This window comes from Podarcis muralis, chromosome 2 (genome assembly GCF_964188315.1).
Source record: "Podarcis muralis chromosome 2, rPodMur119.hap1.1, whole genome shotgun sequence".
NCBI classification, from domain to species: Eukaryota; Metazoa; Chordata; class Lepidosauria; order Squamata; family Lacertidae; genus Podarcis; species Podarcis muralis.
In genome coordinates this window covers 68366554-68488449 of record NC_135656.1, presented here as the reverse complement: position 1 = coordinate 68488449, position 121896 = coordinate 68366554, and the positions used below count along the sequence as shown (strand labels likewise).

General features: G+C 44.8%; 4 protein-coding genes across 20 annotated transcripts; 2 read left to right on the top strand and 2 right to left on the bottom strand.

The window, feature by feature from the left end:
• Positions 1-2104: 2104 nt before the first annotated feature.
• MXD3 (MAX dimerization protein 3) lies at positions 2105-7933 on the top strand. Its single transcript, XM_028718484.2, has 6 exons — positions 2105-2527; positions 2738-2837; positions 4283-4312; positions 5913-6027; positions 6532-6700; positions 7157-7933. Exons 1-6 carry the CDS (start codon positions 2458-2460, stop codon positions 7273-7275), a joined length of 603 nt encoding a protein of 200 aa, XP_028574317.2. The 5' UTR covers positions 2105-2457; the 3' UTR covers positions 7276-7933.
• PRELID1 (PRELI domain containing 1) lies at positions 7647-12156 on the bottom strand. Its single transcript, XM_028718481.2, has 5 exons — positions 11802-12156; positions 10009-10234; positions 9791-9904; positions 9195-9273; positions 7647-8487 (listed from the first exon to the last, which is right to left on the bottom strand). The coding sequence occupies exons 1-5, from the start codon at positions 11891-11893 to the stop codon at positions 8348-8350; spliced, it is 651 nt and encodes a 216-aa protein (XP_028574314.2). The 5' UTR covers positions 11894-12156; the 3' UTR covers positions 7647-8347.
• A 53-nt stretch (positions 12157-12209) lies between these two features.
• On the top strand, positions 12210-20599 carry RAB24 (RAB24, member RAS oncogene family). Its single transcript, XM_028718482.2, has 9 exons — positions 12210-12362; positions 13221-13454; positions 14010-14078; positions 15395-15473; positions 17422-17489; positions 18063-18162; positions 18300-18350; positions 18825-18887; positions 20076-20599. Exons 2-9 carry the CDS (start codon positions 13338-13340, stop codon positions 20141-20143), a joined length of 615 nt encoding a protein of 204 aa, XP_028574315.2. The 5' UTR covers positions 12210-12362; positions 13221-13337; the 3' UTR covers positions 20144-20599.
• Positions 20600-21926: 1327 nt separating this feature from the next.
• NSD1 (nuclear receptor binding SET domain protein 1) lies at positions 21927-83887 on the bottom strand. Of its 17 annotated transcripts, none has more exons than XM_077924658.1 (24): positions 83188-83290; positions 82426-82463; positions 81445-82158; positions 65427-65562; positions 61716-61888; positions 57179-59342; positions 49218-49339; positions 47451-47736; positions 45663-45769; positions 43770-43845; positions 42972-43090; positions 40682-40825; positions 40085-40208; positions 38781-38981; positions 38398-38577; positions 37181-37337; positions 36387-36592; positions 35206-35318; positions 33996-34265; positions 32778-32894; positions 32360-32501; positions 31388-31494; positions 30491-30692; positions 21927-29844 (listed from the first exon to the last, which is right to left on the bottom strand). In XM_077924658.1, exons 2-24 carry the CDS (start codon positions 82441-82443, stop codon positions 27995-27997), a joined length of 7728 nt encoding a protein of 2575 aa, XP_077780784.1. In that variant the 5' UTR covers positions 82444-82463; positions 83188-83290; the 3' UTR covers positions 21927-27994. The 17 variants fall into 17 exon arrangements, with proteins under 17 accessions (XP_077780784.1, XP_077780783.1, XP_077780790.1 ...); XM_077924657.1 differs by having other exon boundaries at positions 83115-83281; XM_077924664.1 differs by lacking the exons at positions 82426-82463; positions 83188-83290 and adding an exon at positions 83710-83887.
• Positions 83888-121896: the final 38009 nt, after the last annotated feature.

Below are 121896 nucleotides of genomic sequence, written 5' to 3'. Positions count from 1 at the left end.
GCCTTTCACATGGGTGTCCACCTTCAGCAATTAATGCTGCCAACACTTTGGCTGTAATTCCGCCTCTACCAAACCCCTTGATTTTCATCCCAGAAACCCAGTGCAGAACTTCCCTCTGTCCTTCATATGACCATCTCCCCAGCTGCATTTGGAGTGGTGACTATTCTAAAAGCATAGCCAGCTCCACTTGTAAGATTTATTATGAATTTTCATTATAATGCAATTGTCAGCTTCCTCTCACATTTGCTTTAGGAAGTAGTGTAGGAACAGGGCTGACAACAGTTTCCATCAGTGAGGGTGAGGGCAGCAGGGGATTAGGCCTTGGCATAACTTAAGGTATATGGTAGGCCTACAGTTCTGTACACCCCTGCCTAGGAAAAAGCCCTTTTGAACTTGGCAGGGCTTACTTGCAGCCGGCACCAATAGGACTACAGGCCTTCTGTTTTACTCTGCAAAATAGCAGAGGATATAATTGTGTTTCCATTTCTCCTTTTCCATTACTGCAATGTTTCCCTGCAGCTACCCATGAATCAACCCCACCATGTCAGTTGTGTTAATATTTTTGCAGCAAAGACCTGGGAGGCCCCCTTTTCCATAGAAAAACCTTAAAATAGCTTTGGTAGATCTTTGGGCATTTGCAATAGTATTATTAACCTGATAATGCCACGAGCCCTTTTCCTGGAAGGTTATACCCAGGTATTTAAAAAATGATACCTGTTCAATAGGTCAATTGTCAATTCTCCATTTGTGTCTCATTCTTTTTTTAGAGAACACCATAACTTTGGATTTGCTATAGTTAATTGTTAATTGTTAGGCATTACAATAAACAGTGAGAGATCTTAGAAGTTTTCTTAGGTCTACACAGGAGAAGGAAATTAGAACTGCATCATCCGCATACAAGAGAACTGGGAGGGGTGTAGTAGCCAATTTAGGGGGGTGGGCATTTTTTCTCTCCATGTTTCCTATTAAGGAGTTAATATAGAAGTTGAATAAAGTAGGCGCAAGGACACAGCCTTGTTTGACACCATGGTAGGTTTGGATTTCCTTGGGTAAATGGCCCTGTCGGTCATACCTAACCCAGACCCGAGTGCTTCCATATAAACTGCAGATGAGACACAGTAGACGTCTATGTTTGAGGAGCTTCCCCACCATGTCTGTCAAAATTATAACCGTGTGGATGTGGTGAAGCGTATACATTCACAAGCCCAACTCTATAAGGAAAATATGACTACCTTATGTGACTGGAAATCAGTCAGGATATGCAAGTTAAACACACACACACACTTACTTTAAATTATGCATGTTCATGTAAACTATTGTATTAAATAACAGCAGTATATGACAGATAAACTTTGTTTTCCCTATGAGAAATTATCTTGTTGCACTATAACAGTGAGCCCAGGTTACTTCTCTCACAGAGCACTCTTCTTACCCTCCCCAACCACATGAGTTGTGGTGACAAGAGGAGGCCTTAAATTCTCTTGCACCTTTCCCATCCATACATATAGGAAGCTGCCCCAAGGTAGGGCACTGGATGGGCCATCTGCCTCAGTGTTGCCCACTGACTGGCAGCTACTCCATAGCTGTCAACCTTCCCTTTTTTTGAGGGAAATTCCCTTATTTCAGCGCCGTTTCCCGCTGCTATCCCAGATTGTTAGATATCCCATAGACTGTCTCTGGGACAGGTGAGGCTGCTGATCCCTTATCTTCAAACCCGGAAGTTGACAGTTATGCTGCTGATCCCTTATTTTCGAGGCTGCTGATCCCTTATTTTCAAATCTGAAAGTTGACAGCTATGAGCTACTCTCTGCAACAAGGAGTCTTTGCTAGTCCTACCTGGAGATTGCACCTGAGACCTTCTGCATGCAAAGCACCTCCTCTACTACTGAGCGACACATGAAGCGAGGGGTTCTAGTCTAAATTGTCGAACGAAGGAACTACTCTGAATTCTGAGGTGTTAGAAGCCTGACCTCCTCCTAGAAGCCTTATTTTTAAAAAACCCCTCACGTCAATATACTGTACTCCCGCTGGAGAGCGATGGCCCCGCCTCCAATTCAAATTTGAAGCCCCGTCCTTTTCCCGCCCGAATTTGTTTTGAAACTGCAGTGACGTAGCCACGCCTGGTCAAGGCTTTCAGCCAATGAGAGCGCTAGTTTCCCAGGCCACGTCCGCCGCAGGGTGAGATTCAAAACAAGTCAGCTGGGTGGGCTCGCGGAGCTTCAGAGGGTCACAGGTGTTGGGAGTTCCGGGCAGTTCAAAAAGCAGCTCTCGGCTCCTGGAGCGAAGCTTGTGGCCCGCGCCAAAACTGGAGCCGGTGCCGAGGCCTGCCGCGGCTGCCGCCAGGGTTCGAAGAGGCGGGGTTAGAACCTCGGAGCGTTCGAAGGGGCGGAGCCGGAGCCGAAGGCAGTGGGTCGGTTACGGTGTAACAAAGTCTTCGCTCGGTCCGAGCCTGTTGTCATGGAGCTCATGGCCAGCAACATTCAGGTGCTGCTGCAAGCGGCGGAGTACCTGGAGCGCAGGGAGAGAGGTACCACCTGCCTATCTCAGGGTCGGGGGCGGTGGCTTGGTTATGCGGGGTATGAGGGCCATACTGTGGCTCCTCGATCGGAGGCAGGCAGGACCGGCTCTCCTCCGTGGGAGTGGGGCGGAGGGTTTCTTCCTTAGAAAAGGAGTGGGCTGGGGGTTATTAAATGGTGCGGAGGCGAAATCGTTCCGAGCCTCGGATTTTGTCTCGCAGAAGCCGAACATGGCTACGCTTCGCTGTCCCCTTACTCCGGGAAAGACTCGTTGCAGCCCCGGAAGAGGTCCAAGCCTCGGAATGCCCTGCAAAACCTCAGGTAAGAGTCCGGGTTTTGTTCTACTATTGCCATTGGAACTGCAGTGGAACATCTGGTGATGGACTAACTGAAAATAGAAGTCTATATAGCGAAATAAAAATAAAGAAGATGGGGGTGTGAAATCTCAGCGAGGCTGGCAAAGCGCTTCTTCAAAGTGATGGGGTCGCCACCAGAAACAAAATGCTTGTATATGACATGAGGCAAGCAGTTTTGAATGCAGCATTAGTTGTATGGACAGTAGACCTGAAGTTACTGGGTTTGATTAATACTGATCCATGAATTTCAGTGTGTCTACCCTGAATTAAATTAGTTGGATACAAGCCGTAGCCGCCAGTGGAGTTGTTTCTCTCTCCTGGACATCAGTTTTTGGCTTTGTGGTTTAAGAAAATCAAAAGCTCCTCTTTCATTGGTTTTACCTTGCTCAGGAATTGGACTAGGTATTTTGTTTTGCTTTTACATTTTCCACTGGAGCAAGGCTCACATTTCAATACATGAACCCCGAGGTTCCTATACTCTACTGTGTTACTATCCAATAGGAGACAGAAGTCCTAATTGCAGGAAACAAAATGCTTTAATTGATGGTTGCATATTTCCTGTGACATTGTGCAAGCTCCGAGGAGCTGCATTCCTGGCAGAGAGGTTAGCAGTTATGACTATTCCTGACATCTGGTTCTTTAAAACCAGTTGTGCCACTGCCACGCAACCACAAGCATGAGAACATAGGAAACGGCCTTATCCTGAGTCAGAGCATTGGTCCACCTGTTGCATAGCCAATGTGATGTCAGACTGCATCTCCCATCATCCTTGCAAATTAGCCATGCAGCTATGTTGCCATCCAACAACATGTTGAGAGCACAACGTTGCCTGCCTGGTCTATACTGGCTGGCAGTGGTCTTTTGTAGCCCTACCTAGAGATGTTAAGGATTGAAACTGGAACCTTCTACATGCAAACCATATGCTCCATCCCTGAGCTATGTACCACCTCTCGGCTTTCTTACTGCAGAAATAGTTACACCCACCTCTTGCAGTTGTCATTTTCTCTGTGAAATCTGACTCTTCTCAAATAGGCATTTAGTTTTACATTACCTCAAGCTTGTACCTGCCACCCCAGACTTAGGGATCTGTGCTATTTATTACATGTTTCCTGGGCCCTTGGATGTGTGGGTTTCTGATGATGTAGCAAAGAGGACCTTGACTGGTCCAGTCCAGTGCCAGTTACTGGGCTTCTTCATAAACTACTTTAGAGAATGAAATGGATCTTCTTCCTCTCCTGTCCTGCATATTCACTATGTGGATAGTAGACATTGAGCTTTGGGAAGGTAGGATTTTACTGGGATTGAATGAGAACTTTCTGTCTCGGTGGACAATGTGAACAAAACCAGTTATCATTTTTCTACAAATCTAAATGTGATCCATTAATCTTATTTCCTATTCTTTCGTTTCAGAACTGTGCACAATGAGCTGGAGAAGCACAGGTAAATTTTCATATAGGAAGGGCTGGGGTTGCAGGGAGAAGAGGGGTAATTTCTCATTTATCATGTTCAGTAAGAAGTGGGAGTTGACAGCACTGAACATACTAGCTGCTCTTTATAAGAGCACTTCCTGTCTAAGTAGAGAGATGGAATTCATGAAGTAGCAAAAGCATTTTACAGCTGAGTAAGAAGGCTGCCCCAGGCCACTTCTACCTTGCCAAACTTAGGAGATGTGCACCGAATTTTTGTATAAGGAGTTAGCACGCTGTTGACCACTAGTTTTCAATAGGATTTTATTTTTAAATGGAGATGCACATAGGCAAATGTCCATGGAGGGTGATGGAAGGGAAGAAGTATGTGAAATATTTGGAGGACTATACATACTTTCCGATCAAATTGTGATAAAGTTAACATGTACTTACCACAGCTAAGTAAATAAAGTGTATTGACCATGGGTAGGCAAATTAAGGCCCGCGGGCCGGATCCAGCCCAATCGCCTTCTAAATCTGGCCCGCAGACGGTCAGTGTGTTTTTACATGGGTAGAATGTGTGCTTTTATTTAAAATGCATCTCTGGATTATTTGTGGGGCATAGGAATTTGTTCATTTTATAAAAAAAAAAGTCCGGCCCCCAACAAGGTCTGAGGGACATTGGATCGGCCCCCTGCTGAAAAAGTTTGCTGACCCCTGGTCTTGACTCTTCAGCATTGAGATCTTGGCACCTCCTGCAATGAAGGTGCCACGTGATAAATTTGTCACTCCTGATTAACATTGCATAATTGTCAATCCCTGTACATCATATCTTGCCAAAATGCCTTTTTTGAGTTCCTGGTTTAATTTAAAATGCTCACATGTTGTTTCCATTGGGGTAGAGGATCACAAGATGTTCAACTTAGACCATAAAACTCAATACCTACAGTAAATAGATGAGATGTCAGGAAAGTCATGATTGGAACTCCTGTGTTTTTTTTAAAGAAGTTAAAAGACGTCTGAAGGAGTTAACCGCCTCCACACACAAATCACTTCAATCTTATGCGCACACACACACACACACACACACACCTCTGATAACTAGACAAAGACCGTGTTATGGATCTTCTGATACAACTCGTTTGGGCCAGTTTTTAGTTCTGTGCTCTTATGATAGGGCTTTCCAACTGTTAAGATCCTGCGTGCAGTAGCCATGGATCACTCTACCACGATTTCTGTACAATGAGAGATGGGAAGAAAGCCATGTTGGTTGGGTCTGGGTGTCTGTAATTCTGCTCAAGCTACTTATTATAACCATCCCAGTTTGTATTTATCTGCTACCTTTATCCATCTACCCATATCAGCTTGCTTGGATTCAGGAACACAGGCATGTAAGAGTTGCGGCAGATGATGAGATCTGGTTCCGTTTCCCCCTCTGTACATAAAGTTAATTAATTACAATGAAGTCTGAGACCTGGCCTACATGGATGTCTATAGCTAGAGGAGACTTAGGCACAAATTTCCCAATTTTGTAAGAGCCTGGAAGTTGCCTCAAGGCCTTACCCAGAGACACGGCGAGCTCCCGTGCCATCTCATGCATCGAACCCACATTGTGATCTCTTTTTCTCTGGCAGGAGGGCTCAGCTGCGTCATTGTTTGGATCAGCTAAAGCAACAGGTCCCCATGAACACGGAGTGCTCTCGTTATACAACCCTTAGTCTTTTGCACAGAGCCAGGCTGCATATTAAGGTAAGCGACACACTTCCCTGCTTACTGGCTGTCTTTCAAGGTTGCCTTGCCAGCCTTGTACTTTAAACTTGGAACACATGAGACAGACGGTGTATGAGCAGGATCCAACAGATTTACTGAGTAGGGCTGGAAATGGATCGAACAGCTTCCAACCTCCAGAGGGGTGAAAAACCACATGAGTGTGACTAAACCTCTTATTTTAGCAGTGTGTTGCGTTGCTAAGGGGTATACCTTTTTACTTTACCGCATATGAACTAATTCACATTGGGTGCTTCATTTGGCCCTGCTGGATCATACCCCTGTGATCTCTCATCTTGCCAGCAGCTGTGGCCACCCAAATGTTTCCAGGGAATTTATAAGCCAGACATCAAAGTCCTCCTGGACAGCTGTGATGGAAGTGCAAAGTTGCTTCCCAAAAACTCACAAAAGCTGGTGAACCTGGAAAGAGCCGAAGCATTTGCTATAGTTATTGGATATTGTCCTTGACCCCTTTTCCCCTTCCAGAAGCTGGAAGAGCAGGAGCGGAGAGCACAGCAACTGAAGGAGAGGCTACGCTGTGAGCAGCAGAACCTGCACCAGCGGCTGGAAGAGTTGCTGGCTCATTCCAGCGTGGAGAGGCTGCGAACCGATAGCCTGGACTCTTCTCGGTTCTCCTCCGAACGCTCCGATTCAGGTGGGTGTTGCCGTACAATCGGATGGGCTGTGCTGCGGTCCCCGTAGCTGGATGCGTTCTATTGAAGGCATAAGTGTAAGAGCAGGGTACACTGGACATTTCCTACTACAGCCTTCCTCAACCTGGTGCCTTCCAGACATTTTGGACTATAAGTCCCATCAGTCTCAGCCAGCACAACTGTGCTGGCTCAGGTTGATGGGAGCTATAGTCCAAAACATGGAGAGTACCAGGTTGTGGAAGGCAGGGGTGGGGAACCTGTGACAGCTCCAAATGTTGCCAGACTACAACTCCTATCAGTCCTCTGCAAGGATGACCAAGGATGACAGGGGTTGCAGTTCAGCAGCATCTGGAGGTGTCCCAGTTCCTGTGCCTCTAGTGACCTTCTGGAGTGTCTGTAAAAGATACTAGATCCTGTATGGGTAAAGAACTCTGATGTATTATTTTTTTCTGCTACAGAAGATGCAGAAGTGGACGTGGAAGGTCTGGCATTCAGCAGCGTTGAAGATGATGTTGTGGCTGCCTTCAGCACTGGGCAGGAACACAGTTATTCCAGTGCCAGCAACTTTTGGTTATGATGGACAGAAGCCTAGTTATAAGGGCAGCTCTCACCCAGATGGATTTCCAGCAGCAAAGTCAGGATTTCATGAATGGAATTTGGCTCTGAACAAAACTCTGCATGGTGCAAAGGACAGTGCTACCCATGCTGTACCTCTACCTTTCTGCTAGACCAAGCCGGAACATTTTCTAGAGACTTGGATAAAAGACTTGGATTACTCAATAATGGGACAGCACTTAATGTGTACCAGACAGCTTACGCTATGCATGGGGTAGCTATATGGTCTTGTGTGCCCCACCCGCTGTGAAAGCTTGTGTGTCTCATCTCCTAGTCAGAAAGACTAGGCTTGGCCTGTTAAGGACTGGAAGCAAGTCTCAACAAGGGCAACAATACTGAATCATTCCAACTTTATAGCAGATATGCACTTAGTTCCAGGACTGCAGGATGAACAAGCTAGCAAATCCGGGTTGCTCTTATCTCAAATTCCTCAACATGGAATGGGTTGCGTCAAGGGGAGCTGGGAACAGTTAGGACAATGGCTAGTGGGCTCTCATTCCATGGCACATTCCACCCAATTGAAGTATCTGATTTCCCCCGAAACAAACATTGCTTCCGTTTTGTGACCCATCCGCTTATGTACTCAGCAGTATTCTAGTAAAGGTTTTTAATTTCTTGCATCCTATTCATCTGGTTTTCTCCTAAGAATGCAAAACATGGGTGAGGCTGTTTATAGCATACTTACTAACCAGCAGCCACCCACACCCACATCTTAATATACAGAGACCTCCAAGTTGCATAGAAGGGAAATGTAAACAGGAAGACTTCTATTGGCTTATTCACAGCTTTGAAAATTGGTGCCCACCTGAGGAACAGGCCCTGGCACTGGATTAACTTGAAGTCTATTCTTTTAATGATAATTACACCTTTTAGAAAGAAGATGATTGTCAGATTTGTATAGTTTCAATTTAAAAAAAAACACAAAAGCTAGAGACATGCTTCCCAAGGGAAGAGACGCTTAGTTACAGACAGGTAAGCCTTCCAGTATTATTTTGTTGCATTCTATTCCCCACAGCAGGAAAACTGAGTTTTTTTCAAACATATTGCTGCTTCTTTTTAGTAGCTGCCTTGCTAGCCAAGTCCTTTGCTTTCTCAGTTGCTGCCAAGGCAGTCTCCTTGGCCTTCTCGGTTGCCTCCTTTGCAGTTTCCACCAAGGTTTTGGATGGTGCTTCACCTGTAATAAAGCCAAAAGCTCTTAAGTATGTCCACTGAACTGCCTGAAGGTCTGAACAAAAAATCAATGTAAGCGTTTTAGTTTGCTGCTGCTGTTTGTTTAGGTATCACTCTCTACAGTGGGCATCTCCTTCCACATAGTTAAGGAAGTGTTATTTTATCTAGCCCTAATGTTCACGAGAAACACCAATTGGAAAAAGAGAAACGGGGAGCCAAAGGGAAACTCTCCTGCTGTTTTCTCAATAGTCCATATTGCCACTAGCTAAAAATCTGAAGTCTACAGGTTTACCTAGAACAAGCACTGAAGACGCCTGCCCCCCAAAAGGTAGATCCAGACATTCTAAAGCTGCATTTTCTGTCTTCACCTCATTCCTTGGTTTAGAATGCTGAAACTACTCTGGAGCAGGACTGGTGAAATTAGCAACCCAAAACTCTCTTGGGACTTCCTGCAGAAAATGGAACAAGCTCTACCCTATTTGGTGCTAGCCTAAGGTCCGGTTGATGCAGCAAATTTGCTGCTCTCCGAACAAAATTTACATGCTTTCATGGGTGCAGTAAACTAAAGGGGGGAAATCTTGGCACTGGTAAAAGGGAGCTGTGCTTTTTAGAACCTGAATGTGCTAACAATGCTGGAGGCTTAGGAACTCCATCCCACTGTTTGCTCGTGGCATATTCTCAGACGCTTTCCTTCACCACCACAGTACTCACCTTGCATTTTGGCCAGCACGTACTCAAACCCTTTGGTACTCTTGGTCACATTGCTTTTGAACCTGGCCAAGCCAAACTCCTAAAACAAGAATACAGGGGGAGTGAGCAGAGAAAAGAATAACGAATGCCACCGCCGGAGTCTACTCATTTACACAACCTGAAGTCAGAGGAATCTGCCTGGCTCATCAGCTATGTTCCTAGTAGACCTGGGTGATATATTAATACATCGGCCAGGAGCTGTATGAGGAGCAGGCCAGGATGTCAGTTTTCACTGGTGAAACTGCCACCACTCCTGAGTTCCTCCCCACAGCAAGCAGTCAAAGGAGCCCCAATGCTGTGCCTGAGGCAAGAGCAGGGGCAGTTTCACCTAGTGTCTCGCAGGCAGAGGCCAATGCATCTTGTTTTTTCAACACTGCGGTATATCACCAAACTGTGATGTTTGGCTGGTGCTACACCGCAGTGATGAAAAGCTGATATCGCCCAGCCCTAGTTCCAAGTTACAAAACTATCCAAAGGTACCCGTCATGTTGAGCTCTTCTAAGACTGCCTCTTTGCAGCTGAAGTATATCAAGAGACACGGGTCACTGACCACTCACCTGGACAGCACGCGAGACACCAAACAGAGTGGAGGAAACCCAAGCTTCCCGCTGGACTTCTGTCCAGCCACTGTTTTCAGGGTTCTCTCTGTAAACACACCGCTCCTCCACCACCTGCAAGGCACAAGAGATGGCACAACAACATGACCATCAACTCCCCCCATAGGACGAAACACAGCAGGAGTTTATGCTGCTAGCCCTGCTCAAAGCCTGCTCACCATAAGACGTGCGTGATTAATGTTCCAGGTGAATGTGGTCATGGTTCGGTTCTGTGGGTCCACAATGGAATCTTCGAGGATGTAGACAGAGTGGGAGACATTGGATGGAAAGAAGCGCTCTGCCCAGCGAGGCATCCTGTTGGTCTTGGTGAGGAGCCGCCTGGAAAGCAGCTTCTGGTCTTCTGTCACCTCTCGGTGTAAAATGTCTTCTGTCAGGACATGTTTGCTGGGGAGGAGAGAAGAGCGTCTGACGAATTCATTTTAAGCTGTGCTTCCTCAACTGGTGCCCTCCAGTTGTTTTTTTGGAGTACAACTCTGATCGTCCCTGGCTGATGTCCATGTTGGTTGGGGCAGATAGGAGTTGGTAGTCCCAGAGGGCACCAGACTGAGGGAAGGCTGTTCTAAGCTTTCCTATGTGTATAATCATGTGACAAGAGTACATTGCCGCCTATCCAGTCACTCAGCAGTCCTAGTTGGACTGCTTACCTCTTCCCACTTAGGCCCCAGTTTAGCTGTTTTCCCCAAGCCACCTCCACTAGATAGCATGTACGATGTTAAAATGTGGCTTAGGGAGCTGCAGAGCTCCCAAGTGTAGCTGACCCTAGCCAAAATTGAGGCTTAATGACAGTGCCACTCAGCTAATCAGTGCTGACTTCAAGCCCTGCTTAGATTGGCTGGGATCTTTCTTTGTAGCTCAGCTTGAGTTCAAGTCACTCTGCAAAGGAAAAAAGGATTACCTGAGGTCCCGGTGTTGCCAGATGATTTACAGGCTGATTTACAGGCGAGTCAATCACCACCAGAAGCTAGTAGTTGGTTTTAATCAACTGATCCGTAATGAAAACACAAATCTGTGCATGTGCACTTTTACAGCAGTGTTAAGAGCTCAAACTCGGCCCTCCAGATGTTTTGAGACTACAATTCCCATCATCCCTGACCACTGGTCCTGCTAGCTAGGGATCATGGGAGTTGTAGGCCAAAACCATCTGGAGGGCCGAGTTTGAGGAAGCCTGGTTAAGAGGATGGTTTCCTCAAGAGTCAAGGCAACAGGCAAAGAGAAAAGGTTGCCTGTGGCATTTGAAAATGGCTCTTCCAGAGCAAACTTCTATATTTTTTACACACACCACACCCGTACCTCCAGCATATCTGCCTATGCTAATCTATCATCTAGCAAATCTTTTTGATCTTATTTACTCCTGTTTATAGAAATCCCTGCCCTGCCCCACCTCCCAAAATCCAAATGATCGGTAAACGGCAAGCTCCGACGGCTTAGCCTCAAAGAAGAGGCTATCAAAGATTACGCCCTGATGGCCACAAAGCCTCTCCCGGCGCACTAGGTGAAAGGTTCATGCAGCGGCCTTGGCCAAGGCAGAGAAGAAAGGCAACTGCTTCACCAGCACGTACGTCTCCCGCCAGACTTGTCCCCACTGCATTACCCCGTCTTGAGACCGCCGCTGGGGGCAGCACAGGTCGCCAGGTTAAGCCCACCAAGTCGGGGCTGCGAGCACCCCGACGCGAGCTCCCCTAGCGGCAAGCACCAGCGAACCGAGCAGCCTGTATGTACGTGAACAGGCTCGGACTGGGAATGCCGCATCTGCCCCGAGTGCGGGGCCACCCGAAATGTATGGGGCTTGCTCCGGAGCCAATGACGGGAGCAGGGATCACGGGAGGGAGAAAGTATCGCTCTATCAGGCTGTCGCCCGGCATCTCCTACGAGGAAAACACTGTGCTTCCCCCACCCCAGCCCTTCTCACTTCCTGCAATGAAAGGGCTGGCGAGGGGGGGCCCGCGCTCACCTGTAGGGGTTCGGATAGCGCTGCCAGAAGGCGGCGAAGACTTGGTCCCAGGGCCCCTTGAGGACGCTCAGGGTCAGGAAGTATTTCCCCATCACCTCCGCGGTCACCGATCCTGCAGGAGACGGAGAGGAAACGGCGGCGGTCGCCCGGCGGCCTGGCCCGCCTTACGCCTCCCGGGCCTCTCGCTGGCGGAGGCCTCTCTCCGGCGTCACGGCCAGTCCCGAAGATCGCGGCCAGCGGCGCCCAGCGGCCGCCATGCGAGGGCAGGGCAGCAGCAGCAGCGACTTCCGCGACGAGCAGCCCAGGCGCTTCCGCCGCCTCAGCTCCGCTGCCTCCTTCTTCCTCCCTCCTCGCGCGCTTGGGGACGCAGGCCCCGCCCCGCCGCGGCCGCGCGCTTCCGGCCCCGCCGCGAAGCCCCGCCCCCTTCCCCGGGCTGCTCCGCAGCCGCAGCAGCGCTGGCTGGGAACTGGTCCGTCGGCGGCTCGTTCCCCCGCCGCCGCCGCCGCCCGACTCCCTCCCGCCTCCGCCAGCGGCGACCGGCTCCAGCGCCATGAGACCGGGGTGAGTGCCGCTGCCCTCTCCCTCCCTAGCCCGGCCCTGCAGAAGCCGCCAGCCCCTGCCGCCCGGGCAACCGGGGCTGAGCGCTGAGCGCTGTCCCGAAGCCTCCGGGGAGCCTCCTGTTAGGATCACCCTTGCCGCGTCATCGGATCCAGGGTCCTGCCAGACCTGGGGCCAGTCCCTCAGCCCCTGTGTGCCCACATGGGTGGAGATCGTGGAGGCCAAGGGAAGCCCATGCGCGCCTCCCCTGGGGACAGAGCAGCGTAGGATCGCGGAATGGTAGAGTCGGAGGGGACCCTGAGGATCATCTAGTCAAGCCCCTTAGAGCGGAGGGCAGCACCCCGGGGACAGCTGCCGCATAAATGGGTAGTGCTGGAGAAATACGTTTCTTGTTGTCGTTGTGAATAGTATTGCCCTTTTTTGCCTCCCTCTCCGCATTTTTTTGAAGTGCTGCTACTGCGTGCCAGTACAGTGGTACCTCGGGTTAAGTACTTAATTCGTTCTGGAGGTCTGTTCTTAACCTGAAGCACCACTTTAGCTAATGGGGCCTCCTGCTGCCGCCGGCCGCCAGAGCCCGATTTCTGTTCTTATCCTGAAGCAAAGTTCTTAACCTGAAGCACTATTTCTCGGTTAGCGGAGTGTGTAACCTGAAGCGTATGTAACCTGAAGTGTATGTAACCCGAGGTACCAATGTAGCTTCGTGCAACTGCTGTGGAGGATGCAGGGCACACCTGCATTCTGGGCAGTGCCAGGCCTTCTGGCTTATGCCTACTGGAGCCCTCTTAGCTTTCGAGGTGACGTGGGAACGGGGAGGTGCTGCTCCTGAGTCACTTGCTGTACTTCCTCCTCTGCTTACTGCAGGTGAGCCTCTCCACCTGAGCTGCATCTGTCTTAGGCTGTGCCAGCCGACTCAGGTGGGGGCGTTGGGGATCCCTCTGGACCACCTGGAGGGGAACACACGGCTGCCAGGGCAAGAGGATGAGCGGGCAGCGTGTGGATGCCAAAGTTGTGATGCTGGGCAAAGAGTACGTGGGCAAGACCAGCTTGGTGGAGCGATACGTTCACAACCGCTTCCTTGTGGGACCTTACCAGAACGTGAGTGTGTCCTTTGGGGGGCAGATGTGGAGAGCCTTTCAAGTGGCAAGTGGGTTGGGCAATCTGTAGTCCTCTTCCGCTCCCACCCCTCCACTTCTTAAATCTTTATCAGTGAATCTTGTATGTTGTGAAATGGACATCTGGTGAGCGGTTTGTAACCACAAAGGAACTTTGAGGCCTAAAAGAAAGTGAAACTAAGACGTGCCATATCAGAAGGGGCCATGTTGGCTAGGAAAAAGAAAGAAACTGCTAGTATCTGCTATCTGTTAAAGGTAGCCTCTATTAAAGGTAGCCTTGCAAAGAGATTCACTGATGTCACTAATCCACAGAAATATTTACTAGCTTGCCTGTCAGTATGTACTTGTGTTAGTCATTTGTTTGTGATGCTCTGACAGCCTAAAAAGGAGTGGGGAGGGGGTGCAGCAATTCTTTTCCTATTTGTAAAAACTTCCTGGTTTGGACGTCTGGAAGAAATACTTGTTTGCCACTGGTGGCTACTTTCAAAGAGCTGATGAGGTGGTGCAGCTGCATTCATATGTATTCTTCTTATTTTAGACAATAGGTGCTGCGTTTGTAGCCAAAGTGATGCCAGTGGGAGGTCGGACCGTAACCTTGGGAATCTGGGTAAGTCTTAAGATGGGAATGACACTGGCTGTGTGTGGCAAACAGAAAGTACCAGAGAACTAATGGGACATGTTTTGGTTGTGCGGGGGGGGGGGGGGGCGACAAGTGTGAGGAGGCTTCTAGAACTGTGGTTCCCAAACATTTCCCCCATGAACAACTTGAAAATTGCTAAGGGTCTTGGTGCACTACTTAACTAATTTTCTTTCTGTTGTAATGCACTATGCTAGCTGCTGCATGATTTTCGTAATACAATATCAATTCCAATTGTAATACAAATGGTAATACAATAAAAGACAATATGTTTCTGGCTCCTGGTCTTCACTTCTTTCAAGTCGCTTCCTCCTGCCTGTCGCTTCTGGTCTGTCCCAGAGCAGCCACTGCTCCTGTTGTTCACAGACATGCTGCAGACCACCTGAGTTAGGTTTGTGGGGCACCGTTTGGGAACTTTAGAGCTTTCTTGGTGGTGGCACCCCAACTGTGGAACGGCCTCCCCAGAGATGCTTGCTTGGCACCTTTCTGGCACGAGGTGAAGACCTCTCTATTTAGTCGGGCCTTTGAAACAATTTGTGGTCTTCAAATCCCAGCTCGTAATGTCAGGTGTTTATTGTTGTACAGTGGTTTTCTCTCTGTGTGTTTAATGCTGCTATTTAATTATTTCGCACTTGTAGCTGAATCATTGTATTTATTCTTTTATTTCTTTTGAGCTGCCTGGCAAACGTTCTATTTACTCCACAACGCTGACAGTATTTCTTTTCGTTCCTTCACTTTGATCAGCCTGTTTTGTGTTTAATTGAAAAAGGGCTATATGCCAGGCTCTAGGGGCTGGATTCCACTGCCCAGTTCTGTTAGCAGACGCCAGCACAAGGCTTCCCACTAGTGCGGTTGGGCTTTCCCTATTGCTGTGTGTTTCCCCTAAAGCTGCTCTGGAGAGTTGGGTGAATCCCCAGACCAATATACAGTGGTACCTCAGTTTTCAAACGTAATCTGCTCCAGAAGACTGTTTTGAGTTCTGAAACTTTCGAAAACTGAAAACTCAATAGCCAACAGCTAGGCCTCAGGATCCTGCACTCAGCAGAAGCCACATGGCATGTTCGACTTCCAAGGCGTGTTCGAAAACCGAAGCATTTACCTCCGGGTTTATAGCGTTCGAAAACTGAAATGCTCGTCAGTGGAGACGTTCGAAAACCGAGGTACCGCTGTCCAGGGAAGTGAAATCATTTTGACAGACAAGCAGACTGGCTACTTAGTGCTATGTTGAATTCCACTGGGATTCTAAGCTGCTGAGTACAAAATCTTACTGTTTCTCCCTTTTCTAGGATACAGCTGGCTCAGAGCGTTATGAGGCCATGAGCCGGATATACTACCGTGGGGCAAAAGCTGCCATTGTATGTTATGGTAAGAGTTCACTTGCATGCCAACTCAGGTACCCGTGTAGCTCTGGACTACCAATGCTAGGAGAGCATTCTTACAAACTTGGAAAGGGCTATGCTAGCCAATCCATTGTTCTGAAGGAGATTTGTGTGCAAATATTTGGGAACAGTATCAAACGAATACAGAGGGAGTATAATTGGGATGATGTTTGGGGATTATTGTTTGCTACATACTCAGGCCCTCCTTCCATCAGTATGTTAGTTGAGGGTCCCTTGATCTCTCCATTGTCATCGCTTTCTTACAGTGACAGACTGCCCTCTAGCTGCACAGGGTTGGTTCCTCTGCAGATGTGCAGGTGTCCAGTTAAGAACACCATGGAAATTCCAATTCCTCAGGATGTGGTCACTTAGCCGCAGCTTTACTTGCCAGCTTTACTGCCTCTTTTCTTGTTTCCTAAGCTGTGTCTATTAGCAGTTTCACTTCCACAATAGAGAGGGCAGTTTGCTCTGCCTCAGAACAAGCAGCAGTGAGAGATTCTCATGCGTTGCTTTGGGGGTTGTATCATTGTGCTTGTGTTTGTGAAAAGAGCTAGCGCCAGCCTTATACATTTTATGCCCTCAAATAGAGCCCACGTGGCAGCCTGCTTCTTCTGTCAGGGGCAACACTTACCTTGCACCATTCAGACACCAATTCCTGTCTTCATTTGTGTCCATCCCCCTTCCCTCTCCATGGTGCCACTTTAAGAGTGCCCTGTAAAGGCCAGAAGGGAGGCAAGGAGCTGCCTCTATAGTGCTCCTGTCTTTAAGAGGACAACTCTGTGAAAGCTGCACTATCTCCTTCCCAATAGCTATTATGATGGCAGCAGAGTTGCTGAAATCGTTAGTCTACCTCTAGTCTGGGATAAATTACATGATTTGTGTTGGCCATGGGAGATTCCTTATCATTGGAGGTTTCCGGGTGTTTCTTTGCCTGAACACAAAACTGCATGGGTATTACCTTAATAGGAGGGAAAACGTCTCTACCCAGTGATACTAGGCTGTGGTTTGGCATACCAAGGCAGTAAAACTATGGCTACTCAACAGGACTGGCTCTACAGTTAGGTGAAATGAGACAGGAGCCTCAGGCAGTTGATGGGTGATGGTGGTAAGAGAGACACAGTGAGATGTTGGAGGGCAGAGCTGTGTGTGCCACATGGCCTGTCTTGTGTCCTCTAAGCTAGAATGACGCTGTCCTCTTGCCACTGTTGAGACGAGATTCAACTACCAGTCCAGTCAGCTTTTGTACATGGAAAGAGGGGGGCATTTTGCCCGTTGCCTCAGGGAAAAAAATGTAGCCCTGGTGTCTAATGTCAAGAAAGCTGGCAGTTCCCATTAGCCTTTCCTTTAACTCTTCGTGGAAGGGGATTTTTGTGTGTGGCGCTGTGGGTTAAACCACAGAGCCTAGGGCTTGCCGATCAGAAGATCGGCAGTTCGAATCCCTGCAACGGCGTGAGTTCCTGTTGTTCGGTCCGTGCTCCTGCCAACCTAGCAGTTTGAAAGCATGAAGTGCAAGTAGATAAATAAATCCCACTCTGGCGGGAAGGTAAACGGCGTTTCTGTGCACTGCTCTGTTTCGCCAGAAGTGGCTTAGTCATGCTGGCCACATGACCTGGAAGCTGTATGCTGGCTCCCTCAGCCTATAGAGCGAGTTGAGCACCACAGCCCCAGAGTAGTCTGTGACTGGACCTAACGGTCAGGGGTCCCTTTACCTTTTCCTTATCTTCTTATACACATTTCAGTTGTGTGCCACAAAAGAACTCAAGATGCATGGACAGAGGCTTATTATGAGCCCTTCAGGGAAAGAGCAATTCTTTCCTAGCCAACCTATTCATTTCAGTACCTCAGTTACTCTGCCTATATATACAGGGGTCAGTGAATCTGCTTTATGAACTTTTTGGGTGGGATCTAGTCTTGACACCTCCCCACTTCCACAGATCTTACTGATAGCAGCAGTTTCCAGAGAGCAAAATTCTGGGTGAATGAGCTGCAGAACTTTGAGGAGGTAAGTAGATCTCCATTTCCAGGCAGGGAGAAAAGAAATATTCGCCTCATTGGGGGAGCCACAGGGAATGTTGGTCTTACAGAGGAGCATCATCATTCTATAATTTCTATACTGGGACACTGGAGGGCAGTTTCTCAGGGGGATGGAGGGTGGCCAGTTGTTGATAGGTTACATGGTTGCTTGACTTGTGTATCATGTTTTTGGGAAGGTCAAAAGTATGAGGCTTCCAGACCGTCTCCCAGGTGGATTTAGCAGCGCAACAGCATTGTGTGTAACCATTCCCTGAGCTCTGTTAATTGTGTGCACCTTAGGATTGCGTTTTGGGCATGTCAAATTATTACTGTTACTACTACTACATTTTAATTTATTACCTGCCCTTCACCCTAAGGTTCCAGGGCAGGTTACAACAATTTAAAATACAGTATGAAACAGTTTTAAAACTTACAATTAAAAAAACACAGTCACAAAAAAATAGGGCGGGTCCTGTTGGTTTGGCTACATGGATTCTTGGCAATACCTGCTTGCTAGACTGACCTTGTATGGAAGTTCTTGCCTTGTTCTCTTTCTCTGCAGAACTGCAGGATCTATTTGTGTGGCACCAAGTGTGATTTGTTGGACGAGGACAGGAGAAGGCGAGGAATTGACTTCCATGATGTGCAGGACTATGCGGATGGTTAGGCTTTTCTTCTTCACTTGTTGGGAGGAGAGAAAGGGAATCACAGTGCTCTTAACATTGGTGCATCTACAGTGGCGGTCCCCATTGCAGAGTAAACATACTAAAACTTTCCGTCTGACATATTGTCATTTCAGAGATCAAAGCCGAGCTGTTTGAAACCTCCAGTAAGACTGGACAGAATGTGGGTGAGTATTGCTTCCAGGGTGTATTGCAAGGCTTTATGGTGCTTAAGTGTGGCTAATGCCTCGGACAGTCACGCCCAGAGTGAGAAGACTGCTGTTCTCCTTTTGATTGGGGACAGTTTGCATATGGCGTCACTGTGGCTCCTGATAAATAAGGGTGATGCCGAGTACCTTGCCCATGCTTTCTCGCCAGGTGGAACTGCACCACAATTCCAAATTCCACTAAGTTCAAGATTATGGCTGCAATCTGATGAGAGTGGACAAGTGGGGCAGGGCAGTAGGTCTCAAGGTATCACCGTGTTTACCAAAGGATATCCAGGATGCTTATTTCTGAGTTTTGTTCCCTTTTATCATTCAGTCATAATTTTGTAGCCAGTGGCCATTTGCTGCCTCCCAAGTTCAGGTCAGTTCAGGTGTTCCTACTGAAGCCAGCTGTGGGCGAGACACCAATCCTGTGTTGCTGTGTTTTGTTTACAGATGAGCTCTTCATGAAGGTGGCTGAGGATTATGCGCAGCTTACTGCCTTTCAGGAGATGACAGGTGAGTTTCTGAACAAGATACTTCCACTGTGTGTGTGTGCTCACATGTTCTTCTGAACATGCATAGAACCTCTGGTGCAAATATATTTCCTGGACATGAAAGTGGGACTTGGGGACACGCTGAGTAAGAAAAAAAAGTGTTTTAAGAATGCCCATGATTTTTTACATGTGTAGAAAGCAGAGACTCCATGAACTGCATTTCCAAATGAACTCTATTGCCTCTGGGAAGAGAGGAGCTGGGGAAAGCAGGGGAGGGGGACCTAACTGCAGTGGTTCAGGGTAGGGGGAGGTATAGTGTGGAAGGGGGGGGCAGACTGTCAGGGGCACACAGCACAGGCAGTTAGCGACTGTGCAGTGTGCCAGCCCCCCCTCCACCTGGGGAATTGCAGTTGTCCTGTCAGCCAGCTCTTGGACTTGCTGCTGCTGCTGTTGCTGAATGCCAGGTTTGCTCTTGAGTAAGACCTCCCTCATCCATGATCTGATTGTGGATGAGGAGGCTGTTCTGGTCTGTATCATTGAGACCTGGCTGGATGAGCAGGGTGGAGTTGGTCTGTGCCCACCTGGGTACTTGGTGTGGCATCAGGACAGACTTGAGGGTCAGGGAGGGGGAGTTGCGATAGTCTGTAGACTCTCCCTGTATGAACCAGCCTGGGCCCTGCGATCATCTGAGGCCCTTATTTGTGCCTCCTCTGTGAGAGGTCTAGAGGGTGGCAACACAATAAAGGGCCTTTTCTGTGGAGATTCCATCTGGGGAACGTTCTCCCCAGGAAGGCACACCTGGCACCTTCGTTGCATATCTTTAGGCAAAAGGTGAAAACCAGGCATTTCAACCAGGCATTTGGCTGGTTAACAGTCCATGGCTTTTTAGATGTGTTTGTGGGAGGGGGAGGTTATTGGTTTGCTTTTATCATATATTTTGTATTTTTCTGTTGTGAACCACACTAGGCTCTTTAGATGAAGGACTGTATACACATTAATAAAAGTAATAGTAATAATTGTTTATAACATGGGAGGGTTGGGAGTGGGGGATAGTCTGTTGTGTGTTGGTCTTTACCCCCTGTATGCAAACTTGATCTGGACAGGGCAGGACTTTTCCCTGGGAAAGAAATCCTCTTAACAGAGCCATTAAATATTCTGCTGCTACAAATCTGTCCCTCTTGCCTAACCCTTGTATATGTTCTGCTTTCAGAGGAGAAAGGAGTTGATCTGAGCCAAAAGAACACTACCACCTACTTTTATAGCTGTTGCCATCACTGAGTTCTTTCCTTGTTTTGCCAAAGCAGCAGTGCTCCCCTCCTGGGATAGCAGTTCATGCTGTCTTTGGATAGTTCACACTGTTTCCCTGCTGTATGGAATGTCTTGCCCTTTCGGACCTGTGGAGCATCACTTGCTGGCACTTCTCCTTGGAATGGGGGGAGGGGGGAGAACACGGCACACGCTGCGAGATTTTCTGCTGCCTTCTTGACCAGAGACCTTGACTGCCTTGTGCTCCCATCCCTTCCAGAGGCTGACTTAAAATTCTTGACGCGCTTCAGGAATTGCTTTTTCACAACTGGCTCTCCAACGCTGAAGACACCTTGTTCTGGCAGTGGTTGGTTCTTCTGTTTTGATGGTGTTGCACCTGATTTTTTGCTTTATTATTTAAATGACTTCTAATAAGCTATGTATATGTAAATAAAAGTGCATTGTGGTCCTGTGTTGTTGAGAAACACAGCTAGGTTTGTGTTCTTATTGAAGTTACTCAAACTTGTTTCCAGGCTAAACTCCTAGAGGAGATGGGAAGAAACATGGGTGCCTCTCCTACTACATGGGCTGACCACCAGTTTCTAATGGTTGAAGTTTCTCTGCGACGTTCCAGCAGTTGAAACATGCATTGGTACAGGGAGAAAAAACAAGCATCTGAGGAGGCTTAGGAATTTGCTGCATTTTTTTTAATCGGCCAATTTGATAGATGTGTACGTGTGTGATAAACAGGCCCAGTTGCTCCAGTACTGTAAATGCATCAATCAGCATCACAGAACAGTTGTAGATACAAGCAGTGATGGGCTTTGCAGCAGTTATAAGGCGGCTGGAAAATGAAGGGGAACCTGGGCTAGGCTATAGTTGGCTGGATCACCAGGGTTGCTGATCTACACAAGCAGGCCACCCTCTTTCCAGAGAAAGCAGAAAGGCAGATGCAGCTGTGCCAAGGACGGTGCTGGCCTGTACTGTGGAAGTTGAAGCACAGCATGGCAGCTGAATGGAAAAGGTTACAGACCTGCACAATACTCTGCCATTTGACGGAGTCGGCTATTTCTATCCGTTTTCCTTTACGTGATCATCTCTGTGGAATGGAACATACCGATGGTTTTTCTCCAACATATGCTCTCTTCCCTTAGATGTTTTGGAGTGTGTTTTATGCTTTAAATATATATACCTGGATATCTTTTTACTATATTGTTACAGGTAACTGCCATGGTGCAACTCTGGTCTTGGCTAACCTAGTGGCCTGTGGCTGGGGGAGAAGCAATTGGTAGGCACAAGGTAGAGCCCCTCACTCAGTGCACTAAAATTTGGGGGCAAAAGTATTGAAAGTGATCTTTGGGCTGTAGTTCCATTGACATCTACCTCTGTGTCAAATTTCAAAGGCTTTACACAAGCAGCAAGAGCCCAAAAGCTTCCTAAGAGTTATTTGCTACATTGATAATAAAGGTCCATTCTCAGGTTGATTTACCAAACCTTTAAGTCTCTATGGAAGCTGAGTTTTCAGAAGTAGTTGCACCTCACAAGTTATAATTGAGAGCAATATCTCAGACTTGGTATCATTCTGAAAAACCACTTCTCTCTAAGCTATAAACTATTGTTTTGATCTGGTACAAGCTGAGCAGCCCCCTCTCCATTCCCCCAGCTGTGACCCACAGAAGACCACAAATTCAAGGTCCCTAGTATTCCTGGCATCTGTGTCTCTATACCAACTTACAGAGATTCCAATTTGTTTTTTAGATTAAAAAGCAGATTAGAATCTGCCATATCTAGAGGCTCAATAAAAAAGCACACACAGTCAAGAGCAAAGTTAAACTTTACTTTACAGTAATTGCTTTCTTTTATATACAAAGAATTACAGTACATATTTTGGGAACATTTGGGTAGGACAACTTTGTTTTTCATTGTCATAGTTTTTACACACACACAGTTAAATGAGTCAGGGGAGGAAAAATAAGAATCCACGAGCCAAAACTCTTCCTCTTCTTCTAATGTAGATACTGTAAAGCATTTCCCTTGCCGGCCATTTGTAGAGAACGTAGTTGAGAATAGGACAGCTCTGTAAAAAGACATTATGCTTGACTGTTGGTAACCACAATATATGCACTGAAAAGAATTCCTTCCCCATTATTCATGCAGAAATACTGCAATTATGCACTGGAGTGTCATTGCAGAACAGGACTTCTCCTGCAATTGCTCTGTTCAGTCACAGCTCCCAGCAGAGAGTCTGGGAGAGTCAGCATGCAGCATACTGCCTGAGGGCAAAGCAATACAGCTTGGAGAAATGCAATATTTCATCTCCAGCTCATGTTAGCACTACACGCTACTCCATTTCTGTACCAGCAGCTAAATGAGTGGGGAGAGCTCTCCAGTCTTAGCCCTGCCCAAACCCCTTTGGAACAAATATGGGGGGGGGGGGATGGGACTGTCAAGCGATTAGAGAAGAGTTTCTCTCTCCCAACGTATTACAGACCTGAACAATTCAAAAGCACCACACCATACATTACTGAAATAAGCTGCTACAGCAAAGGAATATGCCCTGTGATGCTGCTGAGGAGAAATGGAAGGAATGGCACTTAGCTGCCCCATGCCACATCTGCTTAGCACCCACTCAAGGGAATAGGGTTAGTGAAATTCCAGATGTTTCCAAGATGATGCTCTGCGTAGGCTGAGAAGTGGTTTCCTATGCACAAATACCCTTGCAAGCATTCACTTTCAAGAGACCACACTGCCTCAGTAGGGAGAATAGGAACTAAGTGTCGTTTGTACACACTGATCCCATCTTTCAGAAAATCAGAGTCTGGGAGCATGGGAGGCAAAAATGTGGCCATTTTAAAATATAACTTCTATTCCTGCCTGCCGTCAGTACTTGAGAAATGTGCTCTGACATCTCTTGCTTTCAGACATGAAATCCAATACTTGTTAAAATCATCACATTCCCAGCATCCCTAGCCCTCTGACTCCCACGGAAGGGAATCCATCAATACTGCAAAATGCCACACACTCAATGCATTTGTTAACAAATTTTTGTATCTTACCAGTCATGCAGATTTGACGGAAAGGGGAAAGGCTTTATTCCGTTTCAGCACAATTATGTAGTCTGCAGAATGTTTAAAATCTATTCCAAATGTTGTCACGATTATTATTATTATTATTATTATTATTATTATTATTATTATTTTAAAAGCCTACAGCTCAGCTCCTCCATTCCAAAGTATGCATCCTAAACCAGGAGTGGGGATCCTGTGTCCCCTCTAGACACTGGCATACAATTCCTATCAGCCCGAGCTAGCAAGGTCAGGGTGAGGGAGTTGGAGTTCAACATCTGCTCTTCACCCTTGCCCTAAACCAATCAAATAACCACCTTAGTAGCCACAGGATAATGCAAAAGGTGATGCATTCTAGGAAAGTCCCACCACAGGTGCTCTAAGCAGCATGTTAGTCAATTGCACAGATGGGGAGTTTCCAAATATTTTAACATAAAGAGAACACTCTTCAGGCAACGACCCTGGGGTCGGAAAAGGGAAGTAATTCTTGCAACATTAAAGTGAGAGGGGCAGAGGGGAGCACTGAATAGAGGTATACCCTGTTGAGCTGCTATAAATACCCCGATTGCTCAAAAATAAACATGAACATCTTTTTAACAGATCTAGGCACTTGCAGCTGATCTAATCCCAGTCCTGTTGGCGCCCTAACTTTTGGAGAAACATCCAATGGGGAAAAGCACAGAGACAGAACACCGGATTTCTGGAGAATGATCTGCACCATTCTGTACAGCAACTACTTATTTTTCATGTGGCAAAATTTTAATTACCTGTGAATATTTCATAAATGGGGTGGAAATTGTATTTTGTTAGCTTCATTGTAAACAATGCCAGTCAAGGGTGCAAGTACAACTACCTGATTCCACTATCGTCTATTATTCCATGAAACTATGGAGCTAGTGTAAAATCTGGCACTTGAGAAGCTCAGGATGCTGCTGAATCATCTTTTCAATTGTTTTGTGTAAAAAAAAAAAAAAAAAGGTTCTAAGGCTGCAAAAAAAAAAAAAAAAAAAAAAGGTGGGGTGGGGGATTCCTGGTTTAATTTCAGATACTCATGGGTGGAGGAGAGTTGCTGGGCAAAATTTGTTGTCATACCTAGTTCTTTGCCCCTTCCCATGATTAACAGAAACAGAGTAAGTTATGAAATAAGCAAACATATACAAATCTCTTTTTCTGCATGATCCAAATGTCACAGTATTCAATTCAGCTTTTCTTGCCACAGATCTGGCCTCTTGGCACAGATTTTCAAGCACAAAATGTGCAAAGCTCTATGTCCCACTAGACCCCAGCATTATAGCACCTTATTTTCTGCATGAAATATAGAAGCATGATGGGGAGTGTGTAAGATTTGCGCACCAGAAGCCGCTTGCCATGCTCACACCCCTAGCAAAGTACCACATAAGCAACAGCAGAATAGAACATGCCTGGACCATTTTAAGAAGCAGGATTCAATTTTGTTTCTGGCAGCCCAGCTCTTGGAAAGGTAGCTGATTCACACTAGGTAAGAGGGTACACAACAGGGGAAGCATTCAGGTCAAATATCTCTCCCAGCACTCTCCTAGCCTGTGTCTGTTTGCATTCTGGATCCCTCAGAGTCAAACAGCACTTGGCTTCTGCTTGGCCAGTGTCCCTTCCTAATTGAATGTTGTGTCTTATGGGAGTGACTGGCTCTTCCCATTTCACATAGGAAACCACCCCTGCTTTGGGTTGAAGGTGCCGATTGGGTGAGGTTCCTGTGTAGCATTTCTCTTAATCTGCACCTTGGGATTTTCTCCTTACCATAACAAACCAGACACCAGCCTCCAGACTTGGAGAGATGCTACCAGTATAAAGTTGTGCTACAGGCATGCAGGTACACACACTCCACACATACATCCGTGACACTTTCTACTTCAGATGCCCAGTTTAATTGATCAGCTTCTTGTTTCTACAAAACAAGTCCTTCAGGGAGGGAGGCGGCGGCAAAACTGAATCTGTACAGAGAGGCTCTTGAGGGAAAAGGAGAAAGCAGGGGGGCAGCAGACAACAGGGGCTGAAATGCCATGCAAAAATCCAACTGACTTTAAGCAGGAGTTCCTAAATGAAGATTCTGAATGTGCTGCTGCACAGATCCCCTACCGTGTCACCTATTCTTGACCCCTAGCACCTACACTCAGGAGAATTAATGCAAAATGGACTTTTCTCTGTTTTAAAGATTTAAAACAGCCTCCACCAAAAATATTCACAGTTTATTGTTGTTGTTTTTCCATGAAACAAATAGCTAGTTAAAAACACATGACATTGCAAGAACAGAGTTGGACAAAGCAGTGCAGGCATCTTTCTTGTTACAGGTACAGCTGGCTTGGGGTGGGGTCTGGCACAAAGGAAGCCCTAAACACACAATCTACACGACAAAGTCCAGCTCACGGGAAGGCCTAAATATGTAAAATTTAGAGCTTTATTATTATTATTTTCCACACATGAGAAATATTTAACATACTGAACCTCGTGATTGGTTTGGCTTGCTTGTTTAAAAAGGTGATCGTTTTGTTTTAAAAAAGGTTTTTAGTAAAATGCCCTTGGCTTCTTGTTTCTGTCTCGTTCAGAAGAGTTGTCCTGTTTCCCTTTGTGCAGGAGTCACGCAGAAACCAAAATGTACTTGCATTTCCCCATTTTCAGCAATAAGCAACCGCTGAGCCTGCAGGTCTTCGAGGAAAACCAATGTTAAGAACTAAGATTCCATTAGCCATAACGCTTTGCAAAGTCACTAGCTTTGGAGAGAGAGGGAAATGATTCAGGGGAGAGGATGAGATGCACAGTGGTGGTGGTGGGGGAATGTTTTGTAGTGCCCAGCAGGTACCATCATTGTGGAAAGCCAGCATTGAAAAAAGTATTGGGTCAGAATTTGAACTGCCACTGTATAGGATCAACTGTAGTACTATTGCAATTCTACAGAGGATCTGAATACCCCAATGATATATGCTTCAAAGTAAGAGGATCAGGGTTTACATAGAAACCAGAACTTCTGCTTTGTGCAAAAAAACAACAACACCTGGAAATCTTAAAAAGGGCAAATTAGGAGCTGGCCAAATTTGCTGCTTGAAGCTGAAGCATGACAGACTGTGCGACTTCAGCTATCCAGGCCAATAGAACATGAAAAGGAGGCAAAAGTTAGCAGGAAAGGGGTGTGTGTGTGTGTGGGTGTGTGTGTGTGTGAGAGAGAGAGAGAGAGAGAGAGATTGTTAAGCTGCTTCCAGACATCAGTGTGTCTAACTGAAACCACCATGTGAAATATTGGCATGGTATGCTTGCTTGTCTCTCCTACAGCCAAGATATGAAGAAACCTAGACATATTCAGGGCCAAGTAAGCAGTAACTTCTCTGATCCTCAATATAGTTCATCAACAATATCTAACCAGCACCATAGCAAGCTGCATTTATGTCTGGTTGGGTAACAATAACTGCTTCCACCAGAGTTATGCATAATACCAGCCTGGCTACACACCAGGCATAAAGCGCTGCACTGACTGGGAAAGAGAGATGAAGAAAGGAAGAGAGATCTAAGCCAGCTGCTGCAGCCCTTAGTGTTCCAGTGTGAGAACTATGACCTCAGCTACTTCTGTTTCTGACATGCAGATATTCTTCAGTGTAGCTCAGTTAAATTCAAGTTTTTGTTTCAGTATTTTTTGGTAAGATGGGAAATACTTTAAGCTGGAGACTAATCAAGGTAAGATTAATAAAACACGCTTTCTATCCTGGAAACATTTATTCTCAAATGGGCTATTAGTTCTGTTCTGCCTTCTGAGGTGATACACGTTAGCCAGAGGAATGCACCCCAAATAGTTAGGACTACTGTAAACAATGCAAACATGATTCCTAAGCAACTGCTTGTAGTGGAGGGGGAGGAATTAGTTTCATTTGTCCAAAAACACTAATAATTCTTGTTGCAAAGACTGAAAAAAGTTAGGTAACAGCAATGATGCACCACAAAAATTCAGAAGAGAGATTGACTCATTTGTCTAACCTGCTGTTGCCTTTAGTGGTCAAAATTCTGCCTATGTGGGGGCTCTGACTTTACTGTACTAGAGATCCAAGTCCCAGGATAAGAATGCTAGCAGATGGTATCTCTGAATTTCTTTTCCCCCCACCTCCAATTATAAGGTCTGTGAAGGAGCTTCAGCTCTTCACAGAGGAGCAGACAGTTCCACCTAGTGGAACTGGGCTTCTCAGCTAACTTCAAGTAATGTTTCTTCAAAAAGCACCTGTATTTGTTGTGCCCTGGCAGCATATTCTCAAGCAAAACACTCTCCTAAAAGAACTTTGAGAAATGAAAACTAGGGAGGAAACTGTCAGGTCCCTTCGCTTCGCTTCTCCAGTGACGGGATTCCATCAGTTGAATTGTTTAGGAAATGCAAGGTGCCAGTACAGAATGGCTGGCTTGCAACTAGTGAGATGGAATGAAGCTACTTCTTTGGAACGGTGTAGGAGCTAATCTAGGAGACACACCATTAATGCACGCCTGTCACTCAGACATGCAAGGTTAGTAATTTTGATTATTTCAATGGAATTAGAGATTATTATCCACAGTGGATTCCTTTATTTCAGCTTTATTGTTTCCAAAATGAAGACGGAACAGGCCATCTACATTCTTGCTGCTTGACTGGGCATCGTTCGGATTTAGGTAAATGTAGGTGGGTAGTTTGGGTGGGATGTTGGAAGGTCAAGGATCTGGGGAAGTGAATTTTTTTTAAAAAAACAACCCAAGAAACAAAATACCCTTCCCCATACAATAAAAAAACAAACAAAACAAAAATAGTGACCCGTCTGGCCTCGAACTGGCTTCACTAAGGTTTAGACTCAGTAGGTTCATGGCCAGGGGAATCCTGGTTCAGTACTAGCACCACGTTTTGTTCAGACAAAGGCAAAATGTCCTGCCCCACAGGCGTTTGTGCTTTCCCAGAGAGCCAAGAGATCTGCTCCAACGTTTGAATGTTTCTGGGCAGCCACGATGCCTGTCCAGAAGGCAGTGGAGCTTCTCTTGCAGGCCAAAGGGGTTGTTCAAATGCACACAATCTATCTGTGGGCCAAAATGGCTGCTCCGTGGAAGGTGCAGATGCGGCTTCTTGGCCTGAGCAAAGACTGTGCTCAGGAGACTGCAGTTTCTCAGCTGTCCAAAGCGATTGCTCCACCGATTGCAGTCCTTTCGCACTATGCCAAGGGGTCTGTTCGTGTATTTGAAAATTCTCTAGAGGGCGGGCTGCTTGCCCAACATAGCCCGAAAATTTCCCTGTAGGCCTGCAAGGCTGCTCCTCGGATACAGATGTCCGCTCTTTCTGCTGAGGAGTCTGCTCCACGGTCACAGAGCCCCTTTCTTTTGGCTGAGCGTTCTGGTCAACAGGCCTCAGTGCTTTCTCTGAAAGCAAAGGCCTCAGGCTTAGTGGGGAAGGAAGCTGAGGCCTCAGACCTGTGGTAGTGGAAGGCTTGTCTGATGGCATGGGCCGAGCATCTGCTGGGGTAGAAACCCTGTTGGGCGGCTGTGGCTGTGGGACTACAGGAGTGGCTGGCTTTTCTGATGGTTTAGACCTCAGGGCTATGGGGGTGACTGGTCTGACCACTGGCTGAGATCGTAGGCTCAGTGGAGCAGCAGACTTGCCCGAGGGCTTGGGTGTTGGGCCAAGAGAAATGGGCCTGTCCAGTGGCTGAGGCCTTGGAGATTCAGGATCAGCAGGCTTGTCCAATGCCTGGAGCTTTGGTATCTCTGCAGCAGGAGGTTCCTCCGAATTCTGAGACCTGGGTATGCCTGCAGTAGGTGACAGTTCTGACTTCTTGGATCCTGGTGGTTTCACTGTGGAGTTTTTGTCTGTTGTCTGAGGTCCCAATGCCTCCGGAGCAGGTGGCTTGTCCTGAGGTCCTGGTGCCTCTCCAGTGACCGGCTTGTCTGATAGCTGTGACTCATGAGCTACGGTGGAGGATAGCTTTTCTGACGGTTGTGACTTCTGGGCAACAGCAGAAGCCTGTTTTTCAGAGGGCTGTAACCTCAGGGCCACCGTGGAGGGCGATTTTTCTGAGGGATGTAGCCTGAGCGCCACGGCAGAGAGCGGCTTATCTGACGACTGCAACCTAAGGGCAAGGGCTGAGGATAACTTGTCTGAGGGCTTTAACCTCAGGGACAGGGTGGAGGGCAATTTGTCTGAGGGTTTTAAACTCAGGGACAGGGTGGAGGGCAGCTTGTCTGATGGTTGTAGCCTCAGTGCCACGGTGGAGGGTGCTTTATCTGAGGACTGCAGCTTCAGCGCGACAGAGGAAGGCTGCTTGTCTGAGGACTTTAGCCTCAGAGCCATTGAAGAGGAAGGTGGCTTATCTGAGGGTTGCAGCCTCAGGGCCACAGTCAGAGGTAGCCTCTCTGACGGCTGAGATTTCGGGCCTGTAGCCGCAGGCTGCTCGTCTGATGGCTGAGTGTTTTGGCAGCCAGCTGCCGATTCTGTGGAAGGCGCATACTCACGAATCTCTCCTGGCTCTAGAGGGTTAGGTCCGCATGGATCATGTTCTGTGCAGGACAGGCGTCCATCCAGCTTAGAGATGAAGAGCATGCCCTCTCGGTGCTGCTTGCAAAAGGACCTAGGGCACATCTCGCAGAAGGAAGCTGCCTCTTTGCTGCACACGTCACACTGGTGCCAAGGGCATTCCCATTTCCCTGCAGCACAGGAAAAAAAGGCGCAGCTTAAGAGGAGGTGAGAAAGTCAGATCGGCGACTGGCTGAAATCAACAAGAAAGCAAGCCTGGACTAACCCTGGAGGTTGCTAAGGGAATATCATCCAAAACAGCTCTAGTTTACCAGGCATCCATTTGCCATCATAAACTATTTTGCAGTTATGTAAAATGCAGGAACCCCACTCAGCACGCTGGTTTGTTCATTCAGTTCTAACCACTGTGTTTCAAGTTAGTTTTGGTTCAAGCAACAACAAAAGTAATGATTTAAATCAAGTTTTCAAACTTAGCAAACTAAGCTGGTGGAACTTCCTTTTATTTGGTCTTTTGTCCACACCAAACAAGCACTCCACTCAGAGATGGTCTGCTTCTGAATGCCAGTTGCTGGGGAACATGAATGAGGAGAGTGTTGTTGCACTCAGGTGCTGCTTCTGGGCTTCCACTGTGAGAACAAGATGCTGGACTAGATAGGCCTTTGTTCTGGTGCGGCTGGGCTCTCCTCCCGTTTTTATTATATGAACTGTCACCAGCTGCTAAGTTTGGGAGGCATCATTTCTCGCTCGAGGCTAGTGCTATCGGTGCAGCTGTTATACTTAAGTTTCTATGAATAATAGTGAGAATACGTGACTGACCTGCAGGACGCCTGGTCAGATTGAGGCAGTCAGCATGGTACACCTTTGGGCAGCCTGGCCTCTTACAGGAAACCAGCTGCCCTCCATCCCCGCAGCTGAAACATTCATCCTCACGCTCCTTCATAATCTCTGCTTGGGATTTGCGCTTCCCATGCCGCCTCTTGAACTTCTTGGACTTCTCTTCAGAGGCAGGTGGCTGGTTCTGGAGACAAAACAATGCCACTGAGTAAATGCTCAAAGGGAACAAATCCCTGTCCTCATACCTCTTTCTGTTAAACTTCTTTAGCTGACTTGATGAAAGACCACAAGGAAAACAGCTGCAATCACAATTCTTGAGGGGTAAGTAAACGGTTCAATTCTGAATAGGCCGTACGATAAGATTATGTTTTCCTAGTATGAATAAACCCAGAGTTTCCCCAGCTATGAAAGTTCCTAACAAAAGTATATTCATTTTGGACACATTGGAAGTTTTACATTCATCCTGACCATTGTGTCAGGAAAAGAACAACAACAACAACAACAATGTATTATTCATATGCTGCCCATCTAACAGGGTTGCCTCAGTCACTCTGGGTGGCTTCCAACAAATTAAAACATCCAACAAAGTAAAACATCAAACATTAAAAACTTCCCTATACAGTGATTAATGTTATTAGCACAGATCCCTCCTGGCGTTGGCTTTTTTCCAGTCCCCTCCCCCCCATTTTCATCTGATTTAAGCAATGCAGAGTGGGCTTTAAAGGGGTGTCATTTTTATCAACAGCAATAGCAATCACACAGTAACTTGGAGAGGAGTATACTGAAGAGAACAAGATTCCTTTAAATTAAGTAAAAAATGAACCCCAAGCAATTCAAAGGGCAGCTGAAGGAAGAAATCTAAATAAGGGTTTGAAATACCTTTGGTCTTACTCCAAGGAAACCACTGCAGTTTGGAGCACCACATTTGCAAACTGTCTTCCCATTCCCCAAACACTCCAGGTTGTAGTTGAAAGTCAGCTCAGTCCCTGGTAATCAGAGAAATCAATGAGACCCATTTGGATTGTAATAGGCTTTGCTAAACCTGAAGTTCTAGAACTGGAATGAAAGATTAAAAACAAACAACCCCACCCCCCCCAAAAAAAGATGTGCAAATGCTGGGGAGAATCTGCTGCTTCTACTTTCCCTTGTATGTGCTGAAATTCCAGTGCATGCTAGCAACAAAGGTCTATGACTTAGTATAATTGCATTACCTTACCTCCCAAGGGCCATGCAGGATGAAATTTCAACAAGCAGGGTGAATTTTCCTACATTGTGAATATAGTACAAATACACAGATAGAAGAACATACCTTCCCTGAAGGTATGTCAGCAGAAACCAAATAGCCACCTGTCAGGGATGCTGTATTGTATCTTGCACTGAGCAGGGGCTTGGGAAATGACTTCAAAATACTACTCCCAACTCTTTGATTCTATGACAGCCGCTACCTATTAAAGCTTTCTGTTATATGTAATGTATGGTGAACACAGAGATATGTGTCACTTACTATGAAGAATTATCTCAACTTCTTACATGCAAACACTCAGGGAGGAATCCAACATAGTGCTATGGCAATTGTTCCATCAGCTCAAGCTTTTCAGATTGTGAGACAAAATGACCCCCCCCCCTCTGCTCCCCCCACATGCAGTTCTGGGGGTTTTCTTGACCACAAAGCCAATTTTAGTGAGAGGATGGGAAAAGAAGGGAAGTGCCACTGAATTAGCAGAAGTCCTTGAACAGACTTCCATTGGTGGGACTCATTAGTTAAACCTGCCCTCAGGCTGCAGACTTTCATTTCTTGATACATACGCCAAAATATCAGAAACAAGGCTACTAATCATTAGGGCTCCTTACCAGCTTTGATATTTATGAGCGCAAAAAGGCCAACCCGAGTATCTCCATTCACTGACCACTTCTGTGTCTCACAGTTTGGCTGGCAGCAATGGTTCATAAATCGAGCATAATTGCCTTTTGGTCCAGCATCAATTATTCGATCCTAAAAAGCACAGGGAAAAACTCAGTCTTTCAAAACACAGCCAGAACTTTATTCTTAGCTATAAGCAGTGCAATACAGATACGGAATGCTCTAAGAAACTTGAGGGTTGGGGGGGGGAGATGTCTTTCCAAGAAAGCACACACACACAAATCAGGTGGTCTTGCAATCTAAAACCAATGCCAACAGAAGGCACAGTATCTTAATTTATTGTTTCAAACGTACATGAACTAGCAGTATTTTACTTCAGATATAGAAAACAGGAATGTTTTCACACACCTTGTCCAAAGTTAGCATATAAAAGTTGGTGATATCGTGCTCTTGGGCATAGCGGATTCTGGCCCGGCATTCCTCCTCATCTATCAGCTCTCCCACATATTCGTTGACAAACTCACCCTGAAAGTGTGGAAGTGGGAAGAGATGAAGAGAACAACAAATAGTACTCTGAATACAAAGCCAAGACCAACCAAACTCAGGGGGTTTGGGGATGGGAAGAGATACGCATAGGAAACAAATGAACAAAACACACACCCATTAAAACAAAAGTTACTAATTCATAGCTTTTCATGGAAACCAAAATCTTTAGTGCTTTTTGGAAGGCGAGCCTAAGGAGGCACCATCTCTATTTTAGGCACAGAACTGCATTCCTTAATAAAACATACTAGAGCATCATAACTATCAGTTTTATTACAAACTGGTTTCTTTCGACCTAGACCACTGCTCTTTGTAGTCTGGTACGCCTGTCACACTATGCAAACCCATGGCCTCCAAAAAAGAAAACTGTTGAGTGCTTAGTGCCTCCCTAACCCTCCTACTGCTGTGCTGAGCTAAATCATAATTAACCACGAGAAGTAGCCAAGATTTAGGGCTCGTGGTTTGCCTAGGAGAGCTGAAATTCAGCAATTCAAGCATTTACAGTAGTTACTTTTTACAACAGTAAAAACTGAAAATGCAGACATCGCCTTGATAGAACTTTTGTTTAGTAATCCACTCAGTTTAAATACGGGGTTTAAGATCCCTTTACTTAGATGGGTATTAATTAAGGATGATTTTGGTGTAAGAAAATGTGGGGGTTAGAAACAGTCTAATGAGCAGTCCTTTCCATCTGTTTCTTAAAACACAGAAGCGTGATGAAAAACTGGGCACTCAAGAATTTGCGGTGTAGGATGAAAAGAAGAGAGGTAAGCAATACTACTCATCTGGGGAAATCCTGACATATATTGATTTCTGCTAAATCTAGTTCAGATTGTTTCAAGGTTCCATTAGCACAGAACCCAACTTATATATGGGAAGGCAAAGACTGACTATATATTTAGGTAACCATGGGAAACAAACTCCTACCACATGTGTATGTATGTCTCAGACAGGAATAATGACTCATTTCTTGTCTTTGTAAATTTTACGCTTTAAGAAAGGAAAACTAAATTCAGTTATAGAAAGTGTGGGATGCTGAAACTAAACTTGGGGAAGAATTAAGACACCAAAAAACAAACATACCTTTTTAATGTCTCTTTTGGCTTGCAAGCCCCAGCCTCTTGCCAGTGTGCGGAATATTTCCACTTCAGGATACTGCCTTTTGGTAAAACACTGGTTTTGGCAACGTTCCCCAGCAGGGCAGACAGCAGGGTGACACTCATAGAGCAGCATGCGATTAATACACTCGGAGTCTAGGCCACAGGGGTTTTCATCAGCCGGCTTGCAATTGCAACGTGGGATCTCAGACAAGTCTGCAGTGAAGATCTGCACTTTGCCTACAGGCCGGTTCACCTTTAAATACAGATATAAGCCACTAAGTAAATCGGCTGGCCTAGCTAAATTGTGCATCATTGGAATGCAGAAATGTAGACTACATACATGGAAATCAGAAACAACTTTTGCTACAGCGATACTTGTTGAAATGGGTCAATACTGCACTTTCATGTATATTGTTAATCTTTATTATTGTTTCAGCTGCAACTCTTCTACCAGCATAGAAAATGCACCTTCCACTTTAATCAGCTATTGTAATGGTGTTCAATATTGTGAGGTGATCCTTTCTCAGGGTGGGACAGAAAGAACATACAAGTTCACACAGCAAGGAGACTCCCTCCCTTTCAACAGGATTTTATACACCAAAGATTTACTGCAGGTCAGCAAAGAGTTGAAGTTCATGTGGCCAATAGCTGACCTCATAGTTTACACTGGGATTAAAACATAGGTAAAACTCAATGTTGCACTACAGTGAACACCCCGTCAACACAAGCATTGCACCTTGCCAGACAGAATGATCCCCCCAGCACTTCTGGGGGTTCTCCCAATCCCCTTAGACCCAATTCAGTGGGTGTGGAGGGGGAGGAGAGAAGGGAAAAGTCCCCTTGTGCAAGTGGAAATCCTCACACAGGGCTTGCACTGACGTGACTTGTTAGGTGAATCTTGCCATGTGAATCTGTGGTACCACAAAAAACAGCTTGTGTGCTTTAAAGTCTAAAGGAAATGTTTCACAGTGGACAGATTGTACAGGTTTTAGCTTTTGCAGTGTAGTGGCAGGTGGCAAGAGGAGTGTATAGTTAAGAGCACGTCCTGGTCAGCATTAACAATGGTTAAGACTTGTGCCTTCATTATGTTTAAGGATGGAGCACACAGTCCCATAGCCCAACCACCTTCAAGGGATTGGGGGCAATACATGTGCACAAGGCCCGCCATCTGCTATCATGTCCTGCATCCTCACCTTGATATGTTTGTAAGGAGGGGGCTTCTTATCATTCTTTTTGTCTTCCTGTAGCTGCCTCAGTTCCTTCTGTGTTTTTAGCTCTTCAAACCTCACAGCAGCTTCCTGCAGAGCTAAATTAAGAAAACTTCCTCATTATATATGAACAGACATTCAGCCACTTTTATATATGCACTTACATGAAAATATGCTGAAGTGAGGCACCAGTAACAGACGGGACAGGAAACAGCAGCCACAAAGAGGATTCGCTAGGATTCAGTCTGTAGCAAAACTGAGAACAGTACTGAGATTTCCATACTCCCAGGCAGTAGCCAGAAAACTTCAGCATGCCTTTGTTTCAGGATTGCAAAAAGTAAAGACATTGTTTTGTGTAACTCAAGCTTCTTGAAATAATTTGTTTTATCCCTACATCTTAAAGCTAGATAGACACCAATCCCCATCTACTCCTTGCTGAGTTCTTACATCAAGAAATTTCACTTCAGGAAAGATTAAAAACAACAACAGAGACTCAGTTCCGACATCTCAACACACTTTAGCTGAATTTGTATGTCACAGTAAACCACAGTTAATAGTTCACCAGGAATATGGAAATCTCTCCCACTTTATTCCATCCAGTAGCAACTGGAACAACAAACTAATCCCTGATTTAGTGTTATGTTTCAACCATGTACGCCAAGAGTTGTGGTTTGTTGCTCCTGCTCACTAGCAGAAGGGGAAAAATGGGGAGCAAGCTGCACTCATGGTAAAGAATTAAACACTGTTTACCATGACATGCAAATGCACCCACAGTTTGAGGTTCTGGATGGACAAAGTCTAGTTTAGAACTACTTGTCTGCTTAGTGCTTCTGTGTCTAGGCCCAGTGGCCTTTGGAGGCAAAGCAATAGTTATAACTATAGTTAGTTTGCTTAGCAGAAACTATGGTTTGAAAACCTATTTCAAACCACAGCTTCCAATTCTGGTGTGCCGACCACTCACAAACCACTGCTCATCAATTCAGACATCATGACAAACCAAAGTTGCTCAATCTATAATTCTAGCCAGGGCTATTTCTGAAGCATAACGATGCCAGAATCTATTCTTTTTTTCCTAATGCAGCATCTTATCTCCCTGAGAACACAGAAAAAGATGGGATTCATTGCTAACTTCCATGGTTACATTAGAGTCAAAGAAAATGGGTTACCCTTCTTGTAAATGCCATCAACTCCCTTTGCCATCTTGTCCTTGCTGCTCACATCTCCTTCCATATAGGGAAATACTCGAGCTTGGTGGGTCCAAAGGTAATCATTTGATCCAAAAAAAAGCACAGGAAATTCACCGATGACATGCTTCATTTTCTGGATGTTGACAGGGATGGTCCTAGGGTGGCAAATCTCAGCTGGCCACCACCTGGAAATGAACAAAGGCAAGAAAAACAGATGAGCCCATGGATAAATTTCTGGAATGTCTGTTTCCTAGATCCACTCCTTTGTAGATGCATCATTTGTTGTGTGTGTGTGTGTGTGTGTTTGCTAACCTAACCATGGAATAACAGGAACCCACATTAGTAGAAGACTTTACGTATTCTATTAACATTGTGGAAACAACTGTAAGGGCAGCAGCAGCAGCCATGCTGGTAAGAATACACATAAAGCTGAGGGGAGGTCCCCTCCTGACATTGTGAATACAGTGGTACCTTGGGTTACAGACACTTCAGGTTACAGATGCTTCAGGTTACAGATTCCGCTAACCCAGAAATAGTACCTCAGGTTCAGGATGAGAACAGAAATTGCGCGGCGGCAGTGGGAGGCCCCATTAGCTAAAGTGGTACCTCAGGTTAAGAACAGACCTCCAGAACGAATTAAGTTCTTAACCCGAGGTACCACTGTACAGTATTAATAACATTAGCAAAGCAAAAATGAGCAGTAGCAACAAGCTTTCACAAGAGACAACTGAAATCTTTTAAATATAACAGAATTTGCCTTCATTCACTCTCACCTGTAACGTCCCACTTTAACCCAGACCACCTCCTTGTAGTGTGGCTTCTTGCCAGCTTTGCAGTCGTTACAGTACCAGCTCCCCTCTGGCATGTCAATGTTCAGACACTCCCTGTGGAATGCGGCAGGGCAGGATTCACAGCACAGAAGGCTTCCACCTGTGAGAAAGAAAGGCAGGTATGTCAGGGACAGAACCACAGGAACACCCATGCACAGCATCACATTAAAAGGGGAGTTCATCCTATCCAGACCTCAAATCCCACTTCAGTTCTTTAAATGGAAAATGGGTCAAAAGAGGGTCGTGCTGGTCTCCAGAATAAGGTTAACTTCACCCCCAGGTATCAATTTTATTGTAAAGGTCTCAATTGTGTCAAAGCCAATACAATATGCCAGTGCTAAACCCAATCGTATCTATTTGCCACAACATTTACTTTTTTCCACTACTTCGTCTGAGGTGTTATATATGACAAGGAGACAGTTAGGCCAGTCTTCGCTCACAGAAAGGGGGATGGTGAAAAGGGGGAAGTCAATCATGTATACTGCCCTAAGCTCTATGGAAGAAGGGTTTAAGCCCCATATTCAATGTCTCATTTGCTGTCCCTGCTATGTCAGCAAGCTTAGCAAACATATATATTACATTTTGTTTTAGTGGCTTTATCACTGTGGCCCATCCCACTAACATGACCATTGCCTTTAGAGGGCCTTTAGATACAGTGGTACCTCGGGTTACAGACACTTCAGGTTGCAGACTCCGCTAACCCAGAAATAGTACCTCGGGTTAAGAACTTTGCTTCGGGATGAGAACAGAAATCACGTGGTGGTGGTGCGGCAGCAACGGGAGGCCCCATTAGCTAAAGTGGTGCCTCAGGTTAAGAACAGTTTCAGGTTAAGAACGGACCTCCAGAACGAATGAAGTTCTTAACCCGAGGTACCACTGTACTGCATTCTATGGAAGGCCCAGTGCCTTCTTGTGGCTGCTTCCCTCTCCCTTAGGCCCAAAGTAGGGACCCCCAGAGATGATCCTAACTGTATACCTTAGTCCGGCAATATGTTTCACTTAGACAAAGGACAACATCGTGGCCATTTGTATCATGTTGTGGTAAAGAGCTGATAGATTAGGCTGCCCCCTCACTTCCTCAACAACATCCTCCTATGCTTGTACTCATTCAAGACATGGCAACACTCATAACGCACCAGGCCCAGCACAAGGCGCCTTACCTTCTGAACAAACAAAGCACCAGCTGACATTTACATGCTCATGGTTTCTGCAGCCCCTTCGAGGGCTAAAATGATTTGGGCAAATCATGCTGTTGGAAGCAAGGATCACAGTCCCAGCTGCGAGGCAGAAATCATTCGAGTGGTATGCAACAGGACATCGGACACAGCGCATCAAGCGACCTAGCAGAGAAAGATATTGGAATTACATTTTCTTAATAATAATAAAATCTGGAAAAAATCATTTTTTAAGATTCAAGTTTTAGACACCAACCCCACCTTTAAAATATCCAAGAACAGGGGAGGAACACCAATGAATTGTAAACACAGTTAAAATGAATGTAGAAATGCACTTCCATTCTGGGCACAAGAAAAGGTTACTGTACCTTTAGATGCGGAGACATTTGCTGGGTTGGCTGCATGGCAAGTCATGCAGATGTGCAGTGAGCAGCGAAAGCCCTTGTTCTGCATGACTGTGGGAGGGTACTTCTGTATGCACTCTTCATGATAGTACTTCCCACATAAGGGAAGCAAGCACCGCTTGACGTTTTCTCCACTGTTCTTGCATACAAAACACGTGTGGACCCCTAATAGGAGAGGGCAGCAAAGTAGAAGAAACACAATCAAAGAACAGGATCACATTTCAAAACGACCTTGACAGATTAGAGAACTGGGCCAAAACAAACAAGATGAACTTTAACAGGGAGAAATGTAAAGTATTGCACTTGGGCAAAAAAAAATGAGAGGCACAAATACAAGATGGGGGACACCTGGCTTGAGAGCAGTACATGTGAAAAGGATCTAGGAGTCTTGGTTGACCACAAACTTGACATGAGCCAACAGTGTGACGCGGCAGCTAAAAAAGCCAATGCAATTCTGGGCTGCATCAATAGGAGTATAGCATCTAGATCAAGGGAAGTAATAGTGCCACTGTATTCTGCTCCGGTCAGACCTCACCTGGAGTACTGTGTCCAGTTCTGGGCACCACAGTTCAAGAAGGACACTGACAAACTGGAACGTGTCCAGAGGAGGGCAACCAAAATGGTCAAAGGCCTGGAAACAATGCCTTATGAGGAACGGCTAAGGGAGCTGGGCATGTTTAGCCTGGAGAAGAGGAGGTTAAGGGGTGATATGATAGCCATGTTCAAATATTTAAAAGGATGTCACATAGAGGAGGGAGAAAGGTTGTTTTCTGCTGCTCCAGAGAAGCGGACACGGAACAATGGATCCAAACTACAAGAAAGAAGATTCCACCTAAACATTAGGAAGAACTTCCTGACAGTAAGAGCTGTTCGACAGTGGAATTTGCTGCCAAGGAGTGTGGTGGAGTCTCCTTCTTTGGAGGTCTTTAAGCAGAGGCTTGACAACCATATGTCAGGAGTGCTCTGATGGTGTTTCCTGCTTGGCAGGGGGTTGGACTCGATGGCCCTTGTGGTCTATTCCAACTCTATGATTCTATGATTCTAACAGAAGGTGCAAGAGTCCTGAACAGCAGCGGGGGGTGGGGGGTGGGGAGTTACAAGCAGTCACCATGGCTGGAGGCAACAACATACAAAACCAGGATTGCTCCAGCCTGGTAGACAGCAGAGCCATTCTGCTCCATGCTGCAAAGCCATTTGTTTTCAACAAGCTCCAACATTTGAAAGCAACCCGAGAGCTCGCCACACCATCAGTGAGTACAGTTTCGTACCTGTGGAACACTCAGTGCAGATAAACTTGCCCTTCGGCATTTCTGAGAGCCCGAGGCACTGCAGGTGGAAAGCTCCACAGCACTGGGCTTCACAGAGCAACAATTCACCTGGCTTTTCACAGATCTGCAAAGGAATTAAACAATGCGTGGTCAAGGGCTGAAATTAAAGAGGTGGGAGTAGGGAATCCTAGTTTATGCGTACCCACTAAACACAGCTAACACATTTTCAGAAGTACTTTTCAGCAACAGCTGCTGTGGTCCAATTGTTTGGCTCAAACATTAGAACTTCGAGTGATTTACACTACTTCAGAAGCTCCTTACAAGGCACACTTTAAGCACACTTTTGCAATCCTGTACCCCCCACACTTCCTGTCTACCCAAAATGGTTCTGGGACTGCACACAAAATAAGGGTTGTAGACAGAAAGCCCTCATGTCAAAATTAAAAACAACAACAACCTCAAGAGTTTAAAAAAGCATTGGATGCAAGCTCTGCAAAGATCTGGTTCCTACTAACATGGCCTGTCCCCAAGTAGTCTGGCTGCTTCAAGTCATTTTCACAATTACCAGCATTCAAGCAAAGCACTTCAGACTTTTACCTGACACACGTTCTCCTTGAGAGCAGCTCCTCCTCCTCGCTCCCCCTGCATCCGTTTGGATGAAGGCACTCCATGGTCATTTTCAGACCCTTCCTCAATAGTCTCCTTGGGGCTTCCAGCTGTTCCATGATTAGTCCTATCTCCCTTTAAAAAAAAGGAAAGACTGTGATCAGTCAGATTCTCCCTTTCATTTACCCCCTCCTCTGGGCTGCTCTTATAGTTTGGGTACAATACATGGGGGTGTTCTGCCAACCTGCTTGCTGAGCTGCATGCAACGCCTCTAGCCCTAATCACTCTGCCTGCAGAAGGTGCCTCATGCTGTGGCGCTAACTCTCCTCACACTTCTCCACTTTTAAGGTTTCACTGAGGGAAAGAAACATTCTGAACTTTAACAAAACACATGACTATGACTATTTTGCTGCCCTGTGGCAGTATACTTCCTAAACACCTTTGTTGGGAATCTCCACAACCATTATTTATTCATTACATTTATATCCTGCCTTTCCTCCAAGTTGCTCAAGAGCAATACATGGTTTTCCCCATCTCCATTTAATCCTCACCACAACCCTGAGAGGTTGGGTAGATTTGAGAGACAGCGACTTGTCCAAAGTCACCCAGTGAGCTTCATGGGTGGGGACTAGAACCCCCGTCTCCCAGGTCTTGCTCCAACACGCTAACCACTACACCACACTGTCTCCAGGGCGCAACCTCAGTATCTGACACACAATGCTATTGATTTATTAGATTTCATACCCCCCCTTCACAAGATCCCATGACAGGTTGCAAGCATAAAATCATACAATATCAAAATCAAATAAAGCAACTCAAAACAAACCAAAGAATAATAGGGATGGTCTCACAAATATCACACAAATGTTCAGCTGTCAAAGGGCAGGGTACAGAAGTGTGTCTTCAGCAAACAGTGTAGACTATATAATGAGATGCAAATGGACAATTGCAAATGACTGTGTTAAGAGAAGCAGGTGCAACTCTTCTGCTCATATGAACACGTTGGTCACTGTGAGAAAAGGATGGGTTATAAACGTAACCACTAAATAAATATATAAAACCGTGATGTACAGAAACCCTCCTGTCAGTGCTAAACCAAGAAAAAGTTGTGGGCGTATACTTTCAAACAACTGGTGGATGTTCAAGAAGACTGTAGTATACTGGTTTCAGAGAAAAAGAGTATATATTTCTATTCCATGAAAGTGTCACAGAGCAGAAAAGCAATTTCATACTAGGTCTTGTGGAAAGAACACAGTATGTGAAATACAAAACGTGTAGCTTTCATTTCCACATCCTGTATGTGCATGGAAATATAGTATTGTAAAATTGGAAGCCTATGAGAAGAAACATGCTTTAGAATATACTGTTTCAAATGTTAAAGCCGATTGTCCAGTGAATTTCAGTATACAGTGGTGCCCCGCAAGACGAACGCCTCGCAAGACGGAAAACCCGCTAGACGAAAGGGTTTTCCGTTTTGGAGGCGCTTCGCAAAACGAATTTCCCTATGGGGTTGCTCCGCAAGACGAAAAAATCTTGTGAGTCCCCGCGGGTTTTTTCACTTCCCCCCCTTTTCCTAAGCCGCTAAGCCGCTTATCAGCTGTTCCGCTGATAAGCCGCTTAACAGCTGATCGCGAAAAGCCGCTAGACCGCTGTAGCGCTAATCCGCTAAGCTGTCAATGGGCTTGCTTCACAAGACGAAAAAACCACTAGACGAAGAGAATCGCAGAATGGATTCTTTTCGTCTTGCGAGGCACCACTGTACTGTAATCTAAAACTGACTCCCAACCATGTAAGTATCACAACAATATCCCTAAAACCTGGTTTTATGTGCTTCTGAACTTTGCCTTTTTATGTTTCTACTTTTGATTTTATATACACCACTTTCTGAATAGGGGAGGGTTTTTTTTGAAGGGTTTCAGGGCAGTTGGTGTGACATTCAGCTTGTAGCTGCAGCGAGTTTTTCCAGGCCTTATACACATTGTGAGAACAAGTTCCTGGAATTGTTGTTTGTATGTATAATTCAAAATGAATACATTTTTCTTGGTTTAGCGGCACAGAAATTTATGTGTGTATGAATACTTAGGTTAACGCAAATCTTTTAAACATGAGCTACTAGTTTATACACAATACTCTTCTGCAGTCCGGCCTTTGTTTGCTGCTAAGTCTTTTATACCTTCTTTTGCAACACAGTCAATAGTTTTATGCATTTTTAAAAATATAATGCTACTTCAAAAAGACGTCATACATGTATCCTTTTACAGAACCCAAAGCCCAGAAGTACCTCAGAGTTTGCATTTTCTCCCAGTACATCTTCACCCTTTTCTTTCTTGTATGGCGCTGAAGCAAAAGTACGTCGTTGCCGCTTTCGCCTTCTCTGTTTGCCTGGAACCTTTTCAGGAGCTGCAGCAAGGAAGATGTTTCAAGACTGTAAGCAAATAACTGCACCTAAGGTAATTCTGACAACTATGGCCCTCAAATTTTAAACCCCAAAATTCAGCACTGGTGAGTAGCACACAACATACCCATTCTTAACCCGTAATTCAATTCCAGATAAATGTCTGCAAACCTCTGAGGACTACACAGTTTAGAATGAAAATTCATATTGTGTTGTTGAGTATATTTTCACAAAAACAAGACAAAGTCACCCTTGTTCCATATTACCCAAATGCCACAAGTTGGAAGAAAGTACCAGCGAGTTGATAAACAGGGTGGTTCCAGGTATCCCTTTGAACACCATACAGCAGAGTTACTGGCGTCTAAGAAGCCACCTTGGTTAACAGCTAGTTTCTCATCCTCATGATCATGAAGAAAAATGTGGTTGGTGAGCACTGAAAATTCAGAAAGGCAAGCCGAAGGACACCTTTGAGTCTCACGTTGTTTCTTATCACTCCGCTGTTGTCTGAACAGATTTCTGGCCAGATCCACCCCACACACCTTTTTCATCTTTGGAGTGCTCCTGAGTCCATCACTACACTCACTGCTACCACAAATTCCAGTATGTTTACTTGCTTAGCTTATTATTAAAGTTCACTCACAGGAAACTGCCAGCTTCATGCTACAGAACAGGAACACCACCTACCTTCACCAGTGTCCAGAAGCTGAGATGTGGAGTACAACTCAGACATTTCAGTATCCAAAGGACCAGCCTCAGAACACTGCGAACAAGCAACAGGGACAATTTACCAAGCAAATTTGCACACCTACAACGAGATGTGTTTCCCTGGCCACATCTCAATGGCAATTCTACCTTCAACATATTGACAAACAACAACAAGAAGAAGCATCTCAAATTTCCATAATCAGAAGGATGGGGAGGCGATTGCCCAGTGTCTGAACTCCTGGGTAGCAAGAAGTAGGAAGAATCATATTTACTTAGTTATAATTGTTGAATAATCTTTCTGCACAGCTGAAGCAGAAGAAAAATCGTAACTTTCACAAAAACAGTAAGAGACTAACAAATCTAAAGGGGCCTCCACTAAATGCAGCATATTATACTATTTTCACAGTTCAAAATATTTAGACCCTTCTTTTGAATTTTTACAATTCACAAGGCAGCTTACAGCAATATAATCATATATTTAATGAATTATCATGAAGGCAGCAGCAAAAGAAAATAAATTGAAACTCTCAACACCTGAGGCCCCACAGATTGCTGAGTACATCATTCTTTGCTTCTTGCATGCAGACAAGCATTGGAGGATTTTAAAACAAAGGTTGAATGGCAATCTGTCAGGGATTCTTTAGCCATGATCCCTGTGTTGCAAGCATTTGGACTAGGCAACTGTTGGGAGTTTCTTCCAAATCAACACTTCTGTGATTTTTTGCAGTCAAAATTTGGCTTTTTCCTTTAACAAACGGGTTTTGCTCTTAATGTCTGCTCTGCTGCAAAATTCTTTTGTGTGTGTGTGGCTGGTTTTATTGTTTAATAGTTACTGTTTAATTTTTATCAACAGATGGATTAACTTTTGTTATTGTGAGCTGCCCTGACAGAAAGATAGGACATAAATGCTTCAATACATAAACAAATGATTATTGCATTTTCATATTGGATGTGGTTGTTTTAACAGTTTTACAAAAAGAAAAGCAAGTTGAATTCAATTTTCATAAAATGTAGAATAAACATTCTATTGTTGTCCATATCACAACAGGTTTTACAGAACAAACTGAAATTAAGTCCTGAATTACAAACGCCGCAAACCCGGAAGTGATTGTTCCGGTTTGCAAACATTCTTTTGGAATGCAAACATCCAAAGGGGCTTCTGATCGGCTGCAGGAGCTTCCTACAGCCAATCAAAAACTGTGGTTTGGTTTTTGAATATTTTGGAAGTCGAATGGACTTCCGGAACGGATTCCAGTCGACTTCCAAAGTACGACTGTAAATTAAAAAATCTTCTAAGGACTCTGTTTGGATACATTTTAGCAAAGGGATTCAAAACCATAATTTCCTATAGAAAAGGCCTGATCTCTAGCACAGGAAGAGTCTTTGGAGAGGAGTCCTGGTTTGGAGTTCCAGCAGGTGCTTACGTTACTTTAAAACACATGCGTGCTCACACAGAGAGATATTTTGTACATCAGAGACTTTCTTCTCCTCACAGCCAGCCAATCCACTATCAATTTGTTGAAAGAGTGCACTCTCTAGTGAAAAGAACTCCTACAGACTCCCAACTGAAAATAATGAGATATGTGCATATGTTTGACAGCATGACTCTGGTCATTGTAAAAGAGCCAAAGATTCAAAGGCTTATGGGCCTAATGTTCTCTCAGTTTGGACAATGACAGCTTTTTGAAAAGAAAGTGCAACAAGAACTTTATAGGCTAAGCTCTGATTATCACTACTATTTTTTACTGAGTGCTTCTATTAGGTACCCTTAACCAAATGAAGGCCGATCAAAAACTCTGCAGATGAAATAATTTTACATTCAGGAGCATAGCAGATCTTTGGTAACATTTGAAGCAGAAGGAAGGAACTTACCTTCTTTATGGAAGTCCACTCTCTCTTTGGTATGAATGCAGTATCCAAATCATTGGATTCCAACAGCTTTTTTGTTGGTTTCCTCTGGCGCTTACTCTCAAAACTCCCTACAATAAAAATGAATGTCCTCACTAGAAACAAACTAGTTTTATCAGCACCAAGTAAGAATCAGTATAATAACACCAGTACTGTTTGTTGTACCTCATCTGCCCCAAACCAAGAAATAACAAAACTGGGAGGGGTCGCTAATGCCACAGAAGACAGAATCAGAATTCAAAATTACCTTAACAGATCAGAGAACTGTTCGCAAGCTAACAAAATGATTTTCAGTAGGGACAAATGTAAGGTTCTGCAAGAAGAAACAGATGCACAAATATAGGATGGAGGACACCTGGCTTACTAGCAGTACATGTGAAAAGAATATAGGGGTCTTGGTGGATCACAAGCTTTACATGAGTCAACAGTGTGATGCAGCAGCAAAAAAAACCCTAATGCTATTATAGGCTGCATCAACAGAAGTATAGTGTCAAGGGAAGTAATAGTACCACTCTATTCTGTCTTGGTCAGACCACACCTGGAATACTGTGTCCAATTCTGGGCACCACAATTTAAGAAGGATGTAAAACCCAGCAAGCCCCAACTATAGCTAACTCGTTTTACTGTATTTTTCGCCCCCTAGGGCGCACCGGCCCACAGGACGCACCTAGTTTTTTGGGGGGGAAATAAAGGGGGGGAATTTATTTCCCTCCCAAGGGAGGCCCGAGCTTCCCCCGACCCCAGCCTCCAGAACAGGGTGCTATCCGCAAGCCTAGGAAGCCCGGCGGGAAGTCGCCCCAGTCTCCCCAGGCTTGCGGATATCTGTCACCCAAGCTTGTGGGGCTGGCAGCCTCCAAACCAGGTCAGGGAACAGCGGGATGGCGGCGCTGTGCCTCCCCGCTGTCCCCCGAGCTTGTGGGGCTGCCCGATATCTGCCCGAAGCCCAAGGTGCGCTCCGGAGCGTGCCCCGTGCTTCGGGCTGCAGGCTGCCGCCCGCAAGCCTTGCGACCCCGGCGGGAACTCCTGCCGGGCTCCCAAGGCTTGCGGATAGCTTCCTGAAACCTGGAGAGCGAGAGCCCTCTCGCTCTCCAGGCTTCAGCGAAAGCCTGCATTCGCCCCATAGGACGCACACACATTTCCCCTTCATTTTTGGAGGGGAAGAAGTGTGTCCTATAGGGCGAAAAATACGGTAATTTTCTGAGGTTGAAAATTCTTGTAGCTTAAAATTTTAAGTTTTGAGCTTTAAAATTTTGCGGTTTTGTCTTGGCTTTGTATATTTTTAGTGTAATAAGCCACTTTGAGATCTAAGACATCAGGAGCTTGGAAGCCTAAAGACCTGTAGTTTATTTATTTAATAATAATAAAATCCTCCTTTTTGCTATTTAGATCTCACAGGGAACAAAAACTTCAGTATCATTTATTATCCCCCACCCCCATCCTTGTGGGAGACAGCGCCAAAAGCTTCAGGTCCAGACCAAAGAGCAATGGCATATTGTGTGTGGTTCTCAAAGTGTGTGGCAGGAGAGGATAGCAAGTATGGTGGCAAGATTCAAGGACAATCAAAGAAACATTTAAACATTTCAGCATAGTATAGTATAGTATAGTATAGTACAGTACAGTACAGTATAGTATAAAGTTAATTGGGACTAGAATCAAGAAATAGGAATCAAGGAAATAGGAATCAAGACACCTGTTTTGTTTCCAGTAACTAGAGCTTATTTCTGGTGAAGATGCTAATGATACATGTCTTACCTGACTTCATTAACTGTCTCTCTCCCTGCAAAGGAGAAGCAGCAGCAGCAACTTCCAAAACATTTGGTGATGACAATGTCAAAACAGGCATTTCTGATCTTGGTTCCATGGCATGGGAGTCGGGCTCATCTGACAAAGACCGCTCAGCTTCAAGAACAGGAGGAGACTCTTTAGACGAAGAAGCAGACGAAACTGAATCCAGAGGCTTCTTTTCTAGATGTTTGTTACGAGCTTGCCTGCCAGTGCTGCAATCCTGTTTGATTTCAGACTTCTCTAGAGAACTTGCCTATCAGCAGCCAGACATAAACAGAAAATACTCAAGATCCTGGTCCAACTAATACGTGAAGAAAAGGCTAATGGGGAGCATACAGATACTTGGAAATATGGCTACATTTCTGCAGCAGGTGAAAAACAAGGGAAAGAAAACTGGTCATCTTTGGCTGTGCTAGAAATCATTTTACGCAAGCACACACAACATACAAAATACACAGTGTAAGTGATGGCGCTGCTGCTGAAAATGGCTTGCCTTTGTCTAGCTTCCCTCCCCTCAAGTAACACCAGTCCATGCCATCAGATGCAGTGTTTGCCCAACAGACCGTCATTGGGTACAGTTTGACAAGGTTGGGGAAATGAATAGTCTGATGACTTCATGCCACTGAGTGAGAATCACTATATATCACTGGAGAGTGAGGGACAACTAGCCTATGGAGATGCTGTTTTCATTGGCAGCTGTATAACCCATGTGCATTGATGAAATACAATGTTTCTAATGTTGAAAATACGCTATAGTTATTTATTTATTTATTGAACATTCATTTAAAAAAGAAAACTATTCAAGGTATAGCCCTTCTTCACAACTGAAGTAAGAAACATTGATGAACTGAAATCATAAAGCAAAACCTGCTTATTTCAGTCATGACCAGGAATATATATATATATAGATATATTAATTATATGCTTTGTAATTCAAAGTACTACAGGAATCTGTAGCATAATGATTAAGGATGATGTGGAACCAAGGTCCACTACAACACTTGCAACAACATCCTGGCTGATGTGTGTGCTTCAAAGCCAACCCATCTGGAGCAAAAAAGAAAGTCAAAGAAAAGCAAGAGCCAAAGCCATAGTCCAAGGCCCAGCCAGGCACTTCTGTTTTTCCTTCAATCACTTTGCTCATTCCGAGACAACATGAAGGTATATAAAAGTGGGGTGGAATTGTTGAGATGTCTGTACTTTTTGTTTCAAAAAACTTGGCTCATAATGGCTAGGATCCTTGGGAAGGAACGTAGGAAGCTGCTCTCTGTATGGAACTGGACAATAGGTTCATCTAGCACAATTTGGTCTACACTGACTGGCAGTGGCTCTCCAGGGTTTCAGACAGGGGACATTCTCAGATGCCAGGGACTGAACATGGGACCTTCTGCATGGAAAGCAAGAGTCTCTAACACTAAGCTTCTGTCCTGTCTTAGAGTCACCTGCAGCATTCCAAAAAAGCACCAGAGTTCTTTGGGGTTCCTTTGTTTAATCACCCACCTGCCCTCTGATAAGCTACTCCTAAAGTTTGAGGCAATTTCTCAGGTGGCATTTGCATGTGATGGAAGGGGCCTCAGCCAGAAGTGGAATTCCACTACCCTGCCCCAAAGCATACACACATGTTGGATCCCAGTTCTAGTTTTAAAAACTCTATTTGAAAAAAAAAAACTACCAAGATGACGGTTTCCCAATTTCTGGTGGGTGCCTATACCTGTTTCTTTGTTTCATACCCACCTTCCGAAATGGCTCCTGGCTCCTCTTCTTTTTCTTAGGTGCAAATATGTGATCATATTCTTCTGCATATTCCAGAAGCCGCTTACTTGGCTTCCTAAGGCGTTTCTTCTCTGAATGAGCTACTGAGAAGATAAAAAAAGGAGAAAGAGCCTCAGGATTAGTCTTCTGAGAAGATCAGAAGGGCTGGGATAGAACCCTTCATTATGGCCAGGGTCTGCTGAAGCTCCTGTGCCATTTTCCAGTGCCCTCAACAAAGTGATGGTCACATGAATCTGAGGTGCATAGCTCAGATGCTTGAGACTCCTTGACTATGTCATTTAAGTTTTTAAGCAATCCTCTTCTGCCATAATAGTTCAAAAGCAGCCCTTTCCTTCAGGTTTTCATAAAAAAGCTTCTTCCCTGACCATCGTGCCACCTCTCATTATTCAGTAGGAATCCACACAGTGATCCTAATCCATGCAAACCCCACCACCGTCACCCCACAAAGGGAAAGGACCCGGTTCCTGCCCAATTATGGAAAGCAAGTGAGCTGCAACGACTGCCATCAACAGCTTGTCCCCAGTGTCAGCAGGCTATTCTTGCCTGGGTCTCAGTGCAGTAAATTGTGCCCAGTCTGGCCTAGCAGTGCCATGTGCAAGTCAAGCAGGGAAAACTGCATTACCCCTTTTGAGGGTGAGAAGCTAGGACTGAAATATTGTGGTTGAAGCAGGAATTAAGTCATATCTGTAAAACTGTAGTATGACTTGCTTCTAGGATACTCTCCTAAACTTCTGAGTTTTGTCTTTTTTATATAAAAAAAATCAACATTTTTTTAACCTGCTCTCAAACTGGATTGTACAAATGAGTCCATTATAAGTCTTAGGAACTCTTTCTCTCTCTCCTCTTTTAAAAGTTTTTGCTTGTTGTTAAAAAAAAAAAACCACGAGGAAATCCTATGTTGAAAAACAATAAACATCAATATTGTGAACAAGCAAAACAGGTGGCTCCTCCTAACACAGTATGAAAGCAGTTCTGAAATAAAGCTGGTCCTGAAACAAGAGTGGCTACATATCCAGAGAAAAAACTCAGAAGTCCCCTTTCCTGTTCAGCAAATGTGAATTACAGTATTTACAACATACATTTCTATTATTATTATTATTATTATTATTATTATTATTATTATTACTACTACTACTACTATTACTATTTCTACAACATGTTGAATCCAGTGTGTCCTTTCCATTAATAGATAAGCTTTTCCATTTGTGGAGGGACTACTGAGATCCTGCAAAGTCTCACTGGAAGAAGTTGGGTAGATGCTATTTCCTGATTTCCCCTTCCCCTTGCAGTCCCCATACTGTCCTGGAGGTTCAGCTTTTCAGGAGGTTGAGGAAGGAAGGTGGAACTGGAAAAAAATGGGCTCCTCCTCTAGCAGTAGCATTCCATGAATGGAGTTCTGCTCATGAGAATGCTGGATCCAAATCAGTATGTGGAACACAGTATTATACTCTATGTCTTCGAAGACACTCAAACTCAGGATGCAAGGGAGAAACATGCTAAGAGGAAGGCATGCTTGGCAAACCCTCAATGTGATCAACTCCTGCCTGGAAACCAATGTCCCCACTGTGGAAGGACGTGTGGATCCAGAATTGGCCTCCACAGTCACTTATGGACTCATTGTTAAAACTGTTTATTGAAGACAATCTTACTCGGCTATGAGTGATCTCCAAAGAAGACTCTATGTCTAATCTGATATATCATCTTCACAGTGAAGCACTGCAGCTAGTGCTTATAAGTGGAACTCAGAAAAGCAGAGTTCCCTGCTTAGCCATAGACACTGGGTAGGATTAAAGCAGCACTGGAAAAAAATAGGAATCCTGCAGGCACAGACAAATTTATAAGAATGAATCTCAACCCAGCTATAGTTTAAGCAGGGGGTAATAATAGAGCTAACTTTAGCTCCAATTTCCATAAGGGTAGCTAATTTTTATAGAGGCAAACTATAAAGTGCCTGAAATAGTTGCAGATTGAAGTTTATGCATTCATTCTAACAAATTTGTCTGCTACACCTGTTGACTTTCCACTTTTTCCTTTTTTAACTGAATAGCATTGTGCAAAGTTCTCATTTTAAGCTTTGATTACTCTGTTGTAAACGAAGAGTAAACATCTCTGAGCTGGGCAACTGGTAGTCCATAAGCAACAGAGTGGTGTCTGGTTCTCTCGATTCCTTATAATAGCAGTACTCTCCCTTCTGTAGAAGGAAAGATGTAAGGGCTAAAATGCCTCTGCTGCTTCTTCCAAACTGCCTTCTGTCTTTACCCTAAACATGCATGAGAGCCATCAGGCTGAAAGTAGAGGAAAGGAGGACCTGTAGAGGCACCTCCCGAACCCTGATGAAGTCATTGAGCAGCTATGGACATTTCCTCTAGCATCAACCTCCTCCGGCCACGACAAGAACAGAGCGCATCAGTCTCTTGGGTGAAGGAAGCTGGCTATCCCTTATCTATCTCAGTAAGGGTCACAGCGTAACACAAATAGTACCCATCCTCGTTCTGGCTGTAGCTATTGAGTAAAAATTATTTTGATACCAATGTGAGAGACTGTAACTTGGATTACTGAAATTTACTGTACAATCTCATGGTTTCTGTGGTGGAGTGCCACACAGTGCATCATCGTGAATCAAAGCATTTCCTAACACTGGAGTTACTGTGGTTGCTTACAATAATACGTAAAGATGATTAAGAAAAAAAGGAGGAGGTGCATAGGGAAAAACAGAAGAAATGTCAGTAAGAAAGTCTGGATTACTGCAATGTGCTCGGGGGGGGGGGGGGTTCCCTTGCACTTGATCTGGAAGCTGCTGACAGAAGTGAGACTCCGTCAACATATAACACCTGTTCTCAGAGGCCTGCAGGTTTGCTACTGGGCCATGTTCAATGTGCTGCTATTAGTATATAGAACCCTTAACAACTCAGAACCACAGTTTACTTGTGAAACCGCTTTCCTCCATATGTGCCCACTCAGCTGTGGAACGGACACCGCTACAAGGGCAAAACAATACTCATTCTGCATTTCTAAGATTATTTTTTAGTGCAGCAGCACCCACAATTTGGAACTCCCTGCCTACTGACATACATTCGCTGTACTCCTTTAGGCATCTGCTAAAAAACATGTTTGTTTGGACATGCTTACTCAGATACGTAGAATGTTTACAGGTGTTGCAATCTGTTTTTAACTTTTTAAATAAGCTAAACACAGACTATTTCCCCCCTCTTTACTCTTTTTATAAACTGCTTTGAGTTTTTTTAGTGTCAGATTGGCTGTCCCTGGATTTATGGGTGGGTTGGAATGCAGCTATCAGATTGCCCACTTAGCGATGCAGTTTTGGTTTTCAAAAAGTGCATGAAGAAATGCATGTTTCATGGGGGAAATGTTTACAAAAATGCATATTGCCGGGGGGGGGGGAAATACATTGTAAAATCATATAGAAATGTGTTTTATAGGAAAGATGCATAGAAAATGCATATCACAGGGAAGTGCATATTATTAAAATGCAATCAATTCCCCCTCCTAAAAATAGAACAGAATGGACCTGTGAGTGAGTACATGGAAACTGAAACAGAATGATCTTACCTATTTTTACTCTAAAGTGCTGCCACTGCCCAACCCCTGGAAATCTTTGGGAATAGCTGCCTCTGGAAGGGGGAAGCTGAAATGCTCTGATCAGGTGTATGGAGAAGCTAAACTGAATGCAGCGTATTTGGCCCTTGGCCAGAATAAAAATAATTACAATTGTGTATTTGCCAAATTAACCTTTTGTCTTCTGCAGAAGGCAAGATCTGGATACTTTCCTCATAAAAGTTAGTTAAGAATACTTTATTGCTCATCTTGCAACATTCCCTGCGTTATACTGCAATCCACAAACATTACTGAAATCCTTTATCAAAAACACCTATTCTTCACAGCATGTTGCAAAATCTGTTTTCAAAATATGGTGGGGCCATTACCATTCAAGAGTATGTGTCTCAGATCTAGCAGAAAGTTAAATGGGAGTACAGTTAATTTATGCTATGTAAGTGTACACAGAGATAAGTCATGAACTAGGACTGCCATCCTTGGCTCACACATTTTGCTTTATCTTGTATTTCACATAGCATGCAATTTGCATTTCGCAAACAGGGTAGGCCAGCCCTCTAAATTTCGAAATTTAGTTCATGTTGCCACCCAATGCACAATCACTGATCAAAAACTGCTAATGGGGAATAGCAAAACAAGATTGAAAAGTTTATAGAATGTAAGATTCAAGTTTAAATTGCTGCCGTTTATGGTGGTGACAGTTAGAACTGGATATGGAACAACTGATTGGTTCAAAATTGGGAAAGGAGTACGACAAGGCTGTATATTGTCCCCCTGTTTATTTAACTTATATGCAGAATTCATCATGCGAAAGGCTGGGCTGGATGAACCCCAAGCCGGAATTAAGATTGCTGGAAGAAATATCAACAACCTCAGATATGCAGATGACACAACCTTGATAGCAGAAAGTGAGGAGGAATTAAAGAACCTTTTATTGAAGGTGAAAGAGGAGAGCGCAAAATATGGTCTGAAGGTCCACATCAAAAAAACGAAGATCATGGCCACTGGTCCCATTACCTCCTGGCAAATAGAAGGGGAAGAAATGGAGGCAGTGAGAGATTTTACTTTCTTGGGCTCCATGATCACTGCAGATGGTGACAGCAGTCACAAAATTAAAAGACGCCTGCTCCTTGGGAGAAAGGCAATGGCAAACCTAGACAGCATCTTAAAAAGCAGAGACATCAATTTGCGAACAAAGGTCCGTATAGTTAAAGCCATGGTTTTCCCAGTAGTGATGTATGGAAGTGAGAGCTGGACCATAAAGAAGGCTGATCGCCAAATAATTGATGCTTTTGAATTATGGTGCTGGAGGAGACTCTTGAGAGTCCCATGGACTGCAAGAAGATTAAACCTCTCCATTCTGAAGGAAATCAGCCCTGAGTGCTCACTAGAAGGACAGATTGTAAAGCTGAGGTTCCAATACTTTGGCCACCTCATGAGAAGAGAAGACTCCCTGGAAAAGACCCTGATGTTGGGAAAGATGTAGGGCACAAGGAGAAGGGGACGACAGAGGACGAGATGGTTGGACAGTGTTCTCAAAGCTACAAACATGAGTCTGACCAAACTGCGGGAGGCAGTGGAAGACAGAAGTGCCTGGCGTGCTCAAGTCCATGGGGTCACGAAGAGTTGGACACGACTAAACGACTAAACAACAACAACAACATGGTGGTGACTTCTTGAGTCCTAACCCAACATGCAGCACTACCGTAGACATGCTTATTTGCAAGTTAGTCCTACTGGGCTTACTCTCAGGTAAAGTTGTGTTAGACTGCAATTCTGCACCTATTTAGCTATGAGTAAGCCAACAGACTTACTTCTGAGTTAGTCATGTATAGGATTGTGTTGTTCGCAATACACTCAGTTTAGCAGACCACTTGCTTTCCACAGGGAGAAATAAACACACATTATTCGGTACTACTAAACTTTTATCTACCTTTTGGGCTGCAATTTTTCCTTCTCATGAGTCTCCTGTAATACTGAGCAGTAAATATAATACTTTCATGCTAGAATTGGGTCCATCATGTTTTAATTTATAAATAAAGCTTCTGCACAAGGTAAGAGAAACCATATATATTTATTTCCAAATCACACTATGCCTTCTTAAGCGCTGCTTCTAGTTTTAAAAGATTAAAGTGAACCTGTATTAAAATTTGAGGAAGAGAAAAGCTAGAGTAACAACCAGCATTTCAATTGGATAACCTTAAGATTTTTATGCACTGCAACTTGTGGCACAAAACCTCTTAAGAGCTAGTTCTCACAACCGGCAGATGCAGACAGCTGAAGAGTTTATGAGCTGTACCACTTACAGACTTCAGGTAGGATCTTGCATATTACTGAGTAATACTATATATATATATATATATATATATATATATATATATATATATATATATATATGCAGGTTTTGGTGTCCTCGGGTGTCTTCCCGTGTAAAAGATGGGGTGTCTAGGCGACGTTTCGACGAGGTCTCACTCGTCATCTTCAGGCTGGTGCTTTCGGCTTCTTGTTACTGGAACAGAGCAGGATCTCAGTGTTTGAGTTCCTATAAATACTGTTGAGGAGGTGTGTTGTATAGCCTCCAATGTTCTGGGCAGAGAGGAAGTTCCCAGGCTAGTGTGCCTTTTCTTCTTTTGTTCCTTAATTACTTGAGGGATATCTTGAGTGATTTCTTGAGTGATATCCTGAGTACCACTTAGGTGGGTCATTAGGTGTGGATTAGTTGCTAAGGCCTTTGTGTCTTGACCTCTTGAACTTTGTGAAGAGTTTTTCTGAGAAGATGGCTGTACTGAAATTAGTTGTGCTCTGGCTTGGCTTCGTGTATAGGGGCGAGCTGTGGTTTTGTGGCCTGTGCCAGCCAGATCTGTGTAGGGATTGCAGGGGGGTGCAGCATCCGGAGGTGCCACCATGGTTTGGCTACTGGATGGTGTCTGTAATTTATCTGTGGAGAGGGTCTGGGTTTGGATCTGGTGTGGTTGATTGGTGATGGCGTTCTGTGTGCCTCTGGCTCTGGTGTCAGTTTTTGTGGGGAGGGCTAATTTCCAGATGTCTGGTAAGCGGGATGTGTCGTCACGCTTGTTCATGTTGTGAGGGTGTTTCTCTATCTCGATGGCGTCCATGATTATTCTCTTGTGGTGATGTTCCATGTTAAAGAGCAATTTGGAATCTGCAAAATTAATTTCGTGTCCTGTTTTTCGTGTCCTGTAATTTTGCAGATTCCAAATTGCTCTTTAACATGGAACATCACCACAAGAGAATAATCATGGAAGCCATCGAGATAGAGAAACACCCTCACAACATGAACAAGCGTGACGACACATCCCGCTTACCAGACATCTGGAAATTAGCCCTCCCCACAAAAACTGACACCAGAGCCAGAGGCACACAGAACGCCATCACCAATCAACCACACCAGATCCAAACCCAGACCCTCTCCACAGATAAATTACAGACACCATCCAGTAGCCAAACCATGGTGGCACCTCCGGATGCTGCACCCCCCTGCAATCCCTACACAGATCTGGCTGGCACAGGCCACAAAACCACAGCTCGCCCCTATACACGAAGCCAAGCCAGAGCACAACTAATTTCAGTACAGCCATCTTCTCAGAAAAACTCTTCACAAAGTTCAAGAGGTCAAGACACAAAGGCCTTAGCAACTAATCCACACCTAATGACCCACCTAAGTGGTACTCAGGATATCACTCAAGAAATCACTCAAGATATCCCTCAAGTAATTAAGGAACAAAAGAAGAAAAGGCACACTAGCCTGGGAACTTCCTCTCTGCCCAGAACATTGGAGGCTATACAACACACCTCCTCAACAGTATTTATAGGAACTCAAACACTGAGATCCTGCTCTGTTCCAGTAACAAGAAGCCGAAAGCACCAGCCTGAAGATGACGAGTGAGACCTCGTCGAAACGTCGCCTAGACACCCCATCTTTTACACGGGAAGACACCCGAGGACACCAAAACCTGCATTCCTGTACCCGTGAAAATCTACGAAAGCATATATATATATATATATATATGGTGGAAGATTTCACCATGTGGTTCCAGCTCCCCCAATCTGCAGTGGTGCAGCACAAGGAATCCTTACCTTGTACAGAGAACTCAAACTAGGATCTCAAAACTGTAAAACTCTCAATTCTGTAAGAACTGTATTTTTGTTTCATCCCTCTTATTCTGCAAAATGTTGCCCAACTAACTAAGCAATTCTCACAGTTCTTGCCTATAATGCCTCCCTTTTTAAAGAGTGAGGAGGAGCCTACAGTCTGAAGCTTGCTTTCATTTTGTAGAGGCCAAAGGCACGCAACTGTTCTGCTTCCCTAGATCTACTGATGTGCTTACCAGCTTTAGCACTGCTTTGGTTAAAACGCTGCCATCGCTTTTTGGGCGCTACGTGGCATACATCTCTAGGCTCATCACCCAAGGAGCCTTCTCTATCCAGTCCTGAATCCAACTCCCCATTTTCAAAGGAGTTGCAGCTCTCTCTCTTTTTATCATATTCTGACTTCATTCTTATACGAACTAAACTGTCATCAGAGGAACTTGCAGAGTCTTCATCAGGGGAGTGTCCCATCAACTCCCAAGACACTTTCCTTGCAACATCTTCCTTTGCATTGTCTAGAGCACTAGCAACTGAGCCTTGGGCAGCTCTATCCTGGCGGGGCACACTCTCAGCTGAATTAGACAACCGCTTTAGTGTTTTGCTCTTTGATGTTGCATTAGCTACTAGTTTAGATAGCTGCTTAGATTTTGGACAGCTGCGCCTTGCGGTGCAGTTTGTACCAGAAACAGAAGCGTTTGTGAGTTCCCTTTTGTTAGCACCGGGATCGATCAACTTGGTTGCGATACCATGTGAAAAAGAGGACTGACCTTCTTTGGGTTTCTGACACTCTGGTTCTCGAACACTATCTTGGCTTTTTTCTAATTTATGAGTGGTTCCCATTGTAGGCAAAGATGTCAAATCACTTTGAGTGTTACTTCCAGAACTATCATCGCTGTGAGAACTCCTATAAGAGACTATGTTCTGAGTAGTCATGATCTGCTTCTCTTTCGTCTTACTATCATGCATATCTTTCAACAACATTAATAAGGTGCTGAATTTATAATCGGGCTCAATAGGCAAATGGTTCTGCCCAGAGACAGATGAAAAGAGTAAGGGCACTGTGGTCTGAGGCGGCCCACAGTCTTTCGCTTCAACATTCATGGACCTATACGACAGCTCCTTCAGTTCTGAAAGCACGTGTTTCACAACTGCCGTTTCTATTTCAGCAGAATCACCGGGTTTCTCATTTGTGCTGTTCAGCAGTTTGGGGCCATCAGCCTTCCCACTTTTGTTAGGCATATCTAACTGAGACCCAGGAGAACCTTTGGTAGCAGAAAAGCAGCAGTCGGGGCTACATTCATCTTCCTTAAGAGAGGAGTCTGTCCCAGCAGCAGCTTCTTTATGCTTGCATTTTATACTTCTGAACTGAGGCTGTTTTGCATCCATTTGACTTATAAACCCCTTACTTTGGAGTGTAGTGTGCTTATCTACATTGATAAGATTGTCATTCCTGTAAACTGAAGCCACCTCAGCTGCAAGGGATGGCTCACGGAATTCCTCACCTCCTGTTTCAACATTGATATTCCTGTCTAGAGAACCTTCTGGAGGTTTGCGGCTTCGATTGCTGCTTTTTGAGACAGGTGCAGAATGTTTAATATCTCTTTGCCCGGAACACAGTTCTTTTCCACTTTTATTTACAGAGTCACTATTCTTCAAGACACTATAAGCTGCTGCTGCTGCTGCTAAACTTTGGTCAAGGGAGTCTAGATCACAGGTACCGTTATCCGATGAATCAGAGTCTATTTGTTTCCTCTCTGCTCCAGCATCAGTTCTGGAATAGTGCTGCTGTAGCTTTGAACTGCACGTGAAGCCTGCTGGATTTCTCTTTTTCTTCACATCCGCTTTGGATGTTTCCTGCTGGCAGCTGCTATTAGAGATATCAAACCCTGGTTTCTTATATTTGTTTTCGAATTGTCTTTCTCCAAAAGAAGAGAGCAAGTAGTTTTCCATGCTGCCTTTGGATCCCATTAGGCTCTTTGCTATTCTGCAAAGTTCATGAGAAGCCTGCTTCTCTGGCATATCTGCAGCAACCATATTTTTAGCTTTGCTTACTGGCCCTTTCCCCACACTTTCTCTCTTGGATGCCTCCAGTTTGGTGCTACTTTTTCTTACTCTAGTTCTCCTCCGGGTGTCGGAGCTCTTCTTGTTTCGGGATTTGGTGAACACTTTCCCCTTATCATGGGTCAAATGTTTGGAGTCCAATGTTAGTGATTTCAAACATCCATTCAGTTGTCTGCTCTGTTCATTTAAGGAGTCCTTTGTACAAGATCCCATTAAATGCGCATCCTTCTCACTGTCCGGTTTGCTGGAAGTCGGGGTGTATTTTTGAGCACTGTTCTGCTTTAGATAATCATTTGTAAGGCCAACACTGATCTCCCATTTTGCCAGAAACCTCTTAGGAACCTGGAAAGTATAGGAAGGGACAAAAACAAGTTACAAAAAAAATTATAATACAGAAAAAGATGAAATTACACACAGATATGAACATTATCTTCTTTCACAAAATGTAACTGCAGCACATAACTAAAGTACGCAGATCAAAGCTAGATTCATGGAGAACATGAATGTGACTTGTCATTTTTTATTTTGTCAACAAGGCCTAGAACATCATCTCTTGTCACAATGGACCCAGTTCCTCAGACTCCCTTCCTGTGAAAGTTAGATCAGGCACAGAGATCTGCTATATATTATCCCCTGTCATCTGAAGGTACAAGCGCCTAAATGATGTTCTGCTACTTTGATTGTTTTATAGCATCCACTATTGCCTGCTTACATTTCTTTTGCCAAAATTTGTGCTCCTTTTTGTTTTCCTCATTGGACAAGACTTTCATTTGCTAAGCAGGCAATAAGGGATGCTATAAAACAATCAAAGAGCACATTGCTTAAACATAAATACTAACAATAGAATATTATTTAAATACATTAGTAGCAGAACATCATTTAGGCTCTTGTACCTTCAGGTGACAGGGGATTCAAAGGTATGCTAAAGGAGGATAAAGAGACTGCAGAGAAGCTGAATAAATTATTTGCATCTGTTTCCTTGGTGGATTATAGCAGATCTCTGTGCCTGATCTAACTTTCACAGGAAGGGAGTCTGAGGAACTGAGTCAGTTGTGACAAGAGAGGATGTTCTAGGCCTTGCTGATAAAATAAAAAATGACAAAAGAAACCTTTTTGGCTCTAATAGCTCTTTGCCTCTGCTCATTAACCACTCTGGTATCCTCCTGGCCCTGGTGACACCTTTCCTGACCTGGAGAGATTTGGCGCTCTTGATTATGCCTTTCAACTTCCTTTTCCTTTCCCCCAATCCCTTCATTTCAGGAAAGTTTCATCTTTTGAAGTCAAATGTGACTGTGCTGGATTTTCTTGGCAACTGTCCATTTACAAATGTATGTAATTAGTTAGAACTATGGTCACTGCTCCCAGTAGGTACTATAATATTTACATCTCACACCAGGTCCTACATGCCACTTAAGTCCAGGAAGAGTCTGCTCCTTTGGGGATTTCTAGCTTGTCGGACTCTATGTCTTCTTTCACCCACAGAGTAGCATCACCTCCAGTATGCCCTTCTTGTTCCTTCTTATAGAGTTTGTACCCAGAGGTAACTGTGTCCTATTGGTTCTCTCCATTGTAGCAGGCTTCCATTATGTCCACTATATATCAATGCTCTCATCTAAGGCCAAGCACTCCAGCTCACTCATCTTGACTCAGAGGCTTCTAACACCAGTGTGTACACACACACACACACACACACACACACACACACACACACACACTCCTTCCAAAGGAGTCTAAAGTGGCAAACAACAAGGAATAAAACACTCCACATTTTAAAAACAATTCAAATACATATGCACAGTGGCAAATATATCAACTCAAAAGGCTTTTTACTCCATCTCCACAAATCTGACACGTACTTGCCTCTCAGTTGCTATCATGTGCCCCTGCGCTCTCAGTGACACATTCTACCCTCTCCCCAATTTAAATTATAATAATAATTCCCCCCCTTCCTCTCTGGGCCATGATTTGTTCTGAACAGGACTCTGCAGCTGCTTTCAACTTCCCCCACACAATCAATTTAAAAGCTGCTCTGTCACCTTTTTTTATTTTAAGCGCCAACAGTCTGGTTCCATTCTGGCTCCCCGAGAGCTTAGCAAGTTCCAAAACTGGAATATAGCTGAATCCTTCTGATCCTAGTCTCAAGAAAATGGTTGCCTGGATGTTTTATGCCAGAATCTCAGTTTTGGAAATATTAACACAGAGCTAGGACCACAAAATGGGGTGCTGGCTCCAGAAGGAATTCAAGCTGTAGACTAAGATTTTGAAATACAGTAGGTTTTCCTTCCTGCCCATATTACTCCACATTTGCCCTTCAGATACAATGTTTTCTCCATTAATAACATTGAAACGTGTTGCCAAAAGTTCTCTTTTATACCTGTAACTAACATAATGGCCAGATTTACATGATTATATTTCCAGTCTATTATCAGGTAGCTATATGGACAAGTCAACGCAAAAGACATTCCTTTATCAGCAGCCTCCAAGTCTCAAATGATATCAGTCATTTTTAAAGCAGTATAAGAAACGCAATCCCAAAAAATGGAGCACCTTTGCTTGCTGATGGAGTTCAGTGAGAGAGTTGAGCATGAGTTTAAATTTTTCCAACTGTGATCCATGGTCTTTAAGAAGTACTTCACTTCCACTAGATCATACACCTAGGTTTCGCACTCAGATGGGAACACTCAAGTACAAACCAAATGAGAACATGAGATTTACCTTGTGCTTGTAACCTTTCTCTTTTTGCTTCCCTCTTCTCCGAAGGACAGGCAGCTCTTCAAACTGATGTCTTCCTTCAAAGACTACAATAGCTTTCCCCACAACCCAAGCTCTTTCAGATGGGTCTCCCAAGGCTTCCACATAGTATTCTCGATGTGGTCTGCGATTGGACACTATCAAAGACAAAATTGGCAAGATTAGCATTTGGTGTCAAGGTGTAGGAATGCCCCCAAAATATTTTCTAAAACATATCTAACAAATGGGACCTGGAATAAATGATGCAACATGGGGGAGGGGGGGTTGCACCCTTGTTTTGTATTTCACTCAGGACTCCCCAGAGCACACTGGTTCCTGCCCTCTTGTTTGTCATATGCATTAATTGGCTCTATTTCTATTGCCACTCACCACCTGAGTTCACCATTAGAGGGTGATAGTCAAGTCCCTTTTGGACTTATTTTCTGGGTTCCAGGGTGCTGTACGGAAGGAGCAGATCCACATATTGTATGCACCAAATTTTGGTTTCAGGAAGCCATGACGATCGCTATGCCTAGGTCGATGGCTGCAGGAACAGAAAAGATGCTGGCTAAGCATCCTTGAATAAAGGGAGCATTCTTCCTACGACAAAAGCTTTGTGATAAATACGGCAGTGGAACCTATGAAGATGGGTTAACCTCTCTCTGATAGCAACACCAAAGGTGCCCCTAGATGACCGAATTCTGGTTACCTGCTATTCTAATTAAAAGCAAGGAGGAGGGCAAAATGTATTCCTGTAATCTATTCAAGCCTGAGCTGGAAGAACACAGCACTTTTGTTGAATTAAGAAAGAAGTATCTTATTACTTCAATACACTAATATAACTCTAGGTACCTTTTGATGTGAAATGTGTGGGTTTTTTTGTTCAGGTTTTACAGTTATGTCTCTGTATGATTAGACTGGGAAGCAGCTGTTCAATGGAAAATACCCCAATTATAAACCATGGGGTGGAAGAGGGAGAGGAGTGTAGGATAAGAAGTGGGCATTTTAATGAGAGTGAAGTTTCCCCCTGTTATCTGGTAATTGTCTGCATATGTGCCTTTATTCTATATGTGTGTCACATTAGAAGATAATTCTTTTTTCAACCAACATTTTATTTCCTTTTCAAAGACTGAAGTCTTTGTTTTGGACAAGTAGCTTAAGAAAGCAGAGCAGAACCAAGTACTTCCAAGGTTCTTCTTCCTGGCGTGGCAGAAATGACTTCTAGTTTGGATAAAGAAAGCTGAGAGATTCAGGGTTGCAATTAAGGAAGAGTAATGAAGAAGTCTGAGAATTTTGGTGTAAGTCATAATTTAATGGACTGATTTTTAATGGGTAAACTTGTTTAAGCGGATTACCAGAGAAAACCAGAGTATGGCTAGGGATTTGAAATGGGAGGTGTTTAAAATTAGGGAAACTGAGAAGTAAAACTGGGATGGTGCTCTTCTCTTTTTCTCTCAGTGTTTCTTTACAGCTTTTAGTTTATATTGTTTTTTCTCCCTCCCCCAACAGCACATTCCCTGAAATGCATGCTGGCTTGATGGTGTTGGGAGATGTAGAACAGGTCTGTGAATTTTGCATTTCTTGGGGCAAGCTTGTCTGTTTGCTGAGATTTGTACTTCCATTTTTTTGCTCAGGAATCTTCCATCTGGAACCAACAGACCTCACCACAGCAAGTCTGGTAGATACGGAGCTTTTGGTAAAATCATTTATGTACTCATTATTCCTCCCAAGTTCTCAAGTCTTTTTGAATATCCCTACATCTCACTTACTCTCTTTCAAATCTTGAGTAATTTTCATATATTGCTTAAGCAGACCTTTATAATATAGTGAAACATTCTTACTGCATTTGCTTTTAAGTTAGCTGGACTTAAAGGGAGGGTGTTAGAAGGATAACTGGTATTTTACCTATAATAACTTATGTACTATATGAGCAGTCAGTGCAAGTTGTTTCATATAGTGCATGTAGTTGTCCCATTATAATCATTTCATCTGTAGTGTAATTATTTATATATATATAATTTACTGTTCATTTTGTATTATGCTTTCACTGTCTTAAATAAATATACACAATTTTTCATGATATGTCGGTTATTTTTTTTGGTGTGGCTCTTGCTTTTGGTCCTATCCACATGCTCACTGAAGCAAACTAATACAGATTTAATTTAGAACCCATTTTTCAGGGAGAATTATATTAAACCAGTCTTTTTTTTTGAAATCCTGGAGAAAACTCCAAAGTTCCAAGTTTTGCTAGAGGTTGTTGGCCCTCTGCATTCACTGCTCCCTGTGTTTTACTTTTTGAATGAGTCAGGAGTTAAAAGGAGTTCAGAAGCTGTCGTCATTGGATAGATAAGCAAATGTTTCCCCAAAGAGAAACATCTTATGAATGAGTAAACAGCACAAGTTTTAATTGCTTTTTCTTCCCTGCTTCAGCATACATATTTCAGATACTGTTGGGGCGCTATTTGGACACTATGTGGACAAGAGTCTGGGAGAGGAGGTCAATGCATCTTTGGGGACCATTCTCTCAACCACTGCCTATTCTACTTCAAATTTTCAATTTTAGAAGAACAGTTTTACTCTTCAAAATGGTTCCTGGGTGAAGTTCTCAGGGATGCAAGCACAGTGTTGGGGGGGGGGGATATGGGGTTCTGAAGGACAGTGGATTTAATTCCAAATACCAGAGACTTTGCAATGGTGGCACACACGTTTTAAATTTCAATCAGAGGCAATAATTTACCTGTTGTGAAGAAATGAGCATAAATTTCCGCCCTTGATCCCAGCAATTCATAACATCTCCACTTGCTCACTCCTTGCACTTGGTCCACTCTCCCTACTCCTGTCTTCTTGGCTGATTTCTAACATTTTCACATTTTTCTCTCACCACTGAAGATTTCACTTCATGACATACTCCTTCAGCAAACCCACCCACTGAACGATATTCTCTTTCCACCAAAGCCTTCCTCTTGCACCTCCTAAACTCCAGAACTTTGAGAACTCCCTTCTTCACAATCTCCCAGTACGGAATACTTGAACAGTATCATGCACGTCTACTTCAACATAAGCCCTTTGAGTTTAACTGGACTTGCTCCGAGGAAAGTGGGCACAGGATGAGACCAAGTGCAATTCTATATACCTTTACCTAGCAGTAAGTCCAACTTAACTCAATGGGCTTGCTTCTAAGTGGAGAGCCATAGGCTTCCACTACCTACCTGTAATCCTAAACAAACCCCTAAGCAAACAAGTTCCACTGATTTCCATGAAACAATCTAATTATCCCAGGTTAGGGCTGGGCCTTTTTATCATCATTAGCATTCATGTAATGCCATCAATGCACATGGTTATGTATGCAATTAAAATAAGAAACGAAGGGCTTGCAATCTAAAACAGTGGTGCCTGTTACTACCCTTTCACTTTTTCATGGCAGGGTGACCAAGCCAAAAATATATAGAGAGAGTACAGGACTCCAGAACTTTTGACAGAGGAAGCTGCAGCAGGTGCAGCTTGCCTGACAAGCTATACAAACATTAAAGATACACAGCCCACCCCCCTCAACATCATCATCTTCACCCCGGCAGCTTATTTGACAGCCACCCTGGTCAATACACACTTATGGAGGCTAATCTGCAAAGTGAGCTGTGTATGGATAATACAAATCACTAAAACTCTGATCATGTAATGCAAATAAAATATTATTACCTTTCATTTTTGAATGCGTGTCTAGCACAGGATCATGGGAAATTTTACAGGGCCACCATGGACGCCTGTTGAACTTTGCCCATACAAGATCTCCAGTTTCATACTTCACCGGAGCAGGTTTCTTCTTATTTCGACCCTATGGAGAAAAAACAATAAACTGCATTGATATATAATTCACTCTAGTAGAAGCTGCTTGAGCCACCAGGACTGTAAACTGCAGTTGGCTTAAATCAGTTGATTAATTGCAAGAGGCTAAGAGTGGAAGGGCACACTTGTTTATTTTTGGTTTTGAGGTATTGCTGAAATAAGGATTGAGAAAGAAAATATCACAAATCTTCTCTTATTCTACCAAGGCTCTTGTGTACTGAACTGTAAACAGCAACGTTATAATGTGAAGATTTATAAACAAGTTATTTTACACTTCCTTTGGAAAAGAAACAAAGGCAACAATATTGAGATTACGGTAGCTTGTATCTAAACAAAAAAAAGTTAACTCAACTAACTGGTTAAAAGACAGATCAACTTAACATTCTTCCAATCAGTTAACAGATCTACAACCTACACATTGGGCAGGCCCAGCAGCCAATCCTGACTCTTTTCCTCATCAAACCAAACATTTGCCAAGGGCAAACTTATATCTCTAATAAATAAGCAGTTTTTAGAACTCTAAATGTGGATGAGTTGAACACAATAGTCACCTCTCCTAATGGAAAAACAGAATGGCTGCCCTTTCCTGTGAAGGAAACAGCTAAAGCTCTAAACTGGTACTAGGCAAAAAAAAGGGGGGGGTGAGGAGGGGAAGGGAGGAAATGAGATGTTATTGCTAAAATTGAGGATTTGGATACCCTTGCCTTTAGGAGGAACATTTTCAGTTCTAATGTTTCTTAGTGAGTGCAAAATGTGATCAAAGAATCAAGCTCTAGCCTTGCTTTTAAAGTGGAACACATGGGGCTAACGTCTCCTTCCACACTCTGAAAGGCCACCTCCCTCTCAAAGGCCTTCCAGAGAAGCATTCTGTGAAGGGATCCTTCCAAACAGAAATATCAACACCCAAAAATGTGTGTTCCTCTTTGCATTCTAGCCATGATTCTACATGTAAAATTACGGAAGGAGGAAATTTATAATTTTAAAACTAAGTGCTACACAAAAATTATTACGTGTTTGAAGCCACAATTGAAAATTAGTTCCTCAAACTAAATACAGCTTTATTAAATACGGCATCAACTTTTCCAGGTAAGACACAGAGATAGTTACAAACTATATATCCAGACACACCCACTTTCTTTGATGGATTAAAAATCTCCCCATATCAACACTAAATTGATTCATTTCAGCTCGCTCCAAAATAAAAAACAGAATGAATGGGTGAGCCTTTATTGCATCTTGCAGTCCCCAGAAGAACAGTGCAAAGATGTAGGTATGAGAAAGCAATAGAAAACGGGAAACTGAATTTGTAAACATATTAAAAACAATGCTTGTTGTGATGTACGGATGGCCAAGCCATGATTTGCAATCAACCAGGAATGCAGAATCGGAAACCATGGTTTGAAAACAATGGTGGTGTAGCATGATGCCTGAATCAAGAAACCATAATTACAGACTACAGTGGTGCCCCGCAAGACGAATGCCTCGCAAGACGGAAAACCCGCTAGACGAAAGGGTTTTCCGTTTTTGAGTTGCTTCGCAAGACGAATTTCCCTATGGGCTTGCTTCGCAAGACGAAACGTCTTGCTAGTCTTGCAATTTTCCCCCCGCTTTCCCCCCCTTTTTCTAAGCCGCTAAGCCGCTAATAGCCTTTTAGCAGCTAAGCCGCTAAGCCTTTAATAGCCGCTAAGCCGCTAATAGCGCTAATCCGCTAATCGGGTTGCTTCGCAAGACGAAAAAACCGCTAGACGAAGAGAATCGCGGAACGGATTCTTTTTGTCTTGCGAGGCACCACTGTACATTTGTGCTTCTTAAATGTCCAGTTAAAAATGCTGCATGCTGATTTTAACTAAATTTTAATATGTGAGGATGAACAGCTGAAAAGCAGAAGGAAGAGGCAGTGATTTGATGGAGTTAAGGAAGGTACTGTAGGGTGCTAAATTCTTGACCTGTTTCTCTAGAACACAGGAAAACCACACACCTGGAAACCCAAGGTGGGGGGGAAATAAACTGGGGAAAGTAGGTTCAGAAGAAAAGCATCTCCTTCTCCCCTTCCAAATTGTGCCCCCCCCCTCCATAGCAAGGTGGTAGAACACATATTTAGAACAATTGCTTTGCATACTAAATGTCCCCCGTTCAATCCATGGCCTTTCCAGGTAGGCCTTAGAAGGACAACTCTGGACCTCTGATGCTAGTCAGAGTAGCAAAACACTGAACTAGGTGGACCTATAAGATATAAAGCTGCTTCCTATGTTGCTTTCAACTCTTTAGCAGAAACCCAAGTCCTCAGATAAAGATCTGTCACAGAAATTTAGCTCTCATGTAATTTGTCATGAGTTCTGAAGTGAAAAGTTGTGAGTTCAACATTAAATTATTGGAGCCAGAGCACAACTGTACTAGTCATCTACTTCAATTTTCCACTACATAGAATACAGAGAAAGAGGAAGTGCCAAGGGCACATATCTGCAGTTAGGAAGACTTCGTGCTCGCAAAGTTAATTAAGAATTAAAGTGTGATTCAAAATGAAAGATACGCCTTGTTTTTTAAACAGACCAATGTTTTTAAAATTGTTATAAAACCATAATCTAAGTCCCCCAAATGTTGACCTTTTCTAGTCCAGCAAGCAATATTTAACTTTTTTTATTTTAAAAAAACCCATGATGCATTATGAGTCACAGTATTAGACTAATACAACATTAGGAAAGACACTACACATAAGAGAACATTCTTATGCTTGAGTTATACTGGCTGAGGGGCTACGTGGAACTCTGTGGAAGGAGAGACACTGGTGCCATAACAGATATGGCAGCATAGCACCATGGAATTGCAGCTGTTCCACTGGCACAGAAATGGCAGAGTGAAGAAGCCCTTCCCCACAGACCACTACCACATCCTCATTGACAACGTAGCTTTACAACAGCCCCAGACCACGTGCAAGAAATTTCTTCCCATTTACAGCAGTGGGAGGAAAACAAATAAAAAAATAGCCACCGCCCCGCCTCAGTGAGCACCTCTCTCACATAGGCTATGGTGTAGTCTCAATGCCCAAATGCAGCCTACCACCACAAGTATATAAACCACATACAGGGAGGTCATAACTCAAGATGACAAGTCATGCAGCGTGGGGCTTTTATTTCTCTTGTCTCTGGCGACACAGGGCTCACAAGAAGGGACTCCAGCAATACAAAAGAGGAAGAAACGGTGCTCTGCACACAAAGGGAACTCTTTGCACAAACAACGTGTGTCCCCAGAACCCTGCCAGGAACTGGAGCACAGTGTGAACATTTGTTTTCCTGAACCCTCACAGGAACCTTGCAGCAACTCCCTCACAGCACTCGTAACAGCTGGGGGTGCCAGGACAAAACACCCCACACAAACAAGTAAGGGGACAGGGCAAGCATGCTACAAAATACATCCATTTTTCACCGTCTCCCACATCTCATCACCTCATCGCCACATACTATCCAAACTGTATTACTCTAACGCTATGCTTCAGCATAGCGATTTATAGTGCTGGAGGAGACTCTTGAGAGTCCCATGGACTGCAAGAAGATCAAACCTATCTTAAGGAAATCAGCCCTGAGTGCTCACTGGAAGGACAGATCCTGAAGCTGAGACTCCAATACTTTGGCCACCTCATGAGAAGAGAAGACTCCCTGGAAAAGACCCTGATGTTGGGAAAGATTGAGGGCACAAGGAGAAGGGGATGACAGAGGACGAGATGGTTGGACAATGTTCTCAAAGCTGCTGAAGCATTGTTGTTGTTTAGTCGTTTAATGGTGTCCGACTCTTCGTGACCCCATGGACCAGAGATGCCAGGCACTCCTGTCTTCCGCTACCTCCTGCAGTTTGGTCAAACTCATGTTAGTAACTTCGACCTCTTTCTTTGGAACACACATTCACTTCCTACATTTCAAAACCCAACACATAAACACAGATGCCATTCTAATTTTCAGTTCTCCTTGTAAGGTAGCTTATAGAGATGATCACACTAAGTAAGAAATTGCTAAACAAATTATATTAAATTCACAAGCGCTCAGTCATGGCAGAGACGTATCAAGCTCAGCCAAAAGCTCCCTTTTGAAACAGTCATACTATTAATAGTCTTAATTATTGCACATACCCAATAACTATCTTTTTCATAAAGCCACTTTAAAGCGGTTTTCAGCTCCACCGATCTCATTGGAAGCAGCAGAATAAATCACATGCTTGCACAAATTAACACTAGGGTTCTGTCTCCAGCGAATATCATTTCTGTAGCTTTTCTCCATCTCATTAACAACTGTGATGCTCCTTGCTCATTAAGAAAGTGATGGGAAGATTACAGGCACTTTCTAGTTCCCTAGCAATCCAAAGAATGGCTTTAAATGGCCTTGGCACCTCCCCACCCCCTTCTGTGAGTTTTGCTTTGGTGTTTTTGGCTGAGGGGGAGATTAGTTCTACTGTACTTGAAACAGAACTGTAGCTATGATTCAGGTGTTCTCCAGGTCTCTCAAGAACAACAACATTTGCACAGTGCCTTAATTGTTAAAGTGCTTAATCCACATTATCTCATCAATCTTCACTACTACCTTATAAAAATAGTTAAGCCCAGTCCTATTTCTCCCTGCATATTTCAGGCGGAGGGGCTGAACCATGGCTGTGCTAGGGCAAGAGGACTGCATCCTGCCCTTCAAAACAAATCTTGGTATTACAGAACCAAGAAGCGACAGTGAATATAACACTACCACTTGAGTTACTCAGCAGGGAAGGTCTCCTAGGCACAAACAGCCCTGACTTGTGATTGTAAAACAAAAAAAAATTAAAGGGGGAGGGCAAATGCCAAGAGCTCTCTGTGAGCCACTGAAAATGTCTGGGGGAGGGGTATATATGGCCTGCAGGTTTACCAGCCCTGCTTCAGAGGGCATGCAACTCTGTTCTGTTCACACCTAGTAGTATGTTTGTGAAATACTGTACAGTCGTACCCTGGTTGTCGAACTCAATCCATTCCGTGAATCCATTTGACTCCCGTAACAGTTTGAAAACCAAGGCGCGGCCTCCGATTGGCTGCAGGAGCTTCCTGCACTCATTCGGAAGCCGCAGAAGTCACATCAGACGTTCGGCTTCCAAAAAACATTTGCAAACTCACTTCTGGGTTTGCGGTGTTTGGGAGCCAAAACGTCCGAGTACTGAGGTGTTCGACAACCAAGGTATGACTGTAGTTGTATTTAATTAATGTTGTGGTCATATAAAATAAATTAAAAGTATTTATTTTAGCTCATTATGGCTCTGAACCATAAGGATGTTTCACAGGCAATGGTGAGATACCAAGTGCTTAGGGTATGGAGACAGCAGAGGGGAAAAACCAGAGTGCAAACCACAGATTGAAAACAGGGCACTCAGTTTAGGCAGAAAGGCTGACTGTGTAAACTGGAATGTTTCACATGGGATGATCCAGAAAAAGGGCTGCATGCATTTCACAAGTCCACTTATTAATTTAGTTGCCCCAGAACTAACATGCCTGTTTCCTTACAGCAAATGGAAGTCAATATGGAAAATGCTGACGGGGTGAAGGCAGGAAGAAAGTGGGAAACGGAGGACATAACAAAAGGGTGGGTAAATAGGCAAAGTCAATAAAACCCATAGCAAAGGTAAAGGAATAAGCCTGGGAGATGAAGGATGGGAATAAGATTTATTGACTGCAACCTTCACACATATGCCTGGGTGTAAGGTCCATTCGACACACTATCTTTGGCCTTTAAAAAGTGGGTGAGAAGTTTTTGTTGTATTTCTCTTTCCTCTTGGTGTTAATGTATCCATGTGTGATTTACTGTCCGTTTGTTGGGTTGTAAGACACTTTGGGTTGTCCTGGGCCAGATGAAGCAACTGATAAATTTAGTAAACAAAAAGAAATAATAATAATCCCTATGGGTGGTAGTCAACCACGATGTCCCATCAGTACAAGAATTTCCTTGTATGCTACAGGGGTTTCCCCCTTTCCTCTCCAAATCTGCTTTGTGTAACAGACACAATGACTCTTACACCTTTACTCAATAGGCTACATTCCAGCCAAGCAAGAGCTGTGGATTTCTACACATCCACAACCACCTCTCCATCCAAGCAAGCGAGCAAATTACATTATCTAGAACAGTGTTTCCCAACCTTGTGCCTCCAGCTGTTTTTGAACTACAACTCCCATCATCCCTGACTAGCAAGACCAGTGGCAAGGGATGATGGGAATTGTAGGCCAAAAACAGCTGGAGGCACAAGGTTGGGAAACACTGATCTAGAACATATTCCAGTAAGGCAATTGTGGGGCAGGGCCAGCAAGAGGTGGGGCCTCAAGGGTGGGGCATGGCCTGGGAAGAGTCTCAAAGGCCAGACAGAGATCAGGAAGACTGGACTGAGTCCCTGGGCCTGAGGTTCCTCACTCCTGGTTTTGCAAGATGTTTCCTTTCTCTTCAAAGGTATAGATTCCTGCTACCTAATTGTACTATGAAATCAATCACATTTCTGAACAGTGAGGCACACAGACACTCAAGAGCCAATTTAAAGATGCAGCAACTCACTGATAATATCTCACATTACACAACTGCAAGAGCATCGTGAAGAAACTTAAAACACTAATGTGCTAGTGTTAGTAATAACTAATCTATTGGAAAAGGAGCCTCCTCTGAATAACCTATTAAAGAAAGCGCAGGCATGATGCGATACTTCACTACTACTTGTTTACTTCTTACAAAAGTTCTGTCATAAGGTAAGTTGTTTTTTAAAAAACATGGTCATCCTTAGAAGTGTTCATCCCGATTTAGCATGCTGTACCCTATTGCTTCTTGACAAGCAAGGGCTCCAAGAGCCAAGCTTATTTCTCCTTGAAAAGAAATATTCCTAAAAGGAAAGTAATTGGCCTCTAGCAAGGACTGCATCTGTCAAGTACATCCCAGAACTTGTTCACAAATTATGCTACAGTTTATGGTTATATGTGACATAGAAGTTTGATGTAAAACTCACCCATCCGCAGCAGCAGGGATTGCCTGTTGTAAATAATTTCAAATAGTTTTTTCCCAAATTAATGGCTTTAACAGCATCATTTTTAAAATCCTAATCAGCAACTAGCCATTGTTTGGGCAGGGTACTGAAACTGCCCTGGATGACGTCATTTGTCGGGAGAGAGATTGGGAGAATGCAACCCTGCTCATTTCTTTTGACCTTCTGGTGACTTTTGATACCATTGACCATAAGCATCCTTCTGGAATAGCGGCCCAGAAGTGGTCGTTGGGGCACTATACTTCTTGTCACCCATGCAATTTAACATCTATATGAAGCCACTAGGACCAGTCATCAGCTGTTTTGGAGTGATGTGTCACCAATATATATGAATGACACCCAGCGCTCTCTCTCTCTCTCTCTCTCTCTCTCTCTCCCCCATCTGTATCAGAAGAGCTGGCTGAGGCATCAAGACAGGTGTTTGGAGGCAGTGATGAGCTGCATGGGGGCCAACAAAGTGAAACTAAACTGTGCAACAAAGTGCTATGTGTTCTCAAGTCCGGGAGGTGGAAAGCCCACCTTTTCTGATGGGTTTGCACTTCCTTAGAAGGAGCAGGTTTGTAGCTTGGGTGTACTCCTGGATCCAGCATTGTCACTTGACATGCTGAAGACCCATCTCTTTATCATGGCCTTTGACACCTGAGGAATATCTTTTCAGGACTCATCCTATTCTTCTGACCATAGTTCATGTTACAACCTTCCATGGGACCTCCTGGTAAAGGGAGGGTAATAAATTTTGTAATAATGATATAGTTTGGATGTAGTGACAGAGGGTAAATCCTACTTCACCCCCACAGCCACAACTGCAATTTTCTCCATACATCTTCTATAGCTTCCAAGTTGGCAACTTGAGTGGGGGGTCAAGGCTGGGATCAGAGAATATTCCATAGGGGGATGGATTTGGCTCTGGGAGTTATTTGTTGCTGATCTGGGATTCTAAAGGGTATGAACTAAGATTATCCACTGACTGAATTTCAGTCAGTTAAAATTCTGTAGCTGTTTACATCTGAGTGTAAGCAAAACCTCCAGATAGATACCATTTGAGCTTTCGAAGGAAATGTGAGGCAACTAATGTTAGCAGAAGCTACTATTCATTGTTAGAAAGAAACAAAGAAACAAATATAGTGTTTTTTATGAACAGTAACCACATTGGAACCTCCAAAAAATAAAGATAAACTCTCTGATCGACTGGTCATCATTTGTCTACATAAATTAAAATTTCCTCCCACCAATAAATCAACTGTTATCCTAGATGCAGCTAGACGGCCTAAGCCCATTGAAATAAATTGAATTAAGGCAGCAATGCTAAAATCAATTACCAGGAAGTAAATCCCACTGAACTTAAATGATACTTTTGAGGAAACATGCCTGGGACTGTACTGCAAAATGTCCTTCTGCATGTGGCAGACTATTTTGGTTAAAGCTTTTGGGTTAAATTAGGACCATTAATTCTGCTACAAATGAACACTACTGAGAAGACTGCCAGTTTCACTGGGGGGGGGGGATAAGGTAATATATAGCACCCTTGATAGAGATTAGCAAATCTCTAAAAAGTAAAATGGGCTTACCAGAACTTCCATATGTCACTACAGACTAAATGCTGCAGTATATATCTGACATGTGCATGTTGCCTATGCATGTGGCTGAAGGATCTCAGAAAAAGAAAAGTTAAAATTAAATCTCTTGCTTCATGCACAAAACTTAAATTTATGATTTTGGGTTTTAAACATTTAAAAGTACAAGCAGTGTTCACGCAAGCCAATGAGGCTTCTGAATGCAACTGAGTGGCTGATTTGACTGGAAGGAAGCCTAAGGGGGCAAATTAATGCATCAACCTGTACTGCAAACAGAGAGGTATAGGGGACTTTTGACTGGGAACCCAAACAAGCTTCAGCTTCACTTCTGACCTTCAATATTAACAGCAGGCTACATTGCAGAGCTGCTGTAAGCTTTTCTCTCTCAGCACAGCATTCCAACTTGCAACCAGTGTTAGAAACTCAGATATATAATCTAACCCCAGAGTCAGCCACGACTGGACCTAATGATCAGGGGTCCCTTTACCTTTACCTCAGGACTGCAAGTTGATGTAAATGGCTCAGAGCCTAGCCTTCAGTATTCAGTGTGAACTACACTACAGAGCTGTCATAAACTACTCTCTCGCAGCCTTTCCAATGAATTGCACTTGCTTTGGAACTTCAATTAGCAGGGCAATTTTAAAAAAAAGTGTTTCACACTAAAAAAATAACAGTAAGAAAGAACAAGAACTCTTCCTTTTGCTGCTACCTTTTGTGGTTTTAGTCCAGTTGGGGTTGATACACTGGTGCCCGATCTGGCCTACATTCCTCCAGCTATTTCATTACATCAAAGGTGGACTAATTTAAATAAATGTGATTTAAATCACAAAAAGGCCAGTTTAAATTTCTGATTGAAGTTTCTCATTGGTGATTCATATATTTTTAAAAACAATGTATAATAATTTGTCCATGTTGGCTTACAACTAGGATCTACACTCTAATTATATACTTTGTATAATTATATATACACTTGATATTTTTCATAATTTTATAAAATGATACATGGTGACCACTTATTTGATTCCCCCCCCCATTCCATATGTCAGAAGTGCTGTTACTTATGGGAAGAGCATTTCATTTTCATAAGATGAAATGTCCTTGTTTATAAATATTCATAATTTGGTATGGGGGAAAATACAGATACAGTGGTGCCTCGCAAGACGAAATTAATTCGTTCCGCAAGTTTTTTCTTCTTGCGAGTTTTTCGTCTTGCGAAGCACGGTTTCCCATAGGAATGCATTGAAAATCAATTAATGCGTTCCTATGGAAACCGCTTGCCAGGCTGGCGGTGCGGAGAAGGGCTTTTCTCCCCACCACAAGCCTTCAGGACAGGTATGGGAACAGAGGGGAAGGCGCGCAGCGCTTCTCCTCTGTTCCTGGGCTTGCGGTGGGAGGAGGGTTTTTCCTCCCCACCGCCAACATTCAGAACAGCCTTCCGAAGCCTGGCGGCGGGGCGGAGAGACCTCCGCCCCGCCGCCAGGCTTCGGAGCATCCATCCACCACCAACATTCAGAGACCTCCGTCCCGCCACCAGGCTTCGGAGCATCCATCCGAAGCCTGGCGGGGGGCGGAGAGACCTCCGCCCCGCCGCCCGGCTTCGGAGCAGCCTTCCGAAGCCTGGTGGCGGGAGGAGGTCTCTCCGCCCCGCTGCCAGCCTTCGGAGGAGGTCCGAGGACAGTGGGAAAGACGCGCTGCGCTTCCCCGCTGTCCCGGAGATTTCCCTATGGGCTTTCGTCTTGCGAAGGAAGCCCATAGGGGAATTCGTTTTGCGAGGCGCCTCCAAAACAGAAAACCCTTTTGTCTAGCGGGTTTTCCGTCTTGCGAGGCGTTCGTCTTGCGGGGCACCACTGTATCAGATAATTACAGGATACAGAAGTATCTTAGCCATATACAGGATGGCATCTTCAGATGTCAAAGGTTGGCAATCATCACGTGTGATGACCTGCTAGTTCTTTGCCCCTAGCATCAAGGCCATTAACAGCAGTTTTCCATGTGATTCTTTATTTGCATTTGTGTTGCTTTCCTAACTCAATGTCTTTCATAAAGCCCTATCAATTTTGAGGCAGTTTTCCATTCAGACCCCCTTGGGTATTACGATTGACAGAGGAGGCCCTCTTGGCAGTTCTGTCACCCTCACAAGTTTGGAGATTGACAGCTCAGAAGAGGGCATTCTCTGTGGCAACCCCTAAACTGTGGAAGGCTCTCCCCAAAGAAGTGCATCTGACACCTCACTTTTGTGGTGATCATCATATGCTGAAGATGTGCCTTCATCATCATATGCCTTTGACACCTGAGAAATTTTACAATATATTCCACTGACTGTAATTTGTTTTAAATTATTTCAATATTGTATTTTTTAAATTGTTGTAATGCACCATGGGACCTCATGGTGAAAAACAGGGAAGAAATCTAATAAATAATAATAACTGCAACAAACCAGTGTTTTTGGAAATGCAGACGCACCATTTCAAGCCTCCCTTTCCCCATGTGTCTAATGGAAGCTTTCTTGCTTTTTGAAGCAAGCCAAGTTCCCAGTTTTCGAAGCACATGGGAGAGTGTGGTTTTCACAAATAGCAAACCGGAGTTCAATTGTGCGATATTATACAAACCTATTTTCCATATTCATATGAAATGAGAAGCTAAAGTTTGTTTCAAAATGCAATGGAAGCCTTAATCCTCCATACACCCCAAAGGAAGGAAGAAGAGAAATGTATGAGAGTCACCATAGGATGCCCATGTCAACCATAGGATGCCAACAACAAACTATGGTATGATTTGATAGCTGGATGGAGCCAATAATTGTAGGATTAACATGCTTTTTTTAGTCTGATTATACTAAAGGTAAAGGGACCCCTGACATTAGGTCCACTGGTGACCGACTCTGGGGTTGTGGCGCTCATCTCGCTTTATTGGCCGAGGGAGCTGGCGTACAGCTTCAGGGTCATGTGACCAGCATGACTAAGCCGCTTCTGGTGAACCAGAGCAGCGCACGGAAACGCCGTTTACCTTCCCGCCGGAGCGGTACCTATTTATCTACTTGCATTTGACGTGCTTTCGAACTGCTAGGTTGGCAGGAGCTGGGACCGAGCAATGGGAGCTCACCCCATCGCGGGGATTCAAACTGCCGACCTTCTGATCGGCAAGTCCTAGGCTCTGTGGTTTAACCCACAGCGCCACCCGCATCCCCCTGATTATACTAGGCTACTTCTAAAAAGAGAAACTTACAGGGAGCAATTCAAAATCCCACACTTCTGATCATTCCATCAGCACAAGTATCTTTACTTGTCAGATGAGACAATACCCCTCTTCTCCCATGTGGTGTTCTGAGGGTTCTCCTGACTCTCTAGAACGGATCTGGGGGAGGTGGAGAGGGAGCGTTGGGGGAGGAGAGGGAAAGCCCAACTGTGCTAGTGGGAGCCCTTGCAACAATATTTAATTATTACTATTCTTAACTCATTAATTTTTATCCATTTTAACTACATCACATGCAAACAGCACCAAGTGATGGGCACAGAAGCTCATACATAGCTCTTGCAATAATCACACCATGAATTGTCATGTGCTCTCACCCCTAGAAGAAGAGTGCTTGAGAACACAAGAGATACTGATTCATGCTGTTGGGACTTGAAGATCTATTCAACTGTGGTGGGAGAGAAACCTAACCCCCAAAATGCATACAGGTTTTAGCAGCTTGCAAAGATGCAATGGTCATCTATGAGAACTTCACATGAATGTTATGGCTACAATAACGAAATAACATGTGATAATAGGATCACTGGATTACTTGAGCTAACTTCAAAGAACAATAATTTCAAACGTAACCAAAATTAGTCATAGAATTATTGCTTAAGGTATTTCTGTAATAATAGCTCCCTTGGCTTAAACCATCCCTGGCACATGAGCCTCAGACACCAGAGTAGCCAACAGCATTTTCTTGCTTGCTTTTAAACCTTGAATGGACCCATTGCTCAGAGACAATTGCAAGACCAGAATTATGAGACAACCACAAACAAAATTATTTTCTGAGATTTTCTGATGTCATTCTTTCGGTAAGCTCTCTTCCATCTTTACACGCCTTACAAAAAAAGGTCTGATTTCCAAATACCCCCTTTCAAGAAAGGCATTTCTCATCAATATTTATGCACCAGCATTCTATTTTTTAAATATTTGCATTAAAAAGCCATTATACAATGAGACAATCAAAAGAATTCTGCACAACTAAAAACAAAAAAAAAACTCCTAACAGAAACTAGATGCCATACACTTTGAAAATGTTTTATAATGGTTGTCCATTTCAACTGTAACTCAATGTAATAATGAATTTTGGAAGTAAAACTGATTCTGTTATTAAGTAGAACTATCTGCAAAGTGCTGTGATATCACTTATGGCCTCACTGGGGCCCCAATCAATCATGCAGGTTGTTTTTTTTATAGCACCACTTAAGAGGTATTCTCACTTTAGTGCCACAGAGAAGGGGATGCTTCTTCCAAGATGATGCTTGCTACGAAACATGCATGCAATATCCAAAACCGAAAGAGGGTATCCAACATTACTCATACTTAGACCAGTCCATTGATTTCCATGAGACTACTCATTGAGTATGACTTAGTTGGATATCACCCAATGCCTACATTGCTAGCCTCAGAATCATTCGTTTTACATATATGCAAATTTAATTGCTAGAGTAATAGGCTTAAACTCAGATCATATTAAGATTTCTTTAATGGGACAATATCCTTAATAAAAAAAACATTGGGTTGCATTTAGCTAAATCACTGCACATGCAGAATGACTCTTGTGAGTGCAACATACCATAATTTCCCCTCCATCTCTTACCCCTGCACCACCCCCCAAATCTACTCCAGAGTGTTGGGGAAAACTCCAGAGGGTTGAGGATGCAGTAAGGAAGGAGAAAGAAGTAAAAGTTCTGTTGCACTTCTGGAAGCTGTTCCATGCATTCAGATATTAAGTTGGATACAACCCATTTCTTCTCTGTACAGTATTCAGGTGCACATGTGTGTGTTAACACCTGCACAATGCTATCTGCTCCACAAACATTTAGGCAATACTTTATGCAATACTCTGGAATTAGTAACTATCAGTAGAAATAATATCAGATGTGACAGTGACATTATTTTGGAAAGAGGTCTCTCAGTAACTGAAATACCAAAGCCAGGTAAATTCTAATGTAACTGCACAAAACACTTAAAGTTCTACAATACCATATCTATTCTTGCCATGGTACACAATATTCTAGTAGACTTTTCCAACATGTTGTTTCACAAATGTTGTGAAAATAATTTCACAACACTATCCTACGCACGTTTACTTAGAAATCAGTTCCACTGTGTGCATTCCCAGGTAGATGTACACAGGACTGCAACTTTATGCACTATTTGCAAAGTTACACCTGAATGCAAGTCTTTTGACTTGAAGTATTCTCAAACTACAGTAGGCCCAGTTCGCATGCAACTCTAAGCCAAATCATTGCTAAGTGTGAATGTGCAAGCACTCAGAATAATAATTATGGCCTGGTCTTCTTACTGCCACACTACCTGGAGATTAAGGTACAGATTAATTTACCGTTATTTCCAAATTCAGACTCACAGTTTTTCTTCCTCAGACAAACCACAAACCCAGATTAAGATATAATGCTGAGCCAAACCATGGCTTAATTTCAGTAGCACACCATCAGGAAGATCAAGGGAGAACTAGCCACATTTTTTTTTTACTGAACATATTAACATACTGAAATTTCACCATGGCTTTGTTTAGCTTTATGTACAAACCAGGCCATTATCACCACCATTAAAAGTCAACAAACACACCTCAGTTCTCCTCTTAAAAGAATTCAGAACCATAAAAAAATACTCTGCATGCACTAGTTCATTCTGCAAAAGAGAAAACAATGCAAGTCTTCACACTTTTCACTTAAACTATTAAATGAAATCTCATTTTAGTAATGGAGTGTTTTGTTTTAACTGAGGCCACTTCACACATGCTATCTTAACTGCAAATGTATACCAGGACATAAGATGTAAACACTTGCTTGCATTATCATATGCATTCCACACCACATGTAAAATGCAATGCATGTGCATTTTAAGGTTTGCTATCTCTCATTCATATATATATATATATATATATATATGCTTTCGTAGATTTTCACGGGTATAGGTATGCAGGTTTTGGTGTCCTCGGGTGTCTTCCCGTGTAAAAGTTGGGGTGTCTAGGCGACGTAAAAGTTGGGGTGTCTAGGCGACCTCGTCGAAACGTCGCCTAGACACCCCAACTTTTACACGGGAAGACACCCGAGGACACCAAAACCTGCATATATATATATATATATATATATATATGCAGGTTTTGGTGTCCTCGGGTGTCTTCCCGTGTAAAAGTTGGGGTGTCTAGGCGACGTTTCGACGAGGTCTCACTCGTCATCTTCAGGCTGGAGATGACGAGTGAGACCTCGTCGAAACGTCGCCTAGACACCCCAACTTTTACACGGGAAGACACCCGAGGACACCAAAACCTGCATTCCTGTACCCGTGAAAATCTACGAAAGCATATATATATATATATATAGGTGTAATACTGATGCACTGAAAAGCCACAACTGATAGCAAGTTTCTAAAGAGTGCACATGCATCAAGAAAAATCTATGCACAAGAGTATACACATTTTCTTACTATTACCTTGTGGGAAACAGCCCTATTAACCTTACAAAGACAGCCAGAAATCAAAGACTAAACCTTTTTAGCATATGCAACTATAATATAATTTTTTAAAAAAGAAAATCACTAAGAATCTGCTGAAAAGGAAAACCGAAGAGCAGGTTTTCTGTCTGAATAATGTTTTGGCTTTCCAGCTATCATAGTTGTTGGGTTTTTTTAAATACAGTACCTCATTTCAGCTAACAGTGCAAAAAGTAAGTATAAGGAGCAGGAGTTTGTGAGGGGTGCATGCTTTCAAACACGTTTATAAAGTTACCAAATCTTAATTCTTGTTACAACCAGCAGAGAAAGATGACAAGTCATGTGTTCAGGGGAATTATATTCAAATGTGTGGAGGGGAATTATATTCAATTCAGCTTCTGTGACAAGGAATTTTTTTCCACTGTGTCAACTTCTAGGATTGTACGCCAGGCAGAAGGACCACAAAACAAGTTGTTTTCAAAGCTCTTGTTCAAACTACCTTCCTTTAATTATCTGCACTTTGCTTTGCAAATGAAACAAAACACATGGAAACTCTACAACCTGTTAACTCCACCCACCTCCAACTCTCGCTCTCTCTGTAACAGCAACAGACCAGAGGAACACCATGTAGAACATTTCCCCATAAATAAATTTGCAGAGAACTTAACGGGTACCCCAAGACTGCTTACAGGTGGCAATGCTGCTGCTGCTGCTGAGGTTGATGATTTTGCAGTAATTGAAGTTTCAAGCCTTTCTATCAAGTTTCCTAGAGTGATGGGACCCTGGGCTGGATTTTCTTTTTCAGATACCTTCTTCGTAATGCTGCACTGTTTTTCTGTTTTTAAATCTGTATCTCCAGGAAAATAAGACACTGGGCGCAGGTCTAGTTTTTCAGTTCTATTTCCTACTGCAGCCTCTTTGCAAGTGTTACTTTGTATTTGCTCTCGAGGAAAGCCGATTGGGAACAAGGTAGACATTGTCTCATTGTGTCTAATTTCTATGGAGCGTCCTCCTTGGATCTCCTCAATCAGCTCCATCCCATCCTCGGGCTCTCCCTCCTCACTGTAGGTGCCGGTGTCTCTGTCCTCCATCATAAACTCACTTTCCTCTTCTGGGCTTTCATCTGCTTTTAGGAATGATGTTTCGGAATCCACCTCCGGGTCGTCCTCCAAGCAAGGAGAGATGGAATCAAAATCCAGGAGTCTTGCCGAGTCATGCCGGGTGAAGTCTTCTGAGTCGGTTAAGACTGAAGAATCGCAGAGCTCCGCGCTGGAGTCGCTCCTTTCAACTTCCTGCAAACAATCAGAGCCATCTTTTGAGCCATTTAAATATTCGGCACTGAACATGGAGGCCAAATCCTGCAGCCTGCGCAGCGGGATGTAGCAGGGGGAAGGGTTTGGGCCATAGGCAGCAGCAGCAGCCTTTGACTGCATGGTGCACCCATTAGGTGGCTCGGGGCTTCGGCTCTGACCCTCCCCCCCGTAAGGGCCGTCCCCGTTCTCCGGCACATCTAACGCCAAAGGGCTGGCGAAGGGGGGCAGGTAGCCCCTCCTGCTCACTTCGCAGGCCTGATCCATCCTGTGCGGCGGGCATCAACCTGTGAAGCAAACACAGCAACAATGGGGTCAGGCAAACCCTCCAGGGCCTTGTTCTCCAAAATGGCAGCCACTTCTACTGCTGCTGCTGCTCCTCCTCCTCCTCCGCGGCGGCGGCGGCGGCAGAGGCCCAGCAAACGCCTCCCGCTCCTGGTTCTGGGGCCGCAGAGAGCCTCCACCGAGCCGGCTGCATGCCTCTTCCACCGGCCCGCAGCTACCCAGGCAACATTGCCTCCTGATCGGCGCAGCCAAATGTCGCCTTTCACAATAGCGCAGCATCCATCCTGCCGCTGCTGGTTGCAGGGAGCGCAGCAGAGCAGGCCTGGCCTGGCCTGGCTCCTCGCACTCTCCCCCTACCTCCTCGCCCCCGCCTCTCAGAGATCTGCAGCTGCTGAGCAGGGATCGCTCCAGCAAAGGCTTCTGGATCTTTCATCCTCTTCCGCCCCCGCCCCCACCCCGGCCGCCGTTTGCCACCACCCGGCTTCTGCACTAGGCCCGAGACACCGGCTGGCGTGCCTTGCCCCACCCCCACCCCGTTTCCAGAGGCCCTCCGGGTGAGGGTTGCGGCGCCCTTGCAATGTCCGGGTGGAATCTGCCCGCAGACACCAGTTTCCGCCTTGGGGGAGAACAGGGAAGTCTTTCCTGCAGTTTACCTGTCGGACTCTGTTTCCCCCACCCTTGCACAGGGCCAAAGGGAAGAGCCGACTTGGCTCCTCCGGTCCCTACCAGCTCCGTCTCCAGCCCAGCTGCCTGCCAGCTTCTTTTCGCTTGCTAGCTCCTTTCCTCGCCCGCGCGCGCCCGCGCGACGCTGCTGCACGCGCGCCCCCGCGGCTGTCCCCTGTGCGCGCCCGCGCGCGCCCCCTCACTGACTCTTGGGGTTCAGCAGCAGCAGCAGCGCCAGCGAAGGGCTGCGCTGTCCAATCAGCGCGCGCGTGCGCGTCTGCCCGTCGCTGCGCATGGCCTCCCCCCTTCCTTGGGGCACTTACGCGGCCCCTGCGCCTTCGGACGCCCCCTAGCGCTCAGGGCGGCCGCCCCTCCCTTGCCCCACCTATTGCTCCTTGCCCTGGGCTCCTCAGCCTGTTCCAAAGGGCTGGCGTCGTTTTGCCGTCCTGCCCGGCCTGGCCTCGGCCTCCCTCCCTTCCCACTGCACATGGCGCCGCAGCTCCCTTCTCTGCCCGCGCTGGACAAGCCCTGCCTCTCTCGCTGCCAGCGCCCAGCACCATCCTTCCCCTCAGCCTTGCTTCGTACCAAGCCACCCCGGCAGGGCGCCGCCTGCGAGGCCAGGCCTCTGCTAGCTCCCCCGCCAAGCGCTGCAAGCAGAGAGCAGGAGCGAGCAAAGATGGTGGATGTGGAGCTCGCCCACCCACCCGCTGGGCAGCCGCCGCCGCCGCCGCTCTCTTTGCCAGCCCAGAGGAGGGGAGGGGGAGCCCCTCAGACGCCCCGTGACCAGCAGCCAACCGGGCTTAGTCCTGCCTCGGTGTCCTCTCCCAGGCACATGGTGCGCCTGGGGCTAAGCTGCTTTTCACCTCAGGCACGGTGGGGTCCTGGGAGCCTAAGCGACCTCGCAAGCCTTGTCCCCCTCTCTAACGGGGGAGAGGGAAACGGGGAGGGTTCCTCGGCCACTGAAGTTGGGAGCCCGAAGGACGAAGCCAGGCCAGCCCCATATTCCCGCCCAAACAACAGGGGAGACTGGACGGGTCAGCTTGTTCCCTTATCTCCAGCCAACAATGGGGGTGACGAAGGAAGAAAAGCTCCGTCCGCTCTTTCTTCCGCCGCCACCCCCGCTCGCACCGCCGATTAAGGGGAGGGGGGCGAACTCCTAAAACAAACGGCAGGACTAGGAAGGGAGAAATGGCTGCTGTGTGGCCCCCGCAGTGAAAGGGGGCCAAACTCGTGTGTGTGTGTCAGTGCGTGAGGGGCGACGGCAGGGCCGACCCGCGTCCCGGGCGCAACCGAGGAGGCCGATTCCCCTCGACGCCGAGGGAAACCAGGCCGCTCCCCCAGATCCTGCAAGAGCGGGGAAGGCTGGGGTGCAGCCCCTGGCCACTGACTAGCCCAGCAGCGAGCTTGGAAGGGAGCCTCCCACACGCTCCTCTTCCTCCCGCGTCGGGTTGGGTGCAGCTGCTCTCGCCCCGGGAGGGAAGAAGCCCACTGTTCCCTTTTCCCCCGGCACTGCGAGGCCGGCCCTCCACACGCCCCCACCTCCTGGCTCCCTTGGCCGGTCTTCAGGGCCAGCTAGAACGCGGCGCCCGCGCTCTTCCCTAGAGCAAGCTGCTTTGGGCTGCCGCCGCCGCACCGTCTTTTGCGTGGCAACGCGGCCGGGAGCGTAACGAGATCAACCATAGAAGGCGAGCCGATCCCGGGGGGCCCGAGCTCGGAAAGAGCGCCCTAGCTTCCCCCGTGCGCGCCCCGTTGCCAGCTCCTCCACAGGAGGCTCGGTGCCTTGACATCGGTCAGGAGCGGCGGGCCTCAGCCGTGCGGTGCAACCTCCCGCTTCCTGCTGCAGCCCCTGCTCGGCTTGTGAGAGCAGAATGCAGTTGTGTCACCCCCCCACCCGCACCCCACCCCCGCGCGCCTACATGCAACCTGCCTCGCCAAGCGGCCATTAGACCCGCCAGGCAAACCGAACCTTTCGCGGGGCAAGCCCCCGCCACGCACCCCCCTCCCCGGTGCAGCGGGAGCCCCCGCCAGAAGGGCTGAAGACGGGAGTGGTTGATTGGTTCATTCATTCTACCTTGCAATCCTCGCCACAGATCTGTCCTCAAGGAGCCTGTGCTGAGGGAACCGAGATCGCCAGTTTATTATTATTTTCTTTTTCTTGCCTTTTTCTAGAAAAAAAAACCCCACGTCCTCGGCTTCAGTAAAACTCTCCTCCGTCAGAATCTAGTCAGGCAGAGGTGGGGGGAGAGAGAAAGGGCGCTGTGGGGCCCAAGGCCATCGCCGTCTTCCGTTTGTTTAGGATAGCGCTACTAATGTGTAGGATGTTTTGCAGGGAGAAAACTGTCCTGATGAGTCGTGTGTGTGTGTGTGTGTGTGTGTTGAGAAGTTCGCCATCCAGGAACAGGCAGGCACAGTGGAAATGAGGGGAGGGGGTGTACAGGAAACTGGCCAACTTGCTGCATAGCAACGTCTTGGACCAAGCAGGCTAAAACATTAACAGCAAATCTGCAACTAGGGAAAGGTGCACTTGCAGGCTTCCTTCGCCACAGTCTTTTCGAACAAGCTTGGGCAGGTCACTTAAACATCACTTCTGAAACTACTGTGGGATAGTGCAGTCCAAAGCAGAGACAGAAAGTGCTGCATTGAGCCCTTACACAATTAGGTGCTCAAATTTGATCATCACTGAGTGCCCCTAAGTTAAGGGGAACAGCTGCTGGAGTTTCTGGGTCAGAGTATTTTTTATCTATTTATTGAATTTCTATCTTGCCCTTCCAAAAGTGTTCAGGGTGGCAATACTGGGCTGTAATTGGACCAGTGGTCTGGTGCAGTTAGGTAGCTTCTTAGAAGCACAAGCAATTACAATGATTTGCTGGGCAGCATTCCCTGGTGACCTTAGGCAGGGTTAAAATGTGGCTAACCAAAAAAAGGAGAAATGGGAGGTGTTGGAAAACTCGGGACAGACAAAAGAAAGCACTTTTTCACACAGCACACAGTTAAACTATGGAATCCACTCCTAGGGGATTTGGTGATGGCCAACAATTTGGACTATGTTCTACCTTCTCAGAGGTATCATGCCTCCGAATGCCAGGTGCCAGGAATCACAGGTGGGCAGAATGGATTTGTGCTGATGTCCAGCTGGCAGGCTTCCCACAGTCAACTACTGAGAACAGGATATTGAAGTAGATGGGTCATGATCCAGTAGGGCTCTTCTTATGTTCTCAGGAGCTACATGGATCTTATGTCAGTCCTCCTCACCCTGCAACTTTTTTTTGCAGGAAATGAAAATCTGCTCCATTGTTTTCAGGGACAGATAGCAGACACAACAGGAATAAGGAGGGACACTCCTTGTTTTTGAACTGCTGGATGTGTGTGTGTGTGTGTGTGTGTGTGTTTTCACACTGCTTCCTGACACACTGGATAATGATAATCATACATAATATTTTTAGAGCGCTTTTACATGCTCATACTGCTTCACATCACCACCTCAGTAATGCACATACCCTTCCATTGGAAGGAAAAGGGGAAATAGCAGCTCTCCAGCAACAGCCTTTTCATCCCTAAAGAAGTATCTTTGAGAACTTTTGCTGTAAAGCAGAGCAACTCTGCACAGGACCACTCTGCCCACTTCAGTTTGTATTAAGTGCTCATGAGAAACACAACCAACAATGAAGCTGGTTATTTCTAATCAAGGAGCCTGATCAGGCCAAGCGGTGTTGCCTTGTGGCTTCACAAAAAGGAGTTGGGCCTGCTCAGGCTCCCTTGGCCATGGGCCATAGTTTCATAACCACTGCTGAAGCTAATTGGCATCTGTCCTTGCCCAGATGCATACCTGCTTCTCTCGTTCTTCATGGAGGATGTCAGGAACATGGCCAATACTTTCCTCCAATTCAGTGTCCCTGCCTCACTTTCAAATTTCTCCGCCTCAGCTCTATGCTTGGAATTTGCACTGCCTCCTTCTCCTTTTGTTGACCTTTTCTTCCCTCAGCTCCTTCCTAACTTAATCCCTTTTTCTTTCTCCCTCATTTGCCCATTCTTCCCTCAGGTCTTTACTCCCTCCTTCAGCCAGCCTGCCTCCTGTCCTCCACTGCCTGGGCCCCACATACATTAGGGTTGCCATATTTCAAAAAGTAAACCAGGACATGTATGGCAGCCCTAACATACATTAATTCTTCCAGTTGGGCCCACTTTTACCTCAGCTTCTCCACCTGCAGCAACTTTTGTCTCTTCATGTTCTTTCCCTATTTCCCAGGCCTCCTGTTTCTGAGCCCTGTGAGGTCTTCCCTTCAGCCCAAAATGCCTTTTCACTTTCCTCACAGAAACTTCCCCTGAATAAGTTTGAATATTTGTGGACATCCATCCCATGAATATCAGGCTCTGCTGAGAGCTGGGAACTGGCAAACACACTGCAATAAATTAGACGGGGAACCTTGTAATTGAGAAACAGTACAGAAATTATTGTTTCTAAAACCCTCAGTAATCCTTAGATAATGAAGTGAGGCAACTGTGCTCAGTAGCAGCTCCCCTGTCTCTGACCTCATTTCCTCTTTGTTTCGGTTTTCTATCTGTAAGATGAGTAAACTAGTTGTGCCTTATTTTGTACAGAGCTTTGGTAACCGTCAAGGATCCAGGAACTGATCCAGCTGAGCCATCATGCTTCTTGTGCTCAGGCCCAGCCCAGGCTTATATTAAAATGCCAGGAAAAGAGCAGGGTAAAACCAGCTTTCACCCATGCACCTCTCTCAAGAGCCAGGGCTTCTGAATGATTCAAAACAAACACTTGATATGAGTCTGTCACACGTTCCAGTTCCCAGCTCCTACTAGTTTCTGATGCAGTACTTCAGAGGGATCTATGCACAGCAAAAGCCTGTCATGATTAAGAGAAGGGAGGCTACTATGCCAGAACCTGCCAGTGCCACCATCCAAAGCAAGGCCATAAAGTCTCCATCTCTCTTTGTGCCAGCCTTGTCTCCCAGGCTGCACTGGGGCCAGAGATAGGCCAGGTTGCAGTATGAGAAGGAGGCTGCTACAAGAGCTCCCATGGTGCCACCAACATGAGCCTTGTGGCCTGGACTTGTGTCTTCTCAGGGAAGATGAGAGTGCCCAGAGCACAGAATATAGCTTTGGTGAGATGGCAGGTTCTTCTTTAGGAATTGAAGGAAACATTAACATGTGTCCCAACTTAGCTGCAGTGAGTTGGGGAAATGTCCAAATCAAAACTGATGTTGAAGTTAGAAGAAATCAGAATATCACCTGCCCATGTTTGTGTCATAGTAAGACTCCTAGAGGCTCCATAGGCGCCGACTCCCTGGGGCCTGAGGGGGCCCGAGCCCCCTCAAAAATTCGTTTGGGGGGGCTCTGCCCCCCCAATAATTTAAGAAAATTATTAGTTCAGCCTCATTACGCCCCCCCCCCCCCGGCGATTCTCTGCCAGCCGCTTCATTCCACTTCCACGCGCCTCGGATAGAAGGTGACGCGCGCCGCTACCTTCTGTCGCCTCCGTCACCATTTATGGGGAAAAGCAGGAGGAGGAGACCGGAGGCGCCCAAAATAAAACTGTAACGGCATTCAGCACTCCACCTCCCCGGTGGGATCCCGCACGGGCGGCCGGGCAAACGACAAGCCGAGGGAGAAAGTCTGCCTTTCAGCCCCGGCTGACTGACAACTTCCCGGGGCAGGACCCCGGTATGGGCCCCCCCAATATTTTTTATAAGTCGGCGCCCCTGAGAGGCTCTATGCAAAAAATAAAAATAAAATAGATCCAGAGGTATGGCCTTTTTAACAGAATAAGGCCTGTTGAGATTTAAGGTATGATATTTAGAATGACATCGCAAGCTATATGATTTAGAATCAGTCAAAGACATTCCGGTAAAGTTAACTAAGAGAAAGGTTTAGGGATGAGTTGTTGTGAAAGAAAAATATGGTTGATTTAACACATACTAGGATTTTCTTGGAGAGAGTCTGACCTAATGGCAGACTTGAAAAGGTGCAGAAGTTATCCAATATACAAACAGGAAAATGTGAGATGGTCTGGGCAGCAAGCTCAGTGTTCTTGTGGACAAGCTGGGCTTTTGTTACAGAGAGCATAGCTACTTTGCAGCAAACAGATACAAACAGTAGTTTACAGAATAGGCACTGGCCTGTTTTCCCCATAGTGCACCCAGGTCCGTGTGAAAGGCCCAGTCCAGTAAGGGGATGTGCTCAAGCTGTTGGAGTCTGAACGCGAGGCCCGGCAGTTGCACTGAGCTGTAGCCAAGTTGGGTCAAAACTCTCCTGTGTGATGTGCTTGTACGAGCCTGGTCAAAGAGTGATTAACTACCCTCAGTCCTTCCAATAAACTTCCTTTGACCTCCACCACTTAAATAAACAAAAACAACTCGGCCCTCCAGATGTTTTGGGACGACAACTCCCATCATCCCTAGCTAACAGGACCAGTGATCAGGGATGATGGGAGTTGTAGTCCCAAAACATCTGGAGGGCCGAGTTTGCCTATGCATGTATTACATTATGGAGGTACAGTGGTACCTCAGGTTAAGAACTTAATTAATTATGGAGGTCCATTCTTAACCTGAAACTGTTCTTAACCTGAGGTACCACTTTAGCTAATGGGGCTTCTTGCTGCCACTGCACAGCCACTGTGCAACTTCTGTTCTCATCCTGAAGCAAAGTTCTTAACCCAAGGTACTATTTCTGGGTTGGAGTCTGTAACCTGAAGCATCTGTAACCTGAAGTGTCTGTAACCCGAGGTATGTAACCACTGTATTTGGATCTTTCTTTTAGGACTATAGATGTTTTGTTTCCCTAGATGAGGAGAACAAACCTTTAAGAAAAGTAGAATTTATATTTCAGTGTATCCCACAAGAATATGCATGGAGTATGGCCTTTTAAGTTTCTAGTGCAAACAGTGCAGGCCTAACACACTCTGCTGCCCAAAGTAGCTGCATTATTGTGCCTTCTGGGAGATGTGCCTCTGGGTGTCTCTGCAATCCCAAATTATGCAATTTTACCCTCTGCAATACTGCAATAAATGCTAGGGTATGCCTCCACATAAGCACCCTGCTTCATTGAAATCCCCAAAAAGCACTGCTGGCTCTAGCAACCAATGGGGTTGCTTGTGCGGTCTGATGTCTATTTATTTGTTTATGATGGCAAGTGCATGGTGTTTTATAGCAGGGGTGACTGACCTTTGGGCGCTCTGGATGTTATTGGACTCCTTGCAGCATGACCAGTGGTCAGGGTTGATGGGAGTTGTAGGCCAGAAATGTCTTGGATGGTCACGGAATATTCACCCTTGATTTATAGAGTGCCAGCAAAAAGACAGGTCCCTGCCCTCAAGAGCCTGCAATCTGAAATTGCATATTGGCAACAGCAGAGGGGATAAATGTGGAAATGAGGGTAAATTAGGGAACAATGTGAGTCCCATTCTGTCTCATGTATTTAGCCTTAGTTTTAGTAGGTGATGAATAATATTACAGTATTACACTTGCATTGACCAAGATGCCACTGCAAAATAGTTTAATATATAAGTCCTTTTAGGGTTCTGAGGCTTATTAGTCTTTCACAACATAACAGAATGCAGAATAGGGCATTTGTGAGCTCCTGTGCAAATGAAGTTCTCAGTGTTTAAATCTCTTCTTTACAAAATAAGGAACCTGTGAGTTATACTAACTTATATTGCAGATATAAATTTTCTTGAAAGAAAAGCAATGACAAACCTAGACAGCATCTTAAAAAGCAGAGACATCACCTTGCCAACAAAGGTCCGTAAGTTAAAGCTATGGTTTTCCCAGTAGTGATGTATGGAAGTGAGAGCTGGACCATAAAGAAGGATGATCGCTGAAGAATTGATGCTTTTGAATTATGGTGCTGGAGGAGACTCTTGAGCGTCCCATGGACTGCAAGAAGAACAAACCTATCCATTCTTAAGGAAATCAGCCCTGAGTGCTCACTGGAAGGACAGATCCTGAAGCTGAGGCTCCAATACTTTGGCCACCTCATGAGAAGAGAAGACTCCCTGGAAAAGACCCTGATGTTGGGAAAGGTGGAGGGCACAAGGAGAAGGGGACGACAGAGGACGAGATGGTTGGACAGTGTTCTCGAAGCTACCAGCATGAGTTTGACCAAACTGCAGGAGGCAGTGGAAGACAGGAGTGCCTGGCGTGCTCTGGTCCATGGGGTCACGAAGAGTCGGACACGACTAAACAACAACAAAAAAATATTGCAGATTCATTATTAAAGGGCACAAACCTAGTGTATGCCCAGGAAATACATGCCTTCATGATTTAGGGCAGCTTTCTCCAACCTGGTGTGTTCCAGATGTTTTGGACTATAACTTGCTGACCATTACCCATGCTAGCTGTGGCTGATGGGAATTGTAGTCCAAAACAAACTAGGTTGAGGAAGGCTGTCTTAGAAGCAAAGTGATATATTTGGTCTGATAACTCTGGTCGTGGAATTAGGCAGGTTCCTAACTATCCTTGGAATTTTTGCTGCAAAACATGCTCTTGAGCAAGTTGGAAATCTACTTAAAATGGACAAATGGTTCCAGTCTGTGCATGGGTGTGTTCTCTTCATCTCTTCTCATAGCAGGGTACCATCATAAATCAGAGCCTGCAAGGAGCTAAAGGAAGCCTGCATCGCCTCTGAATTGTGTTACATTTAAATGGCCCCAGCTGATTAATAAGAGGTGTATATATTTAACCTTGTGCTGATCAAGTTCATATCAGTCATATGCTAAGCATGTCATTGTAAAGATGTGGCATCACAAATTTCTGTAAGATAGAGATGATTAAATTATAGCCTCCTACCCTGGCCACGAGTATTGTGGCAAAGGCTATCCCAGACTTGACCAGAATGCTATCATTAAGCAACAAGAACAAGCTATGCAGCAACAGGTCAAAGATGAGGAATGCAAGGAAGGTGTTGAGACCAAACTGCAAGCCTGTATTACAAGGCCACATATCTGTAATCTGAAATGGTTTATGACACTGGCCTAGAAACCAAGTAAGTGTTTGTGAACAATCATTCAGCTTTGAGCTACTTGTTAACTATATGTGACACTTTTTGGGTTTTGTAACTATGAAACAATAGTGTACATGCTACACAGACACCACCTCCCAACCAATTTATACAATAAATATTTTTCAAATGACACCCTGTCTCCCCAGTGCAGTTTTATTTAAAACATTTACATACTGCCATCCATCCTCTTTGGATAGTAGGATTGTGTGCAAAAAAACAAACAAAACAACAACAAATGTTAATAAGGCAACACATAAAAGCAGAACTGGAAATTACAGCAGATTAAAGTGTCTGGGTAAATGAAAATGCTTTTGTATGGTACTAGAAAAAATATATAATTGGGAATCATTGATGATAAATCCCTCTCCCTTGAAACTGAATAGCATGCTTCTGACACAGGAGGGTTTTGGAGAGGGACCTCCACATAAAATTGTGAAGCATGTGACAAACTTGGATAACTAGGTCAGAACCCCAGGATTTTAGGACAGCCATAAACTCAGTAAGAGTTGGGCACATCTAGTACCACTAGGAATGGCGTCCTCAGAGACAAAAACAGGAAGACCCCATCAGCAGAACTGGAACACATGATGCCAGAATGGAAAATTAAATTTCCCTTGAAAATGGCTTCTTGTGTGACAAATTATATCTGCAAAACCATAAGGAGTCCCATTGTGTTGTGAATCTTTGTTGCAAACAATGTTACCTGTGCAATAACGTTATTTTTCACACATTATACTTCAGACTGTGACCACTGCATTACATCCAGCAGTAATGAACATGAGAAGCAGTAGAAGTATGAGATGATCAGATCCCCTCCGACCTCAGAGCATGGTGAAGTCTCCCCGAAAAAATTATAATTTGGCATAATATTTGGATTGTTTAATTACTGAATAATTTGTATAATTCGGAATACACAGTATGATGTGATTTGATTGGAATGTTAAAAGAAAAAGAAAAAGAAGGTACTTTGTATCATATGTGGTGGGAATGTAGAGAAGTTTAAAAAAATTGGGAGATGATATATAACGAATTGAAGAAAATGTTCGAAATGACATTTGTAAAAAAAACACAGAAAGCATTTTTGTTAGGGATTTTAGGACAAGACCTGCCAAGAAAAACAAATAATTTATTTATGGATGCTACAACAGCGGCAAGAGTCTTGTTGGCACAACGATGGAAGAATGAGGAAGTCCCAACGAAAGAACAATGGCAAGAAAAACTGATGAGTTATGCAGAGCTGGCAAAGTTGACATATAAAATACATGAGAAGGACAACCATGACTTTAAGGAAGAATGGGAACTTTTTACAGACTACCTAAAAAGACAACAAAATGATTTGGACTCCTTGGCAGGTTTGGAATAAACATTCACAAATTTATTAGTAGAACATATGATAGATAAGGCAATGATATGCACAATGTTATAACATGCAGAGAATAATATGTATAAACAAATCAGAGAAGGGAGCTGAGGGAAGTCTTCGGAGGGTGGGAGAGGGAGAGATGGGAGGGAATAAAAAGGGGAGGAATGTAATTGGTTATATGGATTGATAATTTGTTTTGTTAAAATTGTTCAATAAAAATATATATTTTTTAAAAGGTAAAAAAGGGAATGTTAAAATGGAAAATTTAATAAAGATTACTTTTAAAAAAAGAATACATCCAGCAGTAACTGTAATCATTTATTGTATTTTTTTTAAGGCATTTCTCATCACCAATTTTGCAGTAATGTCAAAAGATACTACTAATAGCTTATTTCAAGTGTCTACATTACTGGATCCTCTGAGCAGCTTCATTCTTTCGTTTGTTATTGGGGAGGGGGAGACCAGTTTTGGAAATGCTAGGAACTTTATCACTCTGAAGATAGGCAGTAGACAAAGAGGTAAGCCAGGACCCTGTGATAGCTCTGGGAGACCAGTCCTAAATCAGTGGCCCTGCTGAAGGACCCACGTGACTTCAATCTCTTTGCAACTTTGCTTTAAAGCAGTGGGGGGAGGGGAGGAGAAGGGATTGGGCCTCCGGTGTAGGAATGAAGGTTTATTTTATTTTTTAACTCTTATTCCCTGCGCAGTTCTAGTAGTTTCTTATTTTTATCTGAAAGCCACCTTATGCCCCTGTTGGACCAAAAAGTGGGGTATAAATAATAATAATAATAATACAGTGCTACCTCGGGTTACATATGCTTCAGGTTACAGACTCCGCTAACCCAGAAATATTACCTCAGGTTAAGAACTTTGCTTCAGGATGAGAACAGAAATCATGATCCGGCGGCGCAGTGGCAGCAGAAGGCCCCATTAGCTAAAGTGGTGCTTCAGGTTAAGAACAGTTTCAGGTTAAGAACGGACCTCCGGAACAAATTAAGTTCTTAACCCAAAGTACCACTGTACTTCAAACCCCTGCAACCTGCTGTTAGTCATGGGGCAGAGGGAACAGGTCCCCATTACACCTGCCGTGAATAGTAGCAAATTCAGAAATGGTTTAAGTAGCGCAGGGGAAAGAATTAAAACTGAGTGCTGTGTCCTCAATCCAAATTCCTCCCTCATCCCAGAACAGTGGTACCTCAGGTTAAGAACTTAATTCGTTCTGGAGGTCTGTTCTTAACCTGAAACTGTTCTTAACCTGAAGCACCACTTTAGTTAATGGGGCCTCCCGCTGCTGCTGCACCGCCGTGCAATTTCTGTTCTCATCCTGAGGTAAAAGTTCTTAACCCGAGGTACTATTTCTGCATTAGTGGAGTCTGTAACCTGAAGCGTCGGTAACCTGAAGTGTCTGTAACCCGAGGTACCACTGTATGGCTCTTTTCAGCAAAGAAAATGACTCACCCAAGTCACCTCTTTACTGAGCCAAAGAAGGTGTAGGCCTGATCAGTGCCTAGATCAGTCTGGCACTGATGTGAATTGGAATTCAAAGAATCGGGACAGCACCAGGTTGGGGAAGGCTACCCTAGATAGAAGACCTCTAGGATCCCCATATCACACCACCATGTCACTCCTTTTAAGCTGTAGAATAGAAACAATCTCTTCAAAGCCACCCCTCCCTTCAATAAAAGGCTGTGAAAGACCAATTATTGATCCATTTATGGATCCATTTTTATCCATATATGCAGAAAACAACAGTATTAAATTTGGTGTCTTTAAACAGTGTAGCTCTTTTAAAAATAGTGTTAAATTATATATAAACTAAAAAAAAATCTGTGTAAATGCCACTTCCCTGCGTAGTGATTTTAGAGTAAGTGGTTTAAATATAACATGCTATTTCCCAATACAGACATGACGGAAGAAATCCATGATCAGATCCCCCAGCGTTTTCAATTTTATCTAAAATCAATCCTGCAGACTCCAAAATCTTGACTGGAACAATTTTATTGTAGAGGAGGGAGAGGTTAAACCTTTCCTCAATGTAACTTCCACAAAACACTGTGCCTTGTAACAGAAAACAAATGGAAATATCAAGCAGATAGGATGGAGGGTCTTTAAGATCTTTATGTTCTGGCCTGTGTTGTGGTATTGTATGAAGGTGTAAATGGGTGTAAGCAGCTATGGTTTAAATTGGTGTCCCTGGACAAAGAGGAACTATCTAAATGGCATCAAGTTCACATACCTAAAAGTCCTTTTTAAAAAAAATAAGAAAAGCCTTTTTATGTTTGTGGTATTTTTTTATTTAAAAAACAAACCCTTAACTTTTCCTAACATTTCACTAGCCTCTTGCAAATCCCTTAATTAAGTGTCTCCCTAGAGGGTGGGGTGGAAGGAGTGATTTTTGTGAATAATTTTGAGTGGGGAAACAGAACGCAGAGAAAGGTTAAGGCAGGCTTCCTCAACCTTCGGCCCTCCAGATGTTTTGAGACTACAATTCCCATCACCCCTGACCACTGGTCCTGCTAGCTAGGGATCATGGGAGTTGTAGGCCAAAAACATCTGGAGGGCCGAAGTTGAGAGAACCTGGGTTAAGGGCCCCCATCTCACACATGCATCTCCACTCCCAATTGCCCCTCTAGTAGTGGCCTGTCCAGTTTAAAATAGAACTGTTGCTGTATCCACAGCAGTGACCAGAGCAGGAATGACCACTAGGAGGAGAGTAGAGAGAAGAAACGCCACGGTATACCTGCATCAGCACAGCCAGACACCTTCATCTGCCCCAGCTGCAACAGAACATGTCTCTTCTATAATGGTCTCTACAGCCACAGCAGGTACTGCAACTCTCAAGTGGTTTGACTTCACCCCAAAGAACTGTTGGGATAATGCCTTGTTTGGCCATAAACTGCTCAGATGATACCAACAAGAGGAGAAATGGATAACTCCTATAAACAGAGCACCTTAACTAATTTTGTGGTATTGATTGTTATCTTTCTGTCCTGGGGTTGTAGCCAATTGGTATCCCTCTGCTGAGGGAAGGCTCTTTGATCTGGTGGAGCCTTCTGTAACAGGGATCAAGGTGGGGGGCTGTGGTGAGGTGCAGGGGCAGTGGGGAATCACTAAAGATCCCACTAACAGAAGTTTCCAGTGGATCAAAGAGCCTTCTATCTGTGGAGGGAAAGCTACTGGATACAACTCAATATATTTTATTCTGTATAGATTTAATTAATTCAGATTTTCTGTGTCAGCGGCTGATTTTCCTCAAGTTATCCAAATTACTATTTTATTTAGCTAAGCCATGCTTTTGCGAATTCATGGAAACCTGGAATGATCCCAGAAGAGAGCAAAAATGCCAAAGTAATATACCCGGCTTTGAAAAATGACACATCCAGGAAAATACAGACTAGTTACTTTGACTTCTCTACTTGGGGATGTGGTTGAGTAGACAGGAAGCAGATAATACTGAAACGGCCTAGTAAGATGTGACAGCAGGGCAGCCATGGGTATTTTTTAGGCCTATGTCTGTCTAGTTTGTGTATAAAACAGGATATTTTCCCCTCCTTCCTTCCCCCTTTTTTTACAGAAGTGCATGGGTGAGAGAAAGTAATCCCTTTATGCTGTAAACTGCCCTGTGATCTTCAGATGATGGGCGGTATATAAATTTAATAAATAATAGTAATACTGTAATAACAACCCTCTGTGCTCCCCGGGTTTATCTTACTGTATACCATTACCCCGTGTACTTTTCTCCTGGTGCATGCCAGAAGTGAATTGGGCTGTGGAGAAAAAGTATTTGAAGCAAGGGAGAGTGCTCTGAGTATAAGTAGTTGTAGTTCAACAAAAGGGACGCGAGTGGCGCTGTGGGTTAAACCACAGAGCCTAGGACTTGCTGATCAGAAGGTTGGCGGTTCAAATCCCTGCAACGGGGTGAGCTCCTGTTGGGAGGGTAAATGGCGTTTCTGTGCGCTGCTCTGGTTCGCCAGAAGCGGCTTAGTCATGCTGGCCACATGACCCGGAAGCTGTACGCCGCCTTGGCCAATAAAGCGAGATGAGCGCCACAACCCCAGTCAGCCACGACTGGACCTAATGGTCGGGGGCCCTTTACCGAAGGGACCCAGGTTGGAAAATGTCTGTTGCATAGTAGCTTGTCTAAGGGCACAAATGCAGTTGATGCTAAGAGAAGTGAGAACTGACCTGGGGACCTTCCAGTTCACAGCTTACTCTTGTACAGTCCACTGATATCCACAAATACCCAAAAGTAGATCCCACTGATTTCAATACTGTTGAATCCTACAAGCATGTTGTGGCTGAGAGATTAGCAATGAATAGACTCTCTTAATTGCCTTTTTTGTTTTTACTGGGTGGGGTGGGGGAGATAATTTACTGATTTCCTCTCAATTATTAGCAATTATTATTATTAAAAACAATATTAAAAATGCAAGGAAAGGAGCCATTTCCCTTGCATTTTTAAACATAATTTATTTTTTTATTTCTGCTGTGGAAATAGTGTGTGACATTGGGCCATTATGAGAGGCTATTAACTCATCTCTCAACCTTGATCAACAGGAAGCAGTAAAATCAACAGGATTTGTAATTTAATTAACTGCTGATTTTCCAATTAACATTGGAAAGGAATTTCCAGTGGGCTAGCCATGTTTATCTGTTGAAACACATACGCACAACCAATTGCTTTTTACTGAAAAGGAAAGGAGCTTCAGTGAGGGAGACATATTAAAAATACAGTGGTACCTCAGGTTAAGTACTTAATTCGTTCCAGAGGTCCGTTCTTAACCTGAAACTGTTCTTAACCTGAAGCACCACTTTAGCTAATGGGGCCTCCTGCTGCCGCCGCGCCGCCGGAGCACAATTTCTGTTCTCATCCTGAAGCAAAGTTCTTAACCCAAGGTACTATTTCTGGGTTACTGGAGTCTGTAACCTGAAGCGTATGTAACCTGAAGCGTATGTAACCCGAGGTACCACTGTATACAGATAACTACAATAAAGACAGCATAGCACAAACCTTTTCATTAAAAGCAGTCCGTTCCCAAAAGCCTGTGGAAACAAAAAAGTTTTCACTTACCAGGGGAAGGACAACCAGGAGGGAGTCAGTTTATCTGCTTGGGAGGGGTGTAGTTCTAGAGTTTGGGAGCAGCCACCAAGAAGGCCCTCCCCTGCGTCCCCACCAAGCATGCCTGTGAGGGTGGCAGGACCGAGAGAAGGGCATCACCCGAAGATCTCAGAACAAGGGCAGGTTCGTATGAGGAATATGCTCTTTCAAATAGTGTGGACCTAAGCCATAGTCAGGATCCTGACTATGGGAAAAGGCATTGTTGGTTGATATAGTTCTACAACCAACCCTCCAAGTGTCCCTCTTTTCAAGGGGCAGTCCTGGATTTACAGTAGCCATCTTAGCTTCTGATTTGATCCTGGAATGGCCCACTTCTCCTTAGTACATCCCTATTTTCACTGGATAAATATTGAAGGGTATGGAGTTATCTAACCTCTAAACCATTTGAAGGCAGCGCTGTATAGGGAAGCTTTTTTTGATGTTTAATTTTTTAAATTGTTTTATATGTTGGAAGCCGCTCAGAGGAGCTGGAGCAAGCCAGTCGGATGGATGGGGTATGATGATGATGATGATGATGATGGAACAGGATGTCCCTATTTTCATTGGAGAAATGTTGGAGGGTATGCTGAAAGTGCTATATGAAACCTTCATTTTAATTCTGATACAGCAGCAGGAAATGGAGTGCTGCTTTTGCAGCACTAAAGGGCTCTAATGGATAAGCACCCAGTTTATATATGCAGCATGTTCAAGTGTGTGATAACAATTTTTCCTGGGTATACCCATTGCTTTTTTCTGGGGGGGGGGGGATGCAGGGGGATGCAAACCCCTAAACATTTTGTGAATCTTTGTACTTTTGTCCATTTACTTTATTTATTTTTCCCGATTTGAACTATAAAATGGTGATTTTATTGAGTCAAAATGTTGTTGTTGTTTAGTTGTTTAGTTCATGACCCCATAGACCAGAGCACGCCAGGCACTCCTGTCTTCCACTGCCTCCCACAGTTTGGTCAAACTCATGCTGGTAGCTTTGAGAACACTGTCCAACCATCTCATCCTCTGTCGTCCCCTTCTCCTTGTGCCCTCCATCTTTCCCAACATCAGGGTCTTTTCCAGGGAGTCTTCTCTTCTCATGAGGTGGCCAAAGTATTGGAACCTCAGCTTTACAATCTGTCCTTCTAGTGAGCACTCAGGGCTGATTTCCCTCAGAATGGATAGGTTTGCTCTTCTTGCAGTCCATGGGACTCTCAAGAGTCTCCTCCAGCACCATAATTCAAAAGCATCAATTCTTTGGCGATCAGCCTTCTTTATGGCCCAGCTCTCACTTCCATACATCACTACTGGGAAAACCATGGCTTTAACTATACGGACCTTTGTTCGCAAATTGATGTCTGTACTTTTTAAGATGATGTCTAGGTTTGTCATTGATTTTCTCCCAAGAAGCAGGCGTCTTTTAATTTCGTGACTGCTCTCACCATCTGCAGTGATCACGGAGCCCAAGAAAGTGAAATCTCTCACTGCCTCCATTTCTTCCCCTTCTATTTGCCAAGAGGTGATGGGACCAGTGGCCATGATCTTTGTTTTTTTGATGTTGAGCTTCAGACCATATTTTGTGCTCTCCTCTTTCACCCTCATTAAAAGGTTCTTTAATTCCTCCTCACTTTCTGCCACGAAGGTTGTGTCATCTGCATATCTGAGGTTGTTGATATTTCTTCCAGCAATCTTAATTCTGGCTTGGGATTCATCCAGCCCATCCTTTCGCATGATGAATTCTGCATATAAGTTAAATAAGCAGGGAGACTATATACAGCCTTGTCGTACTCCTTTCCCAATTTTGAACCAATCAGTTGTTACATATCCAGTTCTAACTGTAGCTTCTTGTCCCACATAGAGATTTATCAGGAGACAAATGAAGTGATCAGGCACTCCCATTTCTTTAAGAACTTGCCATAGTTTGCTGTGGTTGACACAGTCAAAGGCTTTTGCATAGTCAATGAAGCAGAAGTAGATGTCTTTCTGGAACTCTCTAGCTTTCTCCATAATCCAGCGCATGTTTGCAATTTTGTCTCTGGTTCCTCTGCCCCTTCGAAATCCAGCTTGCAAAATGAGTCAAAATGAAAGTACCCCTAAACATTTTTAAAGGGGGAAAAAGCACTGGGTATACCTACACGTGTACCCATATTTCAATACTTGCCCCCCCACTCCAATCCTCCTTTACATGTGGAAAGTAGTATACTCTACTATCTAAAATGTAAGCAACAGCCCTTTCTCACACATAAAGTAAAGGTAAAGGGACCCCTGACCGTTACGTCCAGTCGCGGACGACTCGGGGGTTGCAGTGCTCATCTCACTCTATAGGCCGAGGGAGCCGGCATTTGTCCGCAGACATTTGTCCGCATGACTAAGCTGCTTCTGGAGAACCAGAGCAGCGCAAGGAAACACCGTTTACCTTCCCGCTGGAGTGGTACCTATTTATCTACTTGCACTTTGACATGCTAGGTTGGCAGGAGCAGGAACCAAGCAACGAGAGCTCACCCAGCCATGGGGATTCGAACTGCCGGCCTTCTGATCGGCAAGCCCTAGGCTCTGTGGTTTAGACCACAGCGCCACTCCCGTCCCTTTTTCACACATACCTAATTATGATAATTGTCAGAAGTCCTTCTGAAAGTCCCCATGCTCAGAAATCGGGTAAGTAGCTACCAGGGAAATCTTCTTTTCCGTGATGGCACCCAAATTACAGAATGCTTTCCTTAAACATGCTCATCTTCTGGATGCCAGGCCAACCCCAGTCTGTTCTTATGCTTCCTTTCAGAACTTCCAATGGTTCTTGAGAATATTTTAAATGACCTTAAATCTCTCTTTCACCTCTGTTGCCTAGGAACTCAGATGATTTAATCCTGATGGCTGATTTGATTAGTTCTTTTATTCATTTCCTGATACTCAAATCTCATCCTATATACAGGAATATCTCATTAAAACATCACATCAGATCCAAATATAAAAACAGAATAAAGCATGAAAAGTAAAATCTGTATTGTTATTATTTACTTACATTCCAAAGGCCTGGACAAATAGAAAACTGTTTACCTTGCACCTAAATGTGGTCGGGTGGGGTGGGGTGGGGAACACAATTACACTGCATATATAAATTGGGACTTGCAGCCATGTAAACATGCATAGGATGAGGCTGCACACTTAGTGCCTTGAAAACAAAAAACAAATTGTGCCTTCTCTAGGCATATACTTTCTACATGTGCTGGAAGCTCAGGATCATAGGTGCCTGCTGGCTTCTTTCAAAAGGAAGTACAGTACCGGTAACTCCCAAAAACACACCACTACATTGAAGACTCCATTTCATTTAAAGGTAAGTCAAGCCACAAATTACACTCTTACAGATTGTTGTGACCTGACAGGGGTGTGTTCTCTTGGGTAATCTGGCCCAGCATAATTTTGGTATCCCCACAGAATTCAGTGTGTTGAAGATTTCAGATGTCAGCATTTGTTCTTTCAAAAGCAAGTTTCTAGCCCATGAGGTTATAGAGTTAGGCTGTGTACACATTACCATTTACAGTGGTACGTCGAGTTACAAACGCTTCAGGTTGCAAACGCTTCGGGTTACAAATGCTTCAGGTTACAAACTCTGCTAACCTGGAAGTAGTACCTCAGATTGGGGAACTTTGCCCCAGGATGAGAACGGAAATTGTGCAGTGGTGGTGCGGCAGCAGCAGCAGCGGGAGGCCCCACTAGTGAAATTGGTACCTCAGGTTAAGAACGGTTTTGGGTTATGAATGAACCTCCAGAACGAAGTAAGTTCATAACCCGAGGTACCACTGTACTCTGGCTTCAGCATGTTCCCACAGTTAGTGTTTGAAGCTGAGGACACATGATGTTCACCACAGTCCATTTGTACCCCGTAGTTTCTTGAGAAATACTCTTGCATTGGTATGCTTTCCCTCAAACCGCCTTCCATTCAGTTAGGAGATGGAAGCCGTGGTGAAGCTGAGGTGTGTACATTTCAGACAGCCATTGCACATGCCCAGATGGCACTGCTTGCACAGAGGACAGCTTCGCTGAACTGGAGTTCAGCAGGGGGGGGAAAACAAATCTGGTATTGGGCACTGGGTGAAAACATCCCTTCCCTCTTTCTGGTGTGTACAGCAATGGGGGTGGGGGGGGGGGTGGGAAGTGACTTGAAATGCAACTGGGGCTGTGGCAAGGAGTAACCTTGGTGTGCTTCAAGCCGCTAATAGTATACACAGCCTTAGACTCAAGCTTGTCTGGGTCATAAACAAGCTAAAAAATATTGTGAGACAGTTGGCTGAAGAATGTAAGAGAACACAATAAGTTATGTAACCGGCACAGTTCACTAGGCAAAGGTTATGATGGGGTAGGCCGTGTAGTTTGCAGCAGAACAAATGGTTTTACCACCTCCTCAAGGGGTTACAGCTTCTAGTCTTGAGTCTGTGCACACACTTGCTTAGTGATCCTCAAATTTGAAATGCACCTGCTGATCTTTATCAACAGTGTGAGGGTGATGTGTAGTGCTTAATTTTAAACAGAAGGAGAAATATTTCTACCGCCACAGTTCAGCAACCCTGTTGCCATCTGTCTGCATGCATGCACACCCACTGGAATAGTATCTGTGCCTTTAGAAACTACCTGACTTCAGGGTTGGCCTTACGATGAGGCAGAGTGAGGCCGCTGTCTCAGGCAGCAGAGAGTGGACTTAGCTGGGAGTGCCATGTGGCTTGCCCTGTGCCCCCAGCCTTCAAGTGCAGTGGAAGATGCTGTCCTTTCACTGGTTCTGGAGTAAGATTCTCGTCCCAGTGCAATCAGTTTCTGTATGTGCCTTGTGGGGGAGTGTGGCATCTTGTCTCTTTGACATGCGCTTCATTGCTTTTTGTAGTTCCCACTGTATTTCCTTGGAATTCATCTAGCGCTGCTGTCCAGAACAGAAACCATTTCCATATATTATGCTGCTCATATGATGGGGGAAGAATCAATGTTCTGGTCACAGGCAGGAGCTGAGGAAACGGCACATCCTGAATTTTGTGACAGCTTCTTACTGTGTGCAGTTCTTGATAGAGACCAGAACACACCACACAATTTTGCTGCTTTTGCTGTCAGAAGCTGCTGCCCTCTGGTGTCTCAAAGCAGAAGGGCAGCATCTCTGAGGATACGGGTTTGTGTGTGTGTACAGTGGTATCTTGGTTTATAAACTTCATCCGTTCTGGAAGTCTGTTCTTAAACCAAAGTGTTATTAAACTAAGGCGTGCTTTCCCATAGCAGTGGGGGACTCAATTTATAAATGGAACACACTCAACATGTTCTGCTTCCAAAGCAAAGTTCACAAACCAAAACACCTACTTCCGGGTTTGCAGCGTTCTTAATCCAAATTGTTCATAAATTAAGCTGTTCTTAAACCAAGGTACCACTGTATTTGTGTGTACGCATGTGCAAACTTTTGAAAATGTTTGATTCCAACTGTGGCATGATGCTACTTTCCTAACCTTATAAGCAAAAGTATCTTCCTTTTGTGATGGCCACAAATTTCCTCTGTATTACACTCCTGGGGTGACAGGCAACAATGTAATCAGAATAAATCATCAAATCAATAAGCTTTCTCTACTGCTCCCATACCTGAGCAGCTATAGCAGAGAGAGAGAGAGAGAGAGAATATTTCAGAAAGTAAAAGACAGTGTGCCAAAGAGATCTCTGACAAAGCACTCTGGCAATTTCTCTGACATAATGAGATCGACATCACTCACCCCCATATCCTAGGAAACTCTTGAAAACTGGGGTATGCCAGGATATGCAGAGTCAGAATTTCGGCATTACTGGGACACTTCCAGTACCACTTTCTGCTGGAATTCAGTGGAGAAAAATGCGCACTAAGGCAAATGATTGTGGTTCTATTTACACAATGTTGAAAACATAATATCACTATGCTTGAATATTGCTTGCATTTGTGGTCTGGATATTGGTCTTTTATCTGTTCCCTTACCTGAGCTGAGAAGAGAAGGTGGAAGGGTGATATTGTTACACAACAGCCCAATCTCCAAGTGGCAAGAGATTCCAGGGGTTTCAGGTGCTTACCCTGGGTTTGGTTTCCTTGGAATGAAGGTCAGCGGAGACTGTGGTGTCTTTAGGATATATGGTTTATTTACACATACAATGGTACCTCGTGTTATGGACTGTCTCCCTTACGAATGCTGCGGGTTACACGCTCCGCTAACCCAGAAGTAGATGCCCCTTGTTGCGACCTTTGTCCCGGGATGCGAGCAGAAGTCGCGCTCCAGCAGCGCGGCAGCAGCGGGAGGTGCCATTAGCGAAAGAACACCTCATGTTATGAGCGGTTTCCTGTTACGAACGGACCTCTGGAATGGATTAAGTATGTAACATGAGGTACCACTGGATATACAAGCTGAGCCTAAGAGTTCACAGCATCAACACCACATCATCTTGCTTCTCCCTTAGCCATAGCCTTGAATTCCAGCACAAATCAAGCACACACACACTCATTTATGCGCGCACATGCACACACACAGGCTGGGAGCCTCAATGGTGCCCCTCTGGAGGCTTCACCCAGGACAAAAAACCCTGCTAGCTATGGCACTGTCTTATGAACCCACACTTGGGCAAGCCCGGCCTAGCCATGAGGCGACATGAAGCAGCCGCCTTGGACAGCAAAACAGGACCCGCTGGCCCTGCGCTTGAGTTACGTTTCCATTGGACACAGTGGGACTTAATTTCTAAGTAAATACGCACAATATTCAGTTGTGCCTGTAATATGCAGTGAAACCTAGCAAGATCAGAGAAAAAAGAGATGTGAGGAAATATGATTTAGGAGCCTCAGCTACTAGGGTGTCAGGAATGATCATCTCAATATGTCAGCCCAGAACCACCTTCCACAGAAAGCCATGCAGAGGAGTCAAGATCTCCATAATGGTTTGTCCATTGTTATTTTTATACTGCAACAACTCTGTAATAAAAATGCTGCAAGGAGGCAGCTGGCAAACTCAAATGTCGCCATAATGGGGGCATAGTCAGAAATTGCTATAGAAGCTGTTTTGTAAGGCTTTAAATGGGGAGCCCAAGAAGGAGCTCTGACGTACAAGTGCTAGGCAAGTCTTAGTGAGGGGGATTTACTGCTTGCCACACATCTGCTATACCAAATGTTCGAAGCATATTTTTAAGTCCCTTCCCTTGCTGTCCCATATTTCCCAACTTACTTGCATTCTCTGCTGTCACCCCCATAAATCTTAAATTAAAGGTAAAGGTAAAGGTACCCCTGCCCGTACGGGCCAGTCTTGACAGACTCTGGGGTTGTGCACCCATCTCACTCAAGAGGCCGGGGGCCAGCGCTGTCCGCAGACACTTCCGGGTCACGTGGCCAGCGTGACAACGCTGCTCTGGCGAGCCAGAGCCACACACGGAAACGCCGTTTACTTTCCCGCTAGTAAGCGGTCCCTATTTATCTACTTGCACCCGGGGGTGCTTTCGAACTGCTAGGTTGGCAGGCGCTGGGACCGAACGACGGGAGCGCACCCCGCTGCGGGGATTCGAACCGCGACCTTTCAATCGGCAAGCCCTAGGCGCTGAGGCTTTTACCCACAGCGTCCCCCGCGTCCCCCACATAAATCTTAAATCTTTAAGATGAATCTCCTTTAATATTGTAAGTCTTCTGTAGGGGTTTTTCAAAACCACATTCTCTTCAAATTTCAAATGATCTTATGTATACCCCTTTGATTTAGGGATAGGCTGCCATTTTCCCCTTCCACATAGAACAGTGGCCTGACCTCTTTTTCTTTTGGAGGGGGTGGGATGCATTTCCTGCTGGAAAATATGGTCATATTGTTTTGTTTAAGGTGAATCCCAAGCTTTCTGTCTTTTAATTGGTGTTCCTTATCCCCTTACATTCCAATAACATATTCACAATCCAGCCATTACTATTTTAAACCGTCATTTTGAGAAATAGTTCCATATTAAAAGTGTAGAGTTACAACATTGTGTGTATGTGTTTGTTGTCCCTACTTCAGATGCAATATTGTTGCATGACACCCCAATCTTCCAAGCACTTACGCAGAGTTTGTGTTTCATTTTGGAATGAGCCATAGCGGAGACTGTGGTGCCTTTATGATATATTGTTTATATATACTGTACAACCTGAGCCTACAATGGAGGGTCTCATAGCATCAACACCCCATGAAAGTCCTCCTTCTCCCATTGCTGCAGCTTTGGATTCAAGCAGAAATCAGCCATGGCTCTCCCCCCCGCTTTTCCAGCCTATAGATCCCCCCAGGTCACATCACAACAAACTCTTCCTTCTAACTAAGGCTTTGTCCTTCTAACCAGCTGGAGGAGGGGACATATCCATTTGTCATCTGGCACAGAGCACCCTTTTCTTTTTTCTCTTAATGACCCATCACCCAAGAGATTACCTCATCAGGAAGCTAGCCTGGGTTGATTAACTTTTACCACTTGTTAGGATTATAGGGGTCTGGCACACAAAAACACTATGCTATGTAAAAGGCCCCATCTCTCAAAGTGTGCCTTATCTCCATTCTAGCCCCCCACTTCCATTTCAATGAAGTAGCCAAACATGAAGCAAGAAAACAGAACCAATAGCCCTTCACCCACAAGTTAGAGAATTCAGGGTATAGGTGATAGTCAAAATGAGTATTGCATGGTGGTAGTTTTTGTTTTTGTTTTTTTAAGAGTAAAAGTATTGCATGGTTGTTAGCTCTGTGTCCTTTGCTGCTAAAGTACACCAGATCTCAGCAATCATAAGAGAGCCAGTGTGGTTTGGAGAGTCCATGTGATGTTTGTGGGGGGGGGGGAATGGAGTGTCAGACTAGAATCTGGGAGTCCAGGGTTCAAATTTGCCATGAAAATCACAGAGTCACCAGGGCAGCCAGTCACTCGCTCTGAGCCTAACCTGCCTTGCAGGGTTGATGTGTAGATGAAGTATGGGAGAAAGAAATAAGAACCACTTGTATCACTCAGAGCTCTTTGGGCAGGAAAGTGAGGTATAAATGCCAGAAAGCAAGCAAGCAAGCAAGCAAGCAAGCAAGCAAGCAAGCAAGCAAGCAAGCAAGCAAGCAAGCATGTTGCCGATAGCTATTTTCTTATGCTTTGGTAGCACCAGCATCATATGGAAAGCATTGTTGAATTGAACAGTCTCCAGCAGAGGGCAGCATTCCATTGCTGTCCCCAGGAACAAAGAAAGCTGCCTTATGCTGAGCCACTCCATCTAGCCCAGTATTGGCACTGATTGGCAGTGGCTCTTCAGCGTCTCAGGCCAAGGAGGGTTTTCTAGAGAGCCTACTTGGAGATGCTAGGCTTCAGACCTGGGATCTTTTGCACGTTCTCTGTTACTGAACTATGGCCCTTCTCCTTTGGTGCTGGCTATCATCCCCTGCCAGTTAGTCACACACACACATGCTAAAGCAGGGGTCAGCAAACTTTTTCAGCAGGGGGCTGGTCCACCGTCCCTGAGACCTTGTAGGGGCCAGACTATATTTTGAAGGGAAAAAATGAATGAATTCCTATGCCCCACAAATAACCCAGAGATGCATTTTAAATAAAAGGACACATTCTACTCATGTAAAAACACACTGATTCCTGGACCATCTGTGAGCCAGATTTAGAAGGCGATTGGGCCGGATCCGGCCCCTGGGCCTTAGTTTGCCTACCCATGTGCTAAAGACACTAAGAATGCCACTCAGTTCCTAGCTTGGAATTTGCTTTGAATGTTATCTCCCTCCTCCTTAGCATATTTGAGGCTCCAGGAGCTCTGTTTTTTTCTTCCTTGTCCATTTTTGTTTGGTGGAGTTTTGTTTTTGCAAGAAAGGCTAAAGCAATTCTTTGTAGAAATGCACGCTAGAGTGCATTGTTTTCAGAAGCGCACTCTTAGCATGGAGAAAGTGGGTAGAGAAAAGCTTTTCTCATGGACATCAAATTAATCTTTCAGTTCTAATCTAATTACACACACACACACATTTCCCTCCTTATCATGATGAGCTAAACCCTGATCTAATGCCAACAGCTCAGCCTCAACAATGGACACTTTTTCAGTAAAGAATTTAAATATTTATCCTGTGCACCCCCAGGTAAAACGGTCTGGCGATTGAGAGCAACAAACTGGGTTGCTGATCACTATCTAACCGGCATCAGTGATACAATCCCTTTCCACACACAACTCTTAATGCAAACTATATTCACTGGGGAGAAGAGCATGTCTCATGTGGTTGGGGAAACACGTCAACAGTAAGTGTCCTTGACTTAAGATTAGGAATGGCTACAACTTAGTGGTACTGTTCATTTTTTACACACAAAGGTCCCAGTGCGGGGGCGGGGGGTGGGATTCTGGTATTTCAAATTTCAGTGGTACAAGGACAAAATTTGGTGTCCCTGCCCTGCCTCTCACCTTTTGTTCTGCTCAATTCACTACCATCATAATTGTGATGCCCTGCGGTGCCCCCTAGGCTCAGTGCCCAGTGTGAGGAAACTGGTCGCGCTGCCCTAAATCTGCCTCTGGTGCCAGGTTCAAATCCTGGTGTCTCCAAGTAGGCTGAAATCTTGAAAAAAGCCTCTGCCACAGAACACTGATCTAAAAGGCCTATTTCATTTGCCTGGGGGAAAGTCAGTTTCCTGTGTTATTGGGTGTGGAGAAACAAAATATTTTTCATGCATCCAATGGTGGAAAGGTTTGGTGTTCCACCAGACGGGCAATGGCAATGCCCAGGAGAGAGATATGAGACTTATTCCCAGAGTCTATGGCACTAATATTTGCAGCAGGAGGGACAAAGGCAGATGTCATTGGTCATTAATCTGTTGGCGAGCACTTTCTCTGACCATGCGCTGGGTGCAGGAAGTTATTATTTGTAGCCCTGACCCCATTGACCCCACGCGCCAAGTTCAGTCCTTGTTTTTATTTCTGTTTCCGTTCAGGATGTTACTAGGTGTTGACTTTTGACCCTTTAAATCAACAGATGGAAAAGCCATTGAGAGCTATCACCCTCTCAACAACACCGACACCCCTCCACCTCTGACACTGGGGGGCGGGGGGACAGGAAATGTTTCCAGTTCTATCATGTCAAGCAGGGTGCAAGTTTGGTGGTGAAATAAGGGGACCAAATTCAGCAGGAAGCAACTCTCCTTCAGCGGAATGAACTGGGATGGCCCTGGTAGTATTGGGACCACATTTCTGTTTGTTCTCAGTTTCCCTTAAGATGGCAGATCAAATAAGAACGCCATGATACCTACAGTCCTACCTTCTGTGTTGTAATAAGCAATAGGAGCTAAGACTAAGCCCACAGGTTAAGGAGAAATGTCAGGGACTAGTAGCCTGTGTGCGCTTTATTATCAATGAAATTTAGTAGTGAAGAATCATACATAAGGATGTGGTGGATGGAGGAAGAAGTGGAGACCAACATTTAGCAGATCTACCTTCCTTGCTTCATTTGCCACACCTTAGGCTGGTAGGTAGGACATGCCCTTGCTTGAAACTTCAGCCAGGTTTACTGAAGACTGAGCAGGAGAGGGGAGACAACCCAGAAGCCGGATGAAGTAATGATAATGAAAGAAACGATATCGGTGTTGATAAGCACCATCTGGGAAGAATGGAGAGTGAGGGCTTTGTTCCGCTTGACTTTTATGTTCTTCAGTTCAGCCTATTTGCCAGCAGATGGCATCATTTCCCAACCATACAAGTAGCATGAAGGTACGTGGAATTTTGCCACTATGAAACTTGTGCAATTATCTGCGTCCATTGCTTAAGGCAGAGGTTTCCAACTTTGTTGGTGTGGTAACCCACAAGCCCAAATTTACTTGGTACGATGACCTATTGCTTTATTGTCACATGAATTTGGGATCATAGGTCTTCTCTGCCCCCAGACAACAGTTCCCCAGGGTCAGAATGTAAGACTCGAGCCTTCTTGACATTCAGTTACAAGTGTTAATGGAACATTACACTATGCTAACGAATCAGAAAGTCCATAAGAGGTATAGTTATGGATTACAAGCAATTATTATTTGGAGTTTACTTATAAACCCTGCACCCCACTTTCACAGGCTTTGCCCCACAGGTTGAGAAATGCTGCCTAAAAATAAAAATAAAAAGACATGGAGGGGGATTTATGTGCCTCCCCCCCCCCACCTGAGGAAAGCTGCAACAGAACATTGTGTTCCTGGCATCTGCTTACCTGAAATCCAGGCTCAAATGAGTTTGTCACGGGCTGCTTGTGTCAGTAGCGATACTGCCACAAACTGTTCAGATATACCCACTCTGTGCACAGTGTGTGAGCTCCTGAAAGCAAGTGGAGCACCTGGAGTCCTCTGCATCAACTCTCTCTTGCCTGTGTTGTGAGGATTTGCCTTCACAGTACATTGATCAAGCATGCAGTTGATTTATAATCTGGCTTTACGTATGCAGCCTCTGTAACAGAACACTTAAAAAAGCAATTATGGTAGGTGAGACTGTGTAGGCTGAGATAGATGTTATCGCAGCAAAGGCCTCCATTTGCCAGGATAATGGGAATGTGGTGCTGGGGAGCATTGACAACGGGAGTTGGGAAGTTGTGGCGCTTCAGATCCTGCTGCACTACAGTTTCTATCTTCCCCGATCATCAGCCATGCTGCCTGAGGTTGGTAGGAGTAGGGGTCCAACAAGATTATGAGTGCCACACCTTGGCCACCCTTGATTTACACAGAACACAGGAAGCTGCCTTATACTAAGTCAGACCATTGGTCCGTCAAGCTCACTACTGTCTCAAAGGCTTCGGCCTTGTATACCTGAAGAAGCATCACCATCCCCATCGTTCAGCCCGGACACTGAGATCTAGCTCTGAGGGCCTTCTGGTGGTTCCCTCTGTGCATTCCCACACTCTCACTGCAAGAAGTGAGGTTACACAGGGAACCAGGCAGAGGGCCTTCTCAGTAGTGGCCCCCGCCCTGTGCAACGCCCTCCCGTCAGATGTCAAGGAAATAAACAACTATCTGGTTTTTAGAAGACATCTGAAGGAAGCCCTGTATAGTGAGGTTTTTTAATGTCTGAAGTTTTACTGTGGCTTTATAATTTGTTGGAAGCCACCCTGAGTGGCTGGGGCAACCTAGGCAGATTGACGGTGTATAAATCATAAATAATCATCACCATCAACGCCGACTGGCAGCAGCCTTCCAGGGTTTCAGAGAGAGGACATTCCCAGCCCTACCTGGAAATGCTGGGACTTGAAACTTCTGCATGCCAGGCAGATGCCCTGCCACTGAGCTGCTTACTTCCCTGTTTTCTAGGGATCTCCCTGATTTAGAGAAGCTGCGTCTATTAAACCAGTTTTAGTCTGTCCTAAGCACCCATGAATGTCAATAGCTCTGTACTTGTATCCCAGTATTCAACTGCTGTAATCCCCTTTGTAAGCACATAGAGAAAGCACTGGTTTCCTTGTTGGCAGGACCAGCAGTCATGCCATCTCAGGAGCAAACCACTTCTAGGGGACAACCAAACTAGCGTCACATTCTTCCTATGTTACATCAAAACAGGCCTCCCTTGCAGGAGGCTTTTTCCCAGGGACCATTGTGACTGACGGGTGAGGTTTTTGCTTTAAAGAATTACTTGGTTCGTTCAGCCTGAGTCTAGCGCCCCCTGGTGCAAACTATTAGAAGAACAACAAGGTTGAAATAACCCTTAAAAATGTTTGAATGAGCTATTGAGGAGGTGTGTGCAATAAAACCAGGAACGTGCTCAGAGCATGGGCCACCACCGGATGCTGCTTCCACAGCAATCCCCCCTCCTCCTTATGGTTTCTTTACTGAAGCAGTAGCTCTCAAACCTGGTCCAGCCTGCTTCTTCAGCAGCTCCAGCGAGGCATAAGATTTTTATTTATTTATTTATTTATTAAAAGTAAGAGTTGAAATGAAAACTCAGAAGAGAACATTGGCTCCGTGAAACTGAAGTTCTCTAATAACAATGCACTACTTGTGTTCCTTTGATTTATTATTGCCACTTCATGATTTCAAATGGTATTTATTTGTGTGTGTTCAGATTTAGGGGTCATAATTCATTTGCGTTGTGATTCCTCAGAAGCAAGCCCCACTTTTTCCAAGGGGTCTTGCTCCCAGAAAGGTACAAACAAGGTTGCTTCCGTAGACTGTGCTTTCTCCTCTCAGCAGATTAATTATTTGCTCAAGGAAGTGCTTCCCTTCCCCCTCTGAAAATTGCATGGCTGCCTCTAGATGCGAGATGCTTTATTAAGTGTTAATTGCTATTGGGATGCAATAATCAGTGTGTCATGTTGCTGGCTTGTCAGAGTGTGTGTTAATTTCATTTAAGTTGCGTTAATTTGGCTCCTTCTGGCAATTTCGCTTTAGCCACCTCTGCTACTGCCAACGTGGCAATGAAGTTTCTGTTGAAAGTACAAGTGGTGAAAGAAGAGATCGGAGGGAAGTTTTTTGTGGCCTGGGCCCAAATAGTCCTGCTCTTTCACACACATGTCCATTGACTACAATTATTAACATGCTGGATATTGGAGGATTAATTACACAAGTGTAACTGGAAGAAACAACAACAACCAAGTATGTGAAGTTAGGAGTTGTTATAATTTATTTCCAGGGCTTTTTCTTCAGCTGGAACTCCGTTCCGGCACCTCTCAGGTGGGCACCGTTGCCATTATTATTATTATTATTAATTTTATTAAAGATTTTGTTGATTTACAAAAGTGTGTGCAATGTCTCTCTCTCATATTTCCCCCCCATATAACATTTTTACAAATCAGTTTCATTTGTTGAGACATTAGGAAGAAAAGGGGGAAAGAGGTAGAGAGGGGGAAAGATGGGTGGGGGTGGAGTTGGGTGGCGATGTTTCTATTTTACTTACTATATGTAGGGGCACCGTTGCCATTATAAGAGTGCAAGGGTGAATTCCAACACCTCTATTTCTAGAAAAATAGCACTGTTTATTTCTCATACTTCTTATACTCCTACCTGAAGAGCTGAGAGCGGCTTTTGCACAGCTCCCTGCGCACGTTTCCCATACAGGAGGTAACTTTCAGGGCAAGACGCCTTAGTTTCAGCAGGTGACAATGGGAGCTCCACACGACAATGCAATTGCTCAGTTATTATTGGCTCCCAATGACGCGGGAGCAGGAGCTGAACAACGGGCCACACATTTGTGCTCCCTTCTCCTTAAGAAACAGACAGCCTCTTGCTCAAGAGGCTGTGTGTGGAGGATCAACATTGAGTCAAAGACAAAGCTGTGACGCTCCCCACATCCTGTGGCTTAGGAAGTGGGTGCTTGAAGAACCCAGCCTGGGAAGTCATCAGTATTTGTAGACATTCCGGTTCTCTTGCCCTATCTTGTTGCTAAAGGGCCGGCCCCACACCCTCCCATCGCAGAGCTCTTACTGGGGTGTGAGGGGATGCTGTGATCACAGTGCTGAGTGCTTGCTGAGGATCACAGCTCTGGTGACAGCCTGCATTTGATGGGGTCTGGGTGCTGGCATGAAGCAAACCAGCTGGCCAGGCTTCTGAGGCCACAGCAGGTCTCCTGCTAATGCCTCCCCCCTCCCGGCCTGCCCAGTTCTGACCTGGAGGGCTCCAGCAGTTGGTCTGGAAAGGAAGGAGGCAGAGCTTAAGACCTGTAGATTCCCAGAAGTTTGCCCATCAGCAGCCATGGGGAAGCTGGATGTGGCTGCAAAGTGAGCCTGTCCAAAGAGTGGATCAAAAATACAAGAAAATATTGAGGAGTGCAGGCTCTCGATGTTAAGAGGAGGCATTGCCCTGCCTCTCAAAAAACACACACACCTTTAATTGATTAATCGGCTCAATTAATCCACCGAAACACTCTCTGGCTGACTAAAAAGACATTCCCAAATAATTCAAATTAATTTAATGTAAGTATCGATCATTAAATGATAATAACAGCAGGTGCCAATTACCGTCGTAGAAGAGGCAGCCCACTTTTGTCCTTATTTTGGAGGCTTCCTCTAGGATGGCATCCGCCATTTCAGAACACACACAAAAGCCTTGTTGAAATATATTGTTTTATAGTCTCGTGCATATTGATTTGATTAATCAGTTCAAGGGGCTTTAGGTAAAAGACCGCCCTATAGAAACCTGTGTTGTTAAAGTCAGGTAAGAGCGTGTGTCTTCAGTCCAGGGCCCCACTCTAACCTAAATCTGTGTTTGATATCTGTGGACAACGTAGCCATAAATGACAGAAAGGTGACTGCCCCTTTTTCTTTCTTGTAGTCTGCCATCCCCTTGCTAATCAGAGAATCATAGAACTGCGGAGTTGGAAGGGAGCATGAGGGTCATCTAACCCAACCCCCTGCAATGCAGGAACCCTTTTGCCCAACATGGGGCTCGAACCCGAGACCCTGAGATTAAGTGTCTCATGCTCTGCCGATTGACCTATTGCAGGATAAGTTTAAAATATTTATTCTGAGCTGGTGTTTCAAATGGTAGCTTTAGTGGCTGCCATGTACAAAAGGGAGGGAAGTCCTCCCCCCCCCCCCAACATGTAACTTGGTAGTTTCACCCAAAGTGGTCTTGGTTCACAGAGAAAGCAAAATTGGACTCGGTGGTTGCTGTTGTCATTTTGCATTTGTGCTCCCACCTCCCCGTGTCTCTAACCAAATATTATATATTAGTCCCCACAGTGCAAAAGTCATGTGGGCTGCGGAATCACCGCTTTTGGAATATGTTGCAGACCAATATGTGTTCATTGTTATAGCAACAAATTAGTATGCATGTTTGCTCAGTGCACTGAAATGGGAAACCTTGGTTGAAATCAATTATTGAAATTGGTCTCATTTAATTTAATGGCGAGTTAGACCAGTGATTTAAAATTGCCTTGACTTAAATGAAGCCATCTTTACAGCCCAACCTTTGGCACACTTATATAAGAGTTTTCGGAGGCAGTATTTTTATTGGTTTTTGAAAACACGTAAAGCAAGTAAATAGCATGGAAATGTAAATAATAATAAAAAGGAACTGAGAAAACAATTTCCTCCATCAGTGTTTTGATCAATCTGGTTGATTTAAATTTAAACATAAATTATTATCGTCACTTGAACCCCGACTCCCATGTTCATCATTATATCAACACTTTATATTGTTTCATTGGTAACATAAGAGGAAAAATGAGTATTACTCATACTTGATCAAGCACAACCACAAGGACTCCTGATTAGGTGTTTGGCTATGTGATATTGAATGCTATCCATTAACTGTTCTATCCTGTTTCCCCTTTGTTATTGTTTTTGTTTAAATCAATTCACGAACCAAAAACTTATACATTGGCCACTAGTAATGTGTTGCAGGTATTACTGCAAATTTACTGTGCTATTTTTGTGATCAGCAAATGACATGGCGCTTGGTCTATTTATTTGTATCATTTAGTATTCCTATTATCTTTGTTTATAAAACCCAATAAAAAGTTATTTTTTTAAAAGGAACTGAAAAAAGTAGAGACAATTTTCCAATATATGGTTAGCACAAATCAGATAAGAGTCAGGTGGAATGGGATGCAATGAGGGGTGAAACTTAGAAATCACTTTGCTGATATGCATGAGAAATAGGACCCGTGTGTCTAGGAAAATATCCTGTTTCGTTAGGCCTCTTGTGGTCTACTGTTAGTTTTTCCACTAATGGTACTGTATTTGCCAGGTTCTCTTAAATAAGCTCTAACCTGTGCATTCCAGGGGGTTCTTCCAGTGTTTAGCCATTTCCATTCTTGCTGCTACGAGCAGGAAAAACATAGGAACATAGGAAGCTGTTTTATACTGAGTCAGACCTATCTGTCCATCTAGCTCGGTATCGTCTACACTGACTCCTCAGAGTTTCATGCAGGGTTCTCTCCCCACCCTCCCTGGAGATACTGGGGATTGAACATGGGACCTTCTGCATGCAGCGCAGCTGCTGTGCCCTTGAGCTACAGCCTTTCCTTATAGCTTCCTCATATAGGAATTGATCATGAAGGTTCCAAAAGACTGATAACAGTGCCAACATTGGGTCTAGGTGTATCAGTTGCTGCACCGTATCTGAGACAATGCCAAAAACCTATTCCCATAAGATTTCTATCATGGAACATTTGAAAGAGAGAGAAAGAGATACACACACACACACATATGCTCATTGCGCCAACTACAACATATAAGGGAGAAATATTTGCTTACATGATGAGTTTTACTGGAGTAAGGTGCCATCTGTGTACAGCTTTTAGGGATGGTTTACAAGGGGCTGCTGCTGACGTGTTTCTTATAGGCTGGTGAAACAAATGGAGTCCCATTCCAGGTCTGATTTAGAAACCTCGTCAGCTTTCCACATGGATTGCAGTCCCTCTGTCTGATTGAGGCTAAGCCTTTCATTCAAGGAGTAGGAGTAAAGCTCATTGAATTCAATGGAACCTACTTCCAAGCAAGTACATGAGCTGTTATGCTTTTCTGCACCCTTCAAAGACCCATAATATCCAGATCAAGGGAAGTAATAGCTCAGTACTAGACTAGATGGATCAAAAGGTCGGCGGTTCGAATCCCCGCGGCGGGGTGCGCTCCCGTTGCTCGGTCCCAGCGCCTGCCAACCTAGCAGTTCGAAAGCACCCCCGGGTGCAAGTAGATAAATAGGGACCGCTTACTGGCGGGAAGGTAAACGGTGTTTCCATGTGCTGCGCTGGCTCGCCAGATGCAGCTTCGTCACGCTGGCCACGTGACCCAGAAGTGTCTCCGGACAGCGCTGCCCCCCGGCCTCTTGAGTGAGATGGGCGCACAACCCTAGAGTCTGTCAAGACTGGCCCGTATGGGCAGGGGTACCTTTACCTTTACCTTTACCTTTAGACTAGATGGAACGCCCTCCCTTCAGATGTCAAGGAGACAAAGAATTACACAACTTTTAGAAGGCATCTGAAAGCAGCCCTGGGAGGTTTTTAACACTTGATGTTTTATGTTTTTAGATATTATGCAAGCTGCCCAGAGTGGCTGGGGAAACTCAGCCAGATGGGTGGGGTATTATTATTTTTATTAGGACCAAGGGAATCAATCATTTAGAAGGGTTTTTCTTAAAGAGTTCTGCCTTTATTCTGAGTGTCAAGATTTGTGAGACCCCTGATCTCTGAGGGGTGGGCACCATATACAACAGGGCTGGTACAATACATTTGGCTGCCTGAAGCAAAGGACAAGGTGGCACCTCCCTAGATGAATCAACTGGCAGCTGAATCTAAAGGGACAATGTCCTCCATAGGACCTGAGGGCAGCTTAGACAGCTCAAGGCACACATAGCTTTGTCTTTGCCTCACAGCACCTGCTGCTTGAGGCAGCCTCCTCACTTTGGCCAATGGAAGGACTGGCCCTGATGAGCAAGGAGGAGAGAGAGATCTGCCTGCCTTCCCTTAGTAAAAGCGAGAACGGGCCAGGACCTCCTGCTAGCAAAAAGTAATGTGAACCTGCAGCATAGTCCACAAGGGGTGCTATTTTCCAGCTTCCAACCTCAGCCCCATGACCAGTGTGTCATTTAAAACATGAGGAGGAGAGGGGAGTCATTTCCAGTTTTCACTCCAGGTGAGCTAATGCCTGAAAGAGTATTTCTGAGCATTTATAAGGTGATCTACTCAAATCTACTTCTGAGCATTTATAAGGTGATCTACTCAAATCTACTTCTGAGTCCAAAATCAGAGGTGGAAATGGAAAAGGACATACAATAAACTGTTGTGGGGAGTATAAGCTGCCCCTGGGCTTTATAGCAACAGCAGACCTTGCAAAAATTGGCCATCAGCAATGGTCCTTGAGGAAAAGATGCCTTTTTATGCTCCCTGATCGTGGCTGATTGATGGGCCATTCTGGCGGCTCATTATGTGGTGGGGGTGGGAGGGGAGGTTTATTCATATGCCGAAACCACAGCTCTGAGGCCCCCAGGGCAACATGAAGCACCAAGCTCAGTGAAAGGAAGGGCCCCTTTGCTATGCTGCCCTGGATGACAAAGGGCAGCTCTAAACATCTCCCTTATCAAGGCACAGTGAGGAATTGTCACTGAAGCAGACCTGGCAGCTGTGATCCCAATATTGTGAACTTGGATTCCTCTCAAGAAGCCATCACTACTTTTTCAATGGCAACTGCAGTGCCTGGAGATGGGCAGTCAGGTTGTGCATCCACAGCAGTGACCAGAGGAGAAATGACTGTAACACAGAGTTGCAGCAGCACAACTGGATGTCCTCATCTGCCCCAGCTGCAACAAAACATGTCCCTCCCATATCGGACTCTACAGCCACAGCTGGCGCTGTAACTCGGTTGGACTCTTCAGCGGTTGGACTTCACCCCCAAAGGGGGTGTCTGAGACAGACAGATGCCAACTTTATTTAAAAGTGGTATCTAATTATTTGCAGAGGATTCACTAATCCCTCCTCAGCAAGCCTTCTTTTTTATTTCTTTCTATAGGGTGGGGTGCAGCCTCAAACCACTCAGCTGGAAGGAAGCCAGTCCTTTTGCCACCCTACTTCCTTCTCTTCTGAGAATCCAAGCTCCTTTTCTAGCCATGGGATGGGATGAGGTGAGTGACTAAGTCCAGGCCTCTCTCTGCCTTTTTTGTCCGATTTCCCCAACCACATTTTGCCTCACTTTTGGGGAAGCCTATTGCTACCATGACTCAAAAGGAGGACTTTGCTCCAATTGGTTGGCTGCTGTGGGAACAGGATGCAGGACTAGATGGGCCTTTGACCTGACCCTGCAGGGCTCTTCTGATGTTCTTAATTGCTTTGTGCCACCAGAGGGACCCTTCTCCCTTTCTCCTGGGGTGGCCAAACAGGGTTGGGGAGGAACTGTCCCCTGTCCCCCAATTCCATGGTTCCTGCTTTCCCACTGACTCCTCATTCAGCTTGACCCTCCTTGTTTTCCCTACCATTCTGTGGTGGGCTTCACTCTTGCCTGTATTGTGGGGTAGGTCACATCATAGTGTGTTGACCACACGTACCTGGACATTAAAACGTCAGCCATTTTAACCAACTGATCTGAGAAGTTAAGCATAGAGGTCTGTGGTCTCATAATCATTTTTTAAAAAGCAATATATTGCATTATCTGCCATTTCTGTTCTCTGGTAAGCAATATGTTTATAAGCACGCACACACACACACACACAGATGTGAACGCTTTGAGTCAAAGTCACCACCCAACCCTGGCAATTTGTTACTTTTTAACTTGTCGGTGAGGCAAAGTGAGCAGATTCAGTCAGCTGCTTAAGCTGCATGCCTTATTCTCCTACACTGTTTGTTACAGTTAAAAGGGGCTGGATCTGATGGGACAATGGACCTGGTTTGGGATAGTCCGGACTCAGTTGATGTATATTTTTATGCTGGCACTTCTGTATGCCTCCCAACCCTCTTAACTCCCCACTGTCTCCCTGGGGTTTATCCCTACAGTTCCTTGTGTTTTATCTATATTATTTTGGCAAATAAAATGTCTTTGAAATTATTATTTATTGTGATTTTTAAAATTTCGGAGGATTTTGGAGAACTGTTAAAACCAGGAGCCATTTGGGCACTATTTTCAGGTGGGATTCAACGAAATACCAGAAAAGCCAGCTTGTGCAATTAAAGGAGTTGATGGCGTCCCTCTAGCATAGGGGCAGCCAGATGTTGGTGGACTACAACTCCCATAATCCCTGACCATTGGCCATACTAACTAAGGCTGATGGGAGTTGGAGTTCCCCAACAGCTGAAGAGTCGCATATTGGCTACCTAGCTGATGTTCTTCTTAAGTTCTTGGTTTTCTGTGGTCATAAATCCTCTGCAGGCCACTTTAGCTGCTGGCCACCGAAAGAGCCTTGAGAACCTATTGAAAGGAGCAGAGAGAGAGAGAGAGAGAGAGAGAGAGAGAGAGAGAGAGAGATCCTTCTGCCTGGTGTAGGCACAGTCGCCCCTCCAGCTATGAAAACAAAAGTGTCAGAAATTGCTGTGTTTTGACTGGGGGGTGAGTCCTGGGAATTGGGCTGGGGTTACCTGCCCAAGAGAGGTCAGCAAGCCCTCACTCGGGTTTCAGGATTTAATTATTTAATAGCCACTCTCTCTCCTCCCTGTTGGGCACTGGAGCAGGATTAACTAACGGCTCTTTTTGCCAAAAAGGTGGGGGGGTGCCAGAGGCATAGCTGGAGCAATCAACAGCCTGTTGTCCCAGGTGCTGCCCGAGTTCAAATTTCTGCACTGGGAAAATAAAGAAATATTTCCTCAGATTAATGGCCCTGTTTCACCCTCCCCCGCCCCATTCCCAAAGAGAGCAACACAACTGCATCCTCCCCCCCCCCACTACTCCCAATGCTTCCTTGCAACACAGATTCCTTGGGATTCAGCTTAATTCCCCTCCAACAGATGCAGACGTTCCTTCGGTTTACTGCCTGAGTATCCAGCACAAGGCACCTACTGAAGCTGTGCCAAGAGGTGAAGGACGTAGGCATGGCAGGTGGAGGGCAGACGCTTTAGGAGAAAGTGCGCAAGGTTTTTGTTTTTGTTTTTCTGCACAAAGTTAGAGCGCAAGGTGCGGGAGAAGGTGGCTGCCTGGTGCTTGCTGCCTGTCATTCACAGCCGCATTGTGGCTCCCAAAGTCTGATTGGGCATCTCTCGACTTAACTCTTGGCTCCCATCTGCTCAAGAAGAGCTGTGTGCTTTCTTCAGAGGCCAGCAGCTGTGGTTGTGCCTGAGGCACCGCTGGCACCTTATAAAAGGAGGAATCAAATGGTGAGCGGGGTCGTACTGAAACTTTGTACAAACAGGCTAATTGCAAGAAAGCCATCTGAGATGATGGCAGGGATATATTTCGGCAACAAGACATGTGAAAACACTGCTGGAGCTAAGCGAGGGCAATAGTGCCGGCTGGCAGGCTCACAGGAACATCACTTGCACTGCAGAGAAATGGGGTGCTGATGAAGTAGATGCTATAGATCCAGGGAAGGCAAAGGAAGCCCAGGATGCCACTGGGGCAGGAGCTCCCTTTTCATGTCCTCTCCATCACAGCGGGGTAGAACATGAAAAGCACAAGCAAAAGACAGGTTGCCTGCTACCTTAGAATCAAACTGGACCAGATCAGCCTCCACCAACATGGTGCCCTCCAGGTGAATCCACCTTCCCTCGTTCCTCACCACTGGCTATTTGGCTGAGGCTGATGGGAGTCAGAGACCACGTTGGTGGTCCTATTGACCTGTACCCGCTAGAGAGGCCATAATGGCACCTGCCCTCAAAGAAGCTGGTTCAAAGCAAGGGTTGCCAGAGAGTTTCATGGACAGGGCAGAAATGGTCAATTTCAGGGGAGGGCACCATATCCAAAGATGGTTCTGGAGCTGATGTTTTCTTGGGCCAGGACGACTG

Excerpts from the sequence above, each read along its gene's own strand:
- MXD3 (XM_028718484.2), top strand. The coding sequence starts at position 2,458 with ATGGAGCTCATGGCCAGCAACATTCAGGTGCTGCTGCAAGCGGCGGAG. Across the intron at positions 2,528-2,737 it reads CCTGGAGCGCAGGGAGAGAG|AAGCCGAACATGGCTACGCT; the intron begins GTACCACCTGCC and ends TTTGTCTCGCAG. Across the intron at positions 6,028-6,531 it reads GAGCCAGGCTGCATATTAAG|AAGCTGGAAGAGCAGGAGCG; the intron begins GTAAGCGACACA and ends TTCCCCTTCCAG.
- PRELID1 (XM_028718481.2), bottom strand. The coding sequence starts at position 11,893 with ATGGGGAAATACTTCCTGACCCTGAGCGTCCTCAAGGGGCCCTGGGAC. Across the intron at positions 10,235-11,801 it reads CGCTATCCGAACCCCTACAG|CAAACATGTCCTGACAGAAG; the intron begins GTGAGCGCGGGC and ends TCTCCTCCCCAG. Across the intron at positions 9,274-9,790 it reads GTGTCTCGCGTGCTGTCCAG|GAGTTTGGCTTGGCCAGGTT; the intron begins GTGAGTGGTCAG and ends TTCTTGTTTTAG.
- RAB24 (XM_028718482.2), top strand. The coding sequence starts at position 13,338 with ATGAGCGGGCAGCGTGTGGATGCCAAAGTTGTGATGCTGGGCAAAGAG. Across the intron at positions 13,455-14,009 it reads TTGTGGGACCTTACCAGAAC|ACAATAGGTGCTGCGTTTGT; the intron begins GTGAGTGTGTCC and ends TTCTTATTTTAG. Across the intron at positions 18,351-18,824 it reads TAAGACTGGACAGAATGTGG|ATGAGCTCTTCATGAAGGTG; the intron begins GTGAGTATTGCT and ends TTTTGTTTACAG.
- NSD1 (XM_077924654.1), bottom strand. The coding sequence starts at position 82,443 with ATGGATCAGGCCTGCGAAGTGAGCAGGAGGGGCTACCTGCCCCCCTTC. Across the intron at positions 65,563-81,444 it reads AGAGAGAGCGAGAGTTGGAG|GGTCGAAATAAGAAGAAACC; the intron begins GTGGGTGGAGTT and ends TTTTCTCCATAG. Across the intron at positions 29,845-30,490 it reads TCTGACCAGGCGTCCTGCAG|GGAAATGGGAATGCCCTTGG; the intron begins GTCAGTCACGTA and ends CCTGTGCTGCAG.